We start from the raw sequence: 144,179 nt of genomic DNA on the forward strand, positions 1-144,179 counted from the left end.
GATTGTACTTAGGAAGTGTAAAGATACCAAAGAGTCGACTGGGGAGTCACACAGGGTGATGATCACAGCCCGGTTCAGAGACTGCAACAAAACAGGGAGACAAACGAGCTGGCTGCTAAGAAGAAGCAATTTTTTTTTGTATTGAAAAGTATCGAAATCAAGTTGTTTTGACCACATCAGGTCACCAGATAGTCAACCTGTAGGCAGATTCATCCCCACCAGAGAGTCCAATGAGGGCGGTGTCCTCCGCAAACTTGACTGACAGATGACTGGATGTGTGGCTTTTGGTAAATAGGGAGAAGAGTAGAGTGGAAATGACGCAGCCTTGAGGGGAACCAGTACTGATTGAGTCAGTTTCAAATGCTGCTTCCTGTCAGACAGGAAGTCAGTGATCCACCTGCGGGTGGAGTCAGGCACGTGCAGCAGGGAGAGCTTGTCCTGTGAAGGTATTGAGGCTGGAGTTGAAATCCACAAACAAGAGTCGAGCATAGGTTACTGAGGAGTCCAGGTGCGGGAAGATTAAGTGGTGGGCCATGTTAACTGCATGTTTGTAGGCACACTACAGGGGGTCCAGGAGTGCGTCGTTGAGGGTTATTAATTTGCTCAAAGTACTTTATTACCACAGAGGTCAGGGCAATAAGTCTATAATAGTTAAGACCTGTGGTTCTCTTTTATTGGCGGAAAGGGGAAGATAGTGGATGTCTTGAACCAGGCTGGTACATGGCATGTCTCTGGTGTGGTGTTGAAAATGTCTGTGAATACCAAAGACGTGGATCAGCGCAATGCTTTACAGTGGAGGGAGAGAAGTCTTGCTGCTTTGCGGGGGGTTCAACCTTTTGAACAGCCTGTTAAGATCCAATTCTAGTATGAAAAGGGTCGTTGTTGTGGTGGAGGAGGAGGAGGGGGCCTCCGACATGGGCAGTAGTGGAGAGGCCCAGGCCCCTGATGTAGAGGGGCCAGGCGCAAGTCGTTAATACAGAGGCTGGCTATTGGTTTGCATTTACTAATTTGTCTCAGACCCATACAAAAACTGAATAACGTGCTCAGAGCTGATGTTGAAGTATCTCAGAGTGCAATCATAGCTTCTCTCACTGCCTTGCCGAACTTCAGCTCTTTAAACCGACCCTGGTCTCCATGTCCTCCTTTTCCAACCTAAGCTGTCTACGCTTAGCTGCGAACCAGTTTATCTTAGTTCTTCTTAGTTCATGCTAGTGTTGTTAATTTGATCTCATATAGCTGAAAGATCAGATGGTAGATGTCTATCTAGACTTTTGAATTGGGAAAAAAAAATAGAAGTGTAATGGAAATGAGTACAAGTTGATGGATATGCTTTTTGTGAATGTGGCTCTGTATTTCTACTGCTTCACTGCCTCAGCAGTCAGCTATTAGAGCAATGAGTCATCGGCTGAAGACAGAGGGACACATGCACACACACACTACAATCATTTTTTATAAGAATACGCAAAAATAGCATCTTTCGTCTTCCTTTTTTTGGTGTGCCACTTTATGCTTTCTTTGACAGATGACAGTGCAGAGAAGCATAAGCAATGGGGGAAAGACAGATGACATATGATGGGGATCCTGGACAGATGGCAGGATGGCATCTTAAATAACATCCAAATTCCCCATTGCGATGACCATGTTTCCCTGTATGGATGAATGAATGAGTTTTTGTGTCTGTTTATGGCAGCTGCAATAATTGTAGTGTCTGAAACGCTCACCACTTCAGCCCTGAGATCCCTTTGCAGATACATTGTATTCTATAAAATGCTGAAGTTTTCGGTTACGGCTTCCCTTTACCCGTTACTGAATGGGATATACCTGCCATTAACAAACATCTTTAATATTTATTTATTTTACATGTTTTAGGACTTTAGACTTTCTGCAAGGACTTGTGATGTGACTTGATTTGCCCTCAAGGACTTCTTACTTGACCTGTCCGCAATAACTTGTTGCTAGCCCTGTCCCCAAGGACTTGTTGCTTGACCTGAGCTCAATGACTTGTTACTTGGTCTGTCTCCAAGGACTTGTTGCTTGACCTAAGCTCAATGATTTGTTACTTGGCCTGTCTCTAAGGACTTGTTACTTGGCCTGAGCTCAAGGACTTGTTACTTGACCCGTCCCCAAGGACTCATTGCTTGACCCATCCGCAAGGACTTGTTGCTTGACCTGAGCTCAATGACTTGTTACTTGGTCTGTCTCCAAGGACTTGTTGCTTGACCTAAGCTCAATGATTTGTTACTAGCCCTGTCGCTAAGGACTTGTTACTTGGCCTGAGCTCAAGGACTTGTTACTTGACCCATCCGCAAGGACTTGTTGCTTGACCTGAGCTCAATGACTTGTTACTTGGCCTGTCTCCAAGGACTTGTTACTTGACCCGTCCCTAAGGACTCGTTACTTGACCTTTATCCAAGAACTTGTTACTAGCCCTGTCCCCAAGGACTTGTTGCTTGACCTGAGCCCAATGACTTGTTATTTGGCCTGTCTCTAAGGACTTGTTGCTTGACCTGAGCTCAATGACTTGTTACTTGGCCTGTCTCCAAGGACTTGTTACTTGCCCTCTCCTCAAGGACTTCTGATTTAACTTGTACTCAAGGGAAGTTGATTCGACTTTACTTGATCTCACTGACTTGTATTCAAAAACGAAGTAAAAAGTATTAATTCTTGTTACAACACATTAGTGTCTCAATAGTTCCCTGTCCTGTAATGCCTTCTAGTTTTAACATTTGATTGACAGCTATTTTAGGATATCGCACTAATCCATTGTGGTTTCAGTTTTTATGTTTTCAAAATGACGGCCTTGTGGATATTATTTTACCGAACCCATTTTACCAACATTTTTGCCAAAGTAGATCTAAATGTCAGATTAGAATTCCTGCTGATCCTAAAAGCAGCGAGATCATTAAATCAATGTACGATATAATCAAACCTCCATTAATCTCTGTCTTTGGAGAGGCTGTGGAGGATATAGAGGTGAAATGAATGCCTAAGATGGAGAATACAGAGTGGGCTCCGAAGTAAGGCGCCAAATCCTTGAACAGAGGATTCATGAGAGAAGAGGAGGAAAAAAATGCCTTTGATGTGCGTTAAATGCATTAACGTTCTCCCATTTCTACCAGGAGGTAATTGGAGTGTTGGTTTGCTGAGGTTTAACTTTCAGCTGAGGGTTTTATGGTAATTGATTTTCTTTTTTTTAAATAATAAAATGGGTTAGTGCCTCCCACCGATAAAAAGGCTTAATCCTTCATCCAAATGTAAACAAAACACATTTATCTTCAAAATGTGCGTAAACAGAGGAGGGACGTGTATTTTAAGATACGATGGTTTGAAAAAGATGATGAGATATTTCAGTGTCTGAAGAGATGAGACGGGAGGGGATGCTGTCAAAAAGAATTTTAATTACACTATTGTGGGATTGACTAATCTTCTATCCATATTTCTCTCTCTCTCAAGCAGCAGCACATCCTCATACATGCAATGATTGTTGCGCTTCTCCTACTTTACTGCTACTAGTCTTTTACTGCTCCTCAGATTTCAAAACGTTCCAAAGGTCAAAGGAATACTTTGATAAATTGTGCTATAAACCATTAACCACCAGTTTATTTAACACAGGTTTTACACAGCTGCCCTGAATCTTAATTGGGTTCATATCGACTTCATATCACGCTTGCAGAAAGGCACAATGCTACGTGGCTAATGCTGTAAAACCACTGGTTAGGTTTAGGCAGTTGTGGTTCAGGACACAGGACTTTTTAATTTATTTTACCTGGCGGTGTAACAACTTTTTAAGTAGACAAATATCTCCTCAATCAATACTTTCAATCCTGGAATAATTTACAGCGTCATTCAAAGAAATTCAACACTCATTACTCCACTTAGGGACAGAAGCATATTTACCATTTGGAGCTTTTGATTTCCTTTTAAAAGCATAATCGGGAGCAGGAAGAGGTGTCAGGAACAGCTAATGAATACCAGGTGTGTTTGCTCAGTGCATCAATTGCTGCAGGCTGATGATGTCCTTAACTGCTTTTAAGATCAAATATAAATCCATATCAGCACCCAGTTTATGTATATGATCTACAATACATCCAGCACTCAGCTGCTCGTCTGCTCTCCCACTCCAGCACCAGAGATCACATCCCCCCAGAGTCCTTCAGATCCTCCACTGGCTCCCCATACAGCAAAGAATCCAGTTCAAGATTCTCTTCATCACATATAAAGCCCTTCATAACCTCGCCTCTTCATACCTTTCGGACCTCCTGCGCCGACACACTCCCACCTGCAACCTCAGATCCGCCGACACCAACTTCCTTACCCCCACCTACTCGGTCCACACATCACACCTGGGGGGAGAGGGCCTTCTCCGTTGCTGCCCCCTCTCTCTGGAACTGCACAAAACAAAACTCTTAAAACTCACCTATTTAAATCTGCTTTTAACCTATGATGTTAGTTATGTATGTATTTGTTTGTTTATGTTATGTTATAATGTCATCTATCTGCCTTGCTTGTAGTGTTGCTGCTTTTATTGTTTGTGTTTTTACCATGAAAAGTTCCTCTGAGTACCTTCTAAAGCGTCATACAAATAAAATGTTGGTAACACTTTATAATAACTACACGCTATGAAGCATTAGTTAAGTATGAGTAAACACTCAATTCATCATTTATAAAGCATTGTTCCTACATTAACACTTATTAGTATGCAATTCATAACAGTTATACATGTTTTATTATTATTATTATTATTATTATTATTATATGTAGAATGTAGCTCTAACCAAAAGCTTGAAGCAGCAAACGTGACACTTTTTGAAGTTAGAGTCACAATTTGGGAGCTCAAATCTACCAAACAACTGACGTATTAGAACAGATAGAAGCGAAATGGCTGCTAAGTTCAGAGAATAGGACAGCAGGACAAGTGACCTCTCTGAAGGCTAAACTGCCCCCAAAACAACAGACACACACACACACACACACACACACACACACACACATCCTGAGCATGCACATTGAAATATATAACCTGCTGCTAATCTTGCCATCACGCTTGATTCACATCCACCGAGCAGCTCTGATTAGTGTCTGCAGCGGCCATCGCTCTGCCGTGTTCTTAGAACACTGCACAGATACTCACGGGCTTCTCTCTGCTTTGGCCTTATCTAATTTAGCTCGAGGCCGTGTGACACACACACACGCACACTCACACGCACACACACAGACTACAAACAAGAACACAGCCGACACAAAAAGCCTTGAGAGCATCATTTGGAATGCAGCAGATGGTGCATAGCGATGCTACAGCAGCTGAGCTGAAAGTGTAAGACGGTTCAGCGCAGAGTGGATGTTACATCCTCGCTGCCCCGAAGAGGGTAAAAAATGATGTTTACCCCTTTACGCTCCTCCGTTTACTTAACTAATTAGAACTTATTTTGATGTTGCTTTTCTGTTGTGAAGAGTCTCTCTCTCTCTCTCTCTCTCTCTCTCTCTCTCTCTCTCTCTCTCTCTCTCCCATAATCACCTGCAACTTCTAGTCTTCTCTTTATTTTCGGTGCAAAATAATTAAATATTAAAAATGTAAAAGAAATACAGAACTGGGGGAGGGGGGACAAGGTCTCTTCATAGTCCAGATACTTATGATAAAATTGTAATTCCCTGCTAAAACCACGAGTCTGTCCTTTTAGCTAAATGCGATTGCAAAGAATAAGTTAATGAGACCAAAAAAAACAAGTTTTTCTTGTTAATTGCTTGTGAATTTAACATTTTTAATCTCTGAATATTGCCCTCCTCCACCTATTTATTTATTGCAAAAGTCCTCTCTTTCCTCCCCCGACCATTAGACTATGTGGACGTCAAGATTCACGCAAATATCATTTATGTGACATAAAAGAGAGAGAAAAGCCTTCTTCCACAGGTAGGGTGCAGCACCAAAATAATCCAATTCCAGGCACAATAGTGACAGGCTTGATCGTTTTATTATTATCATTATTATGGAAAATTACTTTTAAATTTAAATTGAACCCCGTGGATGAAGGAAAATATTTTCCTTTTTTGTTGCTGGTTACACCAATAGCCCTATTTGTTAGCTCTTAAGTTAATTGTTGTCGTGTTTGACTACAGTTTGTTTCTGACACATTGACTGATTACTGATTGTAACTGATTGTAACTATAGGCCTCCTAAATATATAAACATTTTATTAATCAAAAAGCAATCATGTTACCTTCTTCAATCTGTTGTTTGTAATGATGATTTGATCCACTACCATGCCAACAGTGATGAAAAACATGGTGCCTGTGTGTGTGTGTGTGTGTGTGTGTGTGTGTGTGTGTGTGTGTGTGTGTGTGTGTGTGAGAGAGAGAGAGAGAGAGAGCCATACTGAGGTTGTTAATATTTACTCGCTGGAACCATGCGGAGCGGGTTTAAAGCTAATCTAAAAGGTCTTCCTCCAACACCGGAAATACGCACTGGGAGCCAAATGGAGATCCTGCTGAGACATATACAGCACACACTCACAGCACAAATACACACACGTACACACACATGCGTGCACACACACACACATCCTAATCCCGTTGGAAGTGAGGTGAGAGCAGTTAAATGGGTGTCATGTGGAGTTATTGGAACGGTAACCTTTCCTTCAGGTATTTATCCAGCTCAGAACCCCTTTAGCATTATTTGTTTTGAAACATGGTGTGTATTCCTTCCATTGTGTGAAGCAGACGGGTCTTTAATAAGATTCTTTTATTCCTGCTGTCTACTTTTTTGTTGAGTTCTTCCCTCAATGAAACATGCTGGGTGTTTTTGTTCCCCCCAACTCTTTTGGCACAACTCCAGGTCTAGAACTTCTTTGCAAAACTAGCTAGTTGAAAAAATATATACTTTACCATTTTTGTAACATTTTCTGCATAGTATCTTTACGCAGAATGTTCACGTGTAGTTATGCATATTACGTTACAGCGGCCCCCCATGTGGTTCCGGAATAAAGTGAGGGTCCAAGAATACATAGTCGCCTCTCCGGAGCGAATGTGGCGATGTAGCTACTGTCATATAAACATGCTGAAGCCACATCTGGATGGAGGATCTGACCCGCTCGGAAAGCCGCTGTCCGGTGCTGAACTCCATCGATAAGGCTCTTGCAGCTGTGGCGCTGTCCAGTGCTGATCCCACTGAGACACGAGGCTGCTTCAGCGCTGCCACTGATGTAGAGCTGGTTTGAGGATGACGTTGGTCCGTCCAGCGACGTTGTCCAAGGACGATTAAACAATTATTTTCACTTGATGAGGATGTGGTCAGTTCAATTGAATCCCACGTGTCTCTTTTCTCAGATGTGCAACACGACATCGATGTCGGGTGTTCTCCACCAATCAAACAACATGCGTACAGAGTGAATTCTGATAAGCACCTCCGTTTTGCAGAAACAGGTGAACTACATGCTGGAGAATGACGTTGCAGAGCCTTGCTCTAGTTTATGGAGATCGCCGTGCATTTTAACGGGTTCTGAAAAGATTTCCAGGAGGTGAATGGGGTCTGGAAACCGGATTGTTAGAGATATCTGCATTCATGACTTGCCCTCTTGCAATACACAGTGATGCCATTGGGCGTGCATAACGCTCCTGCCACATGTCAGCGTTTCGTCAATACAGTGTTGTCAGGTTTATCAGCCTGCAGAGATTATTGAGATGACATTGTAGTCTATTAAATTCCGTGGAAAGATCACATGAAACTACTTTAAGCAGTGTTTGGTGATGCCAATTTGACACTTAACCTGGCGGAGTTTGAGTTTGGCCAGAATGCGGTGACTTTGTCTGGAAAGGTCGTAGGTCGAGGGCAAGTCAAGTCGGTGCATTCCAAGGTCGATACTATCCTGTTTCTCCACGTTTGGCTATTACAGAAGCTTTTGTAAAAAATAATTCTGCTTTTGCGGCTTTTCTCACTGACTTGTTGAGTCCAAAAATGTGTTTTCACTGGTTCCAGAGTCGCCGGAGCGCGTTTGAGTGTGTAAAAGCTTTCAGGTTTAAAGTTTCAGTACTCGTTCAACCGCCTGTTCAAACTGCCTGATGATGCTAGTGATGCGGTAGCGCTCGCTGTTCTCCTTCGAGAAGGACATGATTGTGTGGAGCATCGGGGGTTGGGCAGCCTTAGGTGCAATTCAGTTTAAGGGTCACGACTCAATCCAAGCAATTTATATTCTGATACTGTAATTTGCTGGTGCCCTGGTGCCTTTAGTGGTTAAGAAGCATAGCATACACTGTAATGGCTAGTCAATTGTTTGATTCCATTTTTTGCATGTCATACCTCCTCTTTATGTCTCAACGTTTCCTGTCTGTATTCTGTGACCAATGAATGAATGGAAGAAATGGGTAAAAAGTCATAAACATGATTTCAGTAAACTTGACATTCACATATTTTGTCAACGATTTCAATTTTTCACAACTTTCTTGTGCCACCATGTGCATCTCATTCTACATGGGGCCCCGACCCCAAGGTCAGGAAAGTATGTCTGAACTGCCAAATTAGTACTCATGGTTGGGCCGCCTGCACCAATGTTTAATTCACATGAAGTGACGGTCAAAAGCAAAAACGCAAACAGTCTGTGTAATGTTGGTGTTTGGGTCCTAGGGTGCATTCAGTCCTTTTGGCTTACATCTTCTGTTGTCTCCGATTACTTGCCTTCCGGATTAAATGGCATGAACGTTGAATATATAATCAGATATTAGGTGCGTGGACACACACACACAGAGTCACAGATCCCAGAGGGAAGGTCGAGAATATAACAGAGAGCCCAGGGGGGCCTGAAACCACAACAAAGACTCAGGAAAGATGTGGTATTTTAATCTCTCTCTACTCTGTGTTGTGGCAGAACTGATTCCCCAGATTTTTAGCTGATCGGGTAGAAGCCTGTGTCCTAGTTCCCAACCACATAATACAAAAATATTTACATCAAGAAACAAATCTCACAAGTGCCCTCACACTGCCTCAATTATGATAGAATGCATCTTCAGTAATAGACAAACGCCTCTTCCATATATAGGGCATGCGTATAAAAGGGGTCTTCAATGGAAATAAACCAACTAAATAAGGTTAGGTTATCTTTAGACAAGCACAAACTCTTGCATGAATAGCACTAAGGTCTACCATGATGCAGGTGACCTAGTGGAAAGGGGTTCTTTAATATCAACTCCAGCTAGGTTTAAGAATGCTCAAAATGACCCTCAATCAGAAAAGTTAAGACCTAAAACCAGTTTCTGGCTAAAATGTGGTCTGAATTAAGTTAAGGAAGGATCAGAATGGTCTGGGTGTGTAATCCTCCACCAGACTGTCATCAGACCCTGCCACACCCCCCTGAACTAAATAAAGTAGCCCTTTGGAAAAATGGAAAAATAAGAACATTTTTATTTATTGAACTATGTACAAGCTAGTTAAAAAAAGTTGTCCATTTGTCCCATTTAACTTAAACCTGCATTCTCTCTACTGGCCATCAGGGGGCGACTCCTCCGGTTGCAAAAATAAGTCTGGTTGTTTAGAAGTCTATGAGAAAATGACTCTACTTCTCACTTTGATTTATTAACTCAGTAAACATTGTAAACATGAGTTTATGGTCTCAGTCGCTGGTTTCATAGTAAACTATTTTTTTGGTCACCAAAGAGATAGTTATTCAGCGTTCAGGTGCTCATTAAAACGGCAGTCCACAAACCAATGGGTGACTTCACGGTGACTAGGTCGGCTTCTTAAGTACAGTCTATGGATCAAACGCTACAAGGAGTTTTGGTTTGGTTTACATATATATATATTCATACATTAATTGCCTCATTTTTTAAAAGACACAACACATACATAAGCAGCTTTGGACCTCTTTTGACACGTGTGTTTTTTCACTTTAAAGGAGCTAATTTAGCAGTCTCTGTTGTACGCTACGCTTCTGTATTCTCTGTACTGGAGGAACAGACGTGAAATAGATCTTTTCACCTGACTAAGACAATACAAACAGTACCAATACTTCCCCACATGTCAGCCTGATCCTTCAACAGCAATAACTTTTATTACAGTCATTTATCAAAGACAGCTTCACCGCTGCTCCATAACGCTATTATACATTTTATGCACAACAGGGAGCTGACATTGCCAACCTCAGCCTCACACTATCGGCTCCCTTGCAGCTCGGCTGTAAGTTAAGAGTCTCTGCTGCTGTTGAGGAAGGGCCCGAGCATTACTCATTCCCGCTGCCCGCCCAGATTATCGATAGGGCTCTCGAGACATCTTCCCTCTTTAGAGCTCGGGAAACTATCTCATTATTAAAGAGTAATTCCTCCAAAGCAACAATGCCTTGTTTAATTGAACGTGTCCGCGGTGTCGGAGGATGGAGGAGGAAGTGAAAGACAGGGGAGAGAGCGCCGGGCAACGTGATAGTCTCCAGCAAAGCGCCGGGTCAGACAGCAGAGGAGAGGTCGCTGACTGCGATGCAATTCCCCAACACAAAGAACACCGTTCAATACCAAGGAGCTGGGGAAATTGATCGGCAGCGCTCCCCGAGGAGCCAATGTTATTCGCTTCCTGGTATTAAATGAGAATATGAGAATAGAAAATAAGAGGAGATGAGATGGGGATGGGAGAGGAGGGGGGCTGGGTAAGATGGCGGGGGAGGAGAAATTGAAAGGAGTGGGAGAGGAGAAAATAAATGAGAGGGAGAGCCATCTTTGAGGATAGAGGGATGTCAAGACACTGAGAAGTGAGGACGAAATACGTATATAAGAACATCACCCGCACCTTTGAAATCAAATTTAAATTAGAATGTATTCTTTGGGACTATTATGGGACTAGGATTATTAGCTTCCACTATCTGAATGGATCCCAAACCTAAGACGTGCACTCCCAAATGTTGAATGTTATGTTATGAAGAGACAGACTAGTTGAAAAACGGGATTGTTCTGGTCCATAGAGAAACCAAGTGGTAAGCCTCTGTTCCTCTAGCTTTTGTAACACATTGCAGACTCTCATTCAGCCATATCTTTCTCATCTGTCGGAAGCACGTTTTCTTTCCACATTCTAAGAGAAATTGGCATCCTCATCTACCTCGTCCTCCTCTTTACACCTCGTCACCTGACTTCCACCTTTACTCCCACCATAAACCTTTTTAACCATCTGCCGTATTTGACAACTTGGGAGTGAGAACAGGCTTGTTAATATGGACTCCTACACAATACGTTCTACACTGGTTAGTACATTTGAGTAATCTAAAAAGGGCTTTGATGCAATAGAGTTTCTTTTTTGAGCAAGAAATAAATGTGTGTGTCAAACTCATCGAACTGCCAAACGATATTTTTCTCTCAGAACACTTTTAATCTGAAAGCTATAAATGTTTTAACAAGTTTGTAGAACTGTCTCGAGCAGCGTGTAGATCATTATGAGATTAGACATCGATACCCTCAGATGTATCCTGGTATTGGCCCAGTGGTGACACTATAGAATATTCTGCTGAGCAACCATCTGCATTTGTTCCTCCTCTCATGTATGTGTTGTTGTTGCTTTTGTTACCTGTCTGTAGCATCATGTCTGTTCTACTTCACCCAGGATGCCACAACACTATCATGAAGTAAGCTGAGATAGAGAACTGGAGGTCATCTCATGTGTCAGCTGAGCTTGCACACTGCCATCACCATTCGGGTGGCTCGTTTTAATCTGTCAAACTCATTTTGCTCGCGTTCTGCGCTGCTGGTGTTCATGCGTCTCTCGGCGCATCGCCACCGCTCCGGCATCCACCTGTTAGCCGTGGCAGAGCGGATTGATTGTCAGCTTGAAATGATGGTGGCATGGATACAAAGGCTAGATGCGGGGAAAAAAATAGATCCTTAACAGTACTTGTCTGATATGGTAATGTGTCACTGAGGGTACCATTCTTGATTAAAGTTGCCATCTTGGTGTCATCGGTAAAGGTGGCTCAACGGTGCTCTACTGTAATTGTCATTATTCATAAAAATAAATAAATGGCAACATTTCAAGAGCCAAAGCTGCTGTCTTTAAATTGCCCATTTTGGATAAGATTCGATTTATTTGTTGTCATTTGCAGGTGCTGCAACGTATCCTCATACAATGGTTCGTGTTACATCTTACCAAAAGGTACTCTTCATTTTTTTGTGCGTTTTCATACAAAAGCTGGAAACAAGTGTACATTTTTCCGCTTGTTACATGCAGTCAGTCTCTACATAGGAGTCTACTCAGTTAGGTTTAGGCAACAAATCTACTTTGATAGCTTTAGGCAAGCAGTCCCTTGTGTGTTGACTCGTCCCTTACTCTTGCTGAGGCCAAGGTTGCTTGTGTCATCTGCATATTTAATTATGCTATTGTGGACACACAGTCATATGTGTACAGGGCGTATGGAGTTTGGGGCTGAGGCAGTAGCCCCCTGCTGGTTTTTTTCCCTGTGTGCTGATTTTGAGCTCAGCAGACACCTTGTTTCCCATTCTCAGTAGCTTTAAAAGTAAATATATTGTAGGTAGGTATAGTGCGTGTGTGTTAGTGTGCACATTCACTGCTGCTAAAGTGAGGTAAACACAATTTTTATACTGACACACTTCTCATTCTCGCCCCTCTCTATCTGTAACACACACATTGGGGGAATGGCACTATGTGGTGTAAGCAGTTTCTTCTCTAAGAGTGGTCCAGGCTTTGATGTCACACAGCTATTTTTGAATGTGTGTGTGTGTGTGTGTGTGTGTTCAGACAGTGCAAGTCTGAATGCTCTTGTTATTTTGGTCTTCCCAAAGGCGGTACTTCACTTCACACTGACACTCCAGCATGTACACCAGTGTGCCTGGAGATGTACACACGCTTTGTCCTGTACATATGAGTCCCGAGATGCACACGCACATGCTCAGTAAACAACGAGTGTCCTTGCCTTTGTCGAAACCGAAGCCAAACAGTAGCTCAATAAACTCACCGTGTGGATGATAGATGAAATAATATTGCTACGAGGTTCTGCTCACAGTCGCGAGTGCAGAAAATGACGAGCCAACTGTGGTTAACAAATCAACAGCAACACACAAAAACAAACCTCAAAGCAATACCGAATGTAGCTGGAAAAGCCCTGGCACACATACAGACAAACGCACTTCTAATAATAAATCCACTCATGGTAATTCATAATGGCATCCAGTGTGCGTGTGTGTAGGAGGGTGAATGTGTGTATACGTGTCTTTCAGAATGTGTAATTCATTAAACTATTCCAGTTGACAACTTTGATTTAAATAACGGGAAAAGCAATATTTTTAGATGAAATGGAATCAGTGTCAACCCTCTATTTAATGATTTGTTAATTATGTCATTTTCGCACGGTTATAATATATGCTACCCCGTAACGATATGATACAGTAGGTACCGGTTAGTTAAACTGTATAAACAATAAAGGTTTCGGCATAAGGAGAGTGATGGACGGACCGTTTAGACCCGATGCTGCAGTCCTGCCTATTTGGCTCATTTTCTGTAACCAGTCTCGCTAACTAGCCTGTTAATGAGTCAAATTTAACAACTTAATGCTTCATCAACAAGCTCTTGTGACAGCGCAGGAAAGCACATTTCTATCGGCAGACAATTTTTCAGCTCATTTTCTGTATGTTAACCAATGTAGCGTGAAAGCATGGTGGAATTTGAAAGCTAGCTAGCTGACTAGCCATCCGCTAAATGAGAATAGAATAACAACTTTGCTTCATCTACACACTCTTGACACGGCATCGTAAAGCAGATTTGTATCGCCAGATGACTGACAACTTTTTTCCGCTCATTTACTGCACGTTAACCAGTGTAGCATGAACACTTGGTGGAATTAGCAAGCTAGCTAACTAGCCAGCTTCTCCTTCTATTCATTAAATCCCTGCAGCCATCAGCAGGCAACAGGAATTTGCGGCGTCAGAGCCTCAGTGCCATAACGCACAGCCGTTCACTGTGTTTACATCATTTAATCATGTGCAACTGACACAAGCAGAAGCAATTATAAAAAGTTAAATTCATTCTAAAAATAACAATATATGGCACACATTGAGACAAATTTGTGGTATTGGGCTATATAATTAAGATCTGAATTGACCATATATGTCAGGGGTCTTCAACTAAAATTCCAAAAGGTCCAGATTGGGAAAATCTCCTCGGGCAAAGGTCAGAAACATTACAATAATATCTAACTCGCTCTATTTAGTGCCATATATATATAAATATATTCAAGAAGCCTAGTAGTAGTAACAACGTCTCTGTGTCGTCAACAACTGTCAAATCAAATAAAGAAAGTACACATCAATTATATTTTAACAAATTATTATTCTCAGTTTTCAAATTTAACTGGATGGATTATAAATAATACATAAATAAATGTTCTTCTCATTTCAAGTACAATAAGGGCTGGAATAAAGAATAACTGACATAACAGAAAGCTTTTCAAAAATGTGCATCTTAAAGTAAAGTAATTCATTTTAGAAACATTAATTTCACTGAATTGTCCTGCAGCTTTAAATTCAGTTCATTCAGGTGTGAAGTGATGTCAATTAAAAAAGCCACAATATTATATCGTTCTCATCTTCTAACAAGATAAATCAGTGAGCAGGACTTTATGTGTGGTTATTAACACTTGTTTCAGCTCTATTCTCTCTGTTAACATCCTTGTTGGGCAGTGAATTCATGTGTTAGGATTCTGATCATTTTGGGCTCTTAGGTTTATTTTCTGTGTCTTCATTTCAGATGTGAGAGGATACGTTTGTTCAAAGGAGTTGTGCTTTGCCTCGTAGTGAGCTTCATTTGCCGCTTTTATCAATAATTACGGTTTCTGAACATATGATACTGGTTTTAACTGCCTGTGGTAAGAATTAACATAGAAGAGTCTGTTCATAATTGCTTATAAATTATTTCCTCTCTGAACACGTTTCTCTTTTTGGAGAACATCATGTGAGATAACTTCTCTGATTAGCGCAATATTCCTGCTCTTCTTTCTATCTCCTCGTCTCTCCCCGTGTGTCACGGTGTGTGTAAACCTCGCTCGAGTCAGGAAACTTGTCAGAATACCCATATTTGATTGGCTGAGCTGCATCACCTGATGTGATATACAAAGCATTGGTCGGTGTGTTTCCTGCACCGCTGAACAAGTGCCATAACGGCTGAATAAAGTGCGCTTCAAGTACAAACTCATTGCTTAATATGTTTAATTCCGAATTGTCTTTTGGTTTTAGGTCCTGGGTCTGGATCCGGACCGTGGTCCGTCAATTGAGGACCCCTGATATATGTCATGCCTAGCTAAGACATTTGGTATTGTGGGGTGTAATGATCATTGCTCGGAGCTGCAAGCTGGCCTTTATTTTTTTTAGTCGTGCTGTGATCAGATTACTGTAATCCCTCATCACACTACATCTACATCCCACTGCTTTTCAACCTGCTGTTTTAGTAAATGCTGAGGTCTGGCTCACACTGTAAACATTCAATGTAAGACAGTCATTGAGTCATGACAAAAACACACACATCTAGACGCACACACATCCAGAATCCCCATCAAAAAGAGGTTACCTAAGAACAGATGCAAAGCTCACAGGAAACAACATTCTGCCACTGAAGCTTTCCTACAGAGACTGTGTTTGAATGTGACTCTGTGTGTATCATGTGCTTTTATTTACCACACACATGTATGCATGCAAATACATCTGTGTGTGTGTGCGTGTGTGTGTTTCACCGATTTCAATTATTAGTTATGGTGTACTTATCCTGCATAAACAGATGAAAGGTTGGCATGCTAGACATAAAGCCAGTGGGGGATGAGGATGGCATGTGTTTGGGTGTATTTAAAAGAGAGAGAGAGAGAGAGAGAGAGAGAGAGATAGTAGAGAAATAGACAAAGACAAAAATAGATATGGATAATGGTAAAACAAAATTGTGCTGCTAGCTAATTTCATTGGAAAAGAGTTGCCAATACTGGGCTAGATCATTTTTTAAAATCTATTGTACTCTTGCTAGTTTCTCAGACTTACCAACCCTAGCTTTAAAACCGCTTCCTGTTTGTTTGTTAGATGTCCTTTATTGTAGAGGATTTCTGATAAACCTGTGTACTGGAGTGTAATGAACCTAATCCCTCTATAAGCTTTAGACCAACCAGCTCAAACACAAACCAACAATGTTTTTAGAAAATGTGGGACCCCTTCACTTAAAGACAGTAAATACTTAAATGCGGAGTATTAGTTGGCAGATTTAACGTTTTTTTTCTATAAGTAAAACATATATTTAAAGAAAATGCATACTGTAATTCACACATTTTTAAAAATATTTAAAAAATGTATTAATTGATTATATTTAAACACTCAGTAGACATATGGTACACTCAGGACTCCATAAAGCTGAAGCAGTCAACCATTGGTGAAAGCACACGGCAGCAACACGGGGGGAACTGGAGGGTTACATTTCTCTTGCGTAGTTGATAAAGAAGTGAGTGATTGTCCATCACTTCACCCCGATTTTGTTTGCTGATCCAAGGCTCCAAACTTGTTACCATGTTAACTACAGATGTCCACCTCTCCATCGTCCTCACTGGCTCTGCGGGAAGATTGAAACACACAAGCCAAAACCTGCACACACAGGGAGAATTTCATTGTTGTAGTCTGGGTTGTAGGGTCTATTTTTGAGAGCCCCAGTCTCCAATTCAGCCCCAGGACTCTTTGTTAACAACACAACCTCCGCAACACTACCGCCCACCTCCACAGTCTACGGTGTGAATTAGAGGCACACACATCACTGTATAATACCAACATGTCCTTTTGCTGCCCAAAATATGGCAGTGTACACAGTAGTGGGTAGTTGTGGGAGTACAAATAAAAACAACTTTCATGACAATCCTTTGAGGAAATCTGGAGGTTCAGAGTCAGTTCTTTTGGATTTCCCCTTTTCCCCAACATGAAAGCAACCTGGTATGCACAAACTAGATGCTCCAAACACTGTGAGGTCTCAGTGCTTTGTAAAATCTAATGCTGATGTAAAAAGATACATTATCTCTTTGGCTGCTATTTAAAGGGATCAACTAGAAGGAATATCCTGGAATATGTATTTGTTTTATTTTATTGACGCAAACAAACTCATACAGTTTTGCAGCTAAGTGCAATTTGCTCTTCTTGTGTCTGATTGAAATTTATATACGCCATCTTAGACCGGTCTAATGTTCAGTCCGTCATGTAAATTGAAAAATGCAATTACAGACGGTAACCTTGATGCTGCCTTTCTGTTTTTAACCATAATTACTGGCTGTTTACCTGTTTCAGATGAATAAGCTGTGAGTGCCCAAATTGGATTTTCAAGTTGAAGCCAGCCTCTCAGAGATTAATGACTTCATGAACAGCCCCTTCCATTATGACTCATATTATGTTGAATAACCTATTTCAGTATTCTATGTCACGTTTAGCTCCCATCTGTCTGAGGGTGAAGTGTTTTATGAACTAAAGTGGATAATGGAGTAATCGGGTTCCAACCCCTCAGCTGTAACTCTGTTTATCCCACCTGTGGAATGCTTGCCGTAATGAAAGGTAAAGCTGGGTAAAACATGAAACATGTTATGTTTCTTCATGGTTGTAAATGATCAGCTGAACATGGGCTGACACATTTTGAAGAAGAAGATGAAGCTTTGTGTTTGTTTGTTCCAGTGTCTGTTAATCTCAAGTAAAGAGCCAATGGATACTTCTCCCCACCGCCTGCTTTAGTGCCCGATTTGCTGTTTGTCTATTATTCCTAATCGTCAAAAAAAAAGAAATTGGATAGAAAGCCCATTTGTCCAACACCACGTTTTCCAAAAAACAAACCAAAAATACGTAGTCTTCATGAAACAAACAGAAGCGCATGGCTAATTATTGGGCAAAATGACATCATCAGACCTACCATTCGCATCATTTATGGCAGAAATATGACCTGCCCTACTCTGCCTCTGGTTGGTTTGCCCTGATATTCTTACTCAAAACCCAACTAATCTCACTCCTCATCCCTAAACCTAACCAACCCAACCATGAATTCTACATAATAATCAGCCTTGTGCTTCTGTTTGTTGCAGGGTGTGCTCGCCCTGCAACAAACAATGAGCAATGGATGTTTGTTTTCAGGATAATGTGCTTCTGGAACAAACAGGCTAAAGATCCAATGTTCAATTTTTACTAATGGTCCGTCAGCACAATGGGTCCTCCCTTGAAAGCAGGTGAATAAACCGAGAAGCATTGTAGGGAAAAGAATAACTTTCTGTTTGCACACCTAGTACTTCTCATTAAGCGATTCTTATTCTACAGTTTACGTTAGAGTATTGCCCCCAACCAGTCCAACCTCATGATCCAATTTTTTCTTTAGACAGCTCACAAAGTCCAGACGTAGAGCAACATAGCAAGCAGTCAAATGACTTGAAGGCATGGGGCAGGATCATAGGCTACTTATAATGAGTTATAATGTTATAATGGCCCAGACATACCAAACTAAAACAAAGACCAAGCATTGCATAAGGCTGCACCCCATGTCCTAAAAGTTGCACTTGAACACATCGCAAAGACTACAGTCAACGGCACAACTAGCATGGACTTTCTCTGCCTTTTGTAACCATAAGTAGAAGATGTAAAAGTGAATACTCAATAAGACATTTTTTTGGTGGCCAAAATGTTACAAATTAACTTTTAATGAAGTGAAAACACGCTGTGAAAGGGTTAAAGTTCTAAGACGGTGTGGTTGCAACCTTTCAGGTTAATAATGGAACATATATTTTACTAAATGAACATCATGCTGTATTGAAGAAGACTTGAAACTAGAGATTGAGACCATAAACTCATGTTGAAGTAATAAATCAAGAGAGTCATTTTCTCATAGACGTCTATACTTTTTGCAACCAGGAGTCAGCCTCTGGTTGCCATTAGAAAGAATGCAAGTTTAAGGAACTTCCACATTGGCTTCACTTTTCAGACTCGGAGGTTGCCGCCTGCTGGATGTAAAAATGAGGTTGATGAAAGTACAGAGACGGCACAATTGCAGTCAAAACAATGAGGCTAAAAAAACTCCACAGAACCAAAGGAAACAGCAGGTGATCATTATTTTTGGGTTCCTCACTACTAGTTAATTACACAACTAAGCCTTTTTACATTACACATAGTCATGTGATCTAATTTTGATATAAAAACATTGAATAGTGCAGCTGTAAAGAAACATTTGAGCACAGTTATTGCTATTCCGAATTTAGCATTCACCCATTTTCTTCTCTCAAGTGCACCTTTAGTGCTCAGCCTTGACGAGAGAGCAGATGGAGAAGAATGACTTCTTCTCAATAAATGTTTGAGAGTTTCAGGCCATGGTCAAACAGCTCCTCCAACATGATAGCAAAGTAATATTTCTCAGCAGTATGTGTGTGTCAGAGGGTGTGTGGGAACTTGTGTGAGCTCCTCCAGCCTTGTGGTTAATGCAACAGTGTTGAAGGTCAGCTCAGCGTAGAGGAAAGGAGCGTAACTTTAGTCATTAGCACTCCCACAGAGAGCCCTCCATCTGTGTCTCACCACGCTACACGCACCAGCACAGCTCATACGCTTGTAATACTGTACTTGTGAGGTCCTTCACTGACTGTAAACTTTAAATCAAACTTTGACACCAATGTCAATTTTTAAACAAGAAAAAAGCGTTAAATTCTAGAACCACACACACAGTACAAGCTATTCTAAAGAAAATACATTATGTAATTTAGTTTAGATTTAAATATTCCAACTTTTCAGGAAGACATCATCTCAGGCAGGCAGTCCAGCTAATGGGAGATTGCTTATTTGTTACTTGTTTGATAGAGCTGTTCATGATAGTCCACAGATGTACTCAGGACAGATAAATATTATCAAGATACTTTTGACTTGCAGACATTTGGGGAACTTGCTTGCTGCCTTAACAGGAGTCGATTAGATCCCTGCACATTCATGGAGGAATTGGTCCTCGGACTTGTATTGCTAGCTCATGGGCATGAATGACACATTACTTGTGTTAGTTTGTGGATATTTGATGAAACACAAGAACATGCATCAAGTGAGCACTATATCAACTAAACCAATACAATTCTTAGAACTAGATGTTGACAAATAAGCCAATATTGCAGGACTCACCTAAATTGATATTGTTCTTTGGTGGACATCCTAAATTTGCCATTAATTAATTTCCAAAACCGCATGACATACAGTGAAACCTTGTGCTTTTGGGGCAGTTATACCAGCTTTGCCTGGCTGGTATAAACCAGTTTTGGACTAGTCTAGCTCAAAGCGACAAAAATGGGGATGGGAGGGGTGGAAGCATTCCACAAGGCTGCATGGCTAGTTATTAATAAATATAATAATCATGTTCTGTTATATGACATTGTGCAATGCACGCAACCTAGCAGTGAGGACAAGTTCCTCAGCTAGCTTGTAGAACCACCATGTCTCATTTTCACAGTAAAAAAGGCTTATTTTTTAAAAAGAAAGACAGAACAAACATCCAAGAGGCTTTCTTTCTCAATTTTTGACAAATCATGCTCTGGATGAAACGTTTTTCTTTGTGTTTTGATTACAGTTGACTTAGTTATGTTGTAGCGTAAGTAGTAGTAGTAGTATATCTTGTTTGCTTCATCAGTACAAAAAGGGAGGGTATGACTAATTCTTGGCTGGGCACAGTAACTTCTTTCCTGGCTGCATAATTAATTCATAATTGCCACATGTATGAGAGGGTAATGATCTTCCTATCCAACTCTTTGCATAGCATTGCAATATAAAGAAAAATGTAGTGCGATCAACCCTTGCACCTTGTAGAAGTATTCATTCACAGTAAACTCTTTGCCATGTAACAGAAGCAGAACAGAAGGGTGTTCTTGGCACCTTACCCGAGCACTAAACACCAACTTCCACAAAGAAAGACCTCATGTTGTTGTTTGGTAAACATGGGAACCAAGGAAATATACTTTTATCAGATGACACACTCCTAAATCCTCTCTGGGTTTATCGGATCGCTCACCAGTGGCTCTGATGAAACAATTCAGCCAATGGTCCATCCCGGATCGAAAACAGCGCCCACATCGTTTAGTACCCAGAAACTCCTCAGAGACACACTCAAACACTCTCCTCCCTGCTGCATGACATGGAGAGAACGGATTGGTACAAATGGCAGTAAAGGCTGATTCTTCTGTACCACTGGAGTCATTGCCAGAGGCTGTGAAGGTACAAGTGCTCTTCAGAGATGGGTTCATTTGCAGTCTTTTCTAACATAACAATGGAAGACACTATAAACCTCTCCTTTTTGAGGCCCATATTATAGTGCATTAAGTTGTGTGTTACTCTCTGGAAAGGTTCAGTAAGCGTATAACGTAACATGGTTTGGTGTAATAAAGAACATTAAAGGAAATGGTAATTATTTAATTCAACAGTACAGTAATATTCAATTGAACATTAGAGGAACTTTCATTTTGCGTTGATTTTATAAATTTGTTTACTGTGTGCTGCAGTGAGAACAAAGTTGCAGGTCGGCGTTTTTCGGCTGTCATCTTGGCTTTTATGACACCAATAAACAGAGGTGACGCTATTTGGACTGCGGAGGAGTAACGCAGAAAAGTGGGATACGGCTCTGGTCACAAGGTAGCCCCGCCCTAAAGCATGCCCTAGTTTATAATCTATTTGATTCTAAATGGAGCATCATTTACTAAATGAACATCATGCTGTATTGAAGAAGACTTGAAACTAGAGATTGAGACCATAAACTCATGTTTACAATGTTTACTGAGGTAATAAATCAAGTGAGAAGTAGAGTCATTTTCTCATAGACTTCTATTCAACCAGAGGAGTCGCCCCCTAATGGCCAGTAGAGAGAATGCAAGTTTAAGGACACTTCTGCATTGGCTTCACTCTTCAGAACCGGAAGTTGCCGCCTGGTTTGTCACTATAAGCGACACTTATTAAACATGGTCCTTTAATATGAAAATATATTCATTGGGGTAGCTTTAACTCAGCCTCAATACTCCTCTTCACGGACTCCGCTGTTGCATCGCCATGTTTCTATCAGCGTCTATATTGTTTCTATTAAATATCTAAGAAATTTGAGATGCACTCACGTTTACAGCCTTTAAATATAACAATCAGAACTTGAACTATCATTAGAGTAACATTTCAGTACTTTGTTTGACAAAACAGTCAGTGGTCTTTTGAAACTGTTGGTACATTACTACTACTTTGTGATCTGGAGTCAGACGACCAGACGGTGAGATCCCCGCCTCTCAGCAGTGGCAGTGTGGGTAATGCAGTTTGACAAGACGGCCATCTGACGCACAGAGGACACTGACAGACTGCCCGTCCAGCTCTGCAGGACAACGCAACCACACCTGTCAAGGCTCATAATGCTTAGCTGCATCTGCCACCGGCCACACCTCTCTCTTCCTCTCTGTGTCTGAGGATAAAAGGATCAGTGACAGAAGGTGAGGGGCGTGCAGTGAAAGCAAAAAAATATTGGAAGACAGAAGTTTTCACGATGGTGAAAAGCAAGAATCAGCTCCCTGGGAAGTGTTCAGATGGCATTAGAGTTGAGAGACAAACTGGGTCAGTGAACAGGACTTAAAGAACAAAAACACACTGACTCAGTGGATCTTAAAGGGACAGTGTGTAGGATTTGGTGGCATCTAACGGAACTGGATACCCCTCTGCTCACTCTCCCCTTTCCAAGACGGCATTAGCGTGAGCAGGCAAGTGCATAACCGTGGTAACGCCGTTCTCCTCGCTCAGAGGCCATACTTAACACAATACTACTTTAGGAGCTACGTAAGTCAGGCGGTGGCTGGAGGTACTACGGTTTTAATCACTGTGACTCGCTTTGCAACAGTGTCACAAGCATGGCGGAGAACCACGGTCACCTTCAGGTAGCGCTAAAATGCAAAAGTCTCTCGCTAGAGCCAGTGTTCGGTTCGGTTTGTCCGTTCTGGTCTCTACGTCACTCCTCCGCCGTCCAGATATGGTCACAAAAAAACCAGGATAGGGACTGCCAAAATCCAAGATGGTGATGGGCAAACTGCCAAATTGGAGGCTTCAAAACGTGTGACGTCACGACGACTACGTCCACGTCTGCAAGTTTATTTGTAGCGTTTGGGTTGGAATGGAAACCTGCAGAATCTCAGGCCTCGGTGTCACATGGTAGAAAACCTCTGACCTGGAATAACTACAGCCCTCCTGTGTTTCACGTCAGTCCTGTCCAGCAAAAAGTTGACTCGCCTCCCCCTACATTCACAGTTTTGAAAAACTATTTGAACTCTCCACGAGTCTCAGTCACTATTTGTGCTGGGCCAGTTCGCATAGAGGAAGTAACCAATATGCATCGGTGAGCTTCGGTGCCACGCAGAGCGAGATTAAGATGGGCTCCCTCGCTGTGAAAAGTGTGAAGAAGCAGAGCTCTTACAGACAAACCTCCGGTTCCAGACCGCTGAGCGCAGCGTGCCAGAGCCGCAAGACAAGAGCTCAATGTCATCTCACAGCTGTAAGAGGAGAGCTAGATGCTGGCGGGGATTTCGGGGGAAGAGAACAGAAATAGAGGGAAGTGAAAAGGTTGACGTACGGTAAGGAGGGAGGTCGGGGGGGGGGGCTAATCCAAATACATCACTACCAGCCTGCACATACACGTACACACACACACACATACACATTAAGAGGGGCCAAAAGGTTAGCAGTGTGCGCCCAGTTTAATTATGATGAAATACATGGCAGTGATGTGGACAGCACCCAGGTGCATGCTGGGAAGACAAGCTATCACCAATCTGTCAGCGGCTGTCTGCCTCGGCTCGGACGGACGGACACACACACACTCGCTCACCTGCACACACTGGCCGATGTGGACCAAAAGGTAACGGCAGTGCACGATGCACATCTCGGAAAATGTTCCGTTACAAGTCAAAGCCACACGTGAGCTGTTCTATTTGTATTAAAACAGATATCATATCATACGACATGGTTAAGTCACGATTGAGAGAAATAAACGAGAACTGCTTTAATTTCAATAAGTTCAACAATATAACCGTGCTATTTTCAATTATTAGTTGTTCTCATTGTCACTGTCAGGCCACTGTCTTATTGGTGGTTTTGTGGGTTTTACATTTCTCAACCAATGAAAAGTATTAAAAAAGAGCTTGTGACTACATCTCATCGCTCCATCTGATTCTCAATCTGTCGGTGAACCCTCATAGTGATCCTACAGGGGCGACTGTGACTCAGTGGTAGAGCAGGGTCCTCCTTCAATCAGAGGATCGGCGGTCCAATCCCCGGCTCCGCTTATCCGTGCCGATGTGTCCTTGGGCAAGACTCTTAACCCCAAGTTGCTCCTGTAGGCTGTGCCTGCGGTGTATGAATGGATATGAATGGTTAGTTAGAGTCCTGAATATCAGTGTATGAATGGGTGAATGATGACATAGTGTTAAAGCACTTGGGTCCGAAAACTAGAAAAGCGCTTCACAAGTACTATTCCATTTACCATCGCTCCACCCCGCCTCCTCCTTGAATGAGGTGCAGCACACAGCAGTGATGAGGCCATTTCATCTGACTTCTCCTGAGGCGGTCTTCCCCGCAGTTTCATAATGAACAAAAACATATTTTTTTGACACTTCTTCAACAGCAGTCTGAGCGAAAGATTCAACTCTGCAGGTCGGGGATGGCCGCTTGGTGTGGGAGGATCTCATCGTGGGGCCCCTCCCATGCGCATTTCCTCTATGAGCCGCTGTGAGCGCCAGCGTTAGGTCAACCGTCACTACTTTCCAGTTTGGGGTTCGTCTCACCACTATCATCAACGTCATTTTAGTCTATTGTTTTCAGTGAATGGATTCACTGCACACTTTCTGTCCAGCACCAACAAATAGAGAGACAAAGTAAGTGACCAGCTGGTGAAATAAAAAGAGAGAGAGTGAATACTGGACTTAGATTTGCCAAATGAATGATAATGTTGCATTGTGTTTGTTAGATAGATATTTGCTCGGTGAATGGGCAACTGTTTGCTAACAACTTGGTTATGGTTCGTTAGTGTTGTATTTGCAGCTTTTAGGGTTGCCCCCATGTCGCTAAATAATTCATTAATGCAGGTTTAAGCCAAAACAAACCTGGATATCTACTCCACCATTGTGTCCAGCTAAAGGCTGTGCACTACTTTGATTTGTGTTCTGTCAAGTGTGTTCTAAAGCCAAACGGCTTCTGTTTTGCCTCATTTAATGTGCTTAAATGTTTACAGATGGTTAATGCTTTTTCTGACGCCCAATGTCCATCATTTATTCTAAACATATGTATAATATTGACAGCACTGTATATCTATAGTTATAAACACTCATGGATAATGCATTGTAACAATAACAAAGCACATTACGAAGCATTTTATTATGACTTACATGGTCGAGTATCAGAATGCTTCATCATTTTATTATTCATAATGCATTACAAACACTTTTATAATGCTTTATAATGTGATTGTATGTAATGAAGTAAGTGGGCATTGAGTGCTTTTAAAACAGAGGTCCCCAACCTTTTTTGCGCCACGGACCGGTTTCATGTAAGACAATATTTTCACAGACCGGCCTTCAAGGTGCGGCGGAAAAACACGACGAAATAAAATGATATGATCGGCATAAAAACAAATGCATAAAAAATACAACTCACCATAACGCTGAATCAGTGGGAGCCCTGAGCTTGTCTCTCTGCAACGTTTCTCTGCAAAGACATTTGTTTTTTACTCACTTTCGCTAGATTGTGGGCTTCATTTTTGAGGTAACGTATCACGTGACCGAGACAAGCATCTTGACATGTGTCAAGAGGCACAGGCGGATGTAATTGGGGGAGAATCCGGTCATTCTTCAAAATAAAACATCTTTCAGACTCTGATAATCAATAAAATAGAAATAATATAAGTTACTTATTCTTTCTGTGCGTACCACAGACCAAATGACCCGCGGCCCGGTGGTTGGGGACCGCTGCTTTAAAAGACAAGGGTTGATATACATTAGCAGTCAAATACACCCCCACCTTCTTCTTCCCATGTTCCCCTTGTAGTTAATATGCAGCTCCCGCACAAGGAGCATGTTATAACACAATGAAAAAGCATGATGACTGGAAGCAAATCTTTGATTTTAAAATACTTTATTTCATAAACAATATCTGAATTCAACTCCGTCGGGCACATACACAGTAAGGATATAAAATGCTTGAATTAGAATAAGAGAAAACAACGATAATTGGGCATTCCTATCTGCTATCCTCGAGTGGCAGCTTACAAAGTGAGCTCCCTGTGTGAAGACGATGGTGAAGATCTAAAGAGTGGCCTAGTGGTTAGAAAACTGTGCTACACATGGAAGATGCAGGTTTCAAGCTCCTGCCCTGCTGAAGTGTCTCAGAGCAAGACACTGAGTTTGTTCCAGCTGCAGGGACGATGGATGACCTGTATACTGACCGGAGAAACTTGCTTTCTGGGAACCATTATACAGTAGTACCTCAATGTTCTCAGACAGATGTCATTTATATGCAAATCATTCTTTTTTTCCAAGGTCGTCAAATACGGCTGCTTGGTCAATGGCTGCACTTCCAAACTGTGACCGTTGTCACCGTAGTTATGGTGGAGGAGCAAGTCAGGTGAAGTGGTACAAAGAGTGATAAAGGCTGCGTAGGGAGGGAGGTTGTGGTGTATGGCGGGGTCAAAAAACACCAAATGTTGACTTGTTTAAAGATACGTACTTATGTTAATTCACGTAACGTTACATAAGTTAAAATATGTGACATTATGTTAATTACGTTTTGTAACATAACGTCGGAGTTGATGGCAGAGTCAAAAAACACCAAAAGTCAACGTTGACTCGTAAAGTTACCTGTGTAAGTTAAGTTATGTAACGTTACGTAAGTTACTTTATGACCATAGTTATGTTACATAACATGACATAACATCGGGGTTAATGACAGGGTCAGAAAGCACCAAAGGTAAACATTGACCTGTTTAAAGCTACGTCCGTTACGCAACAGTACATACACTTATATGTTGCAGATGCAATGTAGCCTACTCAGCTATGCAACAACCCTATTTTTGTTTTACCCAGACCACGATCTTTTCCTATACCTAACCATGTAGTGTTGTTGCCTAAACCCCAATGCTGCTTCAAGTGAACGTGGAAGTTTATTTCGAAAAGACGCAAAACTGACACTAGAGGGGCACGTAGCGCGTCGTAGTTTGAAACGTAGGGCCGCTGACCAAGCTGCCATGTTTGACGAGTAGTGAGTGAGAAAGTGTTGCATATGTGTCGTCCATCATCTGCTACAGTTGCTTTTATTCAAATTACAGAGAAAAACGGATCCACGCTCGGCACCTTTCTCATCTTCTGCTTTCTTTACTACTTGTGCTGTCTTATCATGGTGTGGTTACATTTGGGAAAAAATATTTTGTTTAAGGTAGAGCATGGAGGCAAGCCATTGGAATCTCACAAATAGACGTAAATATAATCTATTTCAATACCGAAAAGACAACATTTTGGTCAATGGTGTAAATCGAGCCCCTGTGTGGCTAGACCATCATCAATTACCTCTAATATATAGCCAAATATTGCGAATACTGTGCGAGATCAAATACACATATTTGTGAAAAAGTATGTGTGTTCCTGCTACTATGAAAGCTCGGACAGGTGTCAGTTTGGAGTTTTTAGAAAAGTTTCCCACAGTAGAACGACACCAAGGACAACATTAAAAAGGCATTTGCTGTATAGAATACCTTTTTTTTGCTCTAGATCATAATTCAATTGGAAATGCCTTTTGTTAAAGAATACACCAAAATGCACACGTCACAAAAGCCATAATGTTAGATTAGAAAGATGAAACCACAGGCCATGGACTGTGTGTGCCGTCCCGGGGGGGAATATTGAGAACTGGCTGCTCTGGTGTGTGTCCCCACCCCTACCCAGAGCGTTCTCCTTTCTGTACAGTGTTAGCCGTCCATCCACTTGTTCCCATCTGTCCCTCGTTTCGAGGCTCACCGCTGAAGCTACGAGTTGGTGAGGCGTCGAGGGGGGGGGGGGGTTGTGTGTGACTGAGAGTCGGTGAGCTGTGCCGTGCTGGACACAGTGCTCCACCATGCTGTGCCTGAGACAACGCTACTGTGCTCTTCTGTCCTCCGGGGCTACCGCCGCTGCTACCGTGCAGTAAGTATACGGTACCACTCCGGAGGAGGCTGTGGATGTGTGTTCATGTGTGCGTGTGTGTGTGTGTGTGTGTGGTACAAACGTTGGCCAGGCAGTGATTAACTCGGGTCTTCGCTACGATCAGTCAAACTGTAAACAGGACTTTTAGTCTTCAGTTTTTATATACAGACGAAGCAAAAAAAAAAAAGCTTCAACCCCCCATCCAGTTCATTGTTTGGCTTCACAGCGAAAAAAAAAAAGGGAAAAAAAAGAAAAGTTAATCTTCTTTACTTTCTAATAACCGGTCTCTCAGTCCTAGACCCGAGACCGTGGCAGTCTGTGTATCCCGGAGGCTTCTTTCTCTCTCTCCGGTTGCTGAAAAATCAGTTGCTATGAGGTAACCAAGGAGTAGATCATACTGGAACACAAGAAGAAGAAACAGGAAACGGTCAGCGAGTCAACACTGGCAGGCGGGATGTGACAAAGTGAGAACGAACAATAATCTGATGGCCTGCTAGGAGCATTCGGCGTGTTTGTGCGTGTGTCAAACATTGATCCATAGTTAGTATTTCTGCTGATTCATGTCCATGCTGCTGTCTCATCTGCTCGCAGATTTAATGGCAAGTCTGTTTGTGTCCTTGGAAGTGAGAGGCTCAGAAGTGGACTTATTTATCTTAGTTGCTGACGGCAAACTTTCATGTGCGACGTCCCTTTGAAGCTTTTTCTGTCGTGATCTGCATAATTTGGAGTAACGCTGCTTCTCGGTCAAGATCGGGCCTGCATTAAAACAACACAGGGGGCTGCTGCGTTGGTGGGGGTGCAAAATGCTGTTCAATGATCTATTATACTTGAACACAGGATTTCTTAACTCTTGGAAGCTTTCACAGCGGCAACAATTTGATCTTATCAAGGGGAAACAGCATGCCTTGTTCCCGTAATCGACCAGCTATATGCACCCACGTTTTCTTTGTATATTCGATTTGCCAATGCAACATCTTGCTGGATGGAGTTGCATTGTGCATCCCAGCTACGCCGATATACTGGCTTCATCCAAACAAATCAGCGGGCTGCGTTTCAAACAGACCACTGTTTAACTCTGACCTACCCCCTTCCCCATTTCTCTGGATTGCATTGCGGAACGCCGCAGACGGCAGGCGCGAAACAGGCTTCAATGTAGTCGGGCAACTCTTCACCGTCAATGTACGTTCACTAAAGTGTCTGACAACAATATGGAAAGGACAATATAGAGAAATAAAACATATTTTCTTTACCTTTCACCTTTCTTTTCGTTATTGTGTCATGTGACAATGTTGGAAGCGTGAGTGAGAGTTAGAGAGAGAGGGTGCTGTCAGAGTTTGTTACTTTGGAGGACAGAAAGCGTAGCTTAGTGTTGTTATGCAAGAGATTTTCGTTGTCATGGCATTTAGCTAATTTCGGCAATCTGGACAGGACGCGAGATTTCAGAACGAGACTTCTCCTTGAGCAAGGTTAGACACAATACTAAATGTATTTCTCAGTCGGGTCCTTTCCATAATGTTGTCGTACACAATCTGAGCCTATCAGTGGCAAAAACAAGCACTTTTAGTGGATGTATTTTGACGGTGAGGAGTTGCCCCGAGTGATTACATTGCAGCCCGTTTAGCAGCTGCCATCTGCAGGGTTCTCCCTCAGTACTGGACACATTTTCAAAAGTTGTTCCCATTGGTCACTTAGATTAGAGGGCAACTCCAGGTCAGAAAAGTGAAGCCAATGCAGAAGTTCCTTGATCCTGCATTCTTTCTAATAGCCACCAGGGGGCGACTCCTCTGGTCGCATAAAGAAGTCTGATTGTATAGAAGTCTATGAGAAAATGACCCTACTTCTAAACATGAGTTTATGGTCTTAATAGCTTCAAGTCATCTTAAATAAAACATGGTTTAGTAAATGATGGTCCCATATCGTAAAATAGAAGATAAAGCAGGGTATTCTTTAGGGCGGGGCTACATTGTGATTGACAGGTCGTTGCCGCAGCGTTTTCCCGTCTTAGAACATTTTCAGTTCCAGACAGTTAATTGTAATATTTTGGTCGCGTAAAACAGTCTCATTCAGTGTGTTTTTTAATCTCTCATCCTGACAACATATTTAACATAGTAGGACTATCGACTGGGGTCCCTGTTGACCGCAGAAATAAATGTCATGCTGCAACAAAACCCCATCTGCAAAGCCCCTTCCATTTGTTGTTAACAAAAATGTCATTTTTGGACCCCTTTACACTATGTTTTACCAATATTCTGGGATTACACTTTTAACCAAGTGGCAACTTTAACTAGACAGAGAAGCAACAGCCTATTTCACAGAGCAAACAATGGGAAGTGGCCTCAAAGTGCCCAGAATGCAGCTGCCCTTAAGCTTTTTGCCAGAGCAGAGAGCCTCCCAAACGGAGAGAAGAGTTCAGCTTTTCTCAAAAATAGTGATTGGAGTAAACTGCATTTTTTTTACACCAACCAATCAAAAAAGGAGGCTATGTTTTTCACAACACAAAATCTAAAATGAACAACTCTGCATTCAGCTTCATGGATGTGTTCACACGCAGTTTTACTGCACAGCAGATCATTGTGGAAGGCTTTATGAGAGAAGCAAAGTATAGAGCCGTGTTAGATTATGAGAAGTCCATGATGCACTTGTGTGCATGAGAGGCGCCAACTGAGGCAAAGTCTGCTCGAGTTGAAAATGTTCATGTCTGCAGATGTCTGTACTGTCCAAATCCCCTCAGTGTGTGTAGCTGCCGGAATGCTCCAAAATGAAATCTAATGAAATCTGAATATACCTGAACAGACTTTACCATGGAAATAATTAATTATTAGTCACTGAATGATATATAATGAGTAAAAGCAATAGATCTAACTTCCTTTTTTGGGGGGTTTTATGAATGAAGCAAACGCGGAGGTGCCAAAAACTGCAGTTCCTCAAACGGCCACTTGAGGCCGGCTCCAAAACGGCGTCAAATCCCAATAAACCACCATGTTAAAATGCTGAAATAAACATGTTTACTGAAAAACAGTAATGGTCTCTAGAACTCATACCCCCGTTTATGACAACTGTATGGGGGGAGAATTTGTAAATAACTCACCCGCTTAAATGATATTAAGGGTTAAGGTTATGCATAATTACGGGTGTCGTCTCCTCTGCTGCGTCACCCTTTTAATGAGATATCATACAAATTGAGGATACCCTTTTTTTTTGCCTAAACATTTTTTGGTCATTTTTTTTTAATTCACAACGTTACTACATATAAAGTCCCGACCAAGCGTCCGTATGTGAAGTGTTGGGAATGGGGAATGAGACCGAGTTGAATTGTTACAACAATGGAAACAACAATCCTTCCTGCCATGATTGTACTGTTGTTTTTTTTCATTTGTGGGAAAGTTGCTACTGAATGCAAAAAGGAAAAGCAAAAGCTGATGAGCATCATGTAATGGAATGAGCATGTACAAAAACAAGCTGTAAAGCACACATCGCTGCAGTGATTTCACCATTTTTTTTGTTCTAAAAGTAAACCATTGACCATGAGATGAGCCTCTGCCCCCAATGTGCTCGACATACTATAATTGTTTTTGATGAGAAACACAGTGATCTGTGATGTTTACCTGAAGAAAAAAAAGGATTGGAAAAGATTGCATGAAACAACAACCAAACAGCCAAAACTCACAGATCGGGGATTCAACACTTGTTTTACTGAGCTGTGACTTGACAAGAACAGATCAGCGCCTCACTGACAGTAACTAACGAATCCAAACGCTTGTGTTCATCCCCGAGGCCTTTCCGAGCTCCTAACACTCTCCGTTAATCTCTGCTGGTGAGAAGACTGCAAATCACAACCCATGGCCAGAGAGAGAGAGAGAGAGAGAGAGAGAGAGAGAGAGAGAGGATACATGTGAAGGGAGAGACAGACAGATCAAGAGTGAAAGGCTGTCTCCTCCTCCGAGACTTGACCTCCTCCAGTTAGATCCTCAGAGAAGCGGCTCCTTCATTAATAGATGGACTTGTAGCTCTTTAAATTACAGCTCCTTCGCTTACACAGCCTAATTAGACATTAACTAAACATAATGTATGCTAAAATATGACTTGTTATGCGAGAGGCTGCAGCAAAAAGGAATACTGACACTTTGGGAAGAAATATAATGCTGTTTAAGTTGCCAAATATTTATAAATATTTCAACTTGTTTGCTTATAATTTCACATTTTCAAATTAGTAGTGTCTATTGGCATTTAAATAATATAATAAGATTTCCTTTTCTAAGCCTTATGTAATTATTTTCATGTTCATATGTATACCAAAGGGAATACGAACAATGGTAGAACCTCTGTCTTTGTTTAGTTATGTATGTTCAGTTGGGTTGAATGTTGTTCTCGTTTAACCCACTCTTAGCCAACTCATCACATACTGAATGTTGGTCAGTTCTTCGCGATACAACTTCAACTAACTCCAATGTAAACGCATCCGCGTTGTTATTAGACGCTCAGAGCCACTGACAGATGATGACGAGTGAGAAAGTCTACTAAGGGGGAAGGTCGGGGTGGATGGACTTTCACCCAGGAGACCGCTGTTCGTGTCCTGTGTGAAACCAAGTCAACGTTGTCTTAATTTACCTTAGTTTGTTACGTAAAGCTAAGTTGCATAACAAGCATACTTATTTTACGTAACAGACAAACTTATCTTTACCCAAACCACAATAGTTTTCTAAGACTCAACAAGTAAACCAAAAAAAAACGTTGGAAGTTTATTTTGAAACACAGCATATAATGAGTTTCCTGTGAACATGGAAGTCTCTTCTATTCACTATGAATGTAACGAACGGAAACAGACAGTCTGTTAGTCAAAAAAACGATGCTAGAGGGGAACCCGGAGCATCATAGTTTGAAAAGTAGGGCCACTGACCAAGCGTCGGTATTTGGAGTGTTGGAAGTGAGAAATTAGTGATTCATGCATTCAAGTTTATCTGAGGCCACGGTTATGATTGTCTTTTCAATAGAACTTTTAACATTCGATCAGCATGTGGGCACAATCTAGACAATTTATCAAACATAGGTCTCCATCATCTTCGCCCCACACGGGAGGTCCTCTCCGAAGAAAACCCAGCATTCCCTGATTTTGCTGCTTCAAATTAAAAGCTTCAAAATAACGAAATAGACAGGGACTTTTATTGTGAATAATTTATAGGAAATGAAATGTGTTCATCACAGAATTATCAGAGCTTTGTTTGCGGCTATTCTTTAACAAAACATCACTAATACTGCAGGGAGGAAGTGTAAGCAGGAAAAACCGAAGTGGGACTTTTATTGTGAAGAATTTATAGGAAATGAAATGTGATTATCCACTGTTTTCTCAGCGGCTTCTTACACCTAATCAATATCCGATCAGGAAGGTCGCATTGAATAGTCAAGTGTGGACACATATGCGGTCACAGCTGAGTTCCGAACCAGCGGCCATGATCACAAAAAATTCATATTGAAAAGACGAGTGTAACCACGGCGAGAGATGAATCATTTCTGGTTGTTTTGCCATAGAAGACTTTGCCACTCTATTGAATTACAAATACAAACAACCCACTACCAATCGTACAGTAGTGCTGGACAGCTACGTTTTGCAAGTTTATTGCTTCAGTAATGTTAATTATATGTTATAATCTGCTGCTGGAGCTGCTAATCTGTTTTTAGTCAGCCAATGCAAGGGACTAAAAACATGGACATCATAAAAAACAGTAACTCAAGTGTGCAAAGTTATCGTGTTTCTGCAATAACATTGTTTTTGTTTTTTTGCCAAAACCAAAAGTGTCTTCCCCGACCAACCTAGTAATGCCAACGGCGGCGTACATTTCAAATCCAATCTGGTCCATTGGCAAACACTCACACTTCATTGAACATTGTGATACAAGCGAAAACAATGCATGAACGCATTTGCTTCTGCTTCGCTGAAAAAAATGCATTGTGTTTCCATGACCACATACTGGAGAACACAATATTCATGACAGAGTTTCTGACTTTTAATGAATAATAATAATGTTAGAAATACACTCTTCTATCTTAATATTGTAAATCAAAGATTTATGTCATAATTCCCTCCGTGTACAAAAAAACCCATTTCATATCAAACGCTTTACTTTTAGTGGCAGAAGTCACTTTTTCCATGTTCCATTAAATTTCAACATCTGTCCAGTTAATGAGCCGAGGTTAACCTTGTGTGTCTACGTGTACGAGCAATAGAAAGGCCAGATTCATACCCGGGGAGACGGTAAGAACGACAAGTACGATAAAAAAGGTTAGACCTGAAAACGTACAACGGGATAGCACGCAGGTAGTCGCACACAACATGCTAAGGACCATTATTTTAAAACCACTTTGGTTGGACAGGATACCTGTACGCATCTTGCAGGGGAAAAAGTACTCGTCACTGGAGTGCATTACATTTGACACGGCATCCTCGTGACAAAAAAATGACGAGTTCAGGAGTAGAGAAAGGTAAGAGGTTGGATGGCAGAGGTCAGGCAAGGCTTCATTATCACATAGTATCAGTGGAGCAACAGCTGGGGGAGGGTGAGACAGCACAGAGCTCACCTGGGGCCACGGTAGAATATAAACTGTGCAGAGATGGGCAAACTAGCAGGGAGGGTCCCTTCTCGTGTTTTTATTAAAAGCAAATGTGTGGACTGGTCTTTTATTCTCAATTTATTTGGGATTATTTATTGAGGAATTTGATTTATTCATCTCAGTACACAAAATGTGTCAAATGGTGAAATCATAGATGATGTATAAAGATGGACGTTATGCAGGGGCGTAAATATAGACAGTGCAGGCAGTGTACCAGTGTCGGGGGGGGGGGGGGGGGGGGGCCTTGTAAGTAAAAGTAAGAAATTCGACTGTAAAAATCCAATTGTTGGTCAAATATATATGTGGCTTTCATAATACGGGCCCGCTGCTTATGCTGCGAATATGATGCGTTGAATTCGCGATGCGTTTGGTGTGAACATATTCGCAGCATAAGCATATTCGCATATATAAGCATATTCGCGTCATTCGCGCCACCGGTCAAAACGCCGGGGACCATTTGTGTTCATGTGTGAATCGCGCTGGGCGTGCCGGAGAGGGGGAGAGGCTTATCGCCCTGAACGCCGTTCAACTGTCCGCCATTAACCATGAAAAAAATAACCTCTATTTCTGCTTAGTACGTGTTGTGGAAGTCACAGATATCCCGGGAAACTAAACGCCGTCATGTCTGGTTCATAATATTGTCCAGAGGAGCTCCATGGATTTTATCAAGCTGGCAGCACCCGTATCCGGAATATTTTGGCTTGATTTTTGTACAGTGGGCGAAAGTGAAGAGGCGTCGTCCATCTTTATATACAGTCTGTGGGTGAGGGTATGAATACATAGATTCAACCCAGGTCTGCTGGACGCTGTTTGAGCCTGTGCTTCTGTCCTCCTGCCGTGCCCAGATTTGCATCAAGACATTGCATCACCACATTGTTGTCAAATGTTTACTCGTAGCATTATCACACATGTACAAGAACAACTCAATGTTAAAGTTGCAATCCTTTTCGGATAATAGACTAATGTGTCAGCAAAAACCCTCTTGTGTGCTAATGCTGCCATGTCTGGCCGCTAATAGCTACAATTCGGAACCCACATTGGCTCCACAGAAATGTCAAGATCAGTTTGAAGCTAAAACCCATGTAGTCACAACAGTCCTTCAAGACACATTCAGAGCAAACTTGGCCTTTATACAGATCGAGATCAACTGTGGTGGCCCTATGGAAGACCATTAGGGTCAAATTTTCTAAAAGTTACGACAAGGAACTTTCATTTTGTGTTGAATATGGCTCCCCCTGTGGACACAAGCGGTAGTGTTTCCATGAGCGCAAGCGCCCCTTGTCATAAATATCAGCAGCTGCCAGACCCCCTTTAGAAAACTTCCTCTCATTTTACTGCAGTAGAATCTGACAGTCAGCCCAGCTTTGTCCTTGTTCTGGTACTACCGTGCTTCCCTTCCCTCAGGCCCAGCAATACGGCCTGGGCCTCCAGCAGCGTGGTGTCGGTGTCGGCTCTCATTGAGGCGGGCGGTGAGCTCAAGGTTCTGCAGCCACTGACTGACTCCGCTGTAGCTTCTCTCCATACCCCGGGAAACGGCACACAGGTCGTCCTGGATCAAGGGAAATATTCCATGAACACCGCTTTGTCTTTGGCTGTTGTCCCATCTGGATCATCCGGGGGCCGGTTGAGCAGCAAGGTTGAAGCTTGAAGGTTGAAGGAGCTGCTGCCGCCGGGCAAAGGAGTCAGGTCGAAGGAGGCAGCGAAGCCGGATCTGGGTCTGTTCGTGGTGGGCTGGTCGCTGCTGGAGGCCCCGCTTGAGTGTGAGCAGGAGTTTAAATCGTTTGAATCGTAAATCTTTTCACCTGATATCGCGGGGAATCAGACCAGATGACAGGCATTAAGAATAACTATATAGAAATAGTCAATCATCTTGCTGATGCTCTTGTTTACTTATGGAGGTGATAGAGAGGCATCAGTATTAATTTAGATTGTTTCATAACCAGTTAACTGTTCCTTGTAGTAACTTTAAGAATAACGCTATTCAGTCTTCATTTACTACCATAGAATAAAAGGTGTAAAAACAAAAAAAAAGAGTGTACCTTTAAGTGTTTCCATTGATAAGACCTATTAGAGGGATATATCCAGGTTCCACACACTGCAGCACCCACATGACACATGGAACAAGAATCCGGAGTGATTAATAACAGCATTATTAGAGAAGGACAGGAACATTGTGTGCATTATTATCATGTAACAAGCAGAACATTTTAGCAAAAACATTGGAGAAATAGTAAAACCTTGCAGAGGCAAATAACTATGTGCAATTTATAAAAAAAACACCATCATTTACGGAATTGCATTCTTCTGTAAAAAATACACAGAATAATGAACATGTATCAATGTGTAGCGGTTTTATCCCTCTGCTATCCACCTAAGCATTCTGGTAGTGCTTGTCAGTGAAGTAAAGAATCAAATTCTCTCAACATCACATGCATTAGCAGTAGTGGGCCTAACAGTAAACCTAGGCAACCTGACAGATCAGTATGTGTGAGAACTTGCATGTGATTGCCAGAGAAATGGTTACTTTATTCACTAATGTGCACTCACACCGTTTCATGGGAGCTGAGAAATGAAACCTAGTGAAATAACCATGTGATGGACATAGGGTCGGGCAACAAACATGGGATGTGAGTGGTCATTTTCACCATTTCCCTTCAAATACTGGTCTAATATCGTAATGTCTTCACATGTATTCCAATTATCGTCCCACCACTCCTGCCACATGCTCACCAGTAGAGATAGTAGAAGAAGGAGAGGACGAAGAAGGACAGCTTGCACCAGGCCTCCTTCATGCAGAACTTGAGCGTGTCGCCGTTCATCACCGATGCCGGGTCGTAGAGTAGCTCCTTAGTGTCCGTTGGGGAATGGAAGTACCTACCACAGAGAGCAAAGACCACATCGCGGGTAGTTGACCCGTTCCAGACCCCAGGAGGGGGGGAGGGGGAGGGGCGGAGGTAGGCGGGGGGAGATGATGGGAGGAAATGGGGAAGAAGATAGTATGGAAAAAGATGGCATGATGAGTTACGGGGGACACCATCATGCAGCAGACGTGGGTGAAATTGTTGAATATGTTTGTGGAAATTGACCGTTTGCTAAACTCCTTTCCTGACCAGTTGTTCGATTGTTTGCTTAGTAAAAGTGTAAGGAATGGATTAAATATTGTCTATATTTGCCCTAACGTTGGCTGCAAATGTTTGCATACCACCTTCTTTACATGTTGCCTGCCACCAACATGGGACTTTCACCCAGGAGACCGGTGCTGGTGTCCCGAATGAACCCAAAAGTCAAAGTTGAGTTATATTAAATGACGTATAGGCCACACAGGAAGCTACTTGCTTTTCTTTACTAAACCTAATTAGTTTTGTTTCCATGGTGGCATGTCATTTTACACTTTATGTGTTTGTAGGCCGTGGCTATTTCACGTGTTTCTGTGAGATCACATGGACCTAACCTGTGCATTGCTTGTCCAAGAATGTTTTGGTCAAGTTAGCATCCAAAAACTGATATACTAAAACAAAATACCAATCCAACCTCACATTATTCTCAACATACTGTAGACTTCAGGCTAAACAGCTACTGCTACTCTTTATTTCCTAGTCCCATCTGAGAAACCAGCAATCTTTGAGGAGTACTGTGATTCGGTCAGACAGCGTTCACAAACCTCAGAAGTCAAGACTGTAGTTTTACCTTTTATCCAGCAGCAGTTCAAATGTATTTTTTTTCATATTTCATAGATGTCTACTGGCTGCGTGGAACGTTTAACAATGTTTGTCTGTGCAGAGAACAAAGTTGAATACAATATTTCCACAGACTGCCACAGCTTGCTCAGGTGCCGAGGCTGTGGAAATGTGGAATTGAATCTTTGGTATTTTAATCATTATGGGTAAACTGTAGACATCTGTGGCATTATGGAAATGGAAAACAGAGGAAAAGTAAAGGTAAAATTTCCCCCTAAAGTTTGTGTCGGAAAAACTGACTGAATCACAAAATAACGCAAGGAGTGCTGAGGTCACAGAGGGGGCTAATTATTTACACGCCTTCATGGATCATCAACAAGTGAGGATGCTGAGTTCTTAGTAGAGACATGTTGCTTCGGCCTCAGAATAATGTAAGCCGATTCCGATGGTTTGACTTATCTTGTGTCTGATTAAGTGTCTGAATGCATATTCAAATATATTTTCACCCAGGTCACGTATGTGGTTCTAATGGTGTCAGGGCTGGGGTTTATTCATCTAAATCCAGTCAGCTCAGTAAGTGAATCACACCTCCAACTGCTGTGCAGGAGTCAAACTATGACTTTCAATAACTCTTTATGATGAATTTCCAATGAAACGGTTTCTCCCGTTTCCAATTACAACCATTTATCACCTGCTGACTGATTTAAAACGCGTAGAGAAAATCCACCCTATAATAGAATCAGCATTTGTTATTGCTATGCTCTTAGCATAACAAATATTTGTAAACACAAAAAGCTCTCTCTGTGTAAAATGAAGCTGTGCACCGTCACCCGGAGAGAAGAAGCTGGCGGTGATTAATAACAGAGTGGGTTTGGGGAATTGGAGGATGTTTCCTGGAGCTTTTACATCCCAGTGAGACTTCTCTCTGTGGGGCTGTTAGAATTCCAAAACGGAAAGTATAAACGTACAGAAAATGATCACTCGAGGAAAGTCACCGTGAGAAACGGGAAGAGGGAATTGCTACTGCTGCCTGTTGCTTTGAGAGAGAGCTGTTTTGTAATGACACACGAACGCCTCATTACTTTTTATAGGGGGAATGTTTTTTTATGGACCCCAGAGCTGACACAAATGAACACGATGCTGTATTAATGGATAATTGTGTATCAATGTAACAGACCAGTTGCATTGAGACAGTGGGAGCCTTTAGTCCACATCGGCCCATCACAGAACATTTCACTCATTTAAACATTCAAATGATGTTTTGCAGGGTATGATGGGTAATGCAGTTCAACAAGGAAGCTGCCACCATTATGCATGTGGTCTGTACGGTCATAAAATGTTGTTTATTTATTTAAGGTGGTTTATGCATGTTCATACAATGACATTGGTTTTTCCACAAGTGTGAAATGATCATGGTTGTCATAAATGAATTACAATGTACATTTACTAAGTCAGTTGGTCAATTAGATGACTCATGCATGTTATGAAATCTTCAACAATGCACTTGAAAATGAATATCGATGTACTGAATGAGACAGAAGGGCTTTGTTGAATATAATTCCCATGTATTTCTACAGTAGATACATGCACATGTGACTGATGATGAGGTTGACAAAGATAGCTAATAGTTAACAAACAGCTATACAATTAGCTAAAAATATGTCATTAACAATAACAAGCATTATTGACATCATTTGTTTCACAATTACCCTGAGCAAAGCCAACAGAGAAGAAGAAAGGTTTTTGTTTTATTGTTTTACCGGACCAATTGTCTTCATTAGTCAGTTGGACACAAAAACATGTGTAAATAGGGTCCAGGATGAAAAATACTGAAGTTACACTCTAATTTCCTCCATGAGCTGTGCGTCACATGCAGGACATTCTTTCTGGAAAGACTCATTTTTCAATTGTTGAAGGACCACAAACCTTGGGCACTAAATACCAGAAATGTCTGCATGGCTTCATAACTACATAGCACCAGAGTGAAGTAAGGAAGCCTGAGGGCATCACACATAACTCCAAAAAGCCGTCATGGCCCTATAACCTTTCTTGAGAGTCATCGAAGTAGTGGTTTTCCACCTAACAAGACATCCTTCATAACAAGTTCATAACGCACATTTCTCACCATTGTAAATCTGGCCTCTTAAAAGCAGCAACATCCAGAACCCTGCAGAGCATCACATGGACGTGTGGACTTACAAGCGAGCAGTCGTGCACATATACACACGCACCCATACATCTCTCACTCTCCTCTGAATCACCTTGTCAATATTAGATTTCTCTCCTATCACTCACTCCCGACTTACCGTCTTGCCTCCCGCCATTTCCTCCTTCACTTTCCACCCTCCTCCATCTCTGTATTTTCCCCTCTCTCTCTCTTCTTTCTCTCAGCTGTGCAGGAAGCAACATCTGTAGCCGCTGGGCAACTGGCACAGTCTCCAATTAATGAGACAGCACGCTACTTTTTTTTCTTGGTTTTTTTGCACTCTCCTTGGCTCTCCTCTACTCGCCTCTCAGCCTGTAACTTCAACCAGCTGAACACGTGAGCTTAAACCAATCAGGCTGCCATCAGTCTACGTCTAACCCCAAACTGGCGGAAAGAACAGCAACAAAGAGGAAAAGAGACAAAGAAGGAGCAGCAAAGGAAATCTGGAGATCACTGACTGGTGACTCATTTTTTAGACATTGCCTTGAGATGTGTTAGAACACTGATATACTGGCTTTTAACCATGCATTTTCTTCAGAACATTGGTTGTGCACATCCTCAGGAACTAACACAAAACACCTGCAAGGTTCAATTAAACACGTGCATGGCATATATCCCAATCCTGATATATCTCCTTCCCCCGTGCCATAGAGCTCCTTGGTTGACCAAAGGTTATTTAAAAGACATCAATGCTGTTGCGCTGGGTCACAAACTAGTTTCGAGCAAACATTACTCAGACAGGAGAAATTAAAGTGCCCAGTTGTTTCGAAAATGATTATCCTTTTTAAAATAGAACTATACAGTATATTTGTATTTCTGTCTTCACTAGGAAACAATGGGCTTGAGAGCCTCAAGAAAGGTAGAAAAGTCGTAATGTATTGAGAGAAGGGTGTATTGCTTTTGGTCTTTTCATGGGCTTTGTTGACACAGTAAGAGAAATGTAGTATAAGTCGAGCTTTACCGTTTGAAATTAGTAATATAGTTACTTCCTTGATATTTGCCAAGTTTGGTTACATTTTTCATCTTTAGTTACATTTTACAGTGTCAGGTAGGGCAACCCTGTCTCTTACAAAGTTCCCATTCAACTAAATTGCATTCTCAATTACTATTCGAGGGAAACCTTCCTGGATAACGGTCACAGTTTTAAACACAATAAAAGGCCAAGAAACTACTTGGTTAGGTTGAGTAAAACATCATGGTTGGGCTTAAAATAAGTATTTGTTGTTTCACACGGGACACAAACTTCTCCCGAGAGAAAGTAGTGTTTGTAACCCATCCATCCACACAAACTTCCCCACAATGGAGACCTCTGTTGAATATGATTAGAAACGTATTTGTGACATGTCAAAAAAAATGTAATCTGGGAAAAAAAAGTTTCCATCCACACATAGTGCAAACAATTAAAGAATGTTTCTGTTGTATAGGATTGTAACTTTTAAAGAGACCAGGCTGTCTAGGAATGATTCTGCCCTTCTTTTCAACATAATGGATATCTTTTTTGATGTGAACAATGCTGCTTCCTACCCTGTCTGCCGCTGTCTGACCCAAGCCCATTCATTCCAACTGGAGACAAAATTATTTTAAAAAGTGTCATGGATATAAAGCTTCATTTTAAAAAAAGGCTACACAATTTTATATGTAGGTGGGCACTGTACATCTTGAGCAACTTTATCTCAAACTGGGACTATTTTTGCATGTGGATTAATACACGTTTGTTGCACCAGAGATTATTTAAAGCAGCTGAAGGCTGCATGGGAAACAGTCTTGGAAAACCTGTGTATGGGACTGCACCCACACACACATACACACACACACACCCACACCCACACACACACACAGAAACCCTGTACTTTTATCTTTTGGAGGACCCTCGTTGACATAACGCATTCCCTAGACCTTTACCCTAACCTTAACTATCCCAACTAAATGCCTAACCCTAACCTGAACTTAATTCTAACTTGAACATTAAAACCAAATCTTAACCCTCAAACAGGGCTTTGAAGAAGCTGCGACCGACCAAAATGCCCTCACTTTTCAAAGAAGTCCTCACTCTGCTGGTTAAAAACTTGTGGTCCTCACTATGTAGTAAGTACAAGTACACATACGCACGCACAAACATTACAATGGATTGCGTAGTCACCTCCATGTGTTGTAGAAGAGCAGGGGGATGTTGAGGCCCACCGTCAGCCACTGCTGGGCACACAGGAACATGATGCAGAAGAGTCCATGGATGGAGTACTCTGGTAGCACCAACTACAAAGAGACGCAGAGGAGCAAGAGACAGAGGAGGAATGGGGACGAGTCAGAGGGGAAGGAAGTGGAGCAAAGAGCAACCACTTATTCAGATTTAAATCACTGATGGAGCAAAATAACTTCAATTATTTATGGGCAGAGAGTGAGGCACCAACACTTCTTCTTCTGCTCCCTTATTGCATATGTGGTGAATAGTGTTACTAAATGCTGATACTGCTTGAATGGCATTTTCACTAATAAAAAGAACTGCATGAATGAACCGACGCTAAATTAAACTTAACTAAAGGGCGTGTTGGTTAGCAGATGCCACATTACCATTTTGAATGCCCACAGGTGTAAGAAAACACCTCAAGTACCATCATTAGCATTCAAATCCTTAGCCTAGCCTATATTTAGCTACTGCAAATCTGTCTATCTGCAAGCATTCCAAATGGCTAAATGCCCCGCCCCGCCCCCCCATCTACATTATGGAGAGCTTAGCTTCACAATGGACTGCACACACCGATGGCAGGGCTCCATCGTTATCATAATAACTGTAGGGCTCGGCCCTCAGAATGCAGGAAGCAAGACTACCTCCTGGCAAACCGCAAGGGTGAGAAAATGTGTGAGACCAGTGACGCCTTTTTGTTCTCCAAAATAAAAAGTTGAAGTTAAAAGAAGCTTATATTTGTGCTGCTTCTTAATGATCCATAACAAGTTGGAACTTCATACACTTGCAGCCCAATCGGCGATTACAAAGCTAGATTTACAGCCAACTGAAATGTACTTTGAAAGGAATAAAATGCCTTCATCTTTGACCATGATTTAAACATTATATTTTTGGAACGGCTGCATAGCTGTTACCTTTGCCCGTAGCCTGTGGCGTGAAATGAGTGGTCTGTAGCCCTTCATTCTATAGGAACATTATGCGATGCTCTGATACGATTGCCATGCAAAAAATAAAGTTACACATTGAAGCTGCACAAATTGTTTAATTCCATATAGTAGCATTATATACTTGACCAGTAGCTTATTAGCCGGAGGCTACATTAGCTAATGTTAGCAACATTTGGATAGATATTGCTGTGTAACTGACGTTACACAGCAATATCTATAATAACATTTTTATCAAAGCTTTTTTGCAGAAACAATCTTTTGGCTGCTGGACACAAGGTTGATAAGAGCTGAAGCAAAACTGTTAAGATGCCATAAAACTAAAACAAATTTGAAAGTATAGTAAGTACGTATATTCTTGACTTAAGTGCTTGGTCATGATGCTACTTCATATCAAGGGTAAAACACAGATGTGCATGCATTTGGGATCTAATCCCTACTTGTCATATTTAGATTCTTAGGCAGAAGCCCCCGGCATCGAGGGCAGCCTGTTGCGTTACATAATGACGCAGAAGGTAAGCACTTGGTTAATGTTGTGAAATGGTCACAGTTCAACACAGGCAACAAAACTACTTAGTGAGGGTATAAAAAAAACATTGTGGTTTGGGTTAAAATAACACATAATTACCGAGACATAACCTCATTTGATTAACATCGGCTGTAAAAATACTTCCACTTCTGGGTTTACCCGGGACACGGACACAGAAGAGCTTCATCAGACGCTAAAGGTTGCCTTGTACGTCAGTATCAAGATGCCAAGGGCTTCTGACCAAGCGTTGGTATTTGGTGTCCTTGGAATGAGACCAGGCTGGCTCATGCACCCCCCACCCCCACCCCCACTTGTTGCTTTAATTCCCTTTCTTGTCTTGAGCATTGCTGGGAAATCCATACAAAAGAAGCATTTCAATTCCTTATCGCCATGAAAGTAGACTTTTGAAGAAAAGCACGCATTACAGTGAAAAGAGAAAGCTTTTGAACTGCTGAGAGCGAGAAGATAGGAAGATGCAAGAAATGTAGATACAAAGTTTTCCTGACACACAATAAAAGACAAAAAAAAAAACAGTGAGGAAGCACACTTCATCACTGGAGAGGTCTGCTGCTTATCATCATGCAAATTTAACTTCTCACATTTACCTCTATATGAGTTAGTTACTATTCCAGACTGTTCACAAAAACTGTTCGTAGCTCTACCTACGAGAAGTAATGCACTCCAATTTCTACCCAGGTAGTTGGATATGTCTTGTTGTGGTTGTAGGAAAATGCACACAGTCTTTTTCTTATGGATCTACTATGTTATATAAAGGGATATATCATGAAAAACTCACTTTCTCACTGCTTGTGCACATATATTTGGGGTATCTGGAGTGTGCCTACCAACCCACAAACTGTGAAATTAGACGACCCAGTCAGTTTGTTTGTGGGCTGCCTCGATTCCAACGAGCTAATCAGATGTGGCTCCCCTTCCTATGTCACATCAGGGCTCATTAAAAAAAAACCCTCACGGCTGGAGAATTACCTTTGCAAAGGTGCACCGTATCATTCTTGCAAGCCAACCAGAGCAGACTGGGCTTTTTCAGGAATGGGCTCTTAAAGAGACAGCCATTAAATATTCAGACAGACGGTATGAAAGAGTGTTTTTTGAACATTAAAAACATGTAAACATGTTCTCGTAGAAACCCCCAAAATACCAAATATGAACCTGAATACGAGCATAAAATGTAACCTTTAAAGCTGCGCAAATCAATGTTTCATATAAATAAGGGATCAAATGATCATGTGTAGTATGAACAGGGTCAATTTTAGTGACAAACCAACAGAGAATTGTTTCCCGACTCTGCACTTCCTCTCAGCTCTACAAAGCCTTCGCCTTTCAACTCATTGTTCCAGGTTTTACAGCCCGCAGCTCTCATCAAACTAATTTCCAGCAGCAGCAGGCAGCTGTTTTCAGAGAAAAGAGCTCTGACAAACCCACTGTGCACTACCTGCCCAGCAGCAAACAGCAGACAGACACAGTGTGAGACTTGCTGGTAGTGGACTTTAAATCGCCAGGTAGAAAGATACACGATTCCAAATGAATGCTTCCTCCGCTTCTGCTGGATGTGTGAAAAGGCAACTATTTGCTGCATTATACAAATAGCCGCAGCCGTGTAAAATGACAGCTGTGAAGTTGCACTTCTTCTTTGCTGTATTGACAGGTCTAAAGTGTGGTGGAGCCGGTACAAGTACCGATATGCAAAGAGGCTTTCAATGGTGTTTCTGCATCTTCATCCAGGCATGCCCGTGGGAGTGGAAACGAGGCATGTGCGCCTATAGTTCCACATTGATTGAGATTCATAAACACAATCAGCCGTACGGGAACGCGTCTGCACATATATGCCTTTGTGCACACGCAGAGCTTGAGAGAGCTTTATTCATCTAACCCCAGATGAGGCTCCTTAAAAGACTGGCTGCACCCTGCTCGCCAGCCGACACGGCTCTTTGGCCAATCGGACGTCGCAGTCAAAACTGCTTGCCGTGCAAATCCCTGCGACACCTGCGCTCTCCGCTGAAATCCCCCAGTAGTTTCTCACCGCTGTAGTTAATGTCATTCACGAAGAAAGCCACTTCACTACTCATGTATATTTCACGGAGTGCGGGGCGACGCATTACGGTGGCCTTCTGGACCGCCTGGCCTTGGAACATTACTGCAAACGGTGTTCGGGATGCATTATTCAGACGGCCACGTCTCCTAATAACAGAAACACACATTTTCACCGAATAGCTCTTCAGCAGCGGGAGACGAGGAAACTGCTGCTAAGACGAAACCTAAATATATCCATTTGCTTTCACACATACAGCAGGGAAGCTGCGCACACACACATACATACAAACACTCGCTAATGCAGCATGCATGCAGTTCATGGACGCCAATACACATGCGGACTACCCTCCCCACATGGACAAAAAGCTCATTAAAAAACAAATAGCCACACTGAGCTTTACATTCTCCGTCTTCTTGTTCAAATCCTTAATGCATGTTGGTCGCCAGCAGCCAAGCAACACTAACAAGTACACACAACTTTACTGACAACAGCAGGACAAAAACATGAAAACGGCCTTGTGTCCCCAAGCGGCCTTGTTTAAGAATGTAAAATAACTGCAACAATGTTACTGACGTTTAACTTGCCAATAAACACAGACAAAGAGGAAGATTTTTGGTAGATAAGAATGATAATAAATATGAAGCACAATCGAAATCATACCATCTAAACATGTGTCAAACTGAAGGTCCGCGGGCCGAATCCGACTCGCCACGTCTTTTTGTGGCCCGCAAAGGCATATTTACACAAAAAAAAAAAAAAAAGAATCACAAAAAAAATGAAGTCAATTCTGAGATATATTTTTATTATCAAGTCTAACTTTTAATTTGTTTTTTCCATATAAAAAGCATATGATTGTCTTAAAATTAAACTATATGCTGCTTTACAGTGTACACTACAGTGACCATAAACTACATCTCCCACGATGTGGGAGTTTGTGACCTGCAAAATGACAGACTCCGGCTGCTAGTAGCAGTTAACGTTAACGTAAGAAGAGAAAATTTGATACAGAGGGAAGGCAATTTAATGAAAGATGGGAAAGCGAATACATGTTTGTGCTTCAAGGAGAGAAAACGGTCTGTCTTCTGTGCTATGAGGCAGTGTCGGTGATGAAAGAAAACAATTTACGTCGGCATTTTGATACCAAACACGGAGCCAAGTATGCTAAACTTATAGCCTCCAAGAAAAACATCAACTTGTCCAATAAATGAAAAGGCAGACTCCAATCACAGCAGAACATATTCACAAAAGCTACAGACAAAAATGATGCCGCTGTGAAAGCTAGCTTTATTGTGGCTGAAGACATCGCCCGAGCTTCCAAGTGCTTTTCAGAGGGTGCATTTGTGAAGGAGTGTATGCTCAAGGTGTGTGAGCAGATGTGCCCCGACCAGATACAGACTTTTAGAAATGTCAGTTTGTGAAGGAACACCATCGCTGACCGAGTTCAGGAACTAGCAGTCTAATCTCAGAACACAGCTAGCCGAGGAGTCGAGCAGTTACGTGGCTGTTTCATTAGCTGTTGATGAAAGCACAGACAACACGGACACAGTGCAACTGTCAATTTTTGTAAGCGGCGTGAAGGCAGACTTGACTGTCAGTGAGGAGCTCTTGGATGTAGCTGCCATGCATGGGACGCCGACGGGGAGGGATGCAGTGCAGAGATCCGTAAGTAAAACTAAATTAGCCTGGGAAAAGTTGGTGGGGCTAACTACCGATGGCGCGCCTGCAGTGTGTGGACAAAACACAGGCTTGGTTGGACTAGTGAAGGAGAAAATGCAAAAGAGTAACTGCCACACACCTCTGATAACTTATCATTGCATTATCCACCAAGAAGCTCTGTGTGGAAAGGTTCTGGAACTGGATAATATAATGACCACGGTCATGAAAACAGCTGCACTTCATTTGGGCGCGTGGCCTGAATCGCCCCCAGAGTTCCAGCTGTTTTTGAAGGAGTTGGGCTCGGAGCATGGAGATGTGCCGTACCATATGTGTGACATAACGGAGCATCTTGCCCAACTGAATCAGAGGCTGCAGGGACGCAAACAAGTCATCACAAAGATGTCCGACACGATCACAGCTTTCCAGCGTAAATGCCACAGCTCCGACTTCAAGCTGCCCGTGTTCTGTCCATCTTTGGGAGCACCCATCTGTGCCAACAGATGTTTTCAATAACGAATCTAAACAAGGCAAAGCACAGATCACGCATCACCGACGACAACCTCCACGCTGTTTTACTGAAGCCAGACATTGACGGACTTTTATTGTGAACTGAGACATGCGTTATTGATATTTTGAGTTAATTAAATATACTACTTTGTATGTATAGCAATGTATTCAGTGTGCTAATCAGAACCATCTCTCATTAGTTGGTTGTATGCCCTCTACAAGGCTGTCTGTTTGAGTTAGATGCCACATCTGTCACACAGTTACATCCCTCTCAACTGTGACAAAAACAACAGAGTTAATGTAATAACTAACTTATGTTTGATGACATTCGTTTGTGTTATCTTCTTTAAAAGTTTGATCTTTGATTTATGTTATAATAACAAGAGAAATGTGCTTACATATATTTGTACATTTATATAAATGCATGTACAATATGTTTACACTTGAATAAACAATAATCAAATGCAGAGAGAGTGCTTTAACAAGATGTTAGGGAGCAGTTACATTTATACAGTCTTACAGCTACAACCGGCCCTTTGAGGGCGACCATAATAAGATAGACACCCCTGATCTAAACCAAAGAATAAATCTGGTTTGAATTCAAATATAACATTTCAAACACTTATGTTTGTTTACAAGATATTTAGTCAACGCTAATCTATGTAAGAAATACATAAATAGATGGGCGCTGAAAAGCTGTCATTCCCTCCCTTACTATTATGAGTAACTATTAAGCATCTGGTAGGCGCGGCGTAGACTTTACTTGGACTTGTGACCAAGGACTTGAGACTTCACTTGGAGTCGATAGCTCAAATGCTTGAGACTTGAGTTGGACTTGTTAACCAACAACCTGTGACTTGGATGCATGACCAAAGACTCGAGATTTGACTATTACTTGCGACCAAAGACTTAAGACTTGAATTAAACTTGCAAAAAAGGACTTGTGAGCGTCTCTTGGCTACAACAAGTGGACATTGGAGGTAAAGCAATAACAAGATTGTGTCTCTTGAAAATAGAAGATTGTCCTGTGTAACCAGCAGCTGATCAAATATGCTGGTCACACAGACCAGAGGACAGTCTTCAACAACCAATTGTCGACTGCAATAATTATAAAAAATGGAAAGGCATGTGCTGGGTCCATGGGCAAGCCACCATACCATGGGTGTTTGAAGTTCCGAAGGTACAAAAGCCATGAAGTGGACTTCACAGGAAGGCTGTCCGCACCCTTCAAGGTCAGCTGTAGAGTCTGCTATTTACACAGCAGAAAGCAGGAAGTGCTATTTGCAGTTTCATTCCAATGGTCTGACCACAAACTATACAGGTCAAGGTCCGGTCAGCAGTCGGGCCAATTTGTGTGAACAGCTGTGTTGTAGTTTGTTACAGTTTATCACTTTCTAATTACATTGAACGTCACTGAGTGTGGCTGTGTTTATTGTTTACTGTCACGCACGACCTGTGTTTTTTCAGTCCAACATTTTAAAAGCCTCTGCCACGTCCAAACCGAACCCTGCAATCCTCCGGAGCATTCTGTTTTATTTATTTATTTCATGGCTCAGTTAGTGTGGCATAGTTGTAGCTGGGACAGAATGCAAGCACACATGCATAATGCAAATAACATACATTGTGCACTGCTGGCGACCCTGCTGACTACAGTAAATGTGTGTATTGGAGCATATGTATTCATGCTAATGGCTAACAAACTATTTTCTTCCTTCAATCACAGACTGTGTATGTTGTGTGTGTGTGTGTGTTGACAGAGGGACCCATCTGGGAATGTGCCCGGCTGGGACTGGAGGTCTGTTTATCTGGGTGCGTTGCCCGGGGGCGGCCCCTTCGTCCATCTGATCCGATTCAGCGGCAACACTGGCGAGGATTCATTCACGTAGGGGGGGGGGGGGGGGGGGGGGTCTCTATTTTCACCACTGCGAGTATACCACGATACGCAGCATCCTTGCACTTTGGAAAACTTTGAACAGCTGCAACCACGCTGTCCGGCGCACTGACAGAAGTCACAACACTGCGCGAATGGATGTTGGAATGCTGAACGTGTACATTGATGAATACATAAATGTGTGCGACACGTTCATTTGTATGTCAAACTATGACACAACACTACAAGTTAGAGCCTCTGAGATTACTGTAAAAATGAGTCCCAACAAAAAGAAGTGACATTTAAAGCATCACAAACATCTTTGCAAGGCCAGATTGCTTCAATTAACACCTAGTTTTCCAACACGTTCGTCAAGTACCAACACTTGGTAAGTGGCCCCTTGGCGTCTGATACAAAGGCACCCTTCAGCATCTGTATGACCTGTTTTATCTATATTTAAGAATACTAGTTTAATAACAATGTACATATTTTCTTAACCAAACTATCATTTTAAAAAGGGAACCAGAATCAGTCAAAGGACAAAAGTAAAAAATTATCGCCACTTTCATATGAACATGTGTAATCTAAACTAATACGACAGGGGTGGAAGTGTCAGACACACAGTCCTCCTGCTGGAGGGAGCATTTAGCCAACTGGCAACTTTGGTAAACTATTCTCATTGTGAAAATAAGGAACATTTCAAAACACTTTTGTATTACACTGTATGAACAATTTCCCACAAGGCAGCGGGTCACAACAGGATATAAAACTGAAAAAGCATCCCTCATGCTCTGAAAATGAATATACCAAAATGGAACATAATAGACGTGTGCAAGAGTTTCAATTAGTTCCAGTTTTATCCGGTTCTGCTTTTGAGTTTAACTGCCGCTTGAAAGCAGCGGGGATGAGGAGTTGGGCTCCGGTTTTGCTTGTTTCTCGTCCCACTGATCAGCAAGTCTGGGCGACGCCGTCGAAGGTGCGCTGTGCATGTTGGATGTGTTTCCACGCACACCGTACAACGATGGAGCAACGCCTATAACACACGGTCCTTTTCTTATACACTACACACTCTCCAACGCCAATCCGCTTGATATGCCAACCTCAGCACGTGTTGCTTGCGGCGTACGGGTAAAAGTTTCCCAGCAGAAGGCGTGCTAGTGAATTTTGGTTCCAGATTTCATGTATCTTTTTTTTTTTTTAACGTTAGCGGTAAAAAATAAACAAACGATGACATAAATAATTTACTTTTGACAGCGATCCGTCCGTAGACGGAGATTTTGATAGATGGTATGCAGCATTGCGTGACAGGAGCAATTACGGTGAAGGGTAGAGGTGACATCTGTGAACCAGATCCAAATCCACAAAAATGAGAATTTAAATTTGGCTTCTTAGTTTGCTGAGCCACCAGTGCTCCCTGCGCAATCCAATATTTCTGCATGAATTATGTATGAATTGCATATGACCTACACTGTGAGAAAGGAGTGGAAAAAGAAAGGAGGGGATGAATGTGGAAATGAGGGAAACGGAGATAGCAGTAACTTCCAGCATTCATAGTGGGTAATTTATTTGGGACTTCAGGTAGTCGCTTTTGATTCATGGCTGGAAGGTATCCAGAATTGTTTCCCACCATTGGACACCACCGTCTGAAACGTATTGTTTTCATTTAATGAGTCGGCAGAAATTGAGCCTTCCACACCGGACACCGACAAGCAACAGCATGCACAGAGCTTAACAATGTTTTGTCGTTTGAAAATGAAGTCATAGTAGAGGTGGTGAGAAGCACAGCAACAATACATTATTATCTAGTTGTTACAAACAATGTTGTGGAATTAACTCATTGGCTTTCACCAAGAGTTGGATGACGTGATTGATAAGCACTACCATGTCTGTACGTCAAGTACGACGCTGAAGTCAGCAGTTGATTAGCTTAGCTTAAAGACGCAGAACTGGATGCGGATTCGGTGAGCTGCATGCAGTTTGTTTACGTGTCTTTTCTTGGTGATAAACAATTCATGAACATAATTGTTTCAGCACTAAAACACCAGAGTCATTTGTTACCATTAGGGCACACAGATATCCCAGGCGTGCATTTAGCTCAGCCCAAACCAGGAGTCCTCCAAATGAATGGATCAATAAACCGATCCATTACGAACAGCTCATGACGGCGTGCTGCTGCTCCTGTTTCAGCTCTGCAAATTGCAGCGCTATACAGTTTCAAATGAAAAGCACATTTAGACCTGCCGTTGACGATGTAACATCCCCATCATCTCCCTCCTTCTCCTTTGATTTACTTAGTTAACGATGCCTCGAGACAAATTCATCATCTCTCTTACCCCAACCAGTGCTTCCTCTGAAGTCCTCTGCATGCGGATGACAATGCATCATGTTTCCATCGCCTGGCAAAATGTAGAAAAACTTGCTTGTGGTCTACTTAAGTTGCGTACCTAACATAGCCTACTTAACTTACGCAATTTGGCATACATTACAAAAGTACTTATTTTAAACCAAACCAATCCTAAATCTAACCTAAAAACTAGACTGAAATTACTCAAATTTGACTGAAACTAATATGCACTTTTTACATCAGCTTGCAACATTTTCTAAGCAGAACCACCATGGAAATCTAGCATTAGCAACATGTCAAAACTGTAAAGACGTTCTGTTACTTTGTTTATTACCAATGAAAGCAAGAATTTCATCCATACATTTCTGTGTGAAATTGTCTTTTTTCTCCCTCCATCCACCGTCACTCTCTCCAGAAGAAGTGTCTCTGCTTATCCACTTTCATTTGCTCTTCTTTCCTCCATTATGCCCGCGCTGAGGCTCCCAGACCTCTTGCAGCAAACTACCATCCAACACGGTAAAGGAGAAGCTCCTGCCCACAATCCAGGTTGAGCCTGACAGGTCCGCCTCAACCTCTCCAGGCCCAATTAGCGAGGCCACCTGCCACGGAGCGTGCTCACTCACAGCTGCAACGAGGCTGGAGAGCTTCTCAAAATGTAACTCTCCAATGCGGGCCCCGCTCTAAAGGGACGCAGGGTACGAACCCCCGGGTCACAGAGCAAATCTCGCAACTAATGAGGGAAATAAGGAAATGGAGAATATAAAAGAGACGGGAATGGGACAGAGAAAAGATGGACAAGCACAACGAATACCCAGCCTTCGTTTCTCACTCTTCATCTCACCCCGGTCACTCTGACTCCTGGCTCTGTCACCCAACTGGTTGTGTAGCTTGTAGAGCAGCAGCAGGTATAAAAGCCCAGACTCAGTGCAGGGTGGCTTCATGAGACATAGATTTACACCCTTACTGAGCTCTTTGATTTGCCTATCTGACACCTTTAGAACTCCCGGTTGAAACCTCTCGGATGGGTGAGTAGAAAAGAGATACAGCCTCTGATATTGCTGTCCGAAGCTGACTTTAATTCATCACATTCACACACTGAAAGTCAATGTGTTCTGGTTTCTTGAAACATACAGGATTTGCATGTGAAAGCCCACCAGATAGAAACCTAGATCCTTAACCACCCTAATGACCACCAAAAGTAGTATCTCATTCAATGGGAGTTGTAACAGCGACAGGCCTACTCAGAGGATCTACATGATGTCCCACAGCAACTATGGCGTCCATGGTCAACACGTCAGTGGCCCTACGCTTCAAACTATGATGCTTTTGGAACCCCTCTAGCGTCAGTTCTGGACATAACTTTACGCTTGTCAGGCGTAGTCTCTTTTCAAAATAAACTTCCAACAAAGGTTTACTTAGTTTCAGGGTTACTGACGCGACAAAACAACTTGTCAAAGACCAACGTTTGGTGAGTGGCCCTAAGCTTCAACTATGTTGCTCTAGGTTTCCCCACTTGTGTCACGTTTGAACATTTCAGAGACGATGTGTCAGTTTCCTCTCAATAAATGCGTATTGTCTTTTCAAAATAAGGAAACATGGAGTTTCCGCTGACTTAGTTTTTAGATTTACTTACCCAACAAAAGTACAAAGAATAACAAAAGATTAAGGTTTGGGTAAAACAAATGTTACGGAAAATAGCTACGCCAGTCACATAACTGGCATTAGTAAAGTACGGAATTTACAGAACAAAACTAAGGCGAAAATCTGTCAATATTGACTTGGTTTCACACGGGACATGAACAGTGGTCTCCTGGGTGAATGTCCTGTGTTTGTTTGACCCAATCCAACCTTGACTTCCACCCAAACCACATGGGTCTTAGTACTATGCCGGTTACTCCTAACGTCTAATAATGACTCGGATGTGTTTACATTGGAGTTATTTGAAAGACCGGTGGGTCACCTACAGAAGCTCATTGAACCACATGATTATCTAATGAAACTCAGGGACCCCTAAGGGGATCCATAAATTACAGGCATTCTACAGAGTAGTTTAAAACCCCTGAAAATCTTGTTTTTGCTGACCGCCACTGGTTTTATTTGTCACATTTTTTGCACTGATGTACATGTCGACTGCAGGACTCTTTTAAAAAAGAAAAAATCAAATTCAGTCATAGTGGTGCCACGTCTACGACGTACATGATCTGCAGTGGTACAAACCTGAACACAACATACAGCATGTAGAGCTAACCGCCTAAAACGTTGGCAAACATGCAAATATATTTCAATCTGGAAAGGCAACAAGCTGACCGCAGATGAAAGGGCAGATGTACAGGAGCTACCTTGCCAACCAGGAAACATATGGTCCTCCCCTCCTTCCATCTCCCACATTCAACCTCATCAGGTACACCACACTTTGTTCCACCTTAATCATTTGGGTCCACTCCTTCACCCTGGGTGCAGCTTGGCAGTTCCTTTTAGGTGCAGCCGCTTTTCTTCCCCTGTTTAAGATTTTCTTTAAAAGACCCAGTCGCCAATTACCATCTTAAATCCCTTCAGAACAGGCAACCGTAATTAAGCTTGGCAAAAAGTAATTGTAAATATTTTATGAGCTTTTAATGATTCATGTTCCTCTGATATGCCATGCAGCAGGGGCCCACATGGTTCATTTAGTTGTTCAAACACAATTCAGATGAAACAAGGGCATAATAAGAGGGCGGCTGTTAGGTGGGAAACATTATATTCATTACCTTGACAGAACTGAAACTGAATTTGAAATTGCTGCTAGTGCAATTGACACAACAGGTCGGCGACAAACACCAACTTCTCTAATTTAGAGCCCCAATGCGTACGATATGTAATTTCTTACTTTAGCAACTCATGGTGGTAGTATAGAATTTGTGCACGCAGAGGAAAGATCTGGCCTGGGTACACCGGGAAGAATGGGCTGAGAGCATGTACAGACAGACAGACTGTATTCATTTTCGGAAAACATTTTTTCTTTTTGTATAACCCAAAACTCATGACATCAGAACCATTTGAAAAATCCAATAAACACATAACCAATATACAAATCAATGCTTTAGAGAGACCCGATGTCATCTGAACAGCTGAACAGTATGCCACAGGAGGAAGATATGGGATCATGCTAAATGCTAAAACATAGCGCAAGTAGCTCCTCATTGGCTACTGACCGACTGAACAATGAAGACAAAACCAGAGTGTAAACAAACCCATAATTATGCTTTAATTTAAAAGCTATGTTTTCCGTTCGAATATCAACCTAGCTGCGGAATTACTAAAATATTGATATTTCAAGATATAAGGATCTGACACAACAGCAGTGACATATACGCATACTCCAGTACTGCTTTCATTGATTGCCAAGATGCTGAAAGACCACTTTCCCTTGAGCTGAAACATCAAAGGCTGCTCTTATTCGTCTCAGTCTTCAGCAGCGAGCGCTGCCCTTTCACCCTGAGGGCAGGAATGATAAGCATGAAATTGGAAATTTTTGCAATTGAGTTGATGAAATTCTCTTTCCACGTGAGTTGGTGAGGACAGCTGCCCCAGGTCACTGCATATTCCAAAAGCCTTGATGCATTCCAGTTTTGAGGACTGGCGACGTGTGCAGTTTTTGCCTTCAGCTGGGATAAAACAATGGTAACCGGGACACACTGCATATGGAGAAATAAATTCAGAGATTTATTCAAATCATTAAAGATCATTTTGAGATTTCACCTGGAAAACTAAATGGGCTTATGAATGCTAATTCAAATAATTTCCAGTCACTGTTTTATAATGGCGTGGTCAGCAGTCATTCTGTGAGAGTAGATTTCAACTAAATCAAATGTGGGATGTCTGGTTTGGAAATGAAAGGCTGTCAAAGTGCTTTAACACATATCAGCTACACAGACATACAGTATCATATATTGTTGAAAGCATGTGACAGGGTCAAGGCAAAAACATGACAGAACTCCAACCTATCAGGGTACATGGACAAGATGAGCTAGAACTATCGGCTCACAGTTGTATGCCTCAGCCAACCAGTCACGGTTCAGTTTCCATCCACATCTGTCCAAAATGTCTTCAATTCATCATTTGTTCATGTTAGACATTTGTGCATAATTGTGGCGAAACACTGGCGAGGCGACATTCAATTGGTGAATCCATATTTTTATCAACTGCATCTACTGACTACTGACTAAACTATGACACAACATGGAGATTGATCAACACCTCTCTGACAGAGCCCCAACAACAAAAATAAAATGTAAGCTTCACATCTTTGCAAGGCTGGTTTTTTAACACACTATCACTCCCAACTCGTTAAATACCAATGCTTGGTTAGAAGTACTTCCCTGAGCCTTCCACTCAGCACTTATTGTATTCGTATTAGTTTGTTTCTGCACTGTCCTCTTGCTCTGGTTTATGCTCTTAGATGCTTGTTTAAAAAAGGAGATGTACTTATGACTTCTGGTGACTAGTAGTTCTCTTGAATACACTTATTGTAAGTCGCTTTGGATGACAGCGTCTGCTAAATGACTGTAATGTAATGTGCCCGTCAGCATCCGATTCCGACACATAGCGTCTCTATGACCTCTGTATTATCTATATTTTAAAATAAAAATGACAAAAATAGCTGTACTTAGTATTTTCTTTAGCAACTTTGCAACCACAATCAGTAAAGGGAAAAAGAAAGTTCAAATTCTTTTCACTTTCATGTTATCATGTGTGACTGCACACTGTCTCTTATTCTGACTGAACACTGACAATCTTTACTAATACGACACACACAGTCCTCCGGCTGGGGACTGAGCGATTATTTTGTCCTTTGTGTCTGAAATTGTCATTATTAGTTTAACTATTCATGAGTTACGTCCTAAAAACGTGATTTGTGAGTTCAGAGTACCCTTTGACGACCAAATGCTTCTCAGTTTATTCATTGCTCACAATTATGTGGATTATTTACGAATTGATTATGTGGGTTATACACAAATTATAGTGCATTGCTTTGTGTATCGTAAAGCAACACAAGTAGTGCATGAGAGCAGCCTGATCCAAGCAATTGCTTTTAGTAATAGTGCAGCAGTAACACAGCTATGCGTCCATCACTAAATATCTTTGCCCTGAGCTGAAACACTGTGTTTGTCACAACCATTACCAATAGGTCTCTAATAGTTATCTAGTATCTAGTAATAGTTATCTTTAAAGGGTCACTGACTGCTGACTACTCACTCCTCTTAACCGGCCAGTAGAGTGATCAACAACTGCTTCAGTCTGGACTCTCGTTTCCGTTACGGATTATGAATTGTTCCATTCTTGATTTACAAACCAAGGTAAAGCGACGGGATAATCTGTGGGATTACAAAGTGGTCTCCGGGTTGCAAAATGTAGATAAATGTATTAATTCAGCGTCCTTTTATTGGGCATCGACGCGTTTTAGCGCATATTTTAGCGCGTGACATGCTTCAGGATGCGGCAACAACGAGAGCTTTTCTGTTCCGTGAGATATGCGAATAAAAAAGGTCTGATGCACTTCCGGTCTAGACAATTGTGGTTTGACATGACAGCAGTGGTCATTGCAGACACACTTGGCAGAGCTCTGCACTTTTCAGATTTTACTTGTGTTCATCTTCTTCTTTCATAATACAAAAAACATTATATATACATCACACCACAACCAGGTTATCATGTGACACTCTCGGAACCCCCGCTACAAAGATGAAGCTGGAAAGAATCCGAGGTCTCAAGCAAACTTCAGCAAGCCAACATTTGCAAATACAAGATATATATATATAATATATATATATATATATATAAATAAAACAAAACAGAAATGTCTTACTCTTTCCATACACACGCATTCGCAAATACCAGGCGTCAGCTCTGACATACAGACAAACACACACATTCCCTGAGAATATGAATAACTCTGGCTATGACACTACTACCGTATAATGCACAGGACAGCTTCTGGCTAGATATGCTTTCAGAGAGCGAGCCACCTTCAGGGTTTCCGAAGTAAACGTGATGGCAGCTTTGCCCCTAAGGTCAACAGTGGCAAAGGGGTAGGTGCCATTCCTGTGCACGATTATTTGCCACTTGAGGGTGTAGCATTACTGGTAGTAACTCTATATAAATGAGGAATATTAGTATGGCAGTGAGCAAGCTGCAACCAAAAACAACTCCCCTACAGTGGCTTTATATACCACTTCTGGCTCAACCCTGGACAGAGAGAAAGGACAGAATGTAGTCATTTGATGTGTGGGGGGGAAGACATATTTCCCTTATGAACACCGTCTTTTCCCTAACGTTTTTTGGCATCAAATAATCTATTCCCAGCTAGGCAGGCTGGCTAAGAAGAATAGTCCCTGAATCAGATTAGGTTATCTAAATGTTCCAACAATAATCATTCTGTTTCACCATGCAAACATAACCGATGAGTTAGCAACCAAAAGCAGAGCGCGTTGACTCTCCACCATATGCATTGTCACCTCGTCAACATCAGTTACATCAAATGTTTTCATGACCCCAGATATTCCAGGAGGATTTCAGCAGTTGCTCCAGTGATTAATACTGTATTTCAGTATCCAATTGATTGTATTGGTACCAGTAATACGAAAACCTATAATTGAAACAGTCCTTCTTTATGATTTTGGCAACAACTGGGATCATTTCTAGAGTGTTCAGTTACTGTGAAATCAAATCCCTCATCGAGGGGATCCCTAAAAACCCCCTCCAGGGCCCCAAGAGGGCCCCGGAAACCACTTAGAGACTCACTGAACTAAACAACGCTACTACTGAGATGAACATTTATATTTCACATGCGTAGTATCTGCTGATGTTGTGGCTGAACAAAAGGAAAGAGGTCTCTCTCATTCTCTCCAATCTGCCACTGGACAAAAAACATTTAGCAACACTTTTGTTTTTGCACCCCTTTTTTCATGGAATAAAATACTTTTTATATGAATATAAAAAGGCTTAGCTACCTCAAATTTTGGTCACAAATGTGCTAATCTTAATCTTCTTAAAAGTATATACATGGGGATGGTAAGTAAATGTGTAAAATGACGTGCCACCACATAAACAATTTAATGTTAGGTTCAGGTTCAGCGTTTCATATTCACATGGATGCGTGCAATTTGTGTATCCACCACCACAAAAGGATCCTGATTGACTTTCCATTGGCATTGTGTTCGTGGTGCCGACACGTCATTTTAACAAATTTAGTGCCACCAACGCGCAATGTTCTGTTAAGAGGTAACGGTCATTTCACGTATATTTCTCTGAAATCAGGCTTGTCATTGTGACCAGTCCAAAGCACACCTGCATCTTGGTATGCCACACCTGTCAGGTGGCTGGAATATCTTGGCAAAGTGCTCACTAATATGGATTTTAACAAATTTGTGAACTCAATTTCACATAAATAAGCCTCTTTATGTGCACAGAAAAAGTCTGAGATCTTTTATTTCAACTCGTAAAAAATGGGAGCAAAAACAAAAGTGTTGCATTTGTATTTGTATTCACCGTACACTGAATAGAAGGAGCATCCACCTTTCGCAAAAAAAGAAAAAAAACGTATCCACCAACACAGGCGCTTCTCGTGTCTGTCCGTCACGCACTCTCACTCAGGGCTACACTCACACAAACAGGGCCGGTGCAGCCAGCTTCCCTTTGCGTCCTGTGTCTTGGCAAACTTCACAGAGTTTCATCAAAGTATGCAGGACAGGCCCTCAGTGGCCCCACATCAGACAATACACTTCACACAGACTGCATCACCTGCCTGCATGCCCAGCTGCTGGCTTATATGCATTGTGTATATAAAAAGCATGTGTGTGCGCGCTTGTGCGTGTCTGCGCACAAGAGGGAAGATAAAAGACAAAGAGCAGGGAGAGATGGATGTGACCCACGTGACGGACATGGCAAATGGTAACGAGTGGGAGAGTGAAGAGGGGGGGGCGAATACAACCTTTTGTACTGAAACTTCAAAAGCTACATGGGAGCCACAGGGGAACCCACCCTCGTCTCCCATCTCTCCTCGCCCCAACTCCTCTGCATCCTCACATCTGATTGGCAGTGACTGGAATATAGAGCAAGCTTCACCTTGGCTTCAGCAACGTGTAGGAGGGAAGGGAGGTGGGAAGCAACCAGGAGCCTGCGACAAATTCATTTCAAAATGCGGAGAAGCTATGCCAAACAAATCAGCTTGATTGATAATTGATGCGATTTCAGGTTATTTTCAGTCTTCAAGGTGTGGGGGGGAAAGTTCCTTATAGCAACTTCACTGACAGGGACTTTTTAGACAAGCTAAAGTTACTACAATGACAGCAGCAGAGACAACTGACCTCCGGCGACTCTGGGGAAGGTAAGAGTGATGAGTGGGAAAGAGACAGGAGCTGAGTCTGAGAAGCAGGTCAGAGTGAGTGTCCAACGGAACTCCTCAAATATATTTCAGGTTCACAGTTCCCTGGCCATATTTTAACGGGTTGGAAATATTTGAGTTGTGTTTAATATATCGGTATTAAGGCTCGGTGATAACAGCGTTTTAAAAACAGTGATATTTTTGCAGCAAAAGATCTGATTCGCTCTTGGGGTAAGTATATACCCCAAAACCTTCTGTGTAATGTTCAACTCTAATGAGCTTTGAACTTCATTCGAATAGTCGCTGCATCACCCGACAACCTGGTCCCCTAAGAATGACCTTCCCAGACAACCAAAGTGCATTGTCGATTATGTTTCGAGGGGAACATATTTCCTCCCAGAATACGTTTGGTTTTTCACAAAAACCTTTCTAATCATAGTCCGCCGAAGTCCTCGATGTTGGTCAAGGATGGATGGCTGAAGCAGACACAGGACTTTTACTTGGTGGACATTTATTTATCACATTAAACTTACTTACTTATACTATACTTATTTAAAGATTAGAGTGGCGGGATTATATATTCATATAATTGAACGTTTGTTACGTTCAAGCTCTTGCCAAAAGAGTTCACACAATGCGGAATAAGCCTACCGCCTACGGCCAGGTATAGCCCTCTGTTTTCCTCAGTATACTAGAGTTGTAATGTCAGATGTCTATGGCAAAAATCCCACGCTAAGAACACCAGAAAAAGGCTGGTTGTTTTCAGAACTAGTAGTTAATAACTCCACAACATCATTCCATGAGTAATACACAAAGTGCCGTCAACCAACGTTGCTCACAGCTCTACACAGCATAGCTGCTAATTCTAGCTCTAACTTGTTACATAGTGTGTCAGTCCACCTGTGTTAGCCAACACCTTTACTGCAGGAAGGGGGGCAGAGACACCAGCTAGGAGAATGGCAGAAGCTATAGCGTCCAAGAAAAGGGTCTGGAGTGAATCCTCTGGATAAAAAAAGGAACTCGGCGTTCGGAGGAAGGATTAAAGTCGGAAAAGAAAGTGATCAACAGTGAAAGAGCGCTCAGAGTGGGGGCGGGGTGAATACGACAAATTTACTTGCAGACATACGTCACATAACAACAGTGTTTGTGTAATTTGAATTCAGATTCAAACAATCCTATTTCTAATTACTCCAAACTTAGTTCCAAAACCATGATGTTTTACTGAACCAACCAAGTAGTTTTGTTGCATTTTGGTTTTGTTTCAAATCCCAACGTTGTATGGGAACATCGTTTTCAGCACAATGGGTTGTCTATAACCACCAGCGTTGGCTACTTAGCGACTTTGTCACGTTTCTCTTAAGTTTCTGGCCACTTTTAAGACCCCTACTGCTACTTTTTTGCAATAAAAAGCCTAACGACTATTTGGACAGACCTTAACTTCTCTCCCTTGAAGAGAGTCGCCAATGAAATTAGTTAACTCTACCATTTGAATTTTATTTATTCTCAAAAGACACAATTTACGAGCCTTTTACAAGAGCGAGTATATTTAAGGGTCTGGATTTAGATGCATGCAAAACGATGATTTTACAGCTGTGCGTTGTCTAGCAACATATTAACTCTTTTCAAGCAGGCTTCAGCCACCTGCCATTGAGAATCGATGGCACCACTGAGAACCACACGTTTCTGTGAATTGGCAGAAGTGATAACATGTAAAAAGATGGCCTGTTGACCCAGTTACGATCAGATCCATCCTCATTTCTGACATTCAAGTTCCTGAGGTAACTTTTCATGACATGTGGTGGATGTGAACTCTCAAAGTTGTCCCACCGCACGTCAACCAAGCGGTTAACCGAGCAAACCTCATTATTATTTATGAAGCGTTCACAATGCCTCAGGTGCTGTTTTGCCCCCGGGCTTGAATCTACAGTGAGTTAACTTCCAGCAGACAGGCTGACCGGCTGATTCTGTATTCAGAGTTGACACCATCATACTGCAGTGCTCCAGGTTGGAAAAACTGTATTCTGTACCACTAGTGGGAATCTAGTTTTCTGAAAGGTTGTATGGTAAGAGAAATGCCCCATTCATTTGAATATATAGAGATGGATATTAAAATGCTAAAAGCGGCATTTGGATGAACAGATGGTTGGATGGAGGTAGCACCTTACGAAGTGTTTGTACAGCTTTTTGCTACGTGACATATTTCAATGCAAACTGCTGCTAAAACCAACGGCAAACCACTGCTGTGCATATATTAGTATTTTTTTTATCCCTCTTGTGTTGCTGAACACACTCTTATAAAATCAGTGAGGCGTCGGCAGATTGAGCGGATGCTGTGTACTACCTTTCCTGTGATGTGTCAGAGCTACAAATTATCACAATTTTCTGGTGTCAAAATGTGAAAACATTTTATGTTTTCCTTAAAAAAAAGATGTATGGGGTTTTTATTCTCTGAGAAGTGAACAACATAAGACAAACAGTTTGCCGTCTGGTGGACAGACTCTGAAATGGAGATCGTGTTTCTAAATCACCTCCAACCTAGTTCATTATATCTGTACTTCAGTTTCTTGCTGACATATGCACAGATACGTCCACAATGAGCTCGTATCGGCCTGGTTGATTAATCGGTTCAAATTGGGCAATGTGAAAAAATAAATCCTCAAAAAAAAGTTTAACGGCATGTTTGTTTTGCAATTAATTAATAGCATGTTCTGAGAAGATTACAACCGTTAATATCTTACTTTGTAGCTCAGTCAGTGGCCACTTTGTTAGGTACACCTGTACAGGCTGTTGTGATTGAATACAACAGCCTTACCATATCATCTGCCTTTTCAAAGTTTGTGATTTTAGTGACATTATCTGAAATGTGTTAATTCAATTAAATGTTTCTCTTGAGGTCATAGTTTAAGGTGGTGTTGCGCTGGACTACGCTATTTCATATTTTATTCCCTATTAACATAAACGAGGGGGTAGAATATTTGAAACACTTCTGAATGTGCAGCACCATCACTAACTATGACAGTGTTAAAAAAGGGGTTTCTAGAGCAGATAAACCTTTGTTAAGTTTGGGTTTAGTTTGATATAGTTTTCACCAAAACAAGTCCCTTTAACCCAAACCAGCTTCCGCCAGGGCTTCACCTTTTGAACAATTCCCCGTGCGGAATGGAACAAAATCTCAGAGACAGTACAGTATGTACTTGATGACTACAACCATGGAAATCTAGGTTGTTTCCAGTGTAAGTCATGCAGCACTATTAATATTCATTTCCTGCTGAGCCTAGCAGCGGTTGTTATTTTCTTGTCAAAGAGGAGTTCCCCCCCCTCTCGCTCTCTTCTTCCTCTCCCGATTCTCCCTCTTAATTTCTCTCTCCTTCACCCCCCCCCCCCCCCCCCCTTCTCTCTCTCCCTATTATCTCTCTCACGTCCTCCCCATCCCTGTCTCCACCTCTCGGGTCTTCTCTCTCCTGGTAACAGCGTGTGGGATCAAGGAAGCGCCGCGGTTTTGCATATCAGCTCATTATTCTGACTGACAGAGAATTTACACTGTTCCTGCGTGAGGGATCGCAGAGAAGTAATCGCATACATGCAGTCTTTTCTTTCTTTTCTTCGCAGCAGGGAGGGTGGCATTGTTGTTTTTGTTTCGCTCACTGTCTGGCAGTTGCATCATTTTCCTTTTATAATCTGAGGCACTTGGACACATGTTTCTCTGTGTTTTGTATGCTGTATGTGTTTGTGCATTTGGTCCATTTAATGCTAAGCTTCACTAGCTATGGCTATGTGTGTAAATCATTTTGTGTGATATCTACGAATTAATGCGCATTATTTTTCATAGCTTTTGCCGACTAATGCTGGACGAGACCAGCCTGTCGTTGTGGCTTGATAAAAACGTGTGGTGTCATTTCAAACCAGATCATCTGCATATCAATTCAATATGTTTTGATTGTTTGAAAGTTGGGCACAGTACGTATTTTGCCTATGAACCTGCCTATTTCCCTGGTGTTTCGGACCGGGAGTGTGATGCAATTATGTCATTAGAGGTGTATTGCTGAGGACGCAAGAAAGCACAGCGTTGCGTGTAAAGCAGCAACAATGTTCTGAACAGGCATGTTTTCAAAGGGGACTGCACTAGTGAGTCCTAAAACCAAGACATTAATCATCATTTTTTTTGCACCTCCAGTTCCCTTGTCTCGAAGTCGACGGGATTTTGGAACAGGTTTTTGGTTTGATGCCTCAAATAAGGTCTGTGGTTAACACAAGATTAAGAGATTTTAACTTTTTGTTCTACGATATAAATATCCCACTCGTGATGTTTTCGTGACTTTAACGTCTCTTAAAAAAAGGTGGTTGCTAAAAATGAGACTTGTAAACGTCATCCCGCCTTTAGCTTAGTTGTGGTGACGTGAAGTCCAAGGGGTAGTTTGTTTGTAGCGTAACATTCGGCTTTTACTTCTGTCGATTACTTTCACGCTTCAAAATAAAAAAGTGGTGTTCATTTGTGAAGATTACCTTGCGTGTAAGTACCATCAACGTTTGTTTGCCATAGAGCTTATTTTCTGCAATAATCTAGAAATAAATATCCTCTTGGCTTTATGGGTTGGCATATAAAAAGAAAACATCTTCCGTGCAGCACTCTATTACACTCAAGTGACGCTCATGCATCCGCCTGACAACGACACGAGTAACGCGAGTCTGTTACCTCTGTGATTAAAAAAATGTGCACATGATACAAAAACATTACTCCATCGTGTTACTAGAAGTCAGCGAGGATACAGACAGACTGAAGGTGACCAACACCAATCTGCTTTTAAATTATGCTGTCCGCTCAAATGCAGTTTACTGCTCGGTTCCACTGTTGTTGCAACTTAGCGTTCACAAATAATTGACATCTGAGCCAACTTTTATTTTTGTCAATTTACATACAATAAATGCACAGCTGCCAGGTGTCACAGATTTGACCTGTGTTGTGCTCTTCACGAGTGGCTTGTTGATTTAGTTACCTAGCTCAGTGCTTTCAGCCTGGCCACGCTCAGTGGGTTATCACTGACGAGAGAAGAAGTCAGTCAAATGGGACAGGGCAGGATTGTTAAAAATGTGAGATGGTTTTGTTGGTTGTACATTTTAGTTACAAAGACTTAGTACTGTTCTCTTGGATGTTCAAAACCCCCATTTTTCATGGCAGTGCCTCTGAGTGATTAAAAAGCAGTCTGAGTCAAACGGGCATTATGAATGTTTATCAAATAAAACCCACTTTTTATCACACTGTGCTTCTGCTTAATCAAATCAAGCGCTTTTTAATCAAAGCATTTGTGTCGTTTGTCAAAACGAGGTCGCATTTGAGTGCAGCCAATTTCGATCATACTTTCTTCAGCACAGTTTTCTTAATTAGTTTACTTAATGAGTTCAGTCCCTTCTGTGTGCAGCCGCCTGAGGAGCTGTGCTCTGACGGACAGAGTCCCACAGGGTTTAACTTGAGCCTTCCGGTACACTTCTGTGGAAAACGCACAGACTTGACGCTTAATGTGTCCTGGCGTGATCGGATGACAAAGTCGTATTGATAAAGGCAGGTGTAACCATGGCCTATGAGACAAACCGGGCTTTCAACTAACTAAGTAAACCCATTCACGTCCTTCGGTGGTCACAGCAACTGATGTAGAATCAAGAGCGAGAAAAGCTGGGCAGCAGAGGAGTACAGATGGTTCAAACAAACACAGGACTTAAACCAAGGAGACCGCTGTTCATGTCCTGTGTAAAACCAAGTTAATGTTGCTTTATTTAACCATACTTTTGTTATGTAACTTACATACTTAACACCTAACCAAGTACTTTTGTTGCGTGAATAACCCTAGATTGGATGTTCATTTTGAAAAGACACTAAGCGTGTAACAAGCAGAAACTGACACTCTGTCCCTGCCACGTCAAAGATTGACACTAAAGGGGTACTTAGAGCTCCATAGTTTGAAAGATAGGACCACTGACCAAATGTCAACATTTGCAAAATCTCCAAAAAAAATGAAAGTTCTGTTTGTTGTTTACACACTTGGACACACTCACCAGTGTGCATACAAAGCACACACACGCACACACACACACGACACAAACACAACTCAATCGCAATGAGAAAACTGCGTCACAACAATGGGCACAAACACGTGCACTTCCACCAACACACTGTGCCGAACAGACGCAGAGATCACAGCTCAGCACAGCACCACTTAATTTCTGACTGCTCTCTCATCTCTTTCCAATGCGAGGAGGCACACACACAAAGCTGGGGGGTGGCAGAGAGAGAGAGAAAGAGCAGGGAAAATACAAAGCTCAGTGAGAGTAATGAGGGCGCAAGAGGGGTGGGCAGTCAGAAGAGCCTCAGAAGTGGAGAGAGCAGGGTGCAAAGAGGGGAGGTGGGAGGGAGACCAATTTGACAGGAGGTCTTACTCACGAGGGACGGAAGCAGTTCTATCTTGTCTAACACAACAACCACAAAAGTCGTATACCATCGGATACATCAGATAGATACTTTCAAATTTTCAAAGTGAATGGAACATTATGTGACATCTATGATGCATGTCATGAGATGATTAATTCTTCTCGTCTATGATGAATTCCACCCCACTCACTTTATTTTTTACTGTTGTATTGGATTGCATTGGAGAGTCAGCGTTGACTTATTTGAACTTACTTATGTTACGTAAATTACACACTCAACTGACATGACAAGAGTACTTATTTTAACTCAAACTACAATCTTTTCCTGAACCAAAACAAGTACTTTTACTGTATGCATATAACAAGCAGAAACTGTTAGTTTCCTGTGAACGTGGACGTTTATTTAAAAAGACGCTATGCATGCAACGAGCGTCACGTCGTCGCCTACACGTCCAAAACGGATGCTAGCAACATAGTTCGAAGTGCCGGGCCACTGATCAAGCGTCGGTATTGACGATATTGGGAGTAAAAATGTGTTGTCAAGCAGAAAACCATCTCAAGCTGAACGTTTTTATTCTCACTGCTTTGGTGGCCCGAAATTCCTCCTCTCTGTGATGTTAAAAGTCACTGATAATCTACCGATGAATTACCCCCTCGTGGTTTTAAGCCTCTACTAACCAAGTCAAGTTGCAGTTTACATCTGTCCAAAATGTCATCATGTCAACATTTATCCTTTTGGACATTTGTGTGAAATTGTCATATCAATTCTCAAATTATTGTATGAGGTCACAGTCATCTTGGACCACCAAAATCGAATCAGTTCATCCTTGAGTCCAAGTGGACGTTTGTGCCAAATTTGAAGAAATTCCCTCCAGGTGTTCCTGAGATATCGCGTTCACGAAAATTGTACGGACGTACGTACTTACCGATGGACAACCCAAAAACATAATGTTGCTGGCCGTCAAGGCATAAAAATACCCTTGGCACCTCAAGAATTACACTAAGGAAGGTGTATAGAGAGGGATGGATAGAGAGAAAGAGAGAGAGGGAGGGAGGGAGATGCTGAAATTGAGGAGGAGAGGGAGGAAAAGGGGCAAGACAGGTCCAAAAATAAAGGCAAGAAGAGCGTTAATGAGTACACTCAGATTTGCTTAGTTGCTGTGACAACGCGCCGCCTCATTGCTTCAAGCCGACTGCATATCTAATGAATAACACACTCTCTCACAAACACACACACACACGCGCAGTTGAGAGTAAAGAAGACAGTATTTCCCCTCGAGCTATTTTCATCTGCATGGGTTTTTCAGGCGTCAAAAACCAGAACGCAGTTGAGAACAAAAAAATGGCTCGTGTCCAGACGCCTGCATGTGTGTCTGCGGTGAAAACTATGAAGTAGGTGTGCCAACGTGAAGAAAGAAAGCTTTTAACCAAATCAATCAGGACCACCGTGTGGTGACTGTGCCAGTTGGATTGGGCTGAATAGTTTTAGCAGAGGGAAGAAGGGCTCTGGAGAAAAGAGGAGAAAAAAAACTTCACAATTCAGCAGATCCTCTTGCATCGGGACCTCGGGCATTTACACTGACAGGCACAGTGTGCAACAGAGTCGAAATATAGCCCGTGAATTGTGTTTGCGCAGTTCGTAAACTGCGAGGGGATGTATGAATTTGACTGGATGTATGGAAAAGGGGAATTGTCACTCGAGGCACTTGGCGGGGATGTCTTCCCTTTCCACTTCTCTCTCCTTTCGTTGAGTCACGAGATAAAGCTGTTCGTCAATCACCTCATACATTATATATATATATACAGTATATATACACTTTTCTTTTTTAGCCCGTTTAGCAGTGCTGCAAATCAATCAGCAGGGTTCAGAAGATTTTTTGCATCAATTTGATGAAGTGCCTTGATTTGTCAGTTATTCAATCTACTGGATTAGAGTTCTTGCCTTGCAATAAAAATGTGCTGAATATTTTCAATATGTTTGTGTCGACCAATGTCCAGTACTAGGAATGCAGCAGTTAAGTTGTATATCCAACCAAAACTACAGTTTTAGGGTGCGTACACACCTGTAAATTGGGTTAATTTGGTTCACATCAGGAAGAAAAATACATTGTTGCATTTTAGTTCTGGTTCCTGTTCACACTGACTTTTTAGAAATGAGCCAGGAGGACAGAACATGAAGTTAAACAGTAAGTTGTTGGAAAGCTTTGGTGATGCTGGGGAAATTCCAGAAGCTTATGCAGCACTTCAATGCTTCTGATCTATATATTTATGTTATTTGGTGTCACAAAGAGTTCACGAAGAAATAACTGATTTGAAGCATTATTTGCATCATTAGACTGCCAAGACAGGACAAAAAGTCTGTACAGTAATAATCCCGGGTTTATTACTGAGTTCGCTTTTAATGGACTTAATGAACTGACGAAGAATACGGAATCTGATACAAGCACAGCAGTTTTAACAGCTTTTGACCTGTTAATCTGGTAATTATTATTATTAAGTATTACGTGCTCATATAAATGGCCTAAAACAAGGGTATTCAATTCAAATTCAACAAGGTCCAGTCAGAGAGAATGTCCTCATGCAAAGGTCCTGAACATCACAATAATGTCGAACCGGCCTTATAATTTAGTCCCATATATATTGAAGTAGCCAACAGTTGTAATAACGTCTGTATGTAGCCAACAACTGACTGTCAAATCAAATTTAGAAAGTTGAATTGAATAATATCTCAACAATATTTATTGTCAGCTTTCAAAGTGAACTGGATAAATTACAATAAATACATAATCTAATAATAAATAAATGTTGTTCTTGCTTCAAGTAAAATAAGGGCTGGGTTAAAGAACACAACAAAGCTTTTGAAAAATGTGCATCTTAAAATAAAGTATTTAATAAAAAATCAAAGAAATTCCCTGAATTGTCCTGCAGCTTTAAATTCAATTCATTCAGGGTGAAGTGAATCAACGTGTCAGGATTCTGATCTTCGATTGTTTATTATCTGCCTGAAATAAAGATGGATAAATGCCTTCCTGGATGGATTTCACAATCAGCAGATGGATTCATTCGTAGTTTAGCTTTTGAAATCCTGCAAAAATCACATATCTGCTAACCGAAAATCCTACGGTATGTTCGTTTGATCTCACACCACAAACAAACCGCACCAGAATGTGCTTCGAAGTGGACAGAGACCCGTCTTTTCAAGCGTTCATTATTGATAGCTTGATTGATAGCTTTCACACCAGCCCAAAAAAACAGAACTAACCGGGCAAACGGACCTGAGTTTGTTGTTAACCGAACCAAAAGAGTTAGGCTGTGAAAGAACTGTATGCTACCAACCGGTAAAATACGACTGAACTATTAGAAGTTCCCTAGAGGATTCATTGACAGCAACCACGAAATAAATCAGAGTGTGGAACTGCTAAAACTGCAAAACCCAAACTTTATGACCTGCCAGAAATCCATTTGATCACTCAGGCAATTAACCCACCGTTGTGACCCCCCACCCCCCACACCAAACTGAACATCAAGATGGTAACTGCTCCGGCTCTAAAATGAGTCAGTCCGATGAATGATTGAAATCACAGGTTTAGTAAGTCCCTGATCTCTGCTTTGGAAAGTCATTCATGAAACACTTATTGATTGGAACATATACTAAACATAAACTGGGTGGTATTCTGCTTTGTCGCACATCTGCAGCTAGCCCCCCAGGGATCAGTGCACATGTAGGTCACGGCAAGGACAGTACATCTGGATGTGTGCATGTACTGTCCCGCGTTTATGTCCCAATGCATGTGTGTGTTTGTTTTCCTCACAAGCACTGCGGGGAGAACGTCCTCCCCCCCCCCCCGGGGGGCCAAGTGTAGGGCCCGAGGGCTGGAGTTGAAAACACTGATAACCAAGATCAGCTGTTCAACCGATGAACCTCCAGCAGGAAACAGACTCAAACACACGCTCGCACACGCATGAGGCACAGCGTGAGTTTCCGAGAGGTGGAGGGAGAAACAGATGTCACACTGAAGCTGGGGGGAGGCCTCTTCCAATCCTCGTACTGACTCCTCGAGGCAAACTGTCTGCGCGCGCACACAGAGAAACAGACAGCACAGCTCTGCAGAGCACAGCGCAGAACCTCTCAATCGCCGTCTCCCCTTTGATGTCAGTGCAACACGAGGCAAGAAGACAAAGGAAGCATCGCTGCACAAATCAAAAATTCATTAAAACAGCACTAACCAGACCTGTGGAATACTGATAAGCAGCTCGCAATACTTACATAACTCAAAAATCAAATACTAAATTGTCAAGCAGAGGCCTTGCATTTCTAACAAAGTGACAAGGAATTTGTGTAACGCTGCATTTAGAAGTGTATCAGGTCAAAGCACGGTGTCATCTGTGAATTGATTGTTTTTTTTTCCACTTATTAACTTTCTCATTGGAGCACACATTCTTGAAGCGTTGATAATTATAAACCAGTTACCCATCATATTCAGCATCTGAACGCCACTAACGAGGTGGGATTTGTTCCCTTCTCTGCTCACCTTCCTCAGCAAGTTGCAGATCCTCTCGATGTTCCGCAGTCTCTCCCTCTGTGAGGAGACAAACAGGGAAAAGGTGAGTTTATAGCTCGCAAGGATTCATGACTCAGTCCAGTAGAGTGTGCGCCGACATCTGGTGAAAGATGAAACAGAATAGAAACAGAACAAGTGTGTCCTTGTGCTGAAAGTAGGTGGAAATACATTTACAGTAGAGCTGTTCCAAAATATATATTCTAGAAGAAACAGCAAACATTAATACATCTTGGAACTCATTTCAATGATATGTCAGAGGTTTGGAGTCCAAGTCGTGACTCAAGTCAGACAAAGAGGTCGAGGCAATTTTCACGAAGTTCCCGTGGACGGGTGAGCAACGGTATTGCTAGTTGGATTAATGGCGGCATTCATAGTGCTAAAAAGGTTGTTGATGTGAAATCGGAGAAGCATTCCACCCTCGCTCCTTCATCTACGTCCTGGTAATGAATCAGAAGCTTGTAAATGGTCTGTATAGAGCTTTTCTAGTCTTCCGACCACTCAAAGCGCTTTAACACTACATGTCATCATGCACACCCATTCATACAGTACACTGATGGCAGGGGGTACCATGCACGGTGCCACCTTTCCTTTAGGACTCTAACTAACATTCACCCACCGCAGGCACATGTGCTATGGGAGCAATCTAATGGTTAATTGTCTTTAAATGCCTTTCTACATTTTTGTTCGGCCATCATGCATCACTGTCTAAAAAGGTGAGTAGTGTCATTAAGCCAACGTCTGAGATTTACATTTAGCTCCTCTGGTCTTAAGAGTATATTAGTGCAGGTGGAATCACATAATGAGAGTGAATGATGGATAATCGTATGATGGTGCGGGGGTTGTTAGGACCTGGGACACATCTGTTAACAGGTTGACAGGGGAACAGGGCAGTGGTCAGATATAACAGCTGACATTCAGGCCCAGAGTAAAAACTAAGTTTCCATGTTTATGAGTTAGAAATAATCTGTATTGTTTAAAAACTCGACGGCAAGTCTGTTTTAATGATAACCAAAGATGGGGGACAAGTTCAGGTGGGAATTCAGCGTTTGAGGAAAGGGGTTTTTAGACATTTGTGTACTTCATTTTGAACATAAGAGTCTGAGATGAAAATACATTTGGAGAAGTCCTCTCGAGACCACTTTAAGACATCAGTCTGTTGGATAGCCTCCACATTAGTGCTGTAGTTTGTCAGCAAGAAATTCACTCCTAGAATTTTGGGGGAGAGATTAAGGGAGCTTTCTCCTCGAGCAGTCACAGTAGTTATCATTGTGTTTATATAAGTGACCATATTTCAATATTTGAGTGTTCTCAGCTTGGGTAATAAACTGTGAAATGCTTAAATCAGCAGTCGCCACAATGCTGACTCTAACAGCCACCGTTTCACCAGAGCTTTTAACACCATCATCAAATATTAACTGATTCCTATAGAGACGCATTCCGGACTTGACTGTGGCTCCAAAAGAAGGCGCCGCACAACTCTGGCTGCTTATGAATCATATATTGATCTGAGCGTCACGCTGTTTGCGCTCGTGGACAGTCACTTTGACTTTATCTCTTCCTCCTCATGAGCTCGTTGCAAACGTCAACAGCAAAGGCTCCATGGGAACTATGAAGTCAATAAAAAAAGTTTTTGCACTTCTACAGACCATCAAAGCCCGCCAGTCTTGAGCTCAACAGATCTTTAGTCACCACATGAGAAAAACAGGATTCAAATGGAGGAAAGTGTGCTGAAATAATTGGGATTCAAAACACTATGAACACTTTGTGTATGAGTGTTTAGTCTGCTTATGGCAATTTACATTTTCATACACTGAAAACCACAGGCATTATCTGCATCTACATACTAATTATAACTTACCTGTGCATATTTTTTATGTCGTATGTTTAACGCTGTGTGAGAAAGAGAAAGAATCACAGACAGAAGCAGACACTCGCGTCTGCCCATCCATATATTTCCTATGAAATATGATTTTTATTTACCAAAGGGCTGGCTTAACGTTGACTCGTAAATTCACTGCAATTAATTTTTCCTTTCAGAGCTAATTATCAATGTAGATTGTTTTGATGCAAGATGCCTAGTTTTGGAGATATCGGCCGTAGAGATGTCTGCCTTCCCTCCATTATAATGGAACTAGATGGCACTAGACTTGTGGTATTAAAGTGCAAAAAATAATACATTTGAAAAACCCAACCGCTATGTTTCTTTCCAGAAATCCTAACCTGGTTATTCAAGATAATCCACATATCTTGTTGTGAACAGTTTCATGTTCTTTTTTGGAACTTTGCCATCTAGTTCCATTGCATTGAAGAGAAGGCAGATGCAGGAAATTGCTCTAAATACAAAACAAAAACTCCTGTTTACAATGTTTATTGAGGTAATAAATCAAGAGAGAAGTAGAGTCATTTTCTCATAGACTTCTATACAATCGGATTCCTTTTGGCAGCCAGAGGAGTCGCCCACTGCTGGTCAGTAGAGAGAATGCAGGTTTTAAGACACTTCTGCATTGGCTTCACTCTTCAGAACCGGAGGTTGCCGCCTGGTCTCCCTGCTAGTCTTCATAAAGGACCTCCGTATCACTCCTGACCCTGATTGTGTTGCCTAAGCGGAGCTTGATGGGGAGGGAAAGAGACCTGTTCCTTCCTATGCTCCTCTTTAATTATGGCCTACTATACTATCATATGAACTATGGCTAGTTTCTACATGAAGCTGCTCACAACAAGGTCTGTAGATTATCTGGAGTAACCGGGTAATCATTTCTCAAAAAGAAACATTGCTGTTCAGTTTTTCAAATTCATTTTGAGTGCGATCTGTTTCAATAACATTCGTGACAAGGTCGACATCTCTACTCTGCTTTTTTTGGGCACTATGCAGACTTCACGTGTGTTACGTCAGAAACAAACACAATCAAAGATGGTTTCCCGTAACCTAATTGACAATGCAGTTTTGGTGCATGGGGACGTAATTTCTAATTTCAGTCTGAAAATAGAAAGCAAATGAGGGTATTCTGAAAGATGTTGAACTTTTCCTTTCAGGCAACAGTATTGGTTGCATTCTAAAATGATCCGTGTGATGTATTCAAAGGTTGGATGCCAATACGTTCTCCGTGTGTGCTTTCCTAAAATATGCATTGATGAGGATGTAAACATGCATATTGGATTGCTATTTTTAAGAAGTGCAATTTGCGACAGAGGTTTCTCCTAGAAAAGTGTTTAATTTATGCCTGTGCTCTAAATAATGAAACCAGAGGTTCCAGAGTAGCAGACTGAGGGAACGCCATGGTAACAATGGAGAGAGACGGAGAAAGTAAGTGAAAGGTAATAAAATATGAGGGTGACCACTGTATCCTTTTGTAGCATTAACTCATTCCTTATGTATGTAGTGTGTGTGTGTGTGTGTGTGTGTGTGTGTGTTTAGACTTGCAGACTACAGTATAACAACTTACACTCTCATCTCCCCAAAACGCCTCATGGGACTTTACCTCATTTCACAAGAAACAGCTGAGGGAAGCGTGGGAAAAACAAATGTGGGGAATATATTGCACTGCCTTTTAACTTTTCATTATTTCAAATGTTTCAAAGCACAAAGAGAAGCCGTTTCAGCTGGAAAATACTTTGAAGTGCAATGTACGGGCAGCAGCATGACGGGCAAAAAAGGGAATCCGTGATCGGGGGAGGAACGGAGGGAAAAGAAAAAAAATTCTATTCATAGTGGTGGATTACAGATTGCTCCAGCCTGTACAGGGAGTCTTTCATGTTCTTCAAAAAGGCAGAATTTGAACCCTCCCTCTGTCCTTGATACGACCTCATCCGTTGCACACGCGTATACCCACATCCCCATACAGTATGTTCATGCACGCACACACCACAACAGCCATGAAAGGCCCAGTCAGATTGCCAATTATCTCTATTGCGGGTGTCTATTTCTGGTTGAGACACCTTATCAAGGGCCGCGCCAAGATCGCTCCCGCATGACACCATCTCCCCCCTCGCTTCGGCGTCCCGCCAGGTTTTAAAGGAGGCCTCGCAAATACATTCCACTCAAACAGCATTGTGTGTGTCTGTTAGTGTACGTGTGCGCACACATGCCCACAACTGCCTGCTCATTAGCAAGCAATTAGGCTGATGTCTCTTTGAAATGTTACTCAGCGAGAATTTGCTTGACAAGCAAGAGCGGCGCGGAAGTATAAACAAGTGTCGGGGGGGGGGAAGGGAGGGTTGGAAAGTGGAGGGTGGAAGGTGGCGGTCTTTGAATTGACCTTTGTTTATTGAAGCCGGCAGACCCAATTCAGAGCAAATTCTCATTCACGGGAGGTGCGTCGTCAGACAATTAACCCCTGAAGATGAAGTGGTGGAGGGTTGTTCTTGGCGCTAATGTCCCTCCAGTGCAAAGTGTGTTTAAACGCTGTGAAATGAATTTCCCCCCTTGACTCAAGTAAGACTTGAACTTAAGCGGGGGAGGCAAGCATGGAGCGGCAAGGGAGATGGAGTGATACGGGGGGGGGGATATAAAAGGTGTGACGGGGCTACAGAAGCTGTCGTCGCTTGTGTCCTCGGTGGGATGAACATCAATCAGTCGCGCTAATGAAACCTACAATTCATATTCATAAAACGTTTCTATAGAAAAAAAACACTAGATTTTTTTTTTTACTTCTTTTCCTTCATCTCTGTACTCACTCTGATTTCAGACTCAGATAATGTCATCATTGCTACCGGCTACAGCTTTATCCTTTCATAACAAAGCAAGCATGTGAATGTGTACTGTGTACCTGCAGAGTGCGCGTGTGCAACAGTGACACAGGCAACAGATGCCACGAGCACTGTGGGAAACGAGGACATGCAAACTGAAATCGCAGCACATCTGTGTTTGTGTGTCTGCATGTGAGGGAGTGGTACGTGTGAAATCATCACAGACATGTACAGCAAAATTTCAGACAGTGTATAGAATAGAGCGTATACACGCATGACCATGTGGGTGCAGCAGGTGGACATGAACGTAAGTGTGTTTTCTTTATTTACAGATACGCCTGTTTGCATCTTGTTACACCAGAAAATGGCATGCCTAAGTTAATTCACACATACTCATGAAACAGGTTGTGCAAACAGCTTGGTGGTGCAGTGACTGCTAGCAGGACTACTGTAGCTGGCCAGCTAATGGATAACCTGTTAGTATGCCAGGAACATGCTAGTGCTGGTTAGGCACAGTGACACTCCTTGCTTTCTTTGTACTGGACTGTTTGCTCCTCCTTTGTATTTTTGTCCTCGGGATTGGACATAATATTATTAATTATAGAGATATTGAAGGAGGGAAATCCGCAAGTTCTGTAAGCTTGATCAAGCTAGAAATATGAAAAAGGGGAAAACAATGAATTGAGTTCACCAGGGTGTATCCAAGATTTTTAAGTTAAAGGTGCAATCTGTGAGATCTGGCCAGAATTTTTGTTTAAAAACATTTAAAAAATTACATTATCAACCCATTGTAAAGAGAGGTGAGAGTATTGACGTTATGTCAAAGACGTCTAAGTATTGTGCTGCAGAGAAATTTACTGAAATGAGCATGCTAACCAGCTAGCCCCGGCCTGTCTTGTCTTGTTATACCACTAGCACCCAGAGAGTGGTGCTAGTGGTATTACACTAGCACCACTCTGCCCATTCTGTCCTCAGTCCAACATGAGAGGACGAAGAAGTAGAGCTGACCCGAGGCCTTGTCAATTACTTTTGCGTTTTGATAGTTTGTTCCTTGAAATTAAATCCAGAATGGCATAAACGAGAGAGCGACAATTATTTTTAATTTCCTCGCCGCCACTGTGGAGGGGAGGGCGAAGCGGTGGCTCCGGGTGACAGACCTCATGGTTAGTGGGACTCACAGCGGGCTGGTGGAGCACTGGGCCTAACCTGTATAACGGCTGCAACAGAAGCAGAGTCGGCTACTCTAGCGGGATCGGAGCCCGGGTGCAGAGATCCAGGGGGAGTTGCTCCAGCTAAATGCTTATTGAAGGTCTGTTTCCTGGAGCCGCCGCCCGCCCTCTTCCCCGCAAATTAGTCTTCTGGTGGCGGGGAGGAAGAAGTGAAGGTACAAGTTTTCCATATTGTTGCTCTGATGTTAGTAGTTGGTTATATTTTTCTATAACTGATGTCTTTGAATTTAGATTGTCTGGACTCAGTAGTAGAGGTGAAACGCTGCCGCCTAATTGTCTGGGGCACGTTACCAGACCTTAATGTTTAAACTGGTAACGGAATTCCATGTTAGGAAATGATCCCCCAACAATCTGGCAGGGATTGCAGTGCAGGCAATCACACACAAGGATGTAATGTAGACATACAGTACATACTGAAATACATCCCCAAAAATGAATGAGCACGCAAACTATCAAAGAGCTTTGGAAAACATCAACAACCAGATCCTTCTCCAGCAACAGCGGCCCTCCTTCTCTTGGAATCGACTACGTTTTTGAAGGCAAAAACATCTCCTCTCCAGTAACGGTATTCACTATAATGCATTATTTCCTCTATGCTGTCTGACATAGAATGGAACATGAATGTGTATGTGTTTGTATTCTTGTACTTGCTACATAGTGAGGACCAAAACAAAAGTAAGGACATCCTTGGAAAGTGAGGACATTTTGGCCAGTCTTCACTTCTTGAAAGGCCTGTTTGAGGTTTAAGACTTTGTTTTATGATTCAGTTTAGAATTCAGTCTAAGACTTGGGGGTTAGGCATTTAGCTGTGATGGTTTATGCTAGGGTAATTGGCTAGGGAATAAATTAAGTCAATGAGAGTCCTCACAAAGATGGAAGTACAGGGATGTGTGTGTGTGTGTGTGTGTGTGAAGGGTCCGCACAATGTGAGGTTCACTGACACAAACTGCTAATTAAACTGCCTGGTTTCAAGAAAGAGAGACAGCAACAGAGAGAGACCAAGGAGGGAAGGCTGGGTGGGAGACATTATGCAGGAGTAAATGAGAGACGGATCATATGGATCATTTCTGTAAGTGTGTGAGAGAGAGGAAAGGAGAATAATGGCTGGTTACTGTATTTTAGGACGAAGCCATCAACTTGCTCGATTAAAGGGAGGAGATGGAAAATGGAAGATAAAGTTGGGATTATTTCAAAACCAAACTTCAATGAATGGTAACAGCTGATAAGACTAATGTAAATGTCAAATGTAACAAAGGCCCAAATTACAAATTGGTTCCTTATGTTGTACAATCAACTACACAAAGACAGACCTAACTTTGCCTCCTGAATAACTGGATGTTCCATTAGATATATTTTTACACTTGCGTAACTACTTAACTGAAACTTCATCAGAAATGTCAGCAGTGGTTTAGTTATATTTCCTTACACTTGCAGCGAGGAGTTCTGTTCCACTTTGATCCACTTTGACCTCCATCTCCAATATCAGAAATTCAATGGACAAAAGTTATTATAAAGTAGGCTTCATGCAGGTATATGAGAGGTATATATTGGGTTTTCTATCGTATTACCCCAACCTATTGTAGATTATTTTGCCTTTAGGTCAACCAGAAAGTTCACAAGATGTATAAAGTGGGAGATATTTTCTATTAAGCACATGCAGATCAAAAAACACCACAGCAATGACCACTTGAAAGACTGAATAAATGTGCATTTTCTTTCTGTTACTTCAAATTGTTTTGTGATATGCAAGCACTCAAAGAATATTTTCTGTTTACCGTATTTTCCGCACTATAAGGCGCACTTAAAAGCCTTTAATTTTCTTAAAAAACGACAGTGCGCCTTGTAATCCGGAGCGCCTTATATATGGATCAATTGGTTAATTGGTTGATCCATACTGGTTGTACACGGCGCTCTGTCAAAATGTTTCAGTACGACTGGTAAACTACAAAGCCGCACCGCGGTAAACACCGGTACTGTGCTTACTCCTAGTCCAACACCACTTGTGTGTGTATAAAGACCCCAAAATGGCACCTTTCAAGAGACACGCTTACGACGCTATTCTATTCTATGCGCCCTATATATAAAAACTGTTCTAAAATAGGCCATTCATTGAAGGTGCGCCTTATAATCCGGTGCGCTTTATAGTGCGGAAAATACGGTACTGTTTTTAGAGAGAGTGAGATGATTAAAGATGCCATGACGTGGTTGAGTCAAGACGTGGTTAGCCTGGCTTAGCTAGCTGGCCTTGCTTTATACTCAAAGGTAAGACAACAACAACAAAAAACACCTTAACACCTCTAAAGCTATTGACGCATATCTTATTATTTAATCGACACACAGACAGCTTAAAAATTAGAACTTGTGGGTTTAGAGGAAGTCAAGTGCTACTCGTCTTTGTGCTAAGCTAGGCTAACTGCATTGCACAGATATGACATTAGCGATTTTTTTTCATATCAATGTGTGACTCAAGTAACTTTAATATATCAAAGTACATTTTCATCAATGGCCATCAAAAAAATTCTATCCATCAATTTTCATGAATCCACACACTTGCGGGAGCCCAGCAAAAACTTTACCCGTCATGAAAACTTTAAGAGCAACAACAGCTTTGAGAATGTATTTAACGAATGTCTTTGAAATAGAAATCTTGCATTTTAGGTCCACGTTTTCATCTGGAATTGGGCAGCAGTGACACATTTCGTGTGAGAAGCAGGAGTCAAAAGGGGAAAGAATGGGTTAAGGAAAGAGAAGAAAGAAAATTAGATGGAACCTTTTGTACCCATTACCCCGCTGGATTCCTTGATACGTTCTGCATTCCATAATGATATGCAAATATGACAAAAATATGAAAGATGTACTGAGTGGGGAAATCTGGTCCAATGCACTGCACTGTTTTCATTGTCTTGAAAAAGTCTTTCAAGCTGAAGAATTATTTTCATTTGCCTCTCAATAAATCCTCATTCAACCGTCTGTCCGTATCCATCTCCAACTCTCCTCTTTCTCCCACTTTGCAATGTTTTAATCAATCTGTCTCCTTCTCCAACCCCCCCCCCCCCCCCCCCCCCCCCCCCTGCTTACTTCTGCTCATGTAAGGAAGTCAATACTCCAGAGAAGCCATACAGTCCAGAGCTCTTATGTCAAAGTCACCTCCAAACTAAATGCTCGTGCTGTGCCGTACCGCCATGCATTATTAGGAGCCAACTGCGTTAGTAAAAGCCCAAAAGACTCGAGGGAAAAGGATTTAGAGGGCTGGAGCAAATCCTAAAACAACTTCACCGGGGGCGTCTTCCCCGTGCTGGCCAACGCAAGTCTGCTTCTCCTGATTGCTGCCGTGGCAATTTTGAGAAGTGATGAAGCAGAACATATTTGCCTGTTTCTTCACTGTGAGAATGTTTGAAAGGAAATGGGGGGAGGGGGGGGGGGGTGTTGGAGGAAAAAAAGCTGGCCAAGGCTAAAAGACACTCACAGTTTGTCAATGTACCGCTCACATTGGACTGGCATATATTGATGTTTATATATTAACATGTATAAAATCCATTAATGCCGATCATCACAGTTTAAAGCACAGCATTCATTTGGCTGTTCATCGTTAATATTCAGCGCACGTCCAATTTGTTTACCAGACAGCCTAGCAGAGTAGAGGATTGTATGTATAATCCAGTGTATTAACCTGTGAATTGACCATTGTTAAGAATTGGTATTCAGTAAGCCGAAATAAATAAAGGTTCCCCATTTAAATAGCACCCTGGATACACAGAACCACCAACAGCCTAAATCCCTGCATTAACCTGAAAAAGCCTTTAAATAGGGATAAACTGAAGTGAACACTATGAGCTGTTGGCAGCCTGGTCTCCTAATGATAACGTTGCAATCCAACGAAACTGTATGACGCTTGGTGGGAGACGTATTTTCTCCCACATGACGTTTGTTTTTGACATAGCACTAATACGTTTCTTTCGTGTTAAACTAAGTCAATGTATTTCAAACTTAAATAACGTAACAAACTTTTTTTAAGCCAAGCCATGATGTTTTTACTCAACATAACCAAGTAGTTTTGTTGCATTTTTGTTTTGTAATGTTTCAATTCACAACACTAACCATGTGTTTAAAACTGCGAAGAACCTGTTTTTTTAAGAGACAAGCTTTAAGAATATATTTTTCTGGAACTGATTCTAGGAGTAAAGTTATGATGGTTGAGATGGTTCGGGTTTCAGGAGAACGTTAGAAATTAAATCTACAAATGGTTACGGTCCCAAAGCCATCCATGTTTATCTTTGGATGTGGCTTGTCGCTTTTATTTTATTCATATTTGGATTCAGGAATTTGTTCGTTAAAAAGATGATCATTCATACTTGATGGTTTGGCCCCGAGTCCTACGATAAGAGTCTGCTTTTGAGCCAGGAAGTGAGGAGAGGAGGGCGTACGGAACTGATATGTTGCCAACTGCTTGATTCAAAGTGAATGGAGAAAGAGAGGAGAGGAAAGTACAGGGAACAGAGACAAGGAAAAGACAGAGTGAGAGATCATAAACGACGATGATGATGATAAAATAATATAAAGAAAATGTTTACAGAAGGGAGAGCAAACCTACCGCATGGAGTGGATTGCCCTGATCGATCGGCACCTTGAAGTCAGTCTGGAGCTCATCGAAAGCCGTTATCTGAGAGGGAGAGAGGGAAAGCCGTGAGCACTGTGTAATCAGTAAAATAGAGGCACAGCACAGAATGACATGTCTCACTCTGAAAGCACATCATCATCATCATAATCACCAGCCTCCTGTGTGTGTGTAATCCGGGAGAAGATATGTTTCTCTCCAAACTTTTTGTCATATGCTTTCTTGTATGAGAACATATTTCTTAGGAGACCAGGCCGTTGTACCTGTATGTTGAATTTGACTAAACATTTTCTACCTTGATACATAATAACACGTGCACCGTCCTGCTGCTGCTAATACTCAAGCCCCACAAAATATACAAGAGCCCTCAGCCAATGCCTCACTTACGCCGCCTTAGTAAGGTTTGCTAAAAAATACAGTGCCCAACCGTTTTTTGGTAACGTACTTTTTGTAAGTGTAATGAAATAATTAAGGAGTAAACAGACATGCTAGCAGCTCTGTGAAGCTGCACTCATCATGTTAACTATCTTGGTTTACCATGAACCCATTTGATAGTTAACAGTAATTAACAGAGGACTGTACAGTGACAAACCGATCAACCATGATATGATTATGATTATATGATTTTTTAAATAATACTATATATTTGTGAACCATCACTGAATCTTTGGTAGGAACCAATGCGTTTTGGTTGGAGTAGAGAAGTCAGGAAACACAGAGAGAGCGCTCACACAGGTTTTGGTCTTTTTTGGGGGATTTGTTGACAATGCATGATCTATGATCCATGTTCAATGCGTGCATGTGGATTGTGACGCTGGCACGTGTTTTGTGATCAGTAGATCTTATTTGTTGGCTGCACAGCTAAAGTCTTTCTAGCAGCGGCTTGGAGCCCAAGACAAATCTCCCTGCAGGACGATAAAGTATAACTTAACTTATCTTAAGATGGCAGCCGTATCCTTTAATGTTGTACAGACTGATTGATAGAGCATTCCAGTTCTTGTTATTTAACTGTAACAAGCTGTTGCACTGTGCCTTCAGGTTCAACATATCTCAATTTGACTGCAGTGTTATAACCTCGTTAAAACGTTATAAAGGCCAAAAGTCAACATTTGTTGGCGTTTAGTCTTTCAAACAAGTTCGGTCTTTGTCAACAATTTTCCGAAAGGAATGCACATAATATAGAATATTTGGAGAAATGTTGGAGCACTGCGGAACGTACAGCTCTGTGAGCGAGGGGCGTAAAGTCTAGCCGCACCACTCCGCTCACTTGTCCTGGTAACAGTACACCAGCAACGTCTGCTGAATAAACCAATCCACATGCTGCACTGTTAGGCAAAAAAAACAAACAGCCCATGACGTGGACATACGTAGCTGGAGATTTCTCTAAGTTGCTCTGTACCCACACCCTCCATTTTAGAATCAGCTCCTCACCCTCGTCATCATTAACATGATCCGCTCCAATTAAAATGTTGGTCGAAATCTGCCCGGAGGCACAACATTTGCATGCAAGAGACTTCGAAATCACAAACCCTTGAATTGGCTGCCATTTGATCCTGCCGCCCACCCACTGCTGCATTGTGGGACAGCTCTAAGCAACAACAACGCCGAAGTAATGATGAACAGTGGCTAGAATACGCAACAGTTCCATTGGTGTTGCAATGGAGGCAATTGCACTACAAAGACAACTGTCATTGCTTGACTAGTTAGGCCTCAAGAGGGAAATGTTGTGCGTGTGTGTGTGTGTGTGTAAGTGAGACTGCACGAAGAGATACAAGTGTGTCAGTCAGTGCAGCCGCATATGAGCTACGCTGTGTGCTTCTAGTGTGTGTGCACCATGGAGGAACTGTACGATGTGAGAGCAGCATGACTATGTGTGTGTGTGTGTGTGCGCAGAGTAAGAAAAATTGATTGTTTGAGTGGTACAAAGATGGTATCCATGCATTGTGTGCTATGTGAGGTAGAAACAGAGGAGGCAGTGGCATATGCGTTAGTACATGTGAATGTGTGTGTTAGCCCCAGTGTGGGGAATTAACATCAGAGAGACGGCAGAGGTTCGCACCAATCCCGGGTTATTTCCCTGGGCTCGCCCCCACACTGACAGGCAGCTCTTTACATGTTATTTCCCAATGGATCGCAAACAGTGATCCTGGCTCATTGCCTCGCTCTGTTACAGTGTGTTAGCCTCCCTCGGGCTGCGGGAGCACACACACACACACACACACACACACACTCAAAAAGTCTTCATGGGTGCATACATCCTAGCAAACAGTGAAGCGCTGTACGTACTCATGCACAGGAACACACTCCACATAGAAGTGCAGTAGATCTACTCCACCTATACATCCTTATGTGCACCCCATGAGAATAACATTATAGACTGGATGTCAAGGCTTAAAGGATCATTCAAATGAGTACGACTGGTGCTTTAGTCTTTTGTCTTTTTCAGTTGCCTCACTTACAGTATGACAGCGCTCAAAAGTAACTTCTCTGTATCGTAATTGCTGAGTAGGCATGGGACAAAAATATGTCACCATTATCCTGGCCCAAAAAAATGCAATTCCCATTGATCATCAAATGGGACACACCTATTTAGTGAAAAACTGAAATCAATCACTCTTAAATAAGGTAATTACAAATCACATGGTCCCCGTCTAAATAAAGAATATAAAAATAGCCATATTACATGAGTCTGCTCTTTCTTACATGATAATTATTGTATTGTTTTCTCTATTTTTCACCTGTCTACCACGATAGAGAGATAGACAGCTGCTTCAAGTCACTCATGTGACAATATTCACAATTACCCATAAAGTCACCACGACCAACCTATTGTGCATGTTATAAACGCTATTCGTGGTGATATCCTGTATTGCCTTATCCCTACTGCTGAGCTGGGAAAACATGACAAAATTACAAAAATAAAGTTTTTATGGCACAACAAACAATGAGCGTTAAGACGATATGACAGGTTGTAACAGTTTATCCAGATAACATAAACTACCTCGTTCATTCATCAGCCCATCCTTTTTCCGTCTCTTATCCGGGACTCAATCGAACAGGCAGCAGATTAAGCATGTTAGACCGAACATACTTCGCCCTAGCCACATCCTCTAGCTCAGTGGTTCTCAACTGGTCTGGCTGCGGGACCCACCATCACCCCTTAATGACAAGCCGGGACCCACGACCCAAATTATATATATATATATATGTACTGTATATATATAATTTATATATATATATATATATATAATTTATATATATATATATATATATATATATATATATATAATTTGGGTATATCTATATTCAAGAAGTCTAGTAGTAGTAACGTCTCTGTGTAGTAAACAACTGCCAAATCAAATAAAGAAAGTACACATCAATTATATTTAACAAATATTATTCTCAGTTTTCAAATTTAACTGGATGGATTATAAATAATACATAGAAATACATAAATAAATGTTCTTCTCATTTCAAGTAAAATAACGGCTGGATTAAAAAATAAATTACGTAACGAAATTCAATTTAGAAAAGTTATTTTCACTGAATTGCCCTGCAGCTTTAAATTCAGTTCATTCAGTGTGAAGTGAAAAAGCCACAATATCATATTTTTCTCATCTACTAAAAAGAGAAATTAGTGTTTGAAGAATTCACCTCTATGAGTCTGTCCAGTCAGAGTCTAATGACTCTGGTCTCTCTGGATATTTCTCTCTTTTGGAAATCATCCTATGATTTGACTTTCACATCTCACAGCTCAACAGTCCTGCTCTGCTGTCTCTATCCTCGTCTCTCCCCGTGTGTCACGGTGTGTTTATGTACATCTCACTCAAGTCAGGAAACTTGTCAGAATACCCATATTTGATTGGCTGAGCTTCATCACCTGATGTGATTCACAACGCATTGGTCGGTGTTTTTCCTGCACCGCTGAACAAGTGCCGTCAATGCTGGAATAATTCCGCTGCATAAAAAATGCCCTTCAAAATAAAATCACAACTTTTTTTTTTTTTTGTCAGGCAAAGGCCGCGACCCACTGAAAACGGGTCCGCGACCCACCAGTTGAGAATCACTGCTCTAGCTCTTCCTGGGCCATCCTGGCATCCGTTTCTGGGCCAGAAGTGATACTTTACTCCTCCACCCTTTTTATGGGTCAACCCTGGGTTCTTGTCCCAGTTATGCTTGTATTCGGAGTACCTCCAGGAGGTAACATAATCAGATGTCTGAACCGCCTCAACTGGTGAACTTGAGGAAGAAGAAACAGTGGTTGTACCCCTCGATCCTTCTGGATGTCTGAGGGGGAGCCCTGCCACCCCGCCAAGGAAACTCATTTCAGCCCCTTTTTATCTGTGATCTCATTCTTTCATTTCCAACCCAAAGCCACTGGCCATAGATAATGGTTGGGATGTTCATTGACTTGTTCATTTGGAACTTCACCTGTAGGCCCTACTTCGAATATTCACAACCCTATCAGAGGGGAGGGCTCAGAACAAGAGTCATCAAGGAACCTGTGAGGAGTGGAAACTACAGAATGAAACCAGCTTGCTTTGATTAAGTGGGCGCAAACAAAATGTTGATAATAATCTCTCTTTGCACAGGAAAACAACAGTCAGTTCAATCACCAACATTCGGTTGAAAGTTGAACCAGGAAGTCTATACTTTTTTTTAGCAATGAGACCCTGTTCCCAAATATCAGCAACCAGTTCAATGTTTTTATTACCAAGTGATGGCTAAAATGACGAAAATAAAATCTCTCCTAAAAGATATTTGGCAGTTAAGTCAGTCATGATCAGAAGCACTATTTTGCTGACCAGGGGCCCAAAACTCAAATCTGTGACATGCTCAGAGGGTGATTCCTGCTGCAGATCTGCTGGCAATGACCCATGGGTTCTGTTTTTGCAAATCCAGTTCTATATTTATGTGGCAGTTCCAGACTGCTTTGAAATCAAGATTGGCTGGAAGCAACAGCAAACCAACTGGCACCCTTTGCTCCTCGCTTGGAATGCCAAATTCAGCATAAACAGTGTGTTTTAATGCAGACTGTGGCTGCTGGAGGACTGACACCTTGCTGTGTGTGTGTGTCTGTAAGGGAAAGAGAGATGGATGTAGCCTAATGAGTTGGGTTTCAGTGTGTTGATGTGAATAAGCGCTCTTTGTCGCTGTCTTTTAGTCAGTTGAAGCGATGACCAACCAAAAACATGCTTTCCCCTCCATGTAGCCTTCAAGACATTCATATGGAAATAACCAGATTAAAAACAACGGCAGCAATCAGGGGAACCTACATTCTGATGTGAAAGACTACAAGGTCCACTTTAATTATTTAAAATCTCGTTTCAATTATTCATTGGTATTCTGAACCCACTCACCATGGGTTGATTTTCGGAACAACCATTCCTCATCAACCTCTTATACACAATTTAGAACCCGATAAAGCCGGCGCCAAAACACCAAGCCTAATATATACAGGCAGACGATTAGGATCTGAACAATGCTGGACTTCATGCAATCTGTCGGTTTCACTGCATTAACCAACAGACAATTAAATAATAACAAGCATTTTTTAGTAACCAATATTTAACCGTTTAAAAATAAACCGCGGGAGATCGTTGTTTGCATGATCCTGTTTAAATTGATCTGAAATAAAAACCATGACAGCATTCATTCATTGTTTGCATTGGAAAGCTTGGGCTTCTGTCTTTTGTGTCATCACGTCGTATGCACGCGATGATACTTACGTTTCTACATTCAAAAATCGTTTAGATCAATATGTTTTGTGATATTTAGTCAAATCGTATTTACAAAAACGTCTTGTTTTCTTATTCATGTCACAATTTCACATTTATTTTCATCAATTATCATGATTCTTGGACTTACATAACCTTTGAGCTTAGGTTGTAGGCTACAGATTTTAGGGATATGAGGCATTAAAGAAATGACATAACATAAGCAAAAATAGAAATGCTTAAGGGGTGAATAATCATATGTTAGGGACACACAAAAAATCTAAACGGCTATAGTTTGGATACTTTACAGACAAATCCACATGCAAGGATTCCCGCTCAGGTAAGGATTGCCTGCTTCAGATATAGTATTTTAAGAAGAGCTCGAGGGAAACCTCAGTTAATAGGAACAGTTCCATTGTTGCTCACTTTTTTTGTTTTTTGTTTTAAGCCTGTAAAACAACACTGTGCGTACTAAACTTCTCTGTCTCTGCATTTTATTATCCGTTTCATCCAGCTAAGACTTTATAAGGAGAACCAAAATATCCCCTCTACTGCATACTACCCAGAGGTCACTGGCTGTCCATGTGCTGAGAATTGGCTTGTGTTTTAATCACTAATATGCTCCAGTCAGTGTTGGCCTGTATCTGTGCTGAACACCTTGGCAGCTGGAGAGGGCACTTTCCCTGATGCTAATAAACACTGCCGGCACAGTTAACCCCTTCCTTCACTCTGATCAAATGAATCAAATCTCTTCCTCACAGAAAATTCCGTTCGCACAATTCCGCTGTCAGGACTTTCTGCGAGGCACCAATGCCAGATGATAAGCACATGTGCCGCCACAGTGATGTTAAATATTTGACAGAATATCAACTGAACATCAAAACACATATATTCCAAAAACATTATGCTGCAGCGACATTACAGCAGGACAGAATTATCCCTCGCAGGAGTGACATTACCATGGAAACATTGATTCCAGCCTTAGAGGCAATGTTGTGACGGTCCGTATTTGTTTCATACCTACAAACTGGAGGTCACCAAAGGCCAGTAAGCATAACAAGCTTAAAGGGCCAGTGTGCAGCATTTCAGGGGATCGATTTGCAGAAATGGAACACAATATTCATAACTATGTTTTCATTAGTGTATAATGGGCTGAAACTAAGAATCTTTGTGTTTTTGTTGGCGTAGAATGGGCCCTTTATACCTACATAGGGAGTGGGTCCTCTTTATGGAGTCCACCATGTGAACATTTAGTAATTAATGCATATTACCACATGTAACTATATTTAATTTCTTAAAAATCGTAAACCCATGAATGTATGTGAAAGGTGAAGGAAGTGGCCCTCAGCTTCAGCTATCAGAGACTTCATTTAGGATGCAGTCCAATCTGGAAGAATGGAGAAAACATCAACACTTAATATTAATGAACTTATCTCAGGGTAGCTACGGAGTTCTTGACATGGTGTACAGCGAATGATCATTTCAATTCAAAGTGTTTTATGAATGTAATATGTATTGATCCATTAACTCACACTAAACTACTAAACAGACAAATAAATGGATACATGAAGTGAATAAGGATGAAAAAATGAGGAAAATTAATTAGGATGAAATGACAGTTTGAATCAGTGACTCATATCATTGATTAATGTTAGACAATTAAATTTGTCCTTTGACGTTTTTCAATTCAGTCAAGCAGTTTACCGGTAAGCAAAAAATCTAATTTAAGGGAGATTTACTCCCTTAGAGTACTTTTGGTCTCAAGTTTATTGATCTATTTATTTATTTCTGGATTAGTCTGGCATCAAGTATCTGACATAAGTTATTAGCTGAGATCAAATTTATTTAGGTTTAGTAACATCAATGGCCGCAATTTCTCTTCGGGCATCTCGTTGGGTTGACAGCAGTTTATTTGGATTGTACTCTTCCATCTCTCTTCCTCTAAACTATGTCAATATTTTCATTTCACCTTCTTTTAAATAATTGATACTAGTTAACTTACAGTACAAATCACTTGGGTGAGAAACAGAAGGGAGCATCGCTCCTCCCTCGTGGAACGGACAGGATGGTGGTCTGTGAGCCGCTAGATGCCACCAAATCCTACACGCCGTCCCTTTAAGTGAAAGCAATACAACCGTTCCATGTCTATTCCTACCTTGGTATCATGACTAGAGTATGAACATACAAGGTAGTAATGTTTACACGTATAGATCGAAAGAATAAATGCTTTCACAACTTAGATCTATTTATTCCTGTTTATTTACAGCGACCTGCTTATGATCAGTGCTGCTATTCCTTTGGCCCTACTGTCAGTGAGACAGTTATCCACAACCGTATGTAAAAAGGAGACTGTGGATTCCTCCAGCAGTCTTTACATGGAAGTAAAATCAATGCAAATCCAGTTGATTCTAAATCCATGAATCCTCAAAGACTTTACCTTGTCAATTGTGATCACTTGGCCCAGAAACCAAACATACCCACAAAGAAAAAGCTGGAAAAACGATTTGTCTGATGTTGCAAGCGATGTGAAGTACTAGTGAGGTGACAGTTGATGTAAGAAGAAAGAAGAGGGAAAAGGAGGGATAACGACGATTTATCGCACAATCCTACAGTGTACGCACTGTGCCGCGGAACAACAGAAAACAGTGGAGTCAGAATGATGGATGAGGAGCCAGCAGGGGTTAATGAACATGTGGATCGATGCAGAGCCAACCCTGCTATACACTGAACGCCACCTCTATTACAGCCTCCGGTGCCTGGTGCCAGAAAGCCCTGTTGACTGTTTGCTTCATTGAGATTACGATCGATTTGTATCACCTATGCATTTCTTCCCCCGGATGTCTTACGAGGGCACATTGAGCCCGAGCTACTTCCTCATTTGTACAGTTCAGGGGAGCGAGGCGGAGAGTCACTGTGGCTCTGCATGTTAAATGCTAGGTGAAGCCCAGAGGGCATGAATGCACCTCTTTAACAGGCGTGTCTTCATCTTTAAGCTCATATCTTTCACTTTATATTCTCTTGGGTTTTCTCTTATGCTGACACTGTGCGTTAAGGTACTCAGAATTAAGCTTTTGGGCCTTTATTAAACATCACTACCCCTTTCCCTCATATCGTTCCTGTCCTCCTTTTAATTTAACATTTAACAGACAATATGGCATTTTCAAAGCCACAGAGGTGCTTTTTCTAAAGTAATGCAAGATGGAAGAAGTACTCTTTAATTCAATCGGAACGCAAAGCAAAACTTTACGCTGGGCCCGACTACACACAAAATCAATGCACAGATGTAAATCATACTCTGCTTTACGGTATATTTCAGAGGTCTTCAACAGGGGGTCCGCGGAGGTACTGCAGGGGGTCCGCGAAACTTTTGGTTGATTAGACAATTTTCAAAAAAAAGATTTCAATTTCTTTTTTTTTTTTCAAACATGAATCTGTCCATTATTTTAATAGTTCAGTATTGTATGCAAGATAACAGGTATCTTTATGCATGGCAGTGGCACTAATAGGCCATCACTCATTTTCGTTTCCACATTTATGTTTAAAATGAAAACATCTATTTGAATAGCTTGTATGCATGATTATCATGTAATTGACAGACAATGTTGATGTTGGCATTGGTATCAGTTGACAAGGTATGTTTATAAATGGCAGTGGCACGGCCTCCCTACTCACTGTACCTTGCAGATGTTTAAAATAAAAACATGAATATATGAACATGTGTATTATTTGAATAGCTTAGTATTGAATGCACAATAACAAGGTATGTTTATACATGGCACAAGGCCCAGTTTAATATAAAACACAATTTTATACAATATATATAGTCGGGGGTCCCTACTCCATCTCTCTATCAGTTTGGGGGTCCTTGGCTTGAAAAATGTTGAAGACCCCCTGGTCTATTTGACTCTAAATGGACCATAATTTACTAAATGAACATCATGCTGTATTGAAGAAGACTTGAAACTGGAGATTGAGACCATAAAATCATGTTTACAATGTTTACTGAGGTAATACATCAAGAGAGAAGTAGAGTCATTTTCTCATAGACTTCTATACAATCGGAGGAGTCGCCCCCTGATGGCCAGTAGAGAGAATGCAAGTTTAAGGCACTCCTGCATTGGCTTCACTTTTCAGACCCGGAGGTTGCCGCCTGTCTGACACACTATATAATTATATCCTTTGAATTCCCTCTTTAGTGTTTAGTAATTATTGAATGAGTGAATTATTTTGGATACAGCCAGAAACAGTAACAAGAACAAGTGGAAAGCTCAATGTACTTCATCTTTATTTCATTGCTGTTATTAAGACATGAATTATCCAGATGAAGATAGTACAAACTTTGAGTGCCCTCCCCACATGAAAAGCATTACTCGCTGTGACTGAAGTGGTCTGTTCTTCTGTCTCCAGTTAATTATTTCACTCTTGATCTCTTCATCTATTTTTGCGTTCGCATCCCATGCTGTCAACCTTATCTCCTAGAAAAGCTTGATCCACCTCAGGTTGTTTCTCTCACCCTAGCAGGAAACTTCAGCCTCTCAACACACAACTTTAATTTTCCTTTTATCACTCCTGTCGTCCTTTGATCTCGCCTCCATCCGTATTGCTGCCCAGCTCTGCGTTTTCCTTCCTTTTCATGTCTGATCATCATTTTGTATTCTACTCCAGTCATCTATCCAGCAGTCCAATCTGCCCTGGTCTGAACTCCCAATAAGCAAAATCTGTAGTCTCTCTGGTCCTTCCCCCCTTTTCCTCTCCATCATCCCAAAACTTCTCCTGCAGCAGACACTGCCTCGTCCCCCTTACATCTATTTCCCTGTGACTTTGACTTGACCAGTCTATCCCCAGCGGACCTCCACAGTAGATGTCTGAGGCGTTGCAGATCCTGAGAACAAGCTCCGGCCTCCGGACACGCTGAGGAAAGTAGCACAGAGCGTGCTTGGCTAAATACCTCTCTTGGTTTCAATCTTTCTTCCACACTATCACATCTGTCTGAAGCCCAATCAACCGTTTGAAATCTGATCCCTCACACTTCATCTCTCTTCTAAATGCATTGCTTCAAGGTCTTTCTCCACTGTCCCACACCCTCCCTCCTGCACACAGCAACCCATGCTCCATCACCAGAACACCATAGCGACAGTAACAGACAAGGGACAGTGACGGTTGTTGAGCGTGAATGATTAATCGCACGACACCTCTGTTGAACCCGGCAATGCCCTGTACTTGTCAAAATCTCAGTCTGATGCAAAGTCGCGCTCGGCGGCGGAAGCGACGCTAGCCGAGCCGCTCCCCGAATCCATCCTGAACCGTGCGTGAAACTCTCATGTGGGATGTCGCCTCAGCTCTTGCTTTGTGAGTTAATTCTTTGTGGATAAAGGGAACAATTGGCCGCCAAAATCTATGTATGTATCCGGTTGCCTTAAAGTGACAATTGGCAATGGTGGAAGTATTCAAATCATTTACTCAATGATAGGTTTCTTAATTTTCTTCAATATATTTTTTGTTATATTTGGTAAAATTCTCTTTACATCGTGACAGCAATGAATGATTCAAATGCTCTGACAAAACAAAGAAACAAATCTGGTATTTCTGGCTGGCGCAGGACTGCAATAAGCCCGTCCAAGTATTTAATTCAGCCCCAATGTGATGATTGGACGGTCTTCCTGCCTAGCTGTCAACGGATTGCACTCTGCCCGTCCACTCATTGCTCGCAACTGGTTCTTCTGAAAGCCTTTCTATGGCTAACAACAGCCATGTTCGTTTTTTACGTTCATTGTGATATCATTTGGAGGGAGGCCTGAAGGGACGCTCTGTCAGTTTCGCCACTTTCTCACTTGATTTAGCAGCTTTTGGAGCTAGTGCTGCTAGCTGCCTTCATTGGAAAAGAGTTGGCAACATTGGGCTTGGTTTTACAGTTGAGTCAGTTTTTTATTTTTTTTTTATCAAACTTGCAAGTTTGTCAAGATAACCAACCCTACCTTTAAGGAAACGTAGTGATACTATGAAAAAAAAAATTTGATAAGGTGGTTCCTTCGAAATTAATGAAATGACTACAAACCAGACCCCTTACTGGCCCCGGTGGTTCGGGAATACTGGGGAAGTAGTCCAGTTAGCTTTCTGCTTTGTGGGTTCATACCTTTAGTGCGGCAGATTAAGTCAATATTCCATTAGAATCTTTCACTTGGTGATACAAGCACCAAATTTGGCATGAATAATGCCTAGGAACTACTCTTTCAGAAAAGCCCGGTATCCACCTGAAAATCCAAGATGGCGGCCATTTTTCAAGATGGCCGTCGCCGAAAATGTGAATAAAGGTTTTTCAGTGTAGAACTTGAATGGCTGGACATATTTTAATAATCTAGACTTCAAAATGTATGTATTTTGACACGAGAAATTCAATGGTGCCAATAAAAATTCAATATAGCCGCAATTTTTCAAGATGGCGGCCATTTGTTACTCAAAATTCACACTTTTTGTTTTTTTTCAGAGATTTTTTTTGATCAGAGATTAAGTTTCAACTGGATGAAGTAGTAGTCCAAGTTCCAAGTTATCTTTTTGATCCAAATTAAAATGTTTTGATTGATCTATATGAGGTGACATTCTGTTTATAAAAGAGTGATGTCAAAGTACAAGCAGGGCACACTGGTGACATCATTGCTGTGGGGGTCAGCATGGGGTTCAGTGTCGGCTAATTAGTGTACTTGCTGTAGTTGTAGTCTACTAACTATAGTTCTAGTATAGTGTAGTGTCCCAAATGCTATGAGGCTTCCTTCTATAAATCAATTAAGAATAATAAAAATGACTTATTTCGCCAAGAGGCAGACCAAGGTACAGGTAAGATGAAGGAGCAAGTGCTGAAAGACGACTGTCGTCTCTTCTCACAGCTCTTCATATCCTGTCAATCATGAGAACGTGATCTGCTTGAGTTTTTTAAGCATGGAAATCAGTGTTTCCCTGCAGCATTGAGTGACACTGGAAAACTCCACAGTGGTCAGAAGTCTCACCTTGTCAATATTCTGGAAACTACTGCTGCTCCTCCAGACACAGAACCAAAATGTGATGCCATCATCATTGATGGGTCTTCTCTTGTTTATTCATTGTCCCCTAAGGGATCAAAAACATTTGAAGAATATGCTGTCCAAGATGTTGTTCGAAAGATACAGGCTTATTCAGCAAAGTATAGCAGGACAGACATCGTGTTTGACGTCTACTGGAATTCCAGTCTGAAGGCTGAAACAAGGTCAAAACGAGGCAGAGGAGGTAGACGCAGTGACAGACAAAACAAAAGTACCACCTGATTGGAGAAGCTTTCTGCGAGATAATGACAACAAGTCTGAGCTTTTTGAGTTTCTGGCCGACAAAATTGTGACATTGTGTCTGGAAAATGTTGTGATTGTGACCAAAGGGGAACATGTTCTTTGCAACAAACCCAACAGTCTGGAAGGCTTAAGTCCTTGCAACCATGAAGAGGCTGACAGCAGAATCTTCCTGCATGCCCTACACGCAGTTGAGCAACAGATCAAATCTGTATTGATCAAGGCCTGTGATACCGACATACTTGTTCTTGCAGTCAGTGTTTTTGAGACTCTCCAGGATGCGGGCTTAGAAAAACTGTGGATTGAATTTGGTCAAGGTCAGTCCATCAGGTGGTTACCTGTTCATGACATGGTTGAGCATATAGGCCCTGAAAAATCCCGTGGCATCCTTTTCTTTCACACCTTCACTGGCTGTGATGTCGTATCAGCCTTTCGCGGTAAAGGCAAAAAGACTGCATGGCAAACCTGGGAAGTGTGCCCTGAATTGTCTCATGTCTTCCAGAAGCTCAGTCAATACCCACCAGTTACCGATGATGCAGATCTCAGCGTGATTGAGAAGTTCGTCATAACAATGTACGACAAGAACAGCACTGCTGATGGGGTTGATGAGGCAAGACTTAACCTATTTGCTCGGAAGCAGAGGTCCTATGATGCCATTCCACCTACAAGGTCATCCCTTGCGCAGCACGTGAAGCGTGCTACTTACCAAGCTGCCTGTATCTGGGGCCAAGCAACTGTATGTCAAATGCATACAGAGAGCCTGCCAACTGGGGATGGCGCAAAGAAGGTGAAATTTGGAAAGTAGTGTGGACGACACTTCCGCCAATTGCTCAGAGCCGTCTACAACTGACAAAATGTGGGTGCAAGACTGAATGTCGTGGAAGATGCAAATGCTATCGCTTTGGCCTCAAGTGCACACAGCTGTGTGCCTGCAAATGCCATGAGAACAATTCGTAATCCTGACATTCAGCTGTACATCCACTTCCACACATTGATTTTCTTTGGATTTTTATATGCATCAATCTTAGCGCCAAGCACTGATTGAGTTGAGACCGCCATCATTTGTAATATTTCTTATAATTTGTGAGATATCACCATTGCAGTATGCACTCCCAAGTCCATGTATCTATCATATATATCTCAATCAAGGATTTAGCATATATTTTTATTGTTTTATGGCACAATCAGATTCAGCACCGATCAACACTATTTTTGTAAATAATTGGCTTATATCACAACCATTTTTGACAATTTGGACTTTCTAACTTCAGAATTGGATTTATTGTACTCAAAAACCCATATTTTGATGCCAAGATCATCAACATTGGATTATCCAATCCCAATCCAGGTCAAAAATCGCATATAATGGCATTTGTTGGCGGCCATCTTGGAAAATGTCGGCCATATTTTTTTTCCATCGTGGATACCGGGCTTTTTTGAAAATATAGGTCTTGAAGATAATTTGTGCCACATTTGTTGCTTGTATCACCAAGTGAAAGATTGTTTCACTAATCTGCCCCACTACTTACATGCACTAAATACCACTGGCACATTACAATGGAAACCCCAACTGGGAGTGTAAATGATACTTTAACATCTCTGTATCATATCTGCACCACGGGGCTTTCCCATCTGTCAGAGGAGCGCCAGAGGAGTGTGTGGCTGGCTCCCGGCTTTAATGACACTTAGAACACATTAGGGGCTGTGGTTACATGGGAGGAGAGTCGCTGAGGCGCTGAGCTGTAGAGCTCGGGGGGGAGGTCACAGTTCACAATGTATGTTAATTAAAATCGCTCACGTGAGATCTCCCACGGGTGACTGAGTGTGGTCTTTTATTTGATGAACAGTAAAATTCTGCCAATCGCTGCAGCTTGTGTGAAGGGAACCATCAACCATCATTGTCCTTATCATCAATAATACATTTATTGTTTTGAATGGACATATATGTCTTGCACAGACTTAAGGAGTTACTGCCTTAAATCTGTCAGATGGATTGATGTAAGGAAAGAAAGAAAGCATAACACATTAATGCTCACATTTGAATTCATACAATCAGGGGTTTTGCTTCTACAGGCTTACTTGGTCTGGTATGACCATTAGCTCATGTTGGCTAATGTCAGCTAATGTTAGAAAAACATGACATACCGATGAATAACAGACATTCATTTGGCTCAGCTAACTTGACATTGTGAATCGTTTTGTACTACAGCTAAGATGTGCTCAAACAGAGCACTCAGTTGATTATTGGACACCGCGAAACGTTTACGAGAATCTGGATATGCTAGCTTTAAACACAATTAGTGTGTGATTGCAAAGTAAGAATTGTCACATAGTGCTGCAGTATTGAGGGAACACACTGAAGTAAAGGACTGTTCACATGTTTGCGTCTAAAAATGCATAGGAAACGCCTGTTGTGCTGCATTTGTCCTTTTTTCCCATTATTTGTGCCTGACGTTACAAGGCAACCAAAAGTTACGTTCTTACGTTATATTTTTGTGTTACATCGTTGCGTTATGTTGCTGCGTTACATTGTTAAGTTACATTGTTAAGTTACATTGTTGCATTACGTTATTGCGTTACGTTGTCAAGATACGTTGTTATATTATGTTGTTAAGTTACTTTGCCTTATTACGTTACCTTGTTACTTTACGTTTTTACATTATAGTTTTAACACAGCATAATTTTTCTAACCTCAAACAAGTAGATTGTTGCCTAAACCTAACCAATCATTTTACAACCTTAAAGCAAGGCAAGTTTATTTGTATAGCACATTTCAACAACAAGGCAATTCAAAGTGCTTCACATAAAAACATTAAAAACATCAAAGCATAAGGCAAAAGAAAAGGAGATTTAAAAACAATTAAGAACATTGATGAAACATTAAAAAGCAGTGTAAGAAATAAAATACAGTAGTATAGTAAAATGCAGAAATTTATTAATATCCTTGAATCTGGTTCAATTAAAGGCGGCAGGAAACAGAAAAGTCTTCAATCTTGATTTAAAGGAGCCGAGGGTCTCAGCAGACCTGCAGCTTTAACCACGTGGCATTGTGTGTTTCTGCAAGCGTCATACAAGACTGCTATGAAACGTGCATTTTTGTTTCAGAAACCTTGACTTTTTAACATATCCCGTGCTTTGCTGAAATATACAACAATATAAACATGTTTTAAGGTTTATAGGTTGCTCGTCAAATGTGCATGTCGTTCCACCTATTCACCTCAGAGATACATTATATCATCTTAATTTGTGTTTCATCTGCTCTTATTCAAAACATTCTGTACATTCAAAATACAACCCACACGTGTGTTCTCTGAGAAGTCATCATATGATTATGAAATCTGTAACATTATGACAATAATGTCACAACCTCTTAAGACAAAGTTCCAGATGTAGCCTCTTCAGGGGCCCGTCAGAATGATCTAACGAATGGCTTCACTCTAAAGATAATGTAAACAAGTTTGCTCAAATATTGGTAGGCACAACTCTGTCCTCCCAAAATATCCATATGCTAAAACATATGCCCTTGGTTCCCTCCTCATTACCCAACCTGTTCTTACTTCACACCTTCGCCCGCCGTGAGTCCAGGGAGGGTCTTAACTGAATGGCCTCACAAACAAGTGGGACGGAAGAGGAATCATTTATGTCCTTCAAAACAAGTTAAACAAGAAATGTATCTGCTCCTTCAAATGGGTGGAGTAGTAGATAAAGAGCTAATTAACTTGGCAGTATATGGTTTGATTTATGATGTCCAATTAGTGACAGAAGTCCTTCTGTGTGCAGTCATTTCTCATTCCCTGACTTGGATGACTCAGACGCTGGTGGTACCTGCTGACAGGTCTGGTAATATGTTTGAGTCAGAGCAGTCCATTACTCTTTTTCTCCCATTGTCTTTTCTCTGTGGCCTGGCTGTTTCATAGCCTCATTATTTTTATGTTCATTTACACTTAGTCACTTTATTTATAGCTTGATTTTCTTACCCTGGGTAGTTTGGCTCAGCACACTTGTTCACCGACCAGCAGCTGGTCGGTGCATTGCAATGTAACCTTTTTGGTCAAGTGGCAGTTCTTTGAAACAAGACGAGTTCTTGAAATTCAAGAAATTTAAATTAGCGCTTTGTCTGTTGTTTTGCCTCCGCCAACCAGTTGCAGTTTACATCTATGTTTGTGCAAAATGTCTTTACTTCATCGATTTTATCTATCAGACATTTGTTTGGAATTGTCATAATTAGCAATTTAATTCTTGAGTTTTCGACAAAAATTTGTTTCGTGAGTTCACATGACCGTGACCGTCAACCACCAAATTCGAAACAGCTTTTTAGACCTTTGACCCAAGTTTGAAAAAATTCCCTCAAGGAGTTCACATTCACAGACGGACGGACAAACCAAAAACATAATGCCTCCAGTAGTGGGTGTTGCCATCGCGAAGGCATAAAAAAGCCCGGCTACCAGCCAAAGTGGCTGATAGAAGTGAGATTGTTTAGGCCTTTGCTCAAGTCTGTATTTTTTGTATGAGTTTCTTTAAAATCCATCATCCGATAGAATTCACCACACACAGAAACCTTGCAAACTTCGATGCGTTTTATAATTATTTTTGTAGTAAAATTTTGCAATAGGAATTGAAACCAAATAACTAACAATACGTGGGTGCAGTGGATAGCGCTAGTTGCAAACGGGGCTAATGGATGAATGATATTAGCACGAAGCTATCGTTTAGCTGCCTAGAGCACAATCACTGCTGTCTAGTCTTTACTACATCCTTTTCTTTAGCGACCGTTGCCGATTCCAAGCTGTTCTTCAATCACCTGCTACAATCTACCGTTAAGTTCCACGTCTCTGTATCGTAAAGTGCTTTGTGCCGGGAGACAAATGAACGAAGTGAATCAGCTCACCAGATCCCATTATACATGATGTTTGCGTGTACGGTAGCTCCGAGTGGTCAAACAACTCTGACGGATGGCGATCGAAGAAATTGAACCTTGTTCCGAAATCTTTAATTGCGGTCGAAAGTCGTGTAACCGTGATCGACACATTTTGGACAAAAAATAAGGACTTTATGTGCAGACATCTTTACAGCCAGAATGTCCCCGGCATTTGGCAGGTGGCTGGTGTGAATGTGCAGCCTCGGCTCCGTCGAACGCTTCCACCTGCTCCACACATTCCCACCTCAGCCGTCTCCGTAATTATGTCTCCTCGGAGCTGCCGGCTTATTGCAGCACGTCTGTGCGTCGCCTCAAAATGGGAATCAGCGGAGGAGGCATCTCTGCCGTTTCTGCCGTCTTAAGCAGAATGCAAAATGAAGCCTGGTGAGATGGATGTGTGGATTATTGCTGAAGCTACAGAAATAGCGTGTTTCCGTTGTGATCCTTCCAACCGGCGCTGAATACATCACAGACTGAACTGAAGGAGCCGTCGTGGTTTCTGTTCCTCTATAGTATCTTTCCATATCAGCTTAGTAGTAGCTAGCATCATAAAGGTGCTTTCTTTTGGTCTTGTTGGCTTTTTTTTTTTTTGCATGCCCACTACAGTTTTAACTGTACTATCATGGGTGTCTGCACTCTCACTGCCCTGTTTATTTCCGCTCGGTGAGCAGGCACATGGGTCCACTCTCTGACGGACGGGCAGACCCGACTATTGGGCGTAATTGCCGGAGGATCAGTCATCCCAAGTGCATCAGGTCTGTCGCTGTTCCCATGCAAAAAGGCAGATTCGGGACAATAGGCTGGAAGACCTGACCCAAATCTGTCTTTACATAAGGCCCCTTTCTGCATGATGGAGATGTGGCTCAGGGAGCAAATAATTAGATTATTCAAATATAATAAAGCAGTCGGTCACATTGGACGCCGGTGTATATAGCTGAGCAGTGGGTTGATTAAAGGCAGAGGAAGCAGAGCAGGGTGGATGCGAGGAGGAGAGGGGGGGGTTCACTATAACATTTTCCCTAATTGATGTGGAAGGAAGGCCATTTAATTCATCTAGGATGCTGCTCAGGGTTGCAATATAGTGAATTAGGTCAGCAAAGTATAGCCAAATATGAGGGAAGTGGTGAAGACGTGCATGAAGATACAGGTGCGCACCTGTCGTATCAGTGAGGGAAACGTCTTCCAAATAAATCCTGCCAGTGTTTAACAGCGTGAAATCTCCCCAAAGAAACACACACTTGAAGAGGAAAGGGGCCGTGGGGCTTTTCTGACTCCGTTACGCACAAATGTCACACCTGCGCGTTCAATAAGGAAGCGATGATCGGATCCATCCGCCGGTTATTAAACACATAGAAAAAAGCCATATGATGCTCATTCGGAGGTACTTACGTGCCATATTGCGAAGAAGATCAGGGACACGCAGAGGACCAGAGACAGCATGTAGCAGAAGGCAGCAAAAGTGAACATAATTGAAAGGGGAAACGGCGGATAATTTCCCAAAGAAGCACGATCCCGCTGGCAAACATCTAAAACAACAACAACAAAAAGAGAGGAGGGAAAAAAAGGAGGAGGAAGGGGAGGGAGAGACAGGAAGAAAGTTCTCACGGTGCCATGAGACGCCGATGCATTGCCGGCACCATGACTTCGCCCCCCTTTTGCAACGTTTGCAACAAATTGTTGCAGGAAAAAAACTCCTCTCCAGACGGATTGTTCCGCGCGTCCAGGCAGCGGCGGCGGTGGCGGCAGCGGCGATGTGACTTCGGGAGTCAGAGCTGGTCTCAAATCAGTGCGCCGGGCACGATCGGCGTCGTTGAGGTGTAATCATTAAAAAAAAAAAAAAAAAAAAAAAAAGGCTCGCTCTCTTCTCCGAGATGGAGGTTATTAATGTGAGGAGGCTTGTGCGCAAAGCCGTGCAGGTAATCCATTCAGCAGGCAGCAGCAGCTCTGTGCTCTGTGTCTGTGCTGGGGTGATGGTGCTATGAGGAGAGCTCCCCCCGCCACCTCGTGCCACAAGGCGTAAAAAAAATAAAAAAAAGTGATTTCTCTTCCTGACAAACCTATCAGCAGCAGCGAGCAGGGGGGAGCGCGTGAACAGGTGGATTTAAAAGAGCCGCAAAACCCCGGTGCGCTTGCGTGCGTGTGCGCGTGTAGCTGATGCGTGCTGTGGTTATAGTCAACTGTGACTCTTTGACCATCATTTCTGAGCGTTTGGAACTGAATTACGCATGTTTCTGGGTTGAGTGATGGATGCACCCTGTTACAAAGACAGCCCTCTCTTTTTTATTTTTGTGACTTTAACCTGATCGATACCACGTGATTTGCAATGTACAAAATGATTAGACTGACCACTTCATGCATTGTAGCCTATACTGTACATGCCTCAGAGGGAAAGCAGACAGTCCAGAACTACTACACACAAAATGATCCACACTCCCAAAAGATAATCAACGTACAGAAAATGATCACTTGGGGGGAAATTAAATAATATAAATACAGTTTCATAAATGATTTCAAAGAAACAGAACCCTCTGCTTGGATTGAGGCAGTATGTTTCAACTGTGATGCTGGTGCCACCGCCTGACGCTTTTGTAAATTGCAAGTGCCGTAGAGCGGTGGTTTGAATTTCACAGAGGCATAATGCTGCGTCGAGACACCTGGGGGACGTGTGTGCCTGCTCTGCAAAATCAATAACACCCTCTGAGTTTATCATATCCCTGTGAGCTGCAGCGTATTCAGAATATTGCTGTTACAGTGTGTTTTTGTAGAGGGTTGAAAGCAGCTGACTTCAGAAATAAGTTAAGAGATGGATAAGTCACACAGGTAGAGAACTAGAAAATGCACGAGAATCCTGACAGATGGACGTTAATTGCAAGGCGTTGCTGAAAATACTCAAATAAATTAAAGCGCACAGCATTGCACTGTACTGCTGACAGACGTAATTGTAATACTGCCCAAGGTGAAATGAATGAACGTGTTATACAGAAAGGTTGGAATAAACCCTCAAAACTATGAGTTGTTTGACAAAAAGCAGTATTTGGCTAAAATAAACCGTTGAAATTACAAGTTGTCAGACAGAAAGTATAGTATTTAGGTGAAAAACACCTAAATATTTTGTCTTTCTTATTCTTTTCTCACATTCTTATTCAAGAAGGGGATACGATATTACAAGGGCCTTTGGTTTGTTGACCTCTTTTTTTATTCTTGGGACAGACAGGAGTCCCTGTACTCTATAGAGCGACGAGTCCTGATTGGACTAAAGAATAAGCTTTGAGGAGATAAGTCAGGTAGGAAGGGGGCGTGTCCATTAACGACTTATAGTCTTATCTGACACACAGACAGGTAGCCAATGAAGGGAAGCTGAAACGGTTGGAAACAGCCCCTTTCACAGCAGTTATTCAAACACATGTCGTATTATAAACACAGGTGTGATTAATGACATTAATTATGGCCCCGTTAAATGTAGGCCCTGGTGTTGCGCATGTTGGTTCACTGGAATGACTGTGGGACCATCATTCATTTAATCAATCACGCCTGTGTTTACCCTGCTGGGACACGTCAAAATGTGCTGGGATTCTCGCTGCAGTGTTCTGGACCATTTCTTTTAGTACTGTTGCTGGCTTTTTATACTGTAAAAAATACCAATAAGGTGTGAACGATGTGGAACACTGTAGGGTTTGAGTAGAGTATTTTACTGACGGCATCGTTAAGCAGAGAAAAGCGTGAAATTGGGCGAGTCCTGATTTCGAGTGTGTGAGCAAACTGTAACTCCTATCAATTCAATCTTTTTAACGTGAGGAGTGAGGACTCTATGTTGAATATATTGTGTGTGAATTGTCAAAAAATGTGAGCATGTGATGAACTGGTACCGTTTGTTTACCTCCAGGTCGGCATGTATGCGTTAAATTGAGCGTAGATGCTAGTTTTCAGAGCTCAACATGTTTTTGAGATCGTTTGCACATGTCGGTGTAAGAGGCAATGTGTTCTGAAAGACTGTGGCTCAGCAGTAGAGCGGGGTTGTCCTTCAATCAGAGAATCGGCGGTTCAATCCCCGGCTCTGCTAGTCCATGTCGATGTGTGTTGGGCAAGACACTTAAACCCAAATTGTGATGTATGAATGGTTAGAGTCCTGATGGATAGGTGGCTAGAGCTAGAAGCTAACGTGCTATTGCTAGCAGACTTGTGTGGTGTAGAGTAGAGAACCACGGAAAAAACAAGCACATTTAATTCATTATGCATTTCAATGACTCAAGCTATTTTCATGAATCCAGGTTATCATCAGTAGCCAAAGGGACATATTTGTGGTTCATGGCCTAAACCAGAAAAAAGAAATTGCTTTTGAAAAGTAGTTTTGCACATAAAATGGCAAATGCACCTGTGTAAAGCATAATAGAGGATGGTGCCATTAAACGAACAAAAGTGTGAATGTATTTGAAGTGAACGGGAAAATGGGTTTGTTTCATAGAAAAGGTGAAATGGGGCTTTTTAGGAGAACGAAACCAGGAGAAAAGAGGGTGTATTGCCTGAAGAACAAAAGCCATGTTATTAGTTTTGGTTTAGAATATCAATGTAAGATAAGCTCATGTTGAGACAGTAAACAAAATGCATTTATTATTTGTCATGGATACAGTGCAAAAGCACTAGATTAGAGAACAAGAGAATATATCTTTTGTTCTATAGGTATCCCTGTTTATGAACTGAGGTCATCAGCTGACCCCGTCATCCACAAGGGTATCTACACAAGTCTTGCTGTTTTAGTAGACAACAGATGGTCCGAGGTGTGTCGACAGGAACGGCTGCCCAGCTACCGCTTTGCTCTCCTGGGCGAGCTATGCAGGATGAGGGTGATACCCTAACCTGGGAGGCACTCAACCAAGAAGTGGTGCACATGGGGTTCCGTGGAGTCCATGCGGGAAGACTCACCCCTCTGTAGCTGTCTTGGGCATCAGATGGACGACCTGATGATACCTTTATGTGAGGGAACTCCTCCTGATGCAGACAGGTTGAAACTTGAACAAATGACTCTACTTCTCTCTTGATTTATTACCTCAGTAAACATGAGTTTATGGTCTCAATCTCTAGTTCAAAGTCTTCTTCAATACAGCATGATGTTCATTCAGTAAGTTATGGTCCATTTAGAGTCAAACAGACCATAAAGCAGGGGATGCTTTAGGGCGGGCTTGCTGTGATTGACAGGTCGCTGGCGAGATGGTGACGGTGCAATCGCCGAACTCGAGGCTTCAAAACGTCAGTCCACAAACCAATGGGGGACGTCACGATGACTACGTCCACTTACTATATACAGGCTATGGTTGCACACATGTATTATTAAAGAGTATAATGTATCACAGCTATGGTAATTATAATAAAATATGATCCATGCAAAAAAAAGCAATTATGACCTTATAATATATTATAAAATGATAATAAAGCATTATTAATACGTGTGAGTGCTTATAACTACAAATATACAGTGCTATAAGCAGATTATAACACATTGTAAGCATGTTTATAATAATTATGTGTCCATTTATTGTTTCGGCAGGTTACACTTCTTGGAATGATAAGACTGTTTTGTTGTATGCAAGTATACTGGCAATGAAGTTGAAGTTGAACATAATATGTGGCACTGTCTACCAATCCATCCCTCATTGGGCGAGGTAGGCAGGTAGGCTACTGTACTAATAATACAAATTATTATAATTAATTTAAGTTACACATTTCTAGAAGCAGGTAAATATAGACAGTGACAGCATATAAGATCCTTTAAAACAACAGATGGTAGAAAGAGCAGCTTCAGTCTTCAGGAGCCACTTAACGTGGTAACGTATTCTATGTAGTAACGATTGTTAGTTCCTCTGAGACAGATACGCCATTATAGGTTGTTATGGCGGTAATTTACTTCTTATGGGAAGAGACGGCTGAAACGGTGTTACGTGTTTCGTAATCAGGAGGGTTTTGGCAGCCTGCCATGGTTGAATAACAATGAAGAAACGCTGTGAAAAGACAGTTGGAGTATACGACACCTCGGCGCGACTTTTGTTTTCAGAGACGTGTTTCAAGAAGGCTTCAATCTATTTAGTCTAAACTTGAGATCTGCACCTTGTCGCCTATAGCAACAGCTTGTGACAGCTAGCGCTGCTACTTTTGACTCAGCGTTATCACTTTCATCGCCAACGCAGATCACTGGCTGATAAAAATAAAATAAAACAATTTGCTGAGTAATGAGTAATACGTGTAACTTCTGGGGATGATTTGAAAAAAAAACACTGACACCGGACACATACATATACATGTATATATAAATATATGTAAATATTGGGAAAAAGATTCCAACAAGCAAAAAGGCCATTTTACAGTCCGTTGCATCATTTATGGATTCCCATTTTCTCCACAGCGTGACAAGCGCTCAATAATACAAAGAAAGAAAGAAGACAGGACTCTAAACACACACTTCTGCTAAGTCACTCCAGGACCACTACGCTGTCAGTGTCATTCTTCCCCAATATATGTGATGAATGACGGCACCGACAGCCACCTTGTGTGGGGTCAAGAAGACAGTTGTGTCTGAGTGTCTGGGAGAGACAGACAGGAGGCCGGTGAGGAGGGAGAGACAGACAGGTGAAGACAGACAGACGGACTGGACGAGGAGTCTGCACGGCAACTAGTGACGGGCGGATTACTGCGGTTTGCTTTTTTTTTTTGTCGAACCCTTTCTGATACTGCATCTGAGTTCAGGTGGCAGTATTCTTGACGGACCACTGGAGATATTCACTACATGTATACGAAATAACTATGTTGGTTTGAAGTCAGTGTGCAGACATCGCGCCTCTGTCCTGCAACATTTTACTGATGCAACACTTAAAATTCATATGTGATGTTCTGTGTGCTACCATCACATGATATGCAACTGATCCTTTAGAAAGTTGGGTTCCTCAAAGCGTTTTTCAATAATAACACTTTAGACGCAGTTGTAGTTGCACTGAACTGTGTCTTTCTGTTGCACCTACAATTTAGTGAGAAACTTAAAAAAAACTTTTTTTAAGCCTAACAGAAAGTTCAGGATGAGGCTTGTTTTTCACCTAAATACTATACTTTTAGCTTTTCGCTTTCATTTCCCCCTCTTTCGCCGTGTCTTCAGCCGCTGCTACATTTTCAAACCGCAAATCCATTTTCTTGATTTCTCATCCGTCACATTATTGTGAAACTGGCTTCCTGGACACACGAAGCAAACGCAATCGTGACCGTGGTTGCAGCAGTTTACGGCAGTCGATAGATGCGTTAAAAACAAGAATATTGAATATAAAGTGTGGATTATCAAACCTGCATTTACCTTTTTTTTATTGCATTTATTATAGTAGAATTATTTTAGGAATTGTGCATGACTGATACTTTTTTAATATTCTCACATACCTCCTGCAGTATTCCCACAAGGGTACTGGGACCCTTTGGAAGGTTTAAGAGACCTGATTATTCTCGTGACCTCCGATTGAGTGACATTTCTTATGCTGAAGGTCGGCTCCAATGAATTTACTGTACAGACGTGTGTATTCTCAGGGGAGAAACATTTAGCAATAGTAGCTACAGAGTCAATGAAATAGTGATTGAAAGCTGTTGCCATTTCCGCTGGGTTATTTGACAGCTTTCCATTTATGTTAAGTTGCTGCAGCTTCCTTACTTTGTTGAAATGTCCCGTTAGCTTGTGTAACTGATCCCAGATCAATTTAGTTTTACCTCTTGCCTTTTCTATTATAGTCAGGAAAAAATCTGCCTTAGCTTTTCTTAATTTCTGTACCACTTTGTTCCTCAGCATAGCAAAATGTTGTCTGTCATGGCTCGATTTATTTTTAATTGCAGTTTTTAAGACCCAATCCCGTTCTTTCATTAATTTTAAGATATCATTTATCCAAGGAACAGTGTGTTTGATATTTTTGTGCCTAAATTTGCGATTAAAATCCTTGATAGTGTTCTCTAATTTCTTTGAGAATTTCTGACTGTCTTCCTCAATGTCTATTCCCAACAGTAGTTCATCCCAGTCAATTAGTTGAACAGTGTTTTTAAAATTTTCTTGATTGTTTTTGGGGATTCTGAAAGATTCATCATCCCTGACAGAAGGCCTAAAACGCTTGCTGGTTAGTTTCCTGGCTACCAGAGTCAGATTGTGGTCAGAAAGACCAGTTACCATATTGAGAGATTTTAGAACTCTCTCAGGCCTATTACTAAATATTAAATCAATTTGGGTCCTGGAGGAATTTGTTATTCTTGTGGGCCCACTGATCAACTGCACAAGGTCAAAGTCATCAGTAATCAGTTTAAGATTCTTTCTAGATGATTTGTCCTCCCAATTGATGTTAAAATCACCAATAATAATTACCTCTTTACTGAAATTGCATTCTTTTAATAGTTTCTCAAATTCCTCATAGAAACTATTATTGGAAGAGGGAGGGCGATAAATTACAATAAGTGTGAAAGACATTTGTGGTGATAAGATTATATCTAGACCTATGCATTCCAAATCTTTACAGACAGTCCACTGGATTTCATTACACCGGATACTATCTCTCACATAGATCATGACACCACCACCCTTTGATCCAACCCTATCTCTCCTGTAAATGTTATAACCTGGCACTGTTATTGCTGCTGATGGAGCATTTTTGTGGAGCCAGGTCTCAGATAAACAAAGAAGGTCTAAATTGGAATCAAGCAAGAGATGATGGACTTGATCACTTTTAGATTTAATGCTTCTTATGTTCAGATGCCCACCTAAGAGACCTTTTAGGTGGGCAGGAGACCTTCATCCGAGGGAGACCATTAGTCCGCAGGAGCAGCCGCCTGATATGTACTGACAGAAGGTTCTAGTCACAACTGGGAGCTCTTCAGTAAAACTGTGTGATTTGAACATCTAGGTCAGTTCAGAGCAGGCTTGCCCCTTTAGTTACGAGGAGTTTGGGTATATTATATTATATATATATAATATATATTACTTGTCCTCCGCCGTTCAGTTGTTTTTAAATATAGAAATAAAAAAGAATTTAGTACATTTTTGGCGTATCAGCAACCATTTTCATCAATTAAAATAACTTTTGTAGAACACTATGGGAGTTATCAATGAATAGTCTGACAGCGGACGCTGCATCATAGACTGAGAGCCTCTCCTCCGTACAGCAGCAGTGTCACAGCACGGAATAGCAAGAGAGAGATTGCGGCTATCACATTATGAGAGTAAAGGATATTGATGACAAAGCGAAAAGCGCCTGTATTTTAGCGCCAAATGCTAATGACGTTTATGACGCAATCTGTAAACTTTTATTTGATGAAGGTGGTAGCATCTGGAGGCAACTCCTCGAATCTAGGAGTGTATTGACCGGTGGAAAAATGTCCTCACCGTGGCCTCTCTACTTCAGCGTGCTTGGGTGGCCACAAAGACTGTATATAAAAAAAGGTGGACGACATGACGGCAACACAAGATTCAAGCCGAAACATCTCTATTCTGTTTCTGGTCACTGATCCAGGTGGAACCGGCCAGAGAGGTTGAGAGGATCGTTCGCACGGTCCAGGACGGCCTGTACACCGACTTTAGTGAGAGGACCTGGAGCTCACCCCTCAGTTCCTGGGAGCCAACACACACACCACGCTGCTGGAGGCTTAGGCCGTATTGCTGACTGTCAGATCCCTCTGCAGTAAAACAAGAGGTTTCCTAAAGGGAGTCTGGCAGCAGGTGATTGTTTCCTATAGCCGGTGACCGTGAAGTTAAGAGGCAAAACAGGAAATGGAACAAACAGAATATGAATGAATATGAATATGTCGTGCGAGTTTCAGATGGAGCCGTCGGAAAGTGAAAGAATTTAAATCAACACAATTTGTACTGATTCAAGTCTTTTATAAAGGCCGCAGTTTGTCCATCACAGAGCCGACGTCCTGACGCTCAAAACTGCCGACAATATCAAATTACCTCAAACAAGTCTGGATGTTGGGACCAAAACTGCACTTTAGTGTTAATTTAAAAAAAGGTAAAGTTTATGCAGCAAGATGTCAACTTTATGTTATTAGGTCATGTGGCAGCAATAGCAGACTGAGTCAAAATGTATATGGAGTGCCCAAAGTGGCTCTCAGTCCCTTTGGGAACCCAGGAGGAGTAAAAACCCAAACCATGACACTGTCGCCCAGAACGATATTGTGTAATTGTTACAAGATGAATTGAAGACATTTGTCCAGCAGATGGTGCAACTTTCCTTCTTCTTTTTTTTGCATTGACGTGGAGAAGAGCTGAAGTAAAGGTGTGATTTCACGACATGAGTGTTAAGGGACATTTTCACGGGCAAACTTAACTGATCCTTTAACACTTGTCTGTCTTCTCTGAGGAGTCGAGAATAAAGTGGCAATAATAACAAGGGAAAAGTTGTAATCAAATGAGTATAAAAGTCGTATTACTTTTGAGAAAATAATCAAACCAGTTCCAGTTAATTCACAATGTAAGAGTCTAAAGAACCACTAAGATATTCAAGTATATATATTTAGAGAAGCATACAGATAAAAACAAAATGCTGAATACACAACACAACCTGAGCGTGTGAGAGCACGAGCGAGCGAGCAAGAGAGAGAGATCTGGCGTCATAATTGTTCAGAGCCATTCCTTTTAATTAAACAATCAGCTAAATAGTCATTTAAGTCGGCTAAATACAATTGGAGTCCCCCTTTCATGATGTGTGGTCAAAGTAATAGTTCCAGCTGAGAGCTGGGCTGGTTGTTTGCTGTGATCCAGACGGATCAATGTGTGATAATGACTTAATCGATCAGCCCCAAAGCTCTCAACCAAGCAAATAAAACATAATTACCGGCTTCTGTCTTGGACACCATGCTGCTGCTTCTCCTGTTGCCTCCCACGAGTCAGCGTTTTTTTTTCTTTTTGGCGTACAAGCTGCTGGTTTGGTTCAATGTCCATTGGTATTTTAATTAAACGCATTAAGGGCCTACAGATAAAAGCCATAACTCGAATGGGGTGCGCCTCTTCCACCCATTCGTTTCTCTACTTTGCATTCAAACGGATGGGACTTTTTTCAGCAAACAAAAAAGAAGTAAACCTTGCTTTTTGTCCAGCAGTAGTTCACCTCATTGCCCTCACCTGAGCTATCTCGCCCATCTTTACACCTGCGACTCATTTCCTCATCACCAGTCCCTCTTTCCCTATCTGTCCTCAGATGTTGGGTGTGTTTGAGATGAGCTGCGCCTCGCCTGGAAAGTGGACGAGAGAGCAGCATCAGCAGGGGGCGTTGAAAAATAACTGCGGTTGAGTCGGACAGTTTTCAGCCACCTTCAAAGAAAATACAGGAAGTCAAAGAAATGACTTCCTGTTAGATCCGACCTGTAGGCTACTTGTAGTTTGCAGACCACGTTGGGAATTTATTTATATGTTTTTAAATATATATTTATGTGGAAATGTGCGTGTATCTGGCATTGTATGCTATCCTTTGTTTTTTTCTGTCTGCCTGTGAAACAGTTGCTGCTCGTATTGATCTGTGAAAATAAGCTTTATTATTATTATCAATCACACAAGATATGTTTTTAGATTAAACCTTCATTGCACAACATGAGACTGACAATTACAATTACACAGACAAATAGGATTTAGTACAAAACCTGGTGTTTGTTGTCAAATCTAAGATCTGATCAGCTCTTTGATCTGGTGACAGCCAGGCGTTCTCCCATCATGCCCTGGGTTCATGCAGTCTTGTGAGAGTAACTGCAGCGCCTGGCTCTAAAAAAATTGCAGCCGCCTCGATCTCGTGAGGTCATCGTTGACCACGTGTGCATGACGTCAGAGCAAGTTGGGATCAAGTCGGACACGAATCTAACCGGTATAGGATCTTCAGCTGGTCATTAGATAATTGAACTGTCCTTATCTACCGCCACTGCATCATCTCATCATCTGCACGAGGCTCCTTCTCCTGCATCCTCACCTGCTGGTCATACTGTCCTACAAGTCCAAGTCCCCCTTCCCGCCAACAAATGTTTGACCAGACACAACAATTGTGTTTGTATTTATTTTTTAATATATTTTATCAACTGGTTCAATTATGTTTTTAAAGTTGTTGTTTTTTTAATTCCCCCAAATTAATTAAGGTAATCATTCTGTTCCAAAGTCTTCTCAATGTTGCTAAGAATACAATTATGCTGTTGAAATAATGACTCCCATATGTATTTATTCATACACCTGAAATAGTGGAATTTAAATACATGAACAAGACTAGGCCCAGTTCCAATCGGGCCCGACACCCCCTCCCTAAAGAAACACCCCAACAGGTAGGCTGCATTAACGCTAACCTTACTGACCATTTAGAGTTTGTAATGGAACATGCTCCGTACAACAGTAGGTCAGTGCGACTACCTGTACAAACGTTTACTCAGACGCTTTTATCCAATTCAGATTCTAACCCTAGGCACAGCTACGGAAGCAAATTTGGGGTTAAGTGTCTCTACACTGTAAAATGTAATAGTTGTCCAGACTTACATTTAATTAGTTAACTTTACTTTGTCATCCAAAATATGACTTCTTACTAGATTTTACTAAGTCAGCGTTAATTGCGGGTGGAAAAAAACTATTTACTTTATTGTTTGGAGTTAAGCTAACTTCAAACAGAAGTTAGGACTCGGTAGCTGAGGCAAGAAAGACAAACCACTTGGCTTTTGTGAAGATTCATTTTGTCTTTTGGAGAATATTAAGGTAAGTCATCAAGCAAACAGTAACTGTGTGTAAAATGTTTATGTTTCTGACTGCTGCCAATGTTAGCTAGCGTGAGCTAACGCTTGCTAATCGTTAACTAGCCGACGCTAGCTGACTTAGCTAACACTCACTGCACATTTCGTCTATTAGCTAGACTTATTCAGGCATGTCTTGGCGGTAGCCTAAAGACTAGCTTTTCCCACCACTGCCCCAGGTTCGCCTGCAAACATATTTTAATTGTTAACTAGCCAACGCTAGCTGACTTAGCTAACAGTCACTGCACATTAGCTTAGCTAAACTTGTTCAGGCATGTTTTAGCGGTAGCCTAAAGACTAACGTTAGCTGTTCCCACCACTGCTCCAGGTTCGCATGAAAACATATTTTAATTTTTCCATAACGAAAGTGGAAAGTCCGATGTACATTTTAATTGTTCGGTTTTCTTCGAGTTGACACAGCCAACGTATTTTGGTCGCAGGTCGCACGACATTACAACTTGGAAATTCCGAGTTACAAGTGAATGCAGCATGAACCGTGCTTTGAGAGCGACGTTAAACACGGTGTTGTTGAAACGTGCAGTTTGCAGCCGCGTCAGGTAGACAACTAGAATACTATTTAACAGTACTGTTTGTTTCGTTAGCGGTGGAGTTATATTATTTTACGTCACGTGATGGGTGTATGACGTTAGCGGACATGTTTTTATATATCATGCAAAGCGTGGATGAAGGAAACGATAATATCACGGGAGTGAACGCAACAGTTAGGTTAGACTATGCTACGTCTGTGTATTTAATGACTAGTGCCGTTGTAACAGAGTCTTTCCAACACACCCATAGTTTTTCACATGGACGCGAGTAGCCACGGCTTCATTCAACGCTAATAGATTCCAGTGAAAGTGCTTAAAAGCTGCAGCTGCGCGCGCACACCGCTCTTTAGCCTCACTGAATGCGCAAATGAACGACCTTTCCTTCCCCCTCTCGAGCTGTCAGCTACATTAAGCTGTCTGTGACTGATAATGAAGGAGAAATCATCTCAATCTCCATTTTATGGTAACTTAAAACAAAAAAATCCCACAATTATATCGAGGAGGCTTGTATACGTTATGACCCAGTCATTTCTTTTGTCTGTCAGGGATATTGGTGGTCTTAGCTAGCTTCTTTGACCTGTGTCAAAAAGATTAGTTTAACAAAATCAAATGTTTATTCCTGTGATGCCGGTAAAGCATGCATTTATCAAGGGATTTGTCTCTAAATAACAACATATAAGTACAACTTCCTTTTAACTTAAATATTCTTTGTCCTTTTCAGAAGAAGTGCTCACGGTAACTGCCTGAGGGCTCTTAAAGAGCTGCTTCGTCAATGCTGGATGCCGGTTCACTAAAGGTGAGATGCCAGTAGCCTATAATTTGGAGGATATTTAGGCTTAAGGAGTTATAATCAGTGGTAGAGCAGTTTTTGACAAAGCGTTAATGCTACAATTTTATTAGAATTAATAGACTAGCTCGCTGTAGAAAAAGTTAAATAAATTTTCAATCAATACTTTGTCCTGTCACTCAGCCTGGTGACTAAATAGCAGTATGCTATTGATTTAAATTTGGCAATTGCAGTGATGTCAACAGTTGTGACGGTGTTTTTGTTTGCAGAATGGTTTTCAAAAATGTCCACATTGGTCCAAGCCGATTTAGTCACTCTATGTTTTTTTTCTGTGTGTTCTAGGTGTTTGCAGAGTTTAACTGGAGCCACCACAAACCTGCAGAATGACTTTTTTGATGCTGTGGACCACTACACAACACCGCACTTTGTCACAATCTTCAAGTCCAAGAACGGAAGTGTTGGAGAGACATCTGCGGAGTTTGTGCAGCAAATTGATTCACGGGTGAGTCCGTACTGTCAAACAAACATTCTGGTGACACTTGTTTCATTGTCACATTGACAAACATATTTGTATGGTCAGATTTGAATGTTACATAATCTTGAACTTTTTTTGTTAATTATCCACTTCTAGAAACCAGATGTGACAGCAATGTGCACCCTTGTACTCAGAGGCCTCCCTGTTCTACTTGGTGATGACCCCAGTCACTTCTACCACACCTGCTTTGTAAGTTCTCATAGTTACATCTTATCCAGACATTTGTGTGAAATAGTCATAATTAGCATATGAATTATTGAGTTATGGCCAGAAACGTGTTTTGTGAGGTCACGGTGACCTGTGATCTTTGACCACCAAATTTCAACCTTGAGTCCAAGTGGACCTTTGTTCCAAATTTGAAGAAATTCCCTCAAGGTGATCCTGAGATAAACATAATGCCTCAAGACGTATCACAGCAAGGCTGAGTCCCAACCACAGCGGCCGGAAGTTGATTTGGATGGAGGCCTTCGCTGCATGTCATCGCCTCTCTCATCCCTGCCTTTTCTGTCTCTCTACTGTTACTGTCGAATAATGCAGAAATGCCCCCCAAAAATTTGTTACAATTTTTTTTTAATGCATATGGATAAAGGTGTATTTTCCTGGCTTCACATGAGCTAGGCTGGTAGCATCACCCATAAGGTGAAGCAGCCATATATTGAACTAACTCCGTTCGCAGTCCATGCCACCGGGTTGCACTGCTCAGCTCAACGGTGCTACGCCTGCTTGCCATCTCCGGTTGTGTATAATGCACAAGAGGTAGATCATATCTCTCCCTCGAATACATTAGCTAATACAATCTAACGAGGTTGGCAAAGAATATTTAGTGTGAGGAAGACTTCAATACTTAATTTCTTTCATCTTCTTTGCTGGACATCTGTAAACTGGTCAAAACTGTTTTAGGCCTACTAATGTGGATACAACTACTAAATGCAGGTGTGTGAAAGGAAAACGTTATGGGCAAGGCTGGAAGGCAGCGTAGACGGGACATATGACACAGTGACAATTTATATTTCCTTGTTGTAATGTTGTTTCCGTTTGGTCTTACACAGGATTCTGACAGGGATGATGCCTGGGCACAAGTATCTGTTGGGGTGCTGACGAACATCAGTGAAGATGTCCCTCTCTCCAAATCAACTCCACCTTGACCCAGTGTCTACTTCCACCATTGTTGAGGAAGGTATTGTAATGGATGATCTCATGAATCTACCTCAAGCACTTTGCCTCTTGTTTGTGTTGTCATTTTCTTTACGCTTGGACTGAATACCCTAAAGCCATGAAAAACACTTTCAACTTCATTCAAAGAGTGATGCTTGGCACAAGACAAACTCCCACCAAAACTGCAAACTCTTAAAAATAGTTAGAACGTAAATTACTGTATAAAGGTGTTGACGTTTGGCATTAGATTCAGTTGCTTTTTGTTACGTTAACTATATTAAGGCACTCGTTTCAAATAGTTAGCCCATGGATTCATCAGAAAGTCATGTCCAGAGGCTGCCAGTGTATGTTAAAAAAGTGTGTGATCCAATGCCAGAGTCCTTTCTCTTTCATACTCTTCTGCTAACTGAATGAAGCCACTTTGTAGTTGTCAGCCCGTTGGTTCTTTACCAAGTTTGGTCTATCAACAACGTTTTATAGCTATTACAGTATTAACGGTGTTGTTTCAGGACTGTATGTTAGGTTAAAGATCAGGGTTGGATTTTTCTTTTTCATTATTATAATTGCATTTATTTTTATAAAGCCCAATTTATACTACAGCTGGCAAGTATTGATGGCAGATAACTGTACCATCACTGATTTTGATGCTGGCATATGTAGGCTGATGGGGGGGGGAAAAAGACAGTCCAGCAGACTCAATTGTTCACAATACTCCTATAGCAGTGAGTTGGCAAAGCAGTGTAACATAGCTGAGCATTTGGTGTTTTAAATTGCTATTGTGAAAAAGTTGTTCCTCTGTGAAATATAGAACCTCCAGTACATGTCTATTTGATGATCAAATTGTACATTTTACTAAATGTTTTTATCTGAACCAAATCCTAATGTTAAAATAAAAAAATCATATACTAGAACTTTGAACTGTGTCACTACCTTGATTTATTATGTGTAAATGTGATTGTTTGAAGACAATGGAACCTGTTTTTCATTATTGTTTAAAGGATGTTTGACATACTTAAGTTAGACGAGTAACATGAACTTGGTTGTTTCAAGGCAATCGGTTTGCATGGTTTTACCAAGTAAATGATTTTAGTGTTCAAGTAAATACAACTGAGAAATATTAAGTAGCAGTAAATGTCACATAAGTTAGCCTGACTTAAATAAATGTGTTGCTTGGAATACACACAAAGTATATTTCACTTGAAATTATTTAGTTGTTTGAAATAGTAATTCTGAGTAGGCTTTACTAAGTCAAGAGTACATCTTAAGTAAAGTTGCAAGTACTCTTCACTTGTTTTTTTTAGTTACTGAAACTCGAGTGTAAGTATACTTATACTTGAATGAAATGAGTACCTTACTTTACTTGCTTTTTTCAAGGCAATCGGTTTGCATGTTTTTTTTAAGTAAGGTTAACTAATTAGATTTTACAGCAGAGAAATACATATAAATGTCTTTATATATATATAAAGACATATTTATATGTATTTCTCTGCTTCATTTGCATATGTATGTATCTGCACAGTGTTCTATGTCATCGTGTGTTTTATCTTCTTTTTTTTTAGATGCCATTACACACATTTCAGCAGGTGTCTGTCTGAGTCAACGATGAAACACAATCCACTGAGGGAAGCAATTAATCCAGCACAGAAAAAGCAGGTGGATCATAATCAACAAAAGCATTTTCACACAGAGAGAACAAGTGACTCCAGCAGGAGGCGGACTCAAACACTTACCAGTTCATGTGGAAACAGTTCCCCCCCAACCTGCCAATGGCTATTGTTCCAGAGCAAGAACTATTACCACAAAATAACTGCTTTTCTGCCTCCACATACAATGGAAGAGGCGGATTCACCGTGTGGAAAGTGATACGCAGATTTCATAGTCTGGTGTATAATACCAGAGCACATCAAAGCCACCGTAGCCTATCTTGAATAATGATTTTGCTGCGGTCCAATAACAATGAAATTGCAAGTGCAGTCCTTTAAAATTGCATCGCACATAAAAGGTGCTGATGGTGCTTAGTTTTTTACAGTGTTGCCCTCAGAGTGGACTAAAACCTGAGAGGAAGATCTATTTTTTTATTGAGGCTTCCATCACCCGCATGTGTCTTTAGACCCCTAGACCAGGGGTTGGCAACCTGCGGCTCTTGAGCCCCTCTGTTGCGGCTCCCTGAGGCTACATCCACACTAATACGTTTTCGTCTTTAAAACGGAGTTTTAACAAACAAACGATCTCCGTCCACATGGCGTTTCAGCATCGTTTTCTAGATGATCTCCGTCCAGACTAAAACGCCTGAAAACGAATATCACGCGACTATTCACGTACACTGGGCATGCGGGTGCCGGTGTGAACAGGAAGTAGATCGGTTGCTAAGTAAAAAAATTTTGACAGAGTAATAAAGTAGTCTTTAAGAATGAAAGGTCGTGTTTGATACTTAACATCTTCTCTAAAATCTTCCTCAATAAACTAAAAGACACATTTCGTGGAAAGTTTTAGACGTTTTATTTTTCAGACTTAGTTACAGCGCTGCGGGTCTTGCTCTATCTATCTCTCTCTCATCAAATTTACTTTTAAATCAACACTTACACATAATGGTTTACTAGATTATGGGTCCATAAATGTGGACAACACATGTCTCTCACTCGTTTCCTCAGTTTCGTTGTTGTCTGTTCTCACTCAGCTCTGCTGGTGGCTGAAGTCTCTGTCGTACTGGAGAGCAATTGATGTTTTGTTCCTCTATAGTTGATGTGTGTGGATTTCACAATAATTGTGCAGAACATAATAAGAAAAGGAAAGTCCTCCATTTTGTGTCCATCACCCTCAAAGCCGCTAACCGTGACTTCAGACGTCCGCTCCGTAGCGCCGATACCGCTGGTCACCCCGCTCACTAATCGCTCCAATAACAGCTGCTTCCTCCGCAGAAAGGCAGATTTTAACTGGACAACAGCTGCTAGTAAAGACAACAAGGTCAGCAACACCTGTAATCAGTTGTCCATGTTGAATGAACCTGGTAGTCGATCGATAATCAAGGCTGTTTGTGAATTTTCGGGTAAGGGTCACGTGATAGGGGTGTGACCAATCAGAGAAGAACACGTCGTGACGGCTAAGAACCAATCAAGTAGCGAACACGTGATCGTTTCCAAATGTATGCGTGTGGGTGTTATGTTATGGATCAATATTGTTTTCCGTTAAAATGAGCAAGGGAGGATATTGACACTGATGTGGAAATTTCACAACCTCATGGAGTAAACGACGATAATCTTTCTGCTAAACTTCACCCGGCAAATCGCCACATTGCTTCAAACACATGACCGCTCATGCCGATCACATCCATTATTTCCCCTCAAGAGGTCTTGGCTCCAATTTGTTTCGCCATCCATCCCAGGTAGCACGTCAATACATATCGCCAGGATAAATTAGGTGTCTACTGTAGTATCCTGCGATTTCATTTCATGGGGCACCTGTCGCAGATTTGCTTGCTGAAGAAAAAGTTACTTCTGTAACTGATCCCGGTTCTACTCGGACCCTGGTCCTTATAACATGTTGGAGTTAGAGTATGTTTCCATTTTATTGCAACACAAGTTGTAATCTTGTCACAGCCTCTTGGCTTTTTTTACTTGCTTATAAAGTATTATTAACATTATTTGACCCATTTCTTAAAACATATAATATAAGGAATAGCATAAGCGATTACAAATCAACATTCAGTTACTATTCCCAGTATTGCTCCATAACTTAAATGTCTGCTTGTTTGTAAGCTTTCCCAGACTTTGGGTGGTTTAGTTGACATACACTTCATCTTTGTGTGTTTTCTTGGTGATCTTAGGTGGCTTGTTTGGAATTCCGGCATTTCAGGTTCAGTGTTTTAATGCACGGGTGGAAAACTAAAATAAGTTGGGAAAATGAACACCCAACTTGCCAAGCTATTGTTTCACAGAGTGTAACACTACCATGTCTTCTGCGTAATTTCTGCCCTAATTTCATCACCACAAATGAATACAATGTTAAATGAGAGGTAGTGGCAGACCCAACCCAACTTAATGTATCCTAAAGTGATCAGCAACCTGTTTAATTTCATTGATTATAATTACACCCAAAGTGATTGTTACTTAGCAAAGCAACTGTATGAATCTGCTGATTTGCAAATGTGCCAAAAAATAAACTTTAAAACAGCATTGACTGCTTTATATACTGTGCATTTTTCTTTGTGTCATACTTGCTATTTCCCCTAAATGCAGCATTTAATCCTGACGAAGCTAAAAACAGAAGTTTGAACACGTAAAAAGCAACCCAGCCAACATTTTGCTCTCCAGCCAGTTGGTGTTCACTATAGTCCATGTCATGTCATTCCTAGAGGTCATTTCCCAGCATCACCACTAGATGACAGTCTTTAATTTCCTTTCTCTCATGCTTCATGGATTTTTCATCATAACGTTTTGTCCTCTCAGCATGCTGCCTCCTCCACGAGGATGTTCAGCTGTCCAGCGTGGAGGATGAAAAACTGACCACTTATTACTAAGTTGAGCATGCGTGTGCATTTGTGCTGCACGGCGCCACAACAAAGCACATGTTGCACAAACAGCCCACAGAGGATGTCTTGCCACTGTATGTTTAAGATGAATCACAGATTGATACCGCGCTGTGCAAACATCCTGTTTGGCTCTACGGTTCACACACTGCTGTAGAGCAGTGACCTTTGACGCCAAAGCAGCATCTTATGTTTTTCCCTTTCAGTTTATTTTAGACTCTGCCTGTAACAAAACAATAAATTAATAAATTCCACCCATTCCGCCTGATGATGGACGTGGGTGAAAGCTCCAGAAGAAATGCATTTACACCTTGTAAATAATGGCAATTAATGGTCAGGGTAATTACACAGATGTGTAAAGCAAAAAAGCAGAAGACACAAAGATGTACCACACCAAGCATGTAAATGACTCTTTGCACCACGTAATTCCAGTGCATCCCCGTATCTCCGGTGTATCACCCGCAGCATCGCTTGTTTGTACACATTGTTACAGACTATAGAGAACTCGATTAGGGCCCTGGCAGAGGGGAGCAGTGATCTGCCGAAAGCGTCGCCTGGGCGAGCGAGCTTTGCTGCAAAGTCACAGCATCCCCCCCTCTCTCTTCAGCAGAGCGAATCAGAGAGAGGCACAGAGACAACGCGGCACAATTTGTTGCATCCATCAGAATATATCCATCAGTTTAGCTCTTCGGAGCTCTGCCGTATTCCTCATCAAGCAATGCTACAGTTTTGTATGGCTGCGAGTGTGCGAGGTTGCAGCGTGACAAAGGTGAGGCGTAGCACATGGTGCCTTCCTGAATGTGCCGGGCACAGACTGCTGGATCAGCATTTTGCTCAAAGAGATGGAGAGGGAAAACTCTATTTTCGGGTTATGTGGCTCGTGAGGGGCTAAAAGGAGCTGGGGGCTATATGCTATAGCATGCTACATCTCTTCCCATTGGGATTTCTTTTTTTCTTTCCTCATTTCATTTTGTCTGTTTTTTGTCATTGCATTCTCTACTATCCCCATTACACTGATGGTAGCAGCTACCATGCAAGGTGCCACCTGCCCATTAGGACTAATTATAATATGCAATCACATTCAGATGCTGATGGAACAGCTTTTGGGAGTGATTTGTGGTTAATTGTTTTGCTCAAGGACACATCAGCATGGAGTGGAGGAGGGATCGAACCGCTGATCTTCCAATTGGAAGACGACCCACTCTACCTACCCGCCCCCTGAAGCAGGTCTGGGTGCTATTTCAACACTATAAATATGCATCAAAACGCTCAATCGAGAGAGAAATGCACTGTGCCTTCAAACGAGCCGGCAGGACTTCTGTAAGGTTGTGATGTCAAAACTATTCATTCAGAGTTTAGAAAGGGGACGGCGGACTGAGAGTCAGTTTCCTGTATCTGTGACACATGTGTTTTGCCATTGCCCCGCCCCTTTTGGAGTCTAGCGGTAAGTTCTATTAAATCCTCTCCAACGGGAGAGGTGAACTTGAAGACAGATTATGAATATTGGACCCATTCTTTGCAAGACTCATATCTTCCAAACATTCCGTCACTGAATTTGTAAATGCTAAATATGACTGTGAATAACTGATGTTATAAATAAAACATAAAGCCATTGCGCAAATATAACCCAAACGACATTCACAAAACTTCCAAACGAGGGGGGCGAACGCATCAAGACTGCGCCCACTTAGGAGACAGGAAGTGTTTACCATTTCAAACCCTCATCTCTGGGGCTGCCGAACTCCGTTTAGTGGAGATGTGGAAGCCAAGGAAAAGCCTGATCAATCAGAGCAGAATGGGCTTCTTAGGAAGGGGGGGGGGGGGGGGGGCTCAAAGGGACAGGTGCTAAAATCTGAGCGTTTCAGACAGGTGAATTCAGACAGTTGGTATGACAACATTAAAGCACAAAACCATGTTCTGGTAGAAACCCCAAAACTCAAGTATGGACCTGAAAACGAGCATATGTCCCCTTTAAGATGGCAGCAAAGTCAGCTCCCTTTTCCATCAGCGTGTAAGATACAGCCCCCTGAGCCTGCACCGTTGCCAGAAAGACCCACTTCAACATGGCTTGAAACCTCTCCAAGAGTTCACCTTCATTTAAATGTGCAGCTGATCAATACGTAACATTAAAGCAGCAATAATTGGCTTGGCGAATTGCCCCTTGAAAAGGCACACTGGGGAATTGGGTTCATTTATTTAAGAGCTCCCCCACCGCCTGTTGTGCGCCTTCAGTCTTGTCATGGAACAAAAAGAAAGTTAGCATTTTCTTTTCCCTGTCTTTCCGTCCCCTATCTCCCCCCAGCCACTACCCTCGTCCCCCGGCGTCTTTTTTTCGGACTAATTTGTTCAGGCCGGTATCTTCCCTGCAGGCGAGTGATGCCGACTTTGACTTTCATTCCCCTCGGTTCCTTTGTGAAGCGGTATCAGGGGTGTTTGTTCAGCTTCTGAGACTGCAAACACCGAGCTAAAGGGCAAAAGGACACCGGTCACTCAGGACCTATTCTGCTAATGAAGGCAGATTAGTCGAGCAACGATGTCCACAAACACACGCATCCACATCACTTTTATTGACTGTTTGAAGCAAATGCATGTGGATTACATTGAGTGGAGAGATCACATACTTCATTCTCCATAGGAAGGACTTTGAGGGAGACTTTTTAGACTCACATATGCTGTCCTCTCTTCTACATAAGTGAGCTGTGACATGATTCCAATTCCCCGCGATCATTTTGTTTTCCCTTTTGCTGGGTTCATCTTGGGTGGGAAACAAGCAGACTTTTCCTTCTCGAGGATGTGCGGTATGGTTATGTTAACCGGATCTCGCCTCCCTCCTCTCTCATTCATCTGACCTCATTATCAAGCATTTTAGTCTTAAGGGAAGATTGCCTCAAGCTAAATAAAATAAAAATGTGTCTTACAAGTGTGCTCATGCAAAAAGAAACAGGGATTCTAACCAGGTAACCGCAACAACGCAGAACAAAGAAATAATAATTAGGACAGAAATAAAGACTGACACTTAGATACCTGTTCAAGTTACTCTGGTCTCTTGAGTTCATTTGTATTAGCTCCAAATCTGGCATCAGAACAGATCTCTGCTACTACATTTTAGACCATTTTTAGCCTTTTACAGCCGCTGTAATTTAAATAACTCTTCCGAAAGAATTGATCACATCAACCTCAAATTTGGTCAGTACAATCTGAAGACCTATGCTATCAAACGTCTGCAATTTCATGCAACATTTGTGACGGTTCGTGGTTTACCGTGTTGGTTTAGGAGTGGATAAGAGACTCAGGCGCAGACTTAAACACAGGACACAAGGTGAGGTGAAAAACAAGGCTCTTTACTAGGCACAAAAACAGAAACCAAAATCTACTCCAACCGGGAGCGAGGAAAATCCAGACTGAAAATAAAAGCTAAGTCACAAAAAGGGTTTGGACACAAAAGGCAGTCACAAACCGTGGAATGCAGAGGGTCAACATGAGAGATGACCACAGGAGAGCAAAGAGTCCACGGGGAGGAAAAAGTCTAATGATAATCCAGCAACTGGAACAGGGCAAGCAGGAGAGTATAAGTAGGTGAGGGTTGATGAGCGGATTGCCGGCAGGTGAGTAGAGATGACTGGGGTTTGCAAAGGGAAAAGCCAGGGGCAGGTGATTTGGCACAGGTGGAGAGAATATGCATGATCAGGAGACACACACAGACAAACACACACACCACGCTCACACATAGCAAAACCCAACCGTGACAACATTGTTGCCATGGCATGGCGGTTAAAATGTGCATTCCGCCTTATGACAGGAAGTTGTTTTAACTTCAGCATAGAAATCTGATTTGAACCCTAGTTTACAGGTCACTTATATATAATGTACTCATCTTTAACATCCCATCCTGGTACAATGTTCTCACTACCAAACCCAAAACTCCCTATAACCAATTGGGCCAGCAAAATAAACGGTTTACCCTTTCTGAACTGTACACCCGGTCAGTGATGCCGAGAGCCTCTCGCATCTCCGTCAAACCTTCCAGTTACTGCCCTCTGCGATCATTACCCTGAACACATATGACAACCAACATGCAACACCCCTCCTGCTAAGATATATTGACATATATGCAAAATATATCGTTGCTTGATTTTCCTTGGACAGATATGGTGCTATTACGGCGTGTTATGTCTGACAGCGAAGCAATGATTTGAGGGGAATGCTACCGCTCTTGTCACATCACACCTCGGTGGTGCTCTCTCACAGAGAAGCCTCCCATCTCAGGCATTTTGACGTTCATAAAACGTGTCAACGGAACAATGAATAAAATATTAACCGAGCTATTTTGCCACAGTCTGTTCTTCTTTTGCCGGCAGATGAGTGCTACGCTGCTGAGCTGCACTCCGGTCGCTGACTCAGAAGAAATGACGGTACAGTATGTGCCACCTCTAAGTGTCTATGGGTTTATTGATTTGAATGGAAATCACCCCATATATGTCACTTTGATTCATTCAGCTGTTTTTTTCTCCTGAACATGTACAATTCCCCTTCCCTACCATCACTTCATATTTTCGCCATTTTTGCCTTTGTGCTCACACATAAATGCATGTTTGATGCTAATACTTTTGTACTTCTACTCAAGTATAATTTTGAATGCAGGACTTTTTACTTGAAACAGAATGTTTACTCTCTGGTATTGGTATTTTACTATAATATCTGAGTACTGCTTCCACTGCTGCATTGGTATTGAAGGGGACATTTCATGAAAGACTCCCTTTTCATTTATTTATGCACAGAAATTTGTGTATCTGGAGTGCTACCAACCCAAAAACTGTGCGATAAGACGACCCAGTCCGTTTCTTGTGCGCTGTCTAGATTATAAAACGTGATTTAACAAGCCAATCAGATGCTGCTTCCCTTACTATGTCACATGCAGGTTCATTAGAATAAACCGCCCCCTCTCAATTTGAGCATCTCCACCCACGCTTTGAGAACTACCTTTGCAAAGGTGCGTTATATTTATCTCATAAGCCAACCAGAGCAGACTGGGCTTTTTTGGAAGGCCGACTTAAAAAGACTGTCTGAAACTGAGTGTTTCAGACAGAGATTATGAGGAAAATAAATTTTTTTTTTTTAACATGAAAGCACGGAAACATGTTCTGGTAGAAAGCCAAAATACAAGCCTGAACATGAGCATGATCAAGACTATAGGCAATTGCATAAAAAGTCGATGTAAAAAGAATGCACAGTTGCATGAAACACTCATTTGTGCAAATAAAGCACCTTTAGTTAGTTTCATCCTATTTTTACGTTTTTTTATACTTCCTGGTTCGTGATTATTTTGATTACATAGGAATTGATTTTGTGGGATGTGTACGAATTACGGCGCATTCATTTTTGTAGTTATAGCTACCAACAATGGATGAGAACCGCCTGAACAAATACAGTACCTCAAGGATCTGAGCTGCTGTATGATGAGAAAAGTCTTAAAGCTTCTCCCCTCCCCTCCAGTAAGGCCGTCCACATATGCTAACTGTACTTCATTATGGATGAGAGACTCGGCGGGCAGTGAGCCTTTTCTTTTAGTCACTGTGTCGTCCTCTCCTTGCCTTGTAAAACATTAAGCTCCACACGATGAAGTCAGCCATAACCCAGAGACAGATAACCCATCAGCACAGCAGGGGAGCCGCGACAAAAGGAGAGACAGAGGCAGCGCGATGGAATGAGTCAAGAGTTGGAAAAATAACATCTTGATGGAAACATCCATCTTGAATAGAAGCGTTAGTGCTGGAGTTAAGAGGAATGTTTGGTAGAAGAATGGCTTTGTGACGTTCATAACCGATGTCCGATCAAATAATGGATAGATCTGAGTCCTACTCTCTTCGTAAAGGATTCATTTAGATCGGGTTTGCTCTGAAATGTTAACTAGAAGGCTACTGGGATAGTACTACATACATCTATTGGCTATTTGCTCAAACAAAATTGTTCTGCTTCCTTGTCGAAATTCATCAATGAAATTAATGAATGTGCCACAACAGATTCCACAACCGCGCTAGCAGCTTGAAGGCACGATCGACCCTTGAGGGAATGTTACAACCTTCGAGACAAGGGCACACTTGCCGACCCTTTCCGATTTCCCCGGAAGACTCCTGCTTTTCATTGCCCTTTCCCGGTTTCCTCCCAGGGTCACAATACTGCACATTTTCTTTCTTCAGACTCTCTTTTTGACACATTTGAACATATTTTTTATTAGTTTTTATTATCGCAATATTGTTTCCACGGTACAGCTATATACCAAACGTTGTTTGCATGAACTTGATGCGGATCAGAGCTCCTCGTCAAGCCATTGGAAGTAAGAGCGCAGTGGTATAGAATTGGAGAGCAGGCTACTAAAGGTAAGAAATACTTAACCTTTTAATGACGACAGCCCACTAGCCCTATTTTTAGCCCTCTGCTCGAAAATTGCATACCCATACTAAAGAGAGTCTCCAGCTCTAACTACAAGGTCTATTTTAATAATTTTGATGCTAGAATACTGGTAACACTTGTGAGATGTGTTGAATTGTGTAAATATTTTGTATATGTTACTGGTTAATATAGTAAAATAAGACATTACACAGCTGAAATTGAAAATATTCAGCTTCGCCTGGAAAAAATGCACTTTCATTGATAAAAGGTTATTGAAATAATGCAGCTAGCTCCCTAAAACTTTCCCAAGTCATAGCATAACTGATCAGTAGTTATTAAAAGAAGGTTAAAGTGGAATAAAGTGAATAATAAGAGGTTTTAGTACAAAGCGGTCAGGCGAGGTCATCATTTTCGAACCAGCTGTTGCAGCTCTTACATTGTACTTTTATACACTATATAACTATATATTTCACTTTCTTTATCACTCATATGATTCAATACATCCAAATACAGATAATAGGAATCATATTCATATTCATAACATCATCAGAGCCAGTTTTGGCTGTCATCTGTAGGATTTTCTCAGTTCATGTGTGTGTATGTGGCTGGATCTCAGCCTATCCTCGGTCGATTTCAAAAAACAACCAAATACAAATAACGCCGATTTCTGGCCCGGATTTGGTGCTTTTATACCACGATATTTTTATGCTTATATGAGTAGCCTATAGTTGTGTTTGGAGTGTGTAAGAAGTGACTTATATGATGTTGCCCATACGTTGCTGTTTCATCCAAAAAAAAAAGTGGCCACGTCCACACTACTGGCTAATAATCATTCTATTTTCCGCATTTGATTTTGAGGGGTTCTGAGCCCGAGAGCCCCCAAATGGGGGCCGCTCGTCACCAGAAGGTTTTAAGCAAGGGCAAGAAACATGAAGGAATGGATGAATGAAAACTGATGAATAATAGTTAATACCAGAGATTCATGCAAGTTCATACTTCAGAAGGCAAATTCATTTTAAATATTTCCTGAGAATTAAAAGTATTTGAGATTTTTGTTTTTTAAATGCTGTAAAAGTCACCAGAATGCAGCAACTCAAATGTTCACCCCCCACTCCGGTTAAAAATTCTTCCCTGTTTTTGAGGTCTCAAGGTTGGTATTTATGGACAAAGGCCATGTGGCATCCAAGCTAGCACTGTCTCTTGTGATACAATGTACTACAGTGTTTACTGCCAGGCTGGAGGCCTTTGGCAATTGAAGGAATCTTTAACTGTGTTTTTCAGTACAATTTACAGCACGCGAAGCCCTGCCAGCAAGAATGCTGCTGAAAAGAAGGAGCATCTCTGTTACATGACCATCACCTCACAGGCTGTAGATTGAGAGTCTTAAGTCACAGTGATGCTTCAAGCTAAATGCTAATGTAGCGAACATACGTGCTGCAGGAATTAGTCCTGACACCTAAAAATGAGTCAACCTTTTTACACTTCCTGCTCCCTCCTCTGAACGTTAATGGGTTTTTTGAATGGGTTTTTGGGTAGATGCCTGAAATAAAGTCTGTGGTTAACATATAGATTTTATATAAGAATTATATGGAGATTGAGACCATGAACTCATGTTAACAATGTTTACTGAGGTAATAAATCAAGTGAGAAGTAGAGTCATTCTCTCACAGACTTCCATACAATCAGACTTCTTTTTGCAACGAAAGGAGATGACCAGTAGAAAGAATGCAAGTTAAAGGCACTTACCTTCACTTCTCAGAACCGGAGGAAATGATTCACCCAAAGTCCTTAAGGTCGTACATTGTGTGGGAAGCACGGATGTATGTACAAAATGTAATTATAGTCCATCTTAATATTTAATGAGTCATTTCCATTGTCACACTGTAAGTGGGAAAATAGTGCTTCATCTGTCGGCCTTCTTATTTGTTGTCCCTAAAGAAGAAGATGGCCAAACTGTCTCAGGTCCGTGTACTTTACCAGGATGACCTTAATAGAGCAGCAGATTGTGATTTTCTTTTGATGAACTGCCAAAGGAAGCCAATGTCTATCTCATCTCTGCAGCCCTGTTAAATCAAAACATATCTCCTTCTTCCTCTGCTCTTTTTCTTACCTCGTATCCACAAAGGGAATCTCAGCCCTCACTGCTTCTCTTTCATCTCTGGATAACAGTGTGGGTGGAAGCTTGGTGATAACGCATATTCCAGCCGTTGGTGGAGGTAATATATATTCTCTGAATTCCCCCCTAAATTCACCTAAATTGCCTCTCCTTTATTTTAATGAACCGCGCCATCTGGTAAGCGGTGCTCTGCGGGGGCCTCGGGGGAAAGCTGTTTGTTGCCACAGGAAACCTCAGCTTGACACCCAACTTGGGAGAGGTCGCAGACAATATGGTGGCCGAGGCCAGGATCGATAACCATGAAATTGCCTTGCATACCCCAAGTGAAGATCATTTAACTCTAGTGACATGCATCTATCAATTTGTCCCCGTGGTGAACTGCACACATACAAGCCAGGGAGTGGTTCTGTTGTCGATATATAAAAACATAACCACAGGCTCACATTACTGTAAGCTGGTGTATAACTCACCAGACAAAAGAGCTGCGAAATGATATCATGATCAGCTGTTCATTCATCTTTCGGGTGATTCATATTTGATGTCCTTTTCTATACATATGTTTTAGCCTCACAGCTCAGAACTACTCTCCGTCCCCCATCACCTCGATTGCCACCATTTATTCATGTTCTGTTACAAAGCGGCTTCCCCTCAAAGCAGGTTCCCATTACCTTTGTAGTAGGTCTGTGTCACAGCGGACTATTCGACTTGTTATAGTAAGAGGAGCACAGGTGTTACTAATACCATTGATGAGGGCTCTGTTGTATTCAAGTGTCCCAGTAAGCCATGACTCTACGGTAGTGAGCCAGCATGTACAATATCAGGAGCCTGAAACTGATCATCATTCATTTTACAACAAACACCTCTGCTTTTCCTACTATGACGTGTCAAAATATCTTATGTGTGAGGAAAAAGTCTCTCTGGGTCCTAGCATCGTAAGAACAACATTTTTGACCAAAGCAATACAATGGCCACAAACTTCCAATTTTAGGAACTCTGCAGTATGATGGGGTATTGGAGCCATTGTAGGTTAAAAGGTCTATGGATTTTGTGACCTCTGTAAACATTGTAAACATGAGTTTATGGTCTCAATCTCTAGTTTCAAGTCTTCTTCAATACAGCATGATGCTCATTTAGTAAATTATGGTCCATTTAGAGTCAAATAGACTTACTCCTCCGCAGCCCAAATATGGTCACTTCCACTCACTCGTTGCCGAAACACAAGATGGCAACGTTCAAAATCCAAGATGGCGACGGCCAAACTGCAGAGCTCAAGGCTTTAAAACCGCAGTCCACAAACCAATTGATGAGGTCACAGTGACTATGTCCACTTCCTCTATACAGTCTATAGTCAGAGCGTGGCAAAGGTCCTGAAAGACACATATATGCGTTCTTTCTGTGTCATTTTTTTAACATAATGCATTGTTCTTTATCCATTCTGTTCTCTATCATGTAAGACCTGTTGAACAGCTTATTTGGCTGTGGGGTTATCAGATAAATCCTAAAGATTGCCCTTTCCGATGTCCTCTAAAACAGACAGCCGAGGCACAGGTCCTTAAAGATACATACACACGTTTTCTTTCAAGTTCATTCTGTGTTCTTTTATTAAATTGAAAAAAATATACTAATATAATAAATATGTTTTACACTCTGTGGCTCACGTTATAAATTTGCCTCTTTTGTCTCAGAGAATATCCAAGTTTTTTTTGTTTTTTTTACCTAGAATGGCCCTAATATACTTAAGGGAACTGCCTGCAGTTTTCAAATGAATAATCGATTACATTTCCAACAACAGTTTGATTATATTAGCATGGAGCTGTTTTTGCCCCTTGCATATTTTTTTCTTTTGTTCTATCAGCTTTGACTGTCCATCACCTCGTGGCTTTAATTCTTCCTGAAGTAATCAAGTTAACATGGGCAATGTGTCCATGGGTTTATACAAAACCTATCAGCAACAAGCCATAAAGGGACCAAGCCAGATATGTAATGTATGCTTCCACCTCAGTCAGAAACATTATACTGGGCCCTGGGGAAATATTCAAGAGGAAATGCTGTAGTTACAGTCTCAGTGTAAGAGCGCTTGTGTGTGTGTGTGTATATATATTTGCATGTGTGTGTTTGTGCTGTGGGGGTGGTTCCTCTGGTGGATGACTAATGACTTTGTGTGTGTGTGTGTGTGTGTGTGTGTGTGTGTGTGTGTGTGCGTGTGTGTGTGTGTGCGTGTGAGGGATGGGGGTGGGTGGATTGCTGGCATGTGTGTGACTTCAGAGATGGAGAGAGATTTCCCTTATTTGCTCAGAATTATTTAGCAGGAGACGGACGTGCTCGTGTATGTTAATGCTCACGTCAACGAGTTCAAATGTCACTTTATCTACAGAGGCAGGTTGAGGAGAACTGATGGTGGATCGCGCTGGTTTGTCTGAACCTGTTAACCTGTAACCTTGAATCCTCCACCCAAACACCTTCAGCTGGACTGCGATGTGTGACCCCCTCCCCCCTCGTTCATCCCTCCAAGTGGTGCACCGTTGCATCTGTCAACGTCAAATATGTAATTTCCACAGCAGTCAAAGTAAATTGCCCAGCCTCCCAACAGCACTTTTTTAATAATTTACAAATCACGGTGCGGCAGAAAAAAATAGGTACACGCCTGCCCCGGTGTGTGTTCGGGCCGTGGCGCGTGTCATTTGCCAGCACGGCTCCCTCGCAAAGATCGATTCCTGTAAAAAAATATTTGACACATCATTGGCGTAGTTGTGTTTGCACAGCAGGTTTGAAAATATAGCTGTGAGTCAGTATGTGTTAATAAACACATGCATGTACAGAACATGATCAACGTCTATGTAAGCACTGGAAATAAGTATAGTATCATTATTATTATCTTAACTGTGGTGTAAACCAGAACCAGTTGGTATAGTTGGTAGACATTTTAGTGTTTTACAGACATTTGTCGGGACTTGGGACACCAAGCTTGAAACCGATCCTATCCCGGACACACCGGGACGTCACTGTACACCCGGACGTCACTGTACCTAGACATTGTATTAGCCCACTAAGTAATGTTAGCAATAAGCTAGCATGTTGACTGTAGCTGAGCACAGGTTCATCCCGAACCCCTACACATCGTTGTCAAAAGTAACATTATATAAAAAGTAAAAGTAGAAAGTTCTCCTGAAACTCAACGTGGTCTCCCTACTCGCATTTCTTTCATCATTCGATTTCACTTCAACTCTCTATGGATGCAACTCTACACACATTCAAGCAATGTTGTAAGGGTTTGTGGACAACCAACATGACCAATGCAACAGTTTGTCAATGTAAAGCAGAGAGACTTCTCCTTGAGATACTCCAGGTTGTCCTTCAAACTCACCCAGGCTCAGTTCTGAGCTGCACACACAGCACCAGCTGTCTTGGCTACGTTTCTAAGCTGTTGGTTGGGATATTTGGCAGCCGGTTGGTCACGAACACAAACATGCTGCTCTGAGGATTACAGATTGAAAAAAAACTACTTGGAGAAGCCTGTCTAGTCTCGACCGTGTTATCTTTAAACACCTGCAACACTCGCTTCAAGTGCTCCTTTTAAGGGTGTAACAGGATAACTTGAGGCTGAGTTTTATCTTATACATCTTTCAAATATGTCATGAGTTTTCAGCAAATAAAGGAAATTACCATTTTTGTTAATTAGATTCAGACTTGGCAAAACTCAAAATGTGAACTTGTGTTTCTACTCCGAAAACGGTTTCCTCTTCTAGTTATTTGAAAACCACGTCACCAATCATGTTGACATCCGGTTCAGTCAAGTCCATAGTTTCTATAGAACTGCACACTTAATACGCAGCTGGCAGAAGCACCCTGAGAATACCCGGAGTGAAACCTTTATGATTGCAGTAATTTATTCCCTGCTTTTTCTCTTTTTCTTCCTAACCCACTAACCCCCCCAAGCACCCCAGTATTCATCTGCTTTATGCAGGGGATGGGTTAGGAGCCAAAATCAGGTTCAATCTCCGCCTGCCTCGCCCAGCACCTCGCCAGTCTGTTTCCAGCCTACAGCTCAGCTCCGTTCTACCACTACCACCAGATCTTTAATAAAACAACCTGTGAACTTTTTCAAACCTTTATCCGAGTTCTGCTCTTGGGTCCTAACTACACTCGCTGCAGTTAACGCACGTGTACTTAACATGTAATGTGTTTCACTGGTAGCTGCATGTATGTGCACTGTATATTTGACTGTGTTTCATGGAGGTGATTTGCTCAAGCATGTACACGTACTTCAGATGTGTCTTTCTTAAAGCTGCATGAACTTCTTCTACCCCATGAGGATGCCGGCGTTCTTAGTCAGCTTTACTGTCTTCCAGAGGCTGCAGCAGGCTTAGTTTAGAGCTGGAGTGGAGGTACTGGTTTCTGGGATGAGGCTACATTTTGGGGAAGGGAAACACTGGCGTTGCCAATCTCTAATATCGAAGTGAAAATGGGTTCTATGGGTACCCACAAAGCATACATGTGTTATTTTCACCTATTCTAGTGATTGTCTTTCTCTATTCTATACTTGTCTCTGCGTACTGGGAAAAGCTGAGACTCTTGTGGATCCGATGAGCCCAAATGTATTCATGTGTGATGATGTTAATCCTCATAGTTTTAATTGTCGTGAGACAAACTTTCGAAACTTGACGTCACTGTATCAAAATGACCTGTTGTGCCCTCGTGCATTCAGAGGATGTATGGATTGTCTCGGTATATTGACAATACAGGCAGTTTCCAGAACAGAAGTGCTCGCCATCCAATCGCAGAAAAACGAAATTTTTGCAGAAGTCTCCAAAGTGTTTGATACAAAATCGCAGCACGACTTTGATGTTCTTCTATAAGACATAATTGAGCATGGAAATGGCCATCCTAAACTTCCATCATACTGTTGACCTGCTATGACAAGCTCTGCAGTTAGTGTACAGTAAATTCAGAGCTTTATTTATTTTTTTTGCTGCTTGAGACTGGAAATGAGGAGAAATGGAAAAACAGTGAGCTAAAAAGGCTAAAACGCTCCATAGAGCTGAGGGGAACTGCGGTCAGGTAATAATTCTCCGTAGGTTTGTCACTATGAACGACCCCTTTCACATAACCCATTGTCATTTGATCTATTGTTAATATTAAAAACATCGAATAGTGCCGCTTTAACAATAAAAATAAAATGTGAAAAAATAAGTCCCCCTCTGTTTCCCTCCTGGAGAGTGTTTGAAATAAGAAAAGTGTCCATAATCCTATTTATTTAAATCAGATTTCAGTTTAAAAAAATCCACAGTCATCATTTTAAGTGACTCACCCCATTAATGTACCGTATTGTTAAGTGATACAGGGCCTTTTACTTTGAATTCCCAGGCCTGTGCTCGGTGAGTAATGATGGACTGTTGTCTGCTGTCTCCCTCCCGGGGGAAGCCTCTTGGATAAACCTCTCACCGAACTCCATTTGTTGAAAAAGCTCTCTGCTTAGTGTCGGCTCAGTTATATATGGCTCAGATTTGTTTTATGTTTGTACTTAATCGATGAGTGTAGTTTTATGTGACGTCTCCCTTTTTTTTTATCAAACACAAGCCCGGCCTCTCAGGGAGATTAAACTTTGTGATTGTTTGTCTGATTCTTGTCTGGCCGTTTGAGCAGGAATGCAGAGCAGAGGGCATGTTTGACGGACGGGCCAAAGTATCCCGGAGTAGGGTTGAGATTTTGCTATGAAGGATTTAAAAATGGAGAACAATCGCATGCTTACTTTGATGCTGAAATGTCATCCAAAATGATGCGCTACTCCCAACGTTCTCTGTTTGTGCTGCACTAAAACACATCCAAAATACATCACAAAGGTCTCTCATTGGGACCGCTAAAATATTGATCAGCACAAATGTGCTCCGATGCTGCATGTTGATCCACGAAAACTCTTCTGGCTGCACCATTACCAGCGTCGCACGCTCTCAAACAAATCCACCTGCACTTCCGTGCGTCCAGAACCCAATTTCAGGGGACATCTCTCATAATTTACGTCGCCCAAAACGACACCAGCGTCCCTCTGCAAAGTGTGTCGCATTCTCATATGTCCCTGATGGATTGTGGAATGTGACACCAAGCTTTATAAACGCCCACGGGAATTGTCCACTGGCGTTGCTGTGATAAAAATTCTGATTGGAAAAGTTATTCTCTTCATTTTGTGTACGAGTGGGTTGGGAAGGAAAGCATCAGAGGGACAAGTGGAGGGAGAGCGATGGCGAAGCTTCACTGTCGGTAATGCGTGGATTTATTTATCCTCTCTTCCACTGGGCTCATTCCTTCCCTCCCTTCCTCAACCACCTTTTTTCTTCCACATCCATGCTTTATGTACACAATCAATTATTCAACATGCAGCTCTCACAAGCTGTGCCTCCCACTCTGCCAACTGCACGCCTTGTTGTAGCCTCAGATAAACACAGCGACTGTAGGCTGCAGACAGCAGCAGAGATATGGCCTGCTCCTCTCATTCTGAGGAAGGCGTAAGGCGTTTGCCAGGGTTGTATACCATCTGCGAGGCCTCGGTGGATTTATTGATTGGAACTACTCTTGTCCACTGATGCTTTAAGAAAACGATGCTGAGAGATCACCCGTGTAAATCAGGGAAATTCCTCTTGTACCAGAAATGGGTCTGAATTTTACAAAAAATGACTTAAGAGAGACTACTAACTGTGACTTTAGATGTATTAAACATGTATCACTGCACTGCTGTCACACTCATACTTTATTTAGTACATACTTGATGGTACAGTGCTTTGTATTTAGCAAATTTTTATTTGCAAAAATGAAATAAGTATTCAGAACTATGTTTTCATTAGTGTATTATCACCTGAAACTAAGAATCATTGTGTTTTCGCTAGCGTCACAGTTTGAAGTGTAGGGCGAGTTGGCAATGAGAATTTGTTGGAAGGCCACCGTAGCTCTCCGACAAACCTGGAAAGGGAGGGGTGAGCAGAGGCGTTTTTAGTTGGTTGCAACCTCACTACTAGATGCCACTAAATCCTACACACTGGTCTTTTAAACCTGTATACGTGACCAAGAAATTGTGTTTCTCACAAGCCCCCAAGGAAAGCGCCGGACTTTGAAGCTAATTCTACATCGTGGCCAAGTGGTGGATTTCCTGGGTCAGGTACGTGATGCAATGTAGCCCAAAATGACTCTTTACCTATAGACTTACATTCGGAACGAGACGTTTGCAACTCAACGATTATGCGCTGTATCCAGTTATCTTCATACATCAATCATTGCTCCCTGGAGAAATCTATTTGGGGAATTTTGGTTTGTAACTTATCCTGACTGTGGAAACAAGGTGTCTCATTCACATTTAAGGAATCAGCTTCCTATAGACTGCCATCACTGCATATGTGGTTGGCCGTGTAATAGACTTTGTCTCTCACCACTGGGATACTATCCAGCCCCCTGTGACTCTGAACAGTATAAGTGATATGAAGATGTGAATATTCTTTCACCGTCCCTCCTACACCTGATTATTTTCGTTGTCTCTAGATGCAGGATTTGACATTCACATGAGATCACGCAGGACAGGACACACAGACTGTTTAGCTGTTTGTATTGTAGGCCTATGTTTAAAACTGGATCCTTTTTTGGAAACGGTAACAAAAAACCCACTAACACCCACTAACATCTGGCTTTTGTCTTCAGTGGGAAAGGTAGCAAACAGCATTCATTCCAGAGAGAGAGAATGCAGCAGAAGAAAAGAAAAGACAGGTTGGTTACCCGTTAAACATTCCATCTAACATAACGACTGTGTACTCTACTCCCCGGCGCCATCATGACATGGAACATGACCAACCAAAAAAAAAAAAAACTTGAAGGTATACTTGTCTACAGGCAATAGAAAAGGAGTCCATCTCCTATTTTTAGCCGATTTTCTTGTGGTTCAAGAGTTTGTTTGAAAGAGAACAAAATATATATTAAGAGTGGGAAGTTCTTTTCTGATGTGGCTGCGAACTACAAACTACACAGTGCTTAATTTCCGGTTGCATCTCTTGTTTCCTGAGTACTAAAGAAGACTGTCCATTGCTCCGACACCTAATTATTCTGAAACCACAGTAGTACAAATGACGTCGCATATTTGTCTGACAGCCCTTTGTTTCGAAAACAAACGGCCATTGTTCCAATTGCTAATTACTCTGAAAATACACATTATCCATGCAACGGACAGAAGCACACGGCTAATCGCTAATAGTTAGGTTTAGGCATGGGAAATAAGATTAGTTAGGGTTTTGGGTCAGAATATAGGGGCAAGCCCAACAGAGACAAAGTAAGGCGGGTTCTGCCTTTGACATGGTAGGAACAACAATGCCATGACTGGGAAGGTAGGACATCATTTTGGATAATAATCAGCCATGTGTGTCATCTCCTTACACAAAACGTTTTCATTTATGGAGCAATAGGCCTTCAGAACAAGGCTAAAATGTGCCTTTTCTGTGGCCATGAGTAGAATGAAAGGTTGGGACATTTATCAGAGTGCTTGTCTGGAGCTTTCAGTTGTACAAAAGGCTAATTTCAAATGGCAGAGGTTAACAGCACTAATGCAGCCGATCCAGACCGGTAAAAGAAAACAATGCCAAACACCATTAACTCATCTCACTCTCCTGTTTTGCATCAGTCTGCAATTCTGCACACTTCAAATGAGAGGAAGTAAAAATAGCTGCAGGAAGATGACAGAGGGAAAGATGTGGGTAAAAATGGAATACAAGAGATGTGCCTCAAAGCACTGAAATAGAATAGAGTGGAAATAATAATCATCAGAGGCTCCGTCTGCCCTGACGCACAGTAACCTGTGGTGACGGCTGTACACATCGAGACCAACTAGAAAGGTGCATTCAGTAAAGTGCAGATCTCTGCCAGGTGTGTCTGCAACAACCACTGTTTTATTGTGTGACTGAAAGAATACAACCCACAATTGGCTAACCCCCCCCCCCCCCCCCCCCGATACTAATCCTAAAACACACTTCATTCAAACTCAAAACCAGCGGCGATGTATGCAAGCAACTGGCTCAAAGTCGTTGTATAAGCCATTTTAAACAGTCTTGCCAAAAACAGAATTAAACTCACCAAGCTGTCTGTCCGCGTAGCAGTGGCTGAGTAGCGGTGATGTACTCAGCAGTATGTGTACTGGTAGTTCTGCTTGCCGTTAGTGGTTAGCCAAACACACCGTCCAAAACAATAAAATTGACTGCCCCCCCCCACTGTGTCTCTGGGAGCAAAGCAGTAGCTGGAGGTTGGCGATGCACTCAGCTGTGTTATAACAAGCGGCCCCTCGAGTGTTGGGTCAGCAGGCAGTCTAAAGCAGCCGATAAATATTATGGCGTTTGCTGCAGCAGAATGTGAGGTTAGCCGTGGACAGACACTGAGGTGCACGCTCACGGACGCACTCACACCACGCGACCGATCGCATGATCCTCCAGTTGGAGATATCAACAGCACTAACTTCAACTCACTTCAACCAGTTGTATTTCTTGTCTGTGTATAATACATATTTCTGCACTGTGGGACTTGATTTCACTGCTTGCACACCAGGTTCCCTCCTGTCTTGTGCGCCCCTTTACAGCGTAATAAACACTAATGATATACAGAATGAAATGGTATACCAAACCATGCATCTGAAATGAGAACCACTAAGGTTACAGTGTGTAATGTGTCACATCGACAATAAAACCTTCCTCCCTAACTAATTAGCCATTCCATGCACGCCGGTCAAAGGCAGTTATCTCCGTGAGGCCTCCCATTACCAGCATCGTTCCCACAGCCGTCAGTGTAAACCTTGCCCTCTCTGTTCCTCATCAGCCAGGGAAGGCAGCTCTCGGCCCGATACAGGAATATCCGTATGGTTTTGATGGTTGTTTTCAGTTAGAATCAAAGAACATTCTTCATCCTACAATCACTGTCGCAGAAATAAAGTAAATGTACAATACATATGGAGGAAAGCTTGCTATACTCATCATGTAGTAGAGGTTGTGAGGTTTTTCATGTTAAGTGAAATGGACTTAATATTATGCCTTTTGTAAACCTTGGGTTTACATCCTTTTTGCTGTTTTTATTCTAAATTAAAGCACTACTCGGGACTCGATTTATTCCTTTAGGGGGAGGTGGGTTGATTTAAAACAATGCATCTTATCCAGGCGGCAACATCCGGTTCAGCCGTGTGAAGCCAATGTGGAGCTGTCTTGCATTCTCTCTACTGACCAGCGACTCCTCTGGTTGTATAGAAGTCTATGAGAAAATGACTCTACTTCTCTCTTGATTTATTACCTCAGTAAACATTGTAAACATGAGTTTATGGTCTCAATCTCTAGTTTCAAGTCTTCTTCAATACAGCATGATGTTCATTTAGTAAATTATGGTCCATTTAGAGTCAAACAGACCATAAAACAGGGGATGCTTTAGGGCGGGCTTACTGTGATTGACAGGTTGCTGCTTCTACCAGAGGCGTATACGGCGTCTCTACGTCACTTCTCCACCTTCCAAATCTGGTAACTTATTCAAAATATGGTAACTTCTGTTCATTGGTTGCACAAATGACAACACGGCAGCGGCCGTAATCCAAGTAACTCAAGGCTTCATAACGGCAGTCCACAAACAAATGTCACGATTACTACGTCCATTTCTTATATACAGTCTATGATCGTATATATTTTAAACTCTTTGTATCTATTGAGTAACAATGGCATTAGCATGCGTCTTGGGGGGGTTGCCAATGATCCCAGGGGGGTGTCAGGATTGTATTGCTCTGAGGTTGTAAAAATTAGATTTGCACATGTATCACTAAAAGTATAATAACACACTTACTGGATAATTTACACAAAAGTCTTGAAACAAAACTATTTGAAAAGATTTTTTTTTTGTCCTAGCTCAAAAAGAGTAGGTTGTTTAGTAGGCCACATTCTGTTTAAAGCTGGTATTTGTGCACAGTGTCAGATGAACATCAGTCTACACTAACATTACTAGTATTATACTATGTATAGAATTAGATTCCAGTGGTGGATATGTAGGATTGTAAAGTCCGAAATTGTGTAGACGCCACCACTTTGTTTATGTCGACGAAACTGACGAGCTATATTTATTAAAGATTTCATTTAAAAAAAGATTGTTTTAACTGCCAAATAAATTATTTCAAGCAGAGGATTTTGTTAAAATTTGTAATTGTTTTTGCTTGACGATGTTAGTAGTAAGGGGGAACCACTAGCCTATAAACAAATCACTGGCAAGCTCTAAAAGGAGGCAGAAAAACCTGTATACAGATTCTATATCATGTCTGGATATAGTGATAGTTTGAGCAATCATGATAAAAATATACTGTATATATTTACATTAAAAGTTACCAACTAGTTTTAACTTCAACATTTAGCTCCTTCATCTATCAAAGTGACACCATCTGGTCATTTACTAATATATTCATACGTTTTTTTCTCCAGGACATATGATGCAGATCTAATAAGACTCGTAATTTTAGCCCGGAGTATTCTACTCCACCTCCTCCCAGGCTTTTCATTTGACTGCACCAGTATCTGCAGTGTCCATTCACTGTCTCTTTGCCTGCAGAGGGGTTTTCCCAGCACAGGCATCCCCTCACTCTCTCATCTCTCCTCTGCTGCTGATACAGCGTGACCAGGATTACGCTTTTAACCCAGTCCAAGATGGCTGCCTCCAGCTGCAAGCTCTCGCTCTCTCTCTCTTTTCTTCTGTGCGAAAAGGGAAAGAAAGAGACGTTTAAAAAATACATGACCCTGAAAAAAGAACGACACTCCAGTCAGCGTTTCTAGACTGCAACCATCAAAACCCCTCCGTGCAAAGAGACTTACTATCATCCACATTGTGACAGCTACATGCTAATTAAGGCAGGCATTCCATCTGTCACTTTAGATAAGTAAAAGTGCTGATCCCTGTTCAAGGCAAACTTCCACGGTTTCAGAGTCGAGATTGCAGTGCTTTCAATATCAGCCCCCAAATAAAAAGGACTGGGATTTAAATGTTAATGCAAAGGAATTCCATCATAGAATGGGAAGCAAAGAGGGTCTTTGCAAGCAGACTGCCGACCAGACATATTGTTTCAGAATACAGAGGTCGGGGGCAGTCCTGTTAAAGCTGGGTAAAAATCAATAATTTACTGCAGTTCCAGTACATATAAGATGTCTTTTTTTTTCATAATTTACCGGAATCCTTTCCGTTGTGAAATAGGGGGATATTTTGGCTTGGCTTCCAGAAGAAAAAGCCCTGAAAATACTTTCAAAGAGCTCCTAACTTAGCCTAAAATATATATATATATATATATTTATATCAAGGATAACTAGCTTAGGAGTGATAGAGGCAAATTGTCAGAGCAACTCTTAGCAAGGAAATAAGGATGTGGGTTTGACCTGTATGAAGCAATCTCAATTAAAAAGGTATTGTTGATCCAAGATAATAGAAAGAAAAAGAAAGAAAAATTGCTCGCTTAGTGATAATGGGCATAGAATGGACGGTCATATCGATAGGCTTAATCATGTCATTTCATCTCTATTAAGACATGGTGTAATTGACCCTTTGCTGAGCCCCCACTGTGACTCCGTCACACTGTCACTAACTGCGCTCCCTGAATGAATATCAATTTTTTGGGAAGAAACGTGGACGTAGTCACTGTGACATCACCAATTGGTTTGTGGACTGCCATGAAGCCTTGAGGTTGGCAATTCTGTCCGTCCCCATCTTGTTTTTTTGCAAGCAGAAGTACAACCAAACGCTGAACAAGACATTGTTTGGCAAAAACAAACAAAAAATAAATGTCATGAACTGAAAACACGCTGTGAAAGGGTTGAAGTTGTTGGAAGAGACACAGACAACTCCCAGACTGGACAACGCCGTGGTGGCTAAATAGGGACAGTAAAAACATAAAAACATGGACATAGTATCACCCTGCAATGTCAAGTTGGCGAACATTATCAGCAAACAGTTGCTTACAGTATTTACACACCCAGCAGAGACAGAGCAACATTAGCTTTCAATTACTTTCGTCACAAGAGGCAAAGTGCATCACTTCTATATCCTCAATATAATTAAACATGTTTTCTTCCAGGTGAGTATTTTGGTAACACACAATATATGTACCTTGTGTTTAAAGTACATTAAGGAGTTAACTTAGTAACAAACGTTTTGGTTTTTTTTCCACCTTGATGAACTTTTCCCCCCCGCTTGTTTCACAGATCACAAAATGTTAAGGACCTTAGAAAGATTATGCTGGTGGAAACCTTTTTTCACTTGTTCTTAAATCATAAACACAGGTAAGAAAACCAGATAAGACTTTTAAAAAACCGGATTATAATAATTGTCTTTTCTTACTTGACTTGTCAGAGCTTTCATAGATTAGTGCAGCTTTAAATCAAGTTTTCAAGGAATACAGTGAATGTTAAACCCTTCCAGACTATAATACCGTATCACGTACAAACCAAAGCCAAAATATGATGAGGTTACTCTGACCCAGTGGTGCCTGGTGAAGGCTGACTCCAAACAAGGTGAAGAACCTGAGAAACGAAGCACAATCACTTTAAAAAGATGTCCAATAGTAACACAAGGGGCCTGTGGAACGGCATGACATCTATTACTGGTTATGGGACCAGTTCTCACAGCTTCCCTGGTGCTGGCATCAATGTAAACAGATGATCAGAAAGGCTGGCTCACTGATTGGCCTTCCCCCGGACTCACTAGAGGTCACTGTAGAAAAGAGAACATGGGCCAAGTTAAAAACTGTTGTTTCTTTTGAAGGCCATCCATTACACGGTGTTTTTAATGGACTCAGAAGCTCATATAGTGAGAGACTCAGGATGCCTCAGTGTTCTACTGAACGACTCAGAAGGTCTTTTGTTCCAGCAGCAGTTCGATTTTATAATGAACACCTTTAGATGTGGTTTTTAGATTTAGCATCTTTCTGATGTCAATCATGTTTTGTATGGCATTTGATGTTATTTACTCTTTGTAATGTGTTTTTTGTCTGTTGTGCACTGTGGACTGTCTATTGTTGTTTGTATGAGTCTGTTGTCTAAATGAGTTTCCCCACTGGGGATTAATAAAGTTTTCTAATCTAATCTAATCTAATTGCAAATATACAAGAGAAATCCAGTCTGTTCACTTCAGGGGGTCACATCAGCAAGCGATCCTCCACTCCGGAGTTCTCTATGTGCATGACCAGCCACCCATGTCCTTCACCACCATCTCACTGAGTAGAAGGCATGACCCAGTGGCTAGATGGGCTCATCTTGACCCTATCCTGGAGATGGTAAAGGGGCAAAACCCTGATGAACACCTTCATTTCTTTTCCGATGAACCTGCAACACAATATAAGAAGAAAGGCAACTTCTATATGATTGGCTCTGAACCGCACCAAAAAGGCTTCCAAACAACAACCTGGAACTTTTTTTGAAGCAAGCCATGGCGAGGGTGCTCCGGATGGGGTAGGAGGGGCTTTGAAGAGGTCTGCAGGTGCAAGCAAGTGGACCTTGAGTTTAAATAACTTTGTCACACTTTACAGTATTTCATGTTCCTGAACCTCTCTTTATGATCATTCTGCATCTCTTTGTGGTATCAATTCAGATTATTTGACAAGTCTTCATTGGAGTTTGTTTTTTGAAAGTGCTTGCCCTTTCTCCCACTCTGCAGGTGACTGGATGAACCGTCTGCGTATCACCGTCTGTCATGGGCTAACTTCAAACAATCGGATCAACGAACCATATGACATAGTAGGAGAGAAAACATACTTTCCATGGAGAAAAACCTTCAGTGCTATGAAGAACTGATGCT

General features: G+C 41.7%; 1 protein-coding gene across 2 annotated transcripts; it reads right to left on the minus strand.

The window, feature by feature from the left end:
• Window positions 1-28,526: 28,526 nt before the first annotated feature.
• cnih3 (cornichon family AMPA receptor auxiliary protein 3) lies at window positions 28,527-102,113 on the minus strand. Of its 2 annotated transcripts, XM_076084389.1 has the most exons (6): window positions 101,943-102,113; window positions 82,582-82,650; window positions 72,046-72,093; window positions 42,787-42,899; window positions 37,494-37,637; window positions 28,527-28,554 (listed from the first exon to the last, which is right to left on the minus strand). In XM_076084389.1, exons 1-6 carry the CDS (start codon window positions 102,018-102,020, stop codon window positions 28,527-28,529), a joined length of 480 nt encoding a protein of 159 aa, XP_075940504.1. In that variant the 5' UTR covers window positions 102,021-102,113. The 2 variants fall into 2 exon arrangements, with proteins under 2 accessions (XP_075940504.1, XP_075940505.1); XM_076084390.1 differs by lacking the exon at window positions 72,046-72,093.
• Between the last annotated feature and the right edge of the window lie 42,066 nt (window positions 102,114-144,179).

This window comes from Anarhichas minor, unplaced genomic scaffold, assembly GCF_050575085.1.
Source record: "Anarhichas minor isolate MPS153535 unplaced genomic scaffold, ASM5057508v1 ptg000136l, whole genome shotgun sequence".
NCBI lineage: Eukaryota > Metazoa > Chordata > Actinopteri > Perciformes > Anarhichadidae > Anarhichas > Anarhichas minor.

Coding starts and splice junctions, on each gene's coding strand:
- cnih3 (XM_076084389.1), bottom strand. CDS start 102,020: ATGTTCACTTTTGCTGCCTTCTGCTACATGCTGTCTCTGGTCCTCTGC. Junction 72,094..82,581: donor AGGGCAATCCACTCCATGCG/GTAGGTTTGCTC, acceptor GTCTCCTCACAG/AGGGAGAGACTGCGGAACAT. Junction 37,638..42,786: donor CTCTTCTACAACACATGGAG/GTGACTACGCAA, acceptor TCTCTGTGGTAG/GTACTTCCATTCCCCAACGG.